We start from the raw sequence: 144,179 nt of genomic DNA on the forward strand, positions 1-144,179 counted from the left end.
TACTATTCTACTGTATCTTAGTCCATGCCGCTCTGACATCGCTCATCCATGTATGTATATATTCTTAATTAATTCCTTACTTAGATTTGTGTGTATTGGGTTTATGTTGTGAAATTGTTAGATATTACTTGTTAGATATTGCTGCACTTTTGGAGCTAGAAGCACAAGCATTTCGCCCCCCTATGTTGAAGTTACACCATATTGCTTATACCAATCAAATGTTGTTGATATTTATTTTCTGTCATTCCATGTCTAATTTTGACACAATAAATGAGAAAACGAGTCTATTTTAGCTTTTCAAATTCAGAAACGAAAAACAAAAAAATCCGTTTTTCCACGCTCCGTTTTGACTCGGCATTGACGCAGGTGAAAGGTTGGCTTTCATTCAGACTGGATCAGCCACGGTCATGATTAGGAGTGAGGTAAACAACATGGCGGCAACCTGATAGCAGCTGCATCAAGAATAGCATACCTCACATATGTGTGCAGACAGACTCAAATAAAACACTACAGCGGAAGACTACATAACATCCATCTACTTCGATTCAGTCTGAAAGTTAAGGTGAGACCCGTTTACCACAAAATGCCGAGGTTTAGCTAGCTGGCTAGCTAATTTACCACCAGTCACTTCATCTGTATTTAGTCGTTAGCTACTGTAGCTTCTTTGCAGTTTGTAAACACTGGGTAGGGATGACATAGCTAACTTACTGTTACCGTACTCGTCTTGTTTGCTAGTAACTTTATCTGATTCTGAGCATCGTCTACAAAGCTAACTAAACACCCAGTACTTATCCGAGTTATATGGCTAACGTTATCTAGCACGTTAGCTAGCTAATGTTAGTTGAATGAAAGTGTGCATTTGTGTTAGTGTTCGGGACGATAGGAGTTAAGGTGTCAAAAGCATGTTACCCGGTGTAGTTATACCGAAACGATATGTTTGGAAAACTACCCTCGTCAGTTGAGGAAGGCAACTACAGTACGTACTGTACTGAAACAATTAGCAAACAGCAAAATACCTGAGGTTAGCTAGCTCAAGCCAACACAATAAGCATGCGCAAATATTTTGGAACACAGAATAAGCATGCGCAGCTTTTTTGGTTGCAAGCTTTTCTATGTGCGACACGCATTTACTGAGTCGTGGGACAACTAGTTGTCTGACAAGAACATTTAATAATCGATTTTTCCTTGTTTGCTTGCGTTCTAAAACGCTGATCTTATGGTTTAGTATTTTGACAGCAGACCAGCAGAAGTAGCCTAAAACGCATAGCCAGCCAACCTTGTGGACCTATCCTGAAGCAGTCACTCGTTTCCTACAAAATGAACATTAGGCTAATAACCCCTGATTGCTGAGAGATTTGACTGTTGATATCATTATTCACCCACAGGTTCCCTGGAACATAATCCTGAGTTGCCAACAGAGAAAGACTAGTGGACTCACTAGAAGAGCTGACAAGAAATCTAGGATCCAGAGCATTAATAAGGATACTAAAGACTGAAAGGACTCATTTTGGTTTGTGTTTGACTATTGCGTCTGGACTTAGATCAAGGCTAACCGATGGTGCCCTCTCTGAAGTAGAGACCATGGATCACTACAAGGACCTTTGGCCGAAATGTTGGGCTTGGGTTTGAAACAGGACCATTTACCTCTCCCTTCTCATATCAGATCACAGATGGAGGTGACATGGAGCTAAGCAGTGAAATGTAATCTCGGCCAAACATCCCGCTCTCTGCTCAGTAGCACCTGTCACACAGCCTGAACTCTCCACAAATCTTTTCATCCTGGACCTTGAACTCACTGGGACTTAGCTAACTGCCCTACACCTCTCTGGAAACCGTTAAAGCTAGCCTACAGCTTCCCACAAACCAAAACGAACCCATTAATGTTTACAGACCTACTCTATCCCAACGTCAACCGTTTCTTTCAATGCCCAGACCTGGCCACACCTCCTCCCATGTCCCTTAATGTTTTCTAATGGAACTGTATCCCTGAGCCACCACGATACACAGCCCAAGCCAAAGGCTTGACGTCACAGTGCAGTTGCATTGGACTGTCTGGAGCACACTGGAGTAACTAAGCTCTAACTAAGTTAATTTAAACATGAGTGACGGGGAGCTGCAGCACCTGGACTATCTGACTGAGAATGAGCTGATGGGCATGGACACGTTCATTCACCGCATCGACTCAACCGAGGTGATCTACCAGCCACGCAGGAAGAGGGCCAAGCTGATCGGGAAGTACCTGATGGGAGACCTGCTGGGGGAGGGCTCCTACGGTAAGGTGAAGGAGATGCTGGACTCTGACACGCTGTGTCGCAGGGCCGTCAAGATCCTCAAGAAGAAGAAGCTGAGGAGGATCCCCAACGGAGAGGCTAATGTGAAGAAGTAAGTGGTGTTGTTTTGGGGATGGGGGGGAGTTTGTGTGGTGGTGGGTTTTTCTTTCTGTTTTCTCTCTCCCTGTCTTTCTTTTTGCGCTCTCTCCTTCCCTCTGATTTACACCCTTGGTCATGCATTGTCAAGCACAAGTGTTTATTGACTATTATAAACTGGCTGATTTGAGCCCTGAATGCTGATTGGCTGACAGCCATGGTATATCAGACCGTATACCACGGGTATGACAAAACATGTATTTTTACTACTCTAATTATGTTGGTAACCAGTTTATAATAGCAATAAGGCACCTCTGGGGTTTGTGATATATGGCCAATATACCACGGCTAAGGGCTGTGTCCAGGCACGTTGCGTTGTGTGTAAGAACAGCCCTTCGCCGTGGTATATTGGCCATATACCACACCCCCTCGGTCCTTATTGCTTAAATGTCACTGCTATAGGATGATTGCCTGTGTATAACGCTCAATATTGTATCTCAATGATTATCATTAGAGCGTGCATAGCCAATTACTGTATTCACGCCAACAGTGTCTTATGAACTGTTTTCCCTACATATGACTTACCATCGTCCCCCCTGTTTAAAGTGCACAACAACACTTTGGATCTTCATTTGCATTTCGCTCTCCGATTAAAATACGTCCCTTTCCCTACATGGCAGCGCCATAGGGCCTTTTCTCACTACGAGAGATTTCCTAGAGATGAAAAAATACCTTGTGAATTTGTCACATCTAGACTGCTACCTCCGGAGATCGTGCACGACACTCGCCCGACAGTTGCCCCCCTCCAAGCAGGGCAGTGTAAACAGAATTGTCTCGTTGAGCCCAACACTCGTAGCCGAGCGACGTTTTTGAAACAGCTGAAATCTATAGGCATTTTCCTTATATTATACTTTTTTTTTTTATCAGGAAATTACAGGAAAAGCCAGTTATTCTGAAATTATCACCATAGCTTTAAAGCAGGGTTGTGCAACTGGCTGCCCGCTGCCTTTTGTAGGCCCGCGGATCTATATACACTACCGGTCAAAGGTTTTAGAACACCTACTCATTCAAGGGTTTTTCTTTATTTTTTAAACTATTTTCTACATTGTAGAATAATAGTGAAGACATCAAAACTATGAAATAACACATGTAATCATGTAGTATCCCAAAAAGTGTTAAACAAATAGAGGTTCTTCAAATAGCCACCCTTTGCCTTGATGACAGCTTTGTGGAATTAATGCGTTTGAGCCAATCAGTTGTGTTTTGACAAGGTATGGGGGGTATACAGAAGATAGCCCTTTTTGGTAAAAGACCAAGTCCATATTATGGCAAGAACAGCTTAAATAAGCAAAGAGAAACGACAGTCCATCATTATTTTAAGACATGAAGGTCAGTCAATACGGAACATTTTAAGAACTTTGAACGTTTCTTCAAGTGCAGTCGCAAAAAACATCAAGTGCTATGATGAAACTGGCTCTCATGAGGACCGCCACAGGATTGGAAGACCCAGAGTTACCTCTGCTGCAGAGAATAAGTTCATTAGAGTTACCAGCCTCAGAAATTGCAGCCCAAATAAATGCTTCACAGAGTTCAAGTAACAGACACATCTCAACATCAACTGTTCAGAGGAGACTGTGTGAATCAGGCCTTCATGGGTGAATTGCTGCAAAGAAACCACTACTAAAGGACACCAATAAAAAGAAGACTTGCTTGGGCCAATAAACAAGACCAATGCATTGAACCAGCATTGAAGGTTCCCAAAAACACAGTGGCCTCCATCATTCTTCAATGGAAGAAGTTTGGAACCATCAAGACTCTTCCTAGAGCTGGCCGCCCGGCCAAATTGAGTAATCGGGGGAGAAGGGCCTTGGTCAGGGAGGTGACCAAGAACCCGATGGTCACTCTGACAGAGCTCTAGAATTCCTCTGTGGAGATGGGAGAACCTTCCAGAAGGACAACCATCTCTGCAGCACTCCACCAATCAGGACTTTGTGGTAGAGTGGTCAGACGGAAGCCACTCCTCAGTAAAAAGGCACATGACAGCCCGCTTGGAGTTTGCCAAAAGGCACCTAAAGACACTCAGACCATGAGAACCAAGATTAAACTCTTTGGCCTGAATGCCAAGCGTAACTTCTGGAGGAAACCTGGCACCATCCCTACGGTGAAGCATGGTGGTGGCAGAATCATGCTGTGGGGATGTTTTTCAGCGGCAGGGACTGGGAGACTAGTCAGGATGGAGGAAAAGAAGAAAGGAGCAAAGTACAGAGATCCTTGATAAAGACCTGTTCCAGAGCACTCAGGACCTCAGACTGGGGTGAAGGTTCACCTTCCAACAGGACAACAACCCTAAGCACACAGCCAAGACAACGCAGGAGTGGCTTCGGGACAAGTCTCAATGTCGTTGAGTGGCACAGCCAGAGCCCGGACTTGTACCCGATCTAACATCTCTGGAGAGACCTGAAAATAGCTGTGCAGCAACGCTCCCCATCAAACCTGACAGAGCTTGAGAGGATCTGCAGAGAAGAACGGGAGAATCTCCTCAAATAATAGTGTGCCAAGCATGTAGCGTCATTCCCAAGAAGACTCGAGGCTGTAATCGCTGCAAAAGGTGCTTCAACAAAGTACTGAGTAAAGGGTCTCAATACTTATGTAATTGTGATAATTATAAATTAGCAAATATTTCAAAAAATCTATTTTTGCTTTGTCATTGTGGGTTATTGTGTGTAGATTGATGACGGAAAAAAAACTATTTTAATCCATTTTAGAATAAGGAGCATCCTGTTTAGTCTTAATCACTAACTTACTTAGGCCTATATTTCAATACTTGTATACGCTACTGTATCAATCAATAATTCATTCGTTCGTCTCATCACACAGCATACGAGTCATTCATGATTTGAAATGCAATCAAGTATTTTAGTTTTATAATAAGGTGATTCATTAATAATTAGTTTAAACAATAAATAAACCATTTCATTACGGAAATTGCGTTCACGAATGAATGCGACTGTTTTTAGTCTTTGCTGTAATAAAGGCTTAACAATAAAAACGTTAAAACAGACTCTGGTACGCTTATAATTTAGTGTTTACATTGTTCCAAACGGTCAGAAATGTAATTGTAATCTATACATCACCTGTTTGGCACACATAATATGTACGCAGCACTTGCTACTTACCTTCTTTTACTTAATCTCCAGTATTTTCCACAACTAGTCAAATCTATTCCACACATCTGATTTTCCCTTTACCTCCTGCGCAAACAGTAAACATTCCCCCGTTTCAAGTTAATTTTTCACATCCTCTGCATCCATTTTGCTTTCACATGTGTTAAGATGTTCAGAGTTTGTTAACCAATTTATTGATGTGATTATGATATGCTCTAGTTCAGGCCCTAATGCCGTATTCGGATGGGATTAGTTTTACTGGGGGAGGTCGGGTAATGTAATTAAGTGCACGAGCACAAAACACCACATTAGTCCTGTCCGAATCTGGCATGTTAGTTGTTTTTACATGGCAGGAGAGTAACAATTTCAGCCAGAATAACCTACAGTTTTTTGGCGAACTCCAAGGTCCTCTGATAATACTAGTCCCGTGCGATTCGACATCCATGTGTTTTGAGACAAATGTCTGAGTTTGACAGGTGTTGCTCGTGGTTTGCACAAGAACACAATAACAACTGATTTGATAAATTGAACTAAGTGCTGCGCATAAGCTATATATGACTGGCCTGCATATAGCCTATCAACTTTCACAGTGAATGCTTTTGTTTATATGTTTTGTGCCTATGAATTGAATATTGCGAAATGCGTCAGTAAAGAATATTGAGCCCATTTAATGCAATCCTTGCTGTTAATAGATTGCAACACAGCATACAACTGACCTAATGGTTTGGAAATGATAAGTTAACTTTCTCCTTCATACCCTTAAAATGCATCTCAAGTGCATTTGCACTGTTTAGCTCACATCTGAAGGCTGGGGGGCATTTAGGACATACTGCTGTTCGCTAAAACATCCAAACGATTATGATCAGACTTCCACAATTCAAAAATTATGTCGACACTATACCAAAGATGGTTTGGTATGGTTTAGAAACTTGGGAACCAAGCTTGAGTTATCAGTGTGGCCCTATCACCTGGACATGTTGAAATGCTGTATCCTCAAGCCTAGAATAAAAACCTCCAGGCTTCCGTCATAACTGTCAATGTTTATATATATATATATATATATATATATATATATATATATATATACACACAAATAATTACAGGGAGCTGTATGGAAAAAACTAATCCCGTCCGAATCGTCCTTTGGAATAACAGACATTCTGAAGTAATAATTACATAACCAACGTTCTCTAGTAATACTAGTCCAATGCAAATAGGTCTTTGGTCACGTGCATGCGATGCATACATGTGCCACGTAAAGAGTGCAAGGGTTGAGGGGAATGGGGAATGTTTTTCCTCAACAAATTTTGGTAACAGAACTTTTCAGTCAGAAATGGCTGTAATTATGTTGCAGATTCAGCAACACGGACAGCACGATAAACATGTTAATGTTCTGTGGTGGTCGCTGCAGCAGGGAGGAGAGAGCGTCCAAGGTTGCTAGTCACAGTCATTCGCTCTATTTTTTTTATTTATATTTTTTATACACAGCGCAACAAGTCTGACCCCGGCCCGGCACAATCAAATCAATTGCTGGTCGGACTCCCTCTAGTCATTTGTGTGCCTTAATTATCTAATCATACAGTGTGCTTAAAGCATCAGACAAGCTCAGTGAATATAGTTGATTTGATTAAAACACATAAGATGTCAATATATGGGGATGGTGCCAGGTTTCCTCCAGATGTGACGTTTGGCATTCAGGCCATAGAGTTCAATCTTGGTTTCATCAGACCAGAGAATCTTGTTTCTTATGGTCTGAGAGTCCTTTAGGTGCCTTTTTGGCAAATTCTAAGCGGGCTGTTGTGCCTTTTACTGAGGAGTGGCTTCTGTCTGGCCACGCTACCATAAAGGCCTGATTGGTGGAGTGCAGCTGAGATGGTTGTCCTTCTGGAAGGTTCTCCCATCTCCACAGAGGAACTCCGGAGCTCTGTCAGTGACCATCGGGTCCTTGGTCACCTCCCTGACCAAGGCCCTTCTCCCCTGATTGCTCAGTTTGGCTGGGCGGCCAGCTCTAGGAAGAGTCTTGGTGGTTCCAAACTTTGTCCATTTAAGAATGATGGAGGCCAATGTCTTCTTGGTGACCTTCAATGTTGCAAGAAAATGAGGTACCCTTCCCCAGATATGTGCCTCAACACAATCCTGTCTTGGAGCTCTACGGACAATTCCTTCGACCTCATGGCTTGGTTTTTGCTCTGACATGCACTGTCAACTGTGTATACACACACACAGACACACACATACACATGATAACACACTTACACATGGATTTTGTTTTGTAGAGAAGTGGCCTGAGGGTACACACTTAATGTGTTGTGAAAAGTGTTATGAAATGTCATGTAATATTTTTATTTGTATATAACTGCCTTAATGTTGTTGGACACGAGGAAGAGTAGATGCTGCCTTGGCAGCAGCTAATGGGGATCCTTAATAAATACAAAATAGTCGAAAGACATGTTTAAAAACATTGTCTTTTTTCTTTTTTTCTTAAAAAAAAAACTTCAAATGGGGACTTGCTCGTGCGACTCAGGAGAGGCGATGCACTGCTTGTTTTTTCAGCACAGGTGGGTGGGGGAAGGGCGCAAGAGGAGCAGGGGCCAAACCAACTCCCGCAAGTTAGATAACCTATCACAGCAACAAGTTTGTCTATCATCTCATCTGGTAGTGTCTGTCTTGCATCAAATTGATGTAAAGAAGCTAGCTAGCCAGCTAAGTTAGTTAGCCAGCTAGCTAGCAAGGCTAATTGAGGCTATTCCTCTGCGCTCCCTGCATCTACAACAACTCCATTCACATTAAACAACAGCCTACCTGTTGATTGATCATTGTAGCTTAGTCCTTCTCATTTAGCCAACTTAATTCCGTAATTGTAATTCCATTTTGCATTGATTAGAAATCTCCCACTTAATTTGCTACATGTGGAGCCTCTGACGGTGTGCTGCTGTGATTGACCGACAATAACAAGATTACGCGCCAGAAAAGTGTAGGCTATTGGTATGTCTCTTTATGTGGCACACTCATAAAAACTCTCAAACTGTTTTATAAAAATGTTGAATGTTATGGTCTATCCTTTATTTAGCAATGTCACATAGATCATTACATTTATACAAAGCCTTTACATTAAAATAGGCTTGTGTTATTTTTTTCTAATGAATACTCTGCAAGTAATCGAATACTAACGTCCATTTGAATATTCTACAAGTGGTGGACAAGAAATCAAACAAATGATGGACAAGAAGATTTCTATTGGGCGACTACTCATGCACTTTTGGGTGGGGGCATTGTCATATTGTTGTCCTTCATTCATCCAGGTGATTCCGTTTTTTGGTCCACACCTGTACCTTTGTAATGCAACAGTAGAGATGGAGATTTCAAACTGTCTTCAGATAGGCTTTCGGAAGGAAAGTTGAACTAATTAAAAAGAATAGCAGTACAGCAAATTTGAATCAGCTTTCACATAATTCATTGAAAGTTGTGTGTATTATGGTCTTCGTCTTTGTGTGTGTGTGTGTTATGGTCTTTCTTATCCACAGAGGGCCAGTGTGGGTGCAGGGTTTTGTTCTACCAATTAAGCCCAGTCTGGACATATTTTATGAAGTATTTGTGTCATAAAAATTCAAGAGTTTAATCTTTCATTTTATCTCCACTTTTATTACAACAATTAGGGCCGTATATGTTAAAAATGTCTAAAATTAGATTTTGTGGACTTAATAGGTACACTTACCCTAATTTAAATATATGGCTCTGGTATAGGCTAACCCCTTGGCACTCCACTGGTTTTGTTCAGAGCTTCACAATGATCACTTGAATATGGGTCATGAAGTGGATGACCCAGACCCACATAATCCACAGTGCTGTGTAGGTCAGTCGGTAGAGCATGGCGCTTGCAATGCAAAGGGTCGTGGGTTTGATTCCTGCTGGGGCCACCCATATGATAAAATGTATGCATGCATTACTGTAACTCGCTTGGAATGAAACCATCTGCTAAATGGCTATTATTATTATAATCAAACTTCCTCTCATGTAGAATGAAGCTGTCCTCCCGGTCCTTGATTGTTGTCTCCATTTCTCGCTCGGTATCTCTCCTTCAACCCTCTCTCTCTTTTTATAAAATGACAATTGTTTTCGAACCACAGCTGAGTTTTTAATCACACAGTAGAGTTTATTTAATCATCTCCAGTGATGAGCCGCGGGCCAGTCTAAATATAGAGGTGCGCGCTAATGCAACTGTCAAATGAGGGAAAGTATTTAGAGAGCGATGGAGGAACAACTCAGTTTAGGCTGCTTTGCTCGCAGGGTCTCAGTAGAGATTCTAGGCATTTTGTAGAACATTTTCTCTGTAAATGTTTTATGGATTTGGGTTGCAAGTTGATTTGAGTTGCAAGTTCTGGTTCGGTTAGATTCAATTAGCCTATTTCGAATGTGATTAAATTGACTTGATTATGTTAGTGTTGATGTCTAGGCTACCCGCCACCAGTGTTGTTGTGGTGGTGCATTCATTTGGAGAGATGCAATGTTCTGTCTTGTATTGTACTCACACCCTCTATTTACAGTGAGGGGGAAAAAGGATTCGATCCCCTGCTGATTTTGTACGTTTGCCCACTGACAAAGACATGATCAGTCTCTAATTTTAATGGTAGGTTTATTTGAACAGTGAGAAAAAGAATAACAACAAAAAAAATCCAGAAAAACGCATGTCAAATTTTTAAAAAAATTTTATTTGCATTTTAATGAGGGAAATAAGTATTTGACCCCTCTGCAAAACATGACTTAGTACTTGGTGGCAAAACCCTTGTTGGCAATCACAGAGGTCAGACGTTTCTTGTAGTTGGCCACCAGGTTTGCATACATCTCAGGAGGGATTTTGTCCCACTCCTCTTTGCAGATCTTCACCAAGTCATTAAGGTTTCGAGGCTGACGTTTGGCAACTCGAACCTTCAGCTCCCTCCACAGATTTTCTATGGGATTAAGGTCTGGAGACTGGCTAGGCCACTCCAGGACCTTAATGTGCTTCTTCTTGAGTGACTCCTTTGTTGCCTTGGCCGTGTGTTTTGGGTCATTGTCATGCTGGAATACCCATCCACGACCCATTTTCAATGCCCTGGCTGAGGGAAGGAGGTTCTCACCCAAGATTTGACGGTACATGGCCCCGTCCATCGTCCCTTTGATGCGGTGAAGTTGTCCTGTCCCCTTAGCAGAAAAACACCCCCAAAGCATAATGTTTCCACCTCCATGTTTGACGGTGGGTTTGGTGTTCTTGGGGTCATAGGCAGCATTCCTCCTCCTCCAAACACAGCGAGTTAAGTTGATGCCAAAGAGCTCGATTTTGGTCTCTTCTGACCACCACTTTCACCCAGTTCTCCTCTGAATCATTCAGATGTTCATTGGCAAACTTCAGACGGCCCTGTATATGTGCTTTCTTGAGCAGGGGGGACCTTGCGGGCGCTGCAGGATTTCAGTCCTTCACGGCGTAGTGTGTTACCAATTGTTTTCTTGGTGACTATGGTCCCAGCTGCCTTGAGATCATTGAAAAGATCCTCCCGTGTAGTTCTGGGCTGATTCCTCACCATTCTCATGATCATTGCAACTCCACAAGGTGTGATCTTGCATGGAGCCTCAGGCCGAGGGAGATTGACAGTTCTTTTGTGTTTCTTCCATTTGCGAATAATTGCACCAACTGTTGTCACCTTCTCATCAAGCTGCTTGGTGATGGTCTTGTAGCCCATTCCAGTCCTGTGTAGGTCTACAATCTTGTCCCTGACATCCTTCGAGAGCTCTTTGGTCTTGGCCATGGTGGAGAGTTTGGAATCTAATTGATTGATTGATTCTGTGGACAGGTGTCTTTTATACAGGTAACGAGCTGAGATTAGGAACACACTCTTAAAGGGAGTGCTCCTAATCTCAGTTTGTTACCTGTATAAAAGACACCTGGGAGCCAGAAATCTTTCTGATTGAGAGGGGGTCAAATAGTTATTTCCCTCATTAAAATGCAAATCAATTTAAAACATTTTTGACATGCGTTTTTCTGGATTTTTTTGTTGTTATTCTGTCTCTCACTGTTCAAATAAACCTACCATTTAAAATTATAGACTGATCATTTCTTTGTCAGTGGGCAAACGTACAAAATCAGCAAGGGATCAAATACTTATTTCCCTCACTGTATTACAATCTAGTACTAAGCCACCAGTGTGTCTGGTGTGTGTGTGCTGTTGTGTACATGCCTGAGTTTCTCACACTTTTGGTGGGAACAGTTAGTGTCTGTAATATGTTTGTGCATGTCTGTGTTGGTGGGCCCAATCCTATGTGTTTGAGCCTGTGTGAGAACCATACCTAGCCTTATAAGGCCTGGCCGGGGATGCCATAATACAGTACTACCCTGAGCCGCTCTCTCTCCATTCACACTCTCACAGTAGCCATCGCTTAACATTCCTGTCTGCCAAACACTGTTTTCACTGCCCGGGGTTGCCACGGAGATGGGCACCCTCACACTCTGGCATTGCGCAATGACCACTCCTGTTGCTCGGGCAACGCCTCCGGAATGCCGAGCCATGGTTTGGAATGCCGCACACACACACTCCTGAGTGGGAGAGATAGGGAGGTGTGTTTGTGTGTGGAGGCATGTTCATTGAGTCCATTGATTTCATTGGACTTCCAGCAGGTAACATTCAATAAGTTTTTCGTCATAATTAATAAGCCTAGACGATAGAGCACCAGCAGCTGTAGAATGGAGCCAAGTTTAAGCTATATGTGTAGAGGAGTGGTCACCAACCGGTCGATCTTCAAGGCGTTCCTAGTCGAACACCAACCATTTCTGTAGAAAAGCCAACTATAAAGGCTTGTGCTCCTTTTTTTTTGTATTTGTGTTGCTCTGTTAGCGGTAGGTGGACTTGATTCAGAAGCCCTATGTACCGGGTAGGCAAAGTGTTCCCATTTTGAACCATTTCATTTGTCTGAAAAGACAAACTCCGCCTACCCGGCAGACCAGGAGATCTGTGGCTAAATTGAGTGTGCCTACTGCGCTGGCCAATCGGATAGCTCAAATCACCGTGCCCACAGCTTCCAGGACCCCAGCCACAGCAAAGTTTGATACTAGCCTACTTGAGATTTTATAACCATGACCAGAGAGAGACTGTTAAAGAATACAGCAAAGAGCTGCTGTTTTTAGGAATGAGTTCACGTCTATGAATGAGTAGCCAAGTGTATCGATAGCCCTGTGTTTTTATTATTATTAGCAGCTCGTCTTGTCTATTTTAATATTGAGGAATATTTCACTTTCCCTGGTCATAGGAACAACATACATTTGTGCATGAGGCAGATGAGGTGTGACTCGTGTTTCGCCATCAGGTGGAACACTGTGTCCCCTCCCTCCGGTCAGTCTCACCGGAGCAAAGGAAGGAGAGAGCAACTGATCTATTTTGGTATGAAGTCTCGAGATTTTAAATATAATATGGTTTGAGAAGAACAATATTGCCAGGCATAGAGCCAATATGCTGTAATAATGTACTGTATTAGGCCTACTGCACAAACCTCATTCCTACAGAACTGTTTATTAGGTTAATGTTACATTTTTTAAGTCATGTTTTTAAAAGAATCTGAGCGGTAGATCTCTGCTTGCTTTTTGACTGCAAAAGTGATCTTGACTCAGAAAGGGTTGGTGAACACTGGTGTAGAGTCAGTCGATCAGTTGTAAAAGTGTTTTCTACATTTACATTTTAGTCATTTAGCAGACGCTCTTATCCAGAGCGACTTACATTAGCAATTAGGGTTAAGTGCCTTGCATAAGGGCACATCGACAGATTTTTCACCTAGTCGGCTCTGGGATTAGAACCAGCGACCTTTCGGTTACTGGCACAACGCTCTTACCCACTAAGCTACCTGCCCCACTTCTAAAAGTGCAGGTTTCCGTCCTCCTGGACAGCATCCCACAGAGAGACATTTGATCCACTGCAGAGCAGATACTCTCACTATGCAGTGGACACAGTCAGGTGCTTTAGACTGCACAAAGCTGACACTCTAATGTCTGTCCTAGAAAACAGCAGTGCTGCAAACTGCTCTTGTTGAACTTGAATGCGGAATGTTTTTACCCTTGAATGAGATTGATGACGCAGCAAAGGTTTATCAATTACCTTTTCAGCACTAGGAAGTGAAGTGACCACAATTCTGATACACATAGGCCTATATTAACATCAAAGATAGTAAAGCAAAACAATAACTCATTTTGTTTTGTGTTGTTGCTCTGTACTAGTATGATTAAAGCAGCTTTCTTTTCCCTGCCTTTTAAATGGCCTGGCATGTATGCATTATCCCTTGCAGCAGTGTTTGACCCTTTTGCTTTGTGTGTGGCTGTGTGCAGGCGGGATGTCTCTCTGACTCAGTCAGTAGTGATGCAGACAGTAATTGTTGTGTATATAGCAATGGACTGGGCCAGCCTGTGACTGCAGGCTAGTATGATGAGCGAAACAGGCACACCACAGAGGGAGAGCTACAGTACAGTGTGTTGATTGTGTGTGAGAGACCTGCCGACTTAGACTAGCGAAAGAGGATGTGTGCGCGTTCGTGCCCGACATGGTGTTTCAATACGCTGTGGGCAGAATGCATGCACCCCGATGCTGTGCACTGTGAACTACTGGCTTAAAGAGCGACTGCCCTAAAAAAAAATGTCTCTGTTTGAAAACGGCCAATGTGGCATCTGAGTCAGGAACATTTTATTCTAGTGCCAGAATTGACTACAAAGTGTAAACAGAATAATTTTGGTCATGAAGTCAGTCTTGTCCTAAACTGAGGTTTGCGAGATGATAGGAATGAAGGGTACTGTAACAGTTTTCCTTGGGTTGGGTTTCTTTAAATCCTGCATTCATTCACACAGCTGGCTGTACCCCAGTAATCATCAATTCAGAGCGCAGCTGCAGGCAACCCGAATCGTAAAGCCCATGGTCAATTTGGTTTGAGAGTCCATATCCTTTTGGAGCTAGTTAGGGACCATCAGTAAATTACACATGTACATTGGACAATATTTAAAATGGGCAATAGCTCCTAATTTCAAAAAATTAACTTCAAAACAACTATACATTTTAAATAAATTAATATACAAATATTGAAAGCATTTAGACAACTAAAAAATATGCACCATGAAAATATTGGACCCATTTACATTGTGTAATTTATTGACGGTCCGTAACTAGCCCCAGAGATAGGCTATCCAATGTCAAACCAACTTTGCCCCCGACAACTCTCATTTGGCTTCGGTCACGGCTGCTGCGTTTCTCAATGACCAAGCTGAAAAACAAGGCCAAATCAGTAAGATCAGCCCCCCTTTAACTAGCCTATTACTGTACAACACTTAAGATTAGCCTACCAAAAGAGAACATTTAGCCGAGATTTCCTTCCCATCCATTTGAATGGCATAGTTGATTCAAACACAGTCATTTTAAAAACAAGGCCGCTATGGGGATGTTTCTCTGTGACGTAGACTGGGGCATAGAAACGCTGTAACACTTTCGGCCTGCCTCGTGTGTGTGCTCCCTTCATGCAGTAGCTGTATTCATTAGTGGCAGGCGGGCTGCTCTGTAGCAGATGAATGTGGAGTCTCCTGGGGGTTTGACATGGTGGTGCCTGGGGTGATTTAAAGCTCCCTCTCCAGTGCCAGTTTACGGAGCTGTCTCAATGAGCTTGCTGCTGTAGCCACCCTAATGCGTCATTCCCCCTCCTTTCTGTGATTTATTTGATTTGTAACTGAGAAAGAAAGCTGACATCACACACTGTTTATTTTACAATGTGTTATTTTTTTTTATTTCACCAATGTTTCAGTTGTGATGCCTGTGATGGAGTTGCATTTGTAACCTCTCTAACCTTTGTTTGTTTATTTGTGTTTCAGGGAGATCCAGCTGCTACGGAGACTCCAGCACAAAAATGTGATCCATTTGGTGGACGTGTTGTACAATGAAGAGAAGCAGAAAATATATCCTTTCTTCTAGGTGTGTGTGTGTGTGTGTGTGTGTGTGTGTGTGTGTGTCAGGGTTTCCGTTAGGAAAATTTGACGCCGGCCAACGTGACCGGGAAGATTAACATTTGACCATAAGCATTGGATGTATAACCAATTAGAGCGTCCACCCGCTGTGCTCAGAATGACAGAAATCACATTTAGATTATGGTTATGCATCTTAACAGAACATGTAACTCCTGTAATGAAGCAACCAATAAAACTAAATGTTCTAACATTTGCCAAAAAGCAATTCGTGGGAAAACACCATTCTAAACGGTGCACCTGATGCTAGCGGTTCCATATGTGACAGAGCTAGAAATCTCAGTTAGGAACTTAGAAAGAGGGGGAATCTAAAAATGCAACAACTAGGATGGGTAAAGGGTTGCTAATATGACTAGGATTGTGCCTTTGGCTTCTGGACAACGAAAGCAAGTTGATATGAAACCAATAGAACAGGAGAGAAATGGCATATGAGGAAGCCTTTCATAGGCGGCGCGTCCAATAACTTCCAATACAACACAGTACTGAGTACCACTTGCCCTATTTTCAAGCATAGTGGTGGCTGCATCATGTTACGATTATGCTTGTAATTGTTAAGGACAGGAGATTTTCAGGATAAAAATGGAATGGAATGGAGTTAAGCACAGGCAAAATCCTAGAGGAAAACCTGTTTGTCTGCTTTCCACCAGACACTTGGAGATGAATTCACCTTTCAGCAGGACAATAATGTAAAACACAAAGCCAAATCTACAATTTGAGTTGCTTACCAAGAAGACAGTGAATGTTGCTGAGTTAGTGTTGACTTAAATCTACTTGAAAATCTATGGTAAGACCAGAAAATGGTTGTCTAGCAATGATCAACAACCACCTTGACAGAGCTTGAAGAATTTTGAACAGAATAATGTCTAAGGTATGGAAAGTTCTTAGACTTACCCAGAAAGTCAGCTGTAATCACTGCTTCCACAAAGTATTGACTCAGGGGTGTGAATACTTATGTAAATTAGATATTTATGTATTTCATTTTCATTAAATTAGCAAACATTTCTCAAAACATGTTTTCACTATGTCATTATCGGGTTTTGCGTGTAGATGTGTAAAAAAACAACAACATCATCCATTTTGAATTCAGGCTAGAACACAACAAAATGTGAAATAAGTCAAGGGGTATGAATACTTTCTGAAGGCACTGCATGTCACCAGTAGTAAATGTACCGTTAATCCCCGTCATTTGATTACATTAATTTCTCTTAATGCATGTATTAATTACAGTAATTTACCGTTCTCATTCTCAGAGTGGAAATGTTGTTTGCAGAGTTCACAAGCTACACTTGTGAGAAACAAGTGTTGTTTTATTTCAATAACCATCATTTACGAGTTGTACATTTTCGTTTTTTTCTTTTGTTTTCAGTGCTCCATATGAGTATGTCTGGTTTCACTGTCCTGTTAATGTTGAGGTAGCACACATAGAAGTACCTGGCTTGCTGTGCGCAAATGTAGGAAAGTACCTCACACAGTAAGTCAACGAAGTCTGTATTTTTTTTACACATCCATTGCGAATGATAATAGACTTACAGTATTTTAAATCTTTCCAACAATCTCCCAGCCTCGATAATCACCAAGTCTCGTGTAAAATACCAAAATCATTATCTGATGATCCCATATCTACAGTGGAAGTGATACCTGAACACTTTTCCCTTGCTCAAAGACCACTGTCTGAGGGCCCGGAATAGGCTACTTGATACAATTGTTGCACTTCAGCGATAGGTCACGTCAAGACAAATAAAAAGGGTGGCGGACAGGTTGAGGAGAGAGATGAATGTGATTGAAAGAAACATAATTTTCATCAGGATATTTTCTACTGTTTTTATTTGTCGGCTTTATGTATTTTTAATTAGTTAATGAAAGTTATAGGCCATTGGCCTAGGCTATCTCTGAGTTCAATGCACAATGGATCACAGTTGTGTCCATATGGCAGAGGCTGGTGCTTTCGCATTAGTTGAATTTTAACTTTGAGATTTGTGTAATTTTAATTCCGATTCTTGTGATTAACCACGTGACGATGGTTTTTCAAAACAAAAACTTTCATATTGAAATTAAACTGTTCCACGAAAATATGAAAATCATAACTGGCACGCAATGCAGATCGGTAGAAATTGTAGGATAAATTGTAATCTTCCCCAAACATGAAACTCACTCACAGCCTATGAAGTCCATATAAAATAATTGCCTCCACCTTTCTAATTTTGCTTAGGCTACTTTGAAGCAAGGTAAGACATGTCTCATAATATGAAGTAAAACATTCAGGTTTCAAACAATTAAGTATGTTTTCAAAATGCATAGCTCACATTGTAGTGGTGGGTGACGTGCTGATAGCCTGCCTATCGTTGCCTGCTCTTGAATGGTGAATGGGAGACGTGCTTCAAATACCAAATAAAAATGGTAGGCTAGCTCTTTTCATTGTGGCCATCAAAATAGTTGTTAACATGCAATTGCATTTAGAATTGTTTCACAATAACTGGGCATATAAAATCACGTTTTACTCCAGCAGCAACCAACTGAGGAGCTGCAAAAGAAATCCCGCTCAAAATAGGCTCTGTATGCCTATGTTGTGTGCATGTGATAGTTGTTTGATAAATAAGATGCATGACGACTAACGAAAATACACACAGCAATTTAATTCCACTGAATAATTTAAATGAACCTATAAACCAATAAGCATGACGTCAAATGTATTTACATCGACAGGGATTTCCATCAATGAATAAAAATCATTATTTTGCAATGGGCAACTATTTTATTTATCGGCTTTTCATAAATGTTTTGGACCAAAAGCCAGCATTTACCTGCTAACGGAAACGCTGGTTGGTTTGTGTGTGTGTGTGTGTGTGTGTGTGTGTGTGTGTGTGTTAGAGCTGTGACAAGAAAAGGAAAAGCCGCTCACTCTAGAAGCTCCGATGCAATATTAATTTTTTCTCACCAACGTTTCGATAACCAACCTGTCTTCATCAGTGTATAAACTGAAAATGATCGACATCGACCGAATTAACCATTTATCGAGAACATTTTACTGATATCGATAATGACAATAAGTTCCCTATACTAGAGAAATGTAAAGTCTGTCATTGTATGCGATTGCTAATGGGACAATTGATCTACTGCATTCAAAGTAATAGTAGTAGTTTTAAGGGTAGTATTAAAAGGAACTGTGGTGCACGTTAATGTTATAAACTTACCGTTCAATTTATCGTTATCGGGATAATTCAGTCAATTTATTGTGATATGGAAACTTTATATGGCCTTCGTATGGTCTAAATGAATTGAAAGCCTGAATTAATATAATAATTAACGGGTTGTTGTCTTCCTTGTCCACAATGACTCCAAAATCCTTCCAGATCTGGGATTTCACTCGCGTAGCACCTGTATCCACGATGGTGTATTTCACCATATTAACCTTTCTTTTTATTTATCCTGTTACGTTAGCCATTTTTGTGTGAGCTAGAGAAAATAAACTTGGCAACGTATTGTCGCGTGGCGGAAGAGAACGTAAGCTCTGCAGGTTGAGAGAATGCCAAGAGTGTGCGAAGTTGTCATCAAGGCAAAGGGTGGCTACTTTGAATAATCTCAAATCTAAAATGATTTGTTTAACACTTTTTTGGTTACTACATTATTCCATATGTGTTATTTCATAGTTTTGATGTCTTCACTATTTTCTACAAAAACCCTTGAATGAGTAGGTGTGTCCAAACCTTTGACTGGTACTGTAAGTCAAAACTGTAATTCGGCCACTCAGGAACATTCACTGTCGTGTTGGTAAGCAACTCCAGTGTAGATTTGGCCTTGTGTTTTAGGTTATTGTCCTGCTGAAAGGTGGATTCATTTCGTGTCTGGTAGAAAGCAGACTGAACCAGTTTTTCCTCTTGGAATTTGCCTGCATAGTTCCATTCCGTTTCTTTTTTATCCTGAAAAACTCCCCGGTACCTAAATTTACAAGCGTACCCATAACATGATGCAGCCACCACTATGCTTGAAAATATGGAGAGTGGTACTCAGTGATGTGTTGTATAGGATTTGCCCCAAACATAACACTTTGTATTCAGGACAAAAAGTGAATTGCTTTGCCACATTTTTTGTAGTATTACTTTAGTGCCTTGTTGCATTATCTTGGAATATTTGTATTCTGTACACTTCCTTCTTTTCACTCTGTCAATTAGGTTAGTATTGTGGAGTAAATTCATCCTCAGTTTTCTCCTATCACAGCCATTAAACTCTGTAACTGTTTTAAAGTCACCATTGGCGTCATGGTGAAATCCCTGAGCGGTTTCCTTCTTCTCCAGCACCTGAATTAGGAAGGACGCCTGTATCTTTGTAGTGACTGGGTGTATTGATACACCATCCAAAGTGTAAATAATAACTTCACCATGCTCAAAGGGATATTCAATGTTTGCTTTTTTTTTTTACACCCATCTACCAATAGGAGCCCTTCTTTGCGAGGCATTGGAAAACATCCTTGGTCTTTGTGGTTGAATCTGTGTTTGAAATTCACTGCTCGACTGAGGGACCTTACAGATAATTGTACGTGTGGGGTACAGAGATGAGGTAGTCATTCAAAAGTCATGTGAAAAACACTATTGTACACAGAGTGAGTCCATGCAACTTATTATTTGACTTGTTAACACCCTAGAGTCGAAGTCCGTAAGTAAGGCCAAATTCAATCTTTCAACAAATATTTTTACTCCTGAACTTATTTAGGCTTTCCATAACAAAGGGGTTGAATACTTATTGACGTTTCAGCTTTTCATTTTTAATTAATTTGTAAATATTTAGAAAAACATAATTCCACTTTGACATAATGGGGTTTATTGTATGTAGGCCAGTGACAAAGATTGATTTAATCAAATTTAAGTTCAGGCTGTAACACAACAAAATGTGTAAAATGTAATGGGGTGTGAATACTTTCTGAAGGCACTAATGGAATTCGCAACACAATTCAACAGAATAAGCTCCTGTGTTTGTAAAAACAATATCTTGATTTCAAACGTTTGTTGTGCCTCAGCAGTTTTTCTCTTATGTCAGTCACTGAAAGTCAGTCAATTAGCCCATGTCAGCAATATTTTTTTCAGATGGCTAAATTAGTTTAGCAGCCAGCTATCTAAACTTGTTATCATGGTCGAATTAACGGCCGGGGGTCCCCCATTGATTTAGTTAGTGTCACTCAGATATCATATTAAAAACTGTAAAATCTTCTCTCCACCTCATGGCAAAACGTGTAGAATTACAGCAAACTTGCTTTAAAACTGCAAATTTTTCTCTACATCCCATGGCAAAATGTGTAGAATTGCACGAAATTAACTCTAAAATGTAAAAAATGTCTCTCAGCTATCAAGAGAGGGGCCTCTAAAATGTTTTGCTCGCTGTGTGTGTGTGGGGGGTACGTAGACCCGCAAGCAACTGTGACCCCTCAAGATGAGTTCACATTTTTTGTGACCCCCATCAGAGTTGCTTTCTGTTGTATTTGAATGGCTGTTTAATATGGCACTCAGTTTTAGTGTGTAAATGCTTCTCATTTGTGTTTGAGTATTCCCTTGACTGCCCGTCTCACGTATATGGTGATGGAGTATTGCGTATGTGGGATGCAAGAAATGCTGGACAGTGTCCCAGAGAAAAGATTTCCAGTATTTCAAGCTCATGGGTAAGTCTCTCTCACTCACTCACTCACTCACTCACTCACTCTCACTCATATTAGTCTGTGCAGAGTCTACTGCAGGAACACCTGGTCAATGTCCAAATCCCGAGCTGTTAGATGACCGGTACACTGGGGTAAAAGTAGTTAAAGCTGATAAAACTAAGACTGTAAAAGGGTTGTTTTTTCCTGATAGTTGCTGGTTGAAAATACAATCACAGGACCTTCTAATCAGCAGGTTTGCATGGGCAGGAGTTTCTGCTTTCCATGGTGACATCGCCATGCAGTAAATTGGTTAATAGACCAATAACAGAGTTCCAAACATTTCTGCCAATAACAGCTAGTTTTCAGTTTTCCCATCTTCACTCAGACCTCTCCCAGACAGTCATAGCAAAATTATTGCTTAAGAAAGTTTTTTGCTAAAAACTTATTTTTGCCCATTTATCTATTACAGTAAGGTATTAAGGTACTTAACCCTCATACTACCAAAATATTTAACATACATGGATTACCAACTGTAGTCATTTTGACCCCATGAAGAAACTATTGGAAAAAGCAACAATCATAGAAAATATCAGCTTAGTTCTTATCAAAACATCATTAGACATGTAAATAATGTTATCTAAATGAATAAATGTATTTTAGCAAAATATTCTGTAAAATGAAAATATAAATGTTTCCCTTAAATAATGTGCAGTTTTTTCCCAAAGTACAATTCCATAATGGTCTTTCAATTAATATACACCTCACACACTTCCTTGCTCACATGCAAACACCCATATAACACTTGCACACAAACAAAATTCACACTCATACCCAAAGACTTGTATGAGTGTGATGATTTCCTACACTGGACAACTTACAGCTGTTGATAAGTCATTGATAATAATTGGCAAATTTGTTTCATGTCATTATATTAAGATATGGGGGGAAGGGGGGAACATGGCTATATTCAATACAATTCACGAGTTGATTTAAAACCTATGTTTAACCCCTTCTCATGGTTGGTGTCTTGATGGATTTGTCCAAAATCGTGTGACATGTAACATTTACTTTTCTGTCCTTACATTTATGGCAGTGTATGTTCTCATTATACTGTATCATACAGTGCATTCGGAAACTATTCAGACCCTTCCCCTTTTCTACATTTTGTTACGTTACAGCCTTATTCTAAAATTGATTAAATTGTTTTTTTCCTCATCAATCTACAAACAATACCCCATAATGACAAAGCGAAAACAGGTTTTTAGAAATGTTTGCAAATGTATTAAAAATGAAAAACCGATAACTTATTTGCATAAATATTCAGACCCTTTGCTATGAGACTCGCAATTGCGCTCCGGTGCATCCTGTTTCCATTGATCATCCTTGAGATGTTTCTTCAAATTGATTGGAGTCCACCTGTGGTAAATTCAATTGATTGGACATGATTTGGAAAGGCACACACCTGTCTATATAAAGGTCCCACAGTTGACAGTGCATGTCAGAGCAAAAACCAAGCCATGAGGTCGAAGGAATTGTCTGTAGAGGTCCGAGACAGGATTGTGTCGAGGCACAGATCTGGGGAAGGATACCAAAACACTTCTGCAGCATTGAAGGTCCCAAGAAGACAGTGGCCTCCATCATTCTTAAATGGAAGAAGTATGGAACCACTAAGACTCTTCCTAGAGCTGGCCGCCCGGCCAAACTGAGCAATCCTCTGTGGAGATGGGAGAACCTTCCAGAAGGACAACCATCTCTGCAGCACTCCACCAATCAGGCCTAAATGGTAGTGGCCAGACGGAAGCCACTCCTTAGTAAAAGGCACATGACAGCCCGCTTGGAGTTTGCCAAAAGGCACCTAAAGGATTTTCATACCATGAAAAACAAGATTCTCTGGTCTGATGGAACCAAGATTGAACTCTTTGGCCTGAATGCCAAGCGTCACGTTTGGAGGAAACCTTTCACCATCCCTACGGTGACGCATGGTGGTGGAAGCATCATGCTGTGTGTTTTTCAGCGGCAGGGACTGGGAGACTAGTCAGGATCGAGGGAAAGATGAACGGAGCGAAGTACAGAGCGATCCATGGTGAAAACCTGCTCCAGAGCGCTCAGGACCTCAGACTGGGGTGAAGGTTCACCTTCCACCAGGACAACGACCCTAAGCACACTGCAAAGACAACGCAGGAGTGGCTTCCGGACAAGTCTCTGAATGTCCTTGAGTAGCCAGCTAGAGCCCGGAGTTCAACCAGATCGAACATCTCTGGAGAGACCTGAAAATAGCTGTGCAGCGACGCTCCCCATCCAACCTGACAGAGCTTGAGAGGATCTGCAGAGAATGGGAGAAACTCCCCAAATTACAGGTGTGCCAAGCTTGTAGAGTCATACCCAAGTAGACTTGAGGCTGTAATCGCTGCCCAAGGTGCTTCAACAAAGTACTGAGGAAAGGGTCTGAACACATTTCATTTTTTTGTACTTTTATACATTTGCATAAAACCTGATTTTGCTTTGTCATTATGGGGTATTATGTGTAGATTGTTGAGGGGGAAAAAAACAATTTAATCAATTTTAGAATAAGGCTGTAACGTAACAAATTGTGGAAAAAGTAAAGGGGTCTGAATACTTCCCGAATGCATTAATCAGTTAAATTAGACATTGAACTTGAATCCTGGATCTAGCTGTCGGACAGTTTTTTTGTATAGAGATTTCAGAAATGCCGTGTACAGTGGCTTGCGAAATTATTCACCCCCCTTGGCATTTTTCCTATTTTGTTACCTTACAACCTGGAATTAAAATATATTTTTTTGGGAGGATGGTATCATTTGATTTACACAACATGCCTACCACTTTGAAGATGCAAAATCTATTCTATTGTGAAACAAACAAGAAATAAGACACAAAAACAGAACTTGAGCGCGCATAACTATTCCCCCCACCCCCAAAGTCAATACTTTGTAGAGCCACCTTTTGCAGCAATTACAGCTGCAAGTCTCTTGGGGTATGTCTCTATAAGCTTGGCACATCTAGCCACTGGGATTTTTGCCCATTCTTCAAATCAAAACTGCTCCAGCTCCTTCAAGTTGGATGGCTTCCGCTGGTGTACACCAATCTTTAAGTCATACCACAGATTCTCAATTGGATTGAGGTCTGGGCTTTGACTAGGCCATTCCAATACATTTAAATGTTTCCCCTTAAACCACTCAAGTGTTGCTTTAGCAGTATGCTTAGGGTCATTGTCCTGCTGGAAGGTGAACCTCCGTCCCAGTCTCAAATGTCTGGAAGACTGAAACAGGTTTCCCTCAAGAATTGCCCTGTATTTAGCGCCATCCATCATTCCTTCAGTTCTGACCAGTTTCCCAGTCCCTGCTGATGAAAAACATCCCCACAGCATGATGCTGACACCACCATGCTTCACAGTGGGGATGGTGTTCTCGGGGTGATGAAAGGTGTTGGGTTTGCGCCAGACATAGCGTTTTCCTTGATGGCCAAAAAGCTCAATTTTAGTCACATCTGACCAGAGTACCTTCTTCCATATGTTTGGGGAGTCTCCCACATGCCTTTTGGCGAACACCAAACGTGTTTGCTTATTTTTTTCTTTAAGCAACGGCTTTTTTTTCTGGCCACTCTTCCGTAAAGCACAGCTCTGTGGAGTGTACGGCTTAAAGTGGTCCTATGGACAGATACTCCAATCTCCGCTGTGGAGCTTTGCAGCTCCTTCAGGGTTATCTTTGATCTCTTTGTTGCCTCTCTGATTAATGCCCTCCTTGCCTGGTCTGTGAGTTTTGGTGGGCGGCCCTCTCTTGGCAGGTTTGTTGTGGTGCCATATTCTTTCCATTTTTTTATAATGGATTTAATGGTGTTCTTTGGATGCAACTCAGCATTCTTTGTCCTCCAAACATGACGAGTTGAGTTTTTACCAAAAAGTTCTATTTTGGTTTCATCTGACCATATGACATTCTCCCAATCCTCTTCTGGATCATCCAAATGCACTCTAGCAAACTTCAGACGGGCCTGGACATGTACTGGCTTAAGCAGGGGGACACGTCTGGCACTGCAGGATTTGAGTCCCTGGCGGCGTAGTGTGTTACTGATGGTAGGCTTTGTTACTTTGGTCCCAGCTCTCTGCAGGTCATTCACTAGGTCCCCCCGTGTGGTTCTGGGATTTTTGCTCACCGTTCTTGTGATCATTTTGACCCCACGGGGTGAGATTTTGCGTGGAGCCCCAGATCGAGGGAGATTATCAGTGGTCTTGTATGTCTTCCATTTCCTAATAATTGCTCCCACAGTTGATTTCTTCAAACCAAGCTGCTTACCTATTGCAGATTCAGTCTTCCCAGCCTGGTGCAGGTCTACAATTTTGTTTCTGGTGTCCTTTGAGAGCTCTTTGGTCTTGGCCATAGTGGAGTTTGGAGTGTGACTGTTTGAGGTTGTGGACAGGTGTCTTTTATACTGATAACAAGTTCAAACAGGTGCCATTAATACAGGTAACGAGTGGAGGACAGAGGAGCCTCTTAAAGAAGAAGTTACAGGTCTGTGAGAGCCAGAAGTCTTGCTTGTTTGTAGGTGACCAAATACTTATTTTCCACCATAATTTGCAAATAAATTCATTAAAAATCCTACAATGTGATTTTCTGGATTTTTTTCCCTAAAAAAAATCTCAATTTGTCTGTCATAGTTGACGTGTACCTATGATGAAAATTACAGGCCTCTCTCATCTTTTTAAGTGGGAGAACTTGCACAATTGGTGGCTGACTAAATACTTTTTTCCCCCTACTGTATCTATCTATATATATATATATATATTTTTTAATCTATATTTATACAGAAACACTAAGCAATGAGTTATATTTATTAACAACAAGTTGATTGATAGTCATGAACATTTTGAAGAATTGAATAAACCATTTATTGGCTATGAAAAAAAATATGCCTCTGGGTTCAATTGGGTTAATTGTTACCCAGAAATGATTTGATATATAACGGCTGCATTGGACCTTTTTAAACACTAATTTATAGTCACACTTCATTAAAGGACCTATTAGATGGCTTGGATCGATACATCATGTATGGCTGAGTTAACACTTGTCTTGTAAATCATGCACTGATGTTTTGATTTAAGCAAAATATTATGTTGTGTGCAGTATGCACAGATATCAAGTTAGGATTCACCATAGAGCTAATGTAGTGTATCGGCTTGTCTTGTAGGATTGTTATTATTAACCCCCCCCCCTCCTCTCTTTCTCCCTCCTTCTCAGGTACTTTTTACAGCTGTTAGATGGCCTTGAATATTTGCACAGCCAGGGAATCGTTCACAAAGACATTAAACCAGGAAATCTGCTTCTGACCACCGACGGGGCACTCAAAATCTCCGACCTGGGCGTGGCAGAGGTGAGATGTCAAATGTCATCTCACTTACAATTATTCACCCCCCTTGGCATTCTTCCTATTTTGTTGCCTTACAACCTGAAATTAAAATGGATTTTTGGGGGGTTTGTATCATTTCATTTACACAACATGCCTACCACTTTGAAGATGCAAAATATTTTTTATTGTGAAACAAACAAGAAATAAGCCAAAAAACAGAACTTGAGCATGCATAACTATTCACCCCCCCAATGTCAATACTTTGTAGAGCCACCTTTTTGCAGAAATTACAGCTGCAAGTCTCTTGGGGTATGTCTCTATAAGCTTGGCACATCTAGCCACTGGGATTTTTGCCTGTTCTTCAAGGCAAAACTGCTCCAGCTCCTTCAAGTTGGATGAGTTCCGCTGGTGTACAGCAATCTTTAAGTCATACCACAGATTCTCAATTGGATTGAGGTCTGGGCTTTGACAAGGCCATTCCAAGACATTTAAATGTTTCCCCTTAAACCACTTGAGTGTTGCTTTAGCAGTATGCTTAGGGTCATTGTCCTGCTGGAAGGTGAACCTCTGTCCCAGTCTCAAATCTCTGGAAGACTGAAACAGGTTTCCCTCAAGAATTTCCCTGTATTTAGCGCCATCCATCATTCCTTCAATTCTGACCAGTTTCCCAGTCCCTGCCGATGGAAAAACATCCCAACAGCATGATGCTGCCACCACCATAATTCACTGTGGGGATGGTGTTCTCTGGGTGATGAGAGGTGTTGGGTTTGCGCCAGACATAGCGTTTCCCTTGATGGCCAAAAAGCTCAATTTTAGTCTCATCTGACCAGAGTACCTTTTTCCAAATGTTTGGGGAGTCTCCCACATGGCTTTTGGCGAACCCCAAACGTGTTTGCTTATTTTTTTCTTTAAGCAATGGCTTTTTTCTGGCCACTCTTCCGTAAAGCCCAGCTCTGTGGAGTGTACGGCTTAAAGTGGACCTATGGACAGATACTCCAATCTCCACTGTGGAGCTTTGCAGCTCCTTCAGGGTTATCTTTGGTCTCTTTGTTGCCTCTCTGATTAATGCCCTCCTTGCCTGGTCCGTGAGTTTTGGTGGGCGGCCCTCTCTTGGCATGTTTGTTGTGGTGCCATATTCTTTTCGTTTTTTAATAATGGATTTAATGGTGCTCCGTGGGATGTTCGAAGTTTCTGATATTTTTTTATAACCCAACCCTGATCTGTACTTCTCCACAACTTTGTCCCTGACCTGTTTGGAGAGTTCCTTGGTCTTCATGGTGCCGCTTGCTTGGTGGTGCCCCTTGCTTAGTGGTGTTGCAGGTGTATATATACTGAGATCATGTGACAGATCATGTGAGACTTAGATTGCACACAGGTGGACTTTATTTAACTAATTATGTGACTTCTGAAGGTAATTGTTTGCATCAGATCTTATTTAGGGGCTTCATAGCAAAGGGGGTGAATACATATGCACGCACCACTTTTCCGTATTTTTTATTTTTTACTTTTTTGAAACAAGTAATTTTTTTCACTTCACCATTTTTGACTATTTTGTATATGTCCATTACATGAAATCCTAATAAAAATCCATTTAAATTACAGGTTGTAATGCAACAAAATAGGAAAAACGCCAAGGGGGATGAATACTTTTGCAAGGCATTGTACCTCAGTCATCTGTCCTTTACCTGTATTACCTATTACCTATTGTTAGGGGGATGCATGTGGTCCTCTGTAGCTCAGCTGGTAGAGCACTGCGCTTGTAACGCCAAGGTAGTGGTTTCGATCCCCGGGACCACCCATACACAAAAATGTATGCACGCACGACTGTAAGTCGCTTTGGATAAAAGCGTCTGCTAAATGGCTTATTATTATTATTATTATTATTTTTATTATGTTCTTAACTATAATGTGCAGACAGCATTCTTCCCTCTGAGTGTGCTGATTTTGAGCTTTCTTTCGCACTACCCTTCCCTTTCGTTCTTTCTCTCTCCCCTCTTCTCTCTCCCCGCTAGGCTCTGCACCCGTTTGCGGAGGATGACACGTGCCGTACGAGTCAGGGCTCGCCGGCGTTCCAGCCCCCCGAGATCGCCAACGGCCTGGACACCTTTTCAGGGTTCAAAGTGGACATCTGGTCTGCAGGCGTCACACTGTGAGTAATGGCCATTGCAATGTCCAAATCCACACTGACCCTAACCCTAGCTCAGCACCTTCTGTTGATCTGGAAGGATAATCAATGATAATGATAATATCTCCACCTAGCGCTTTGATTACCTATCTGTCCATCATACACTGAGTGTACAAAACATTAAGAAGAACTGCTCTTTCCATGACATAGACTGACCAGGTGAATCCAGGTAAAACCTATAATCCTTATTGATGTCACTTGTTAAAGCCACTTCAAGCAGTGTAGATGAAGGGGAGGAGACAGGTTAGAGAAGGATTCTTAAGCCTTGAGACATGGAGTGTGTATGTGTGCCATTCAGAGGGTGAATGGGTAAGACAAAATATTTAAGTGCCTTTGAACAGGGTATGGTAGTAGGTGCCAGGCGCACTGGTTTGAGTGTGTCAAGAACTGCAATGCTGCTGGGTTTTTCACGCTCAATAGTTTCCAGTGTGTATCAAGAATGGTCCATCACCCAAAGGACATCCAGCCAACTTAACACAACTGTGGGAAGCATTGGAGTCAAACGCTTTCGACACCTTCTAGAGTCCGTTCATCACAAAACCCACTGATATTGCAAACTATTTTAATTATTTTTTCATTGGCAAGATTAGCAAATTTAGGCATGACATGCCAGCAACAAAAGCCGACACCACATCCAAGTATAACTGACCTAATTATGAAAGACAAACATTGTAATTTTGTATTCCGTAAAGTGAGTGTGGAAGAGCTGAAAACATTATTGTTGTCTATCAACAATGACAAGCCACCAGGGTCTGACAACATGGATGGAAAATTACTGATGATAATAGCGGACGATATTGCCACTCCTATTTGCCATATCTTCAATCTAAGCCTGCTAGAAAGTATGTGCCTTCAGGCATGGAGGGAAGCAAAAGTCATTCCGCTATCCAGGAATAGTAAAGTCCCCTTTACTGGCTCAAATAGCTGACCAATCAGCCTTGTTATCAACCCTTAGTAAACCTTTGGAAAAATAGTTTTTGACCAGATACAATGCTATTTTACTGTACATTTTTTATTGACAACAGACTTCAGCACGCTTATAGGGAAGGACATTCAGCAAGCACTTACACAAATGACTGATGATTGGCTTAGAGAAATGTATGATAAAAAGATTGTGGGAGCTGTCTTGTTAGACTTCAGTGCGGCTTTTGACGTTATCGATCATAGTCTGCTGCTGGAAAAATGTATACGTTATGCCTTTACACCCTCTGCTATATTGTGGATAATGAGTTACCTGTCTAACAGAACACAGAGGGTGTTCTTTAATGGAAGCCTCCAAAATTCAGGTAGAATCAGCAATTCCCCAGGGCAGCTGTCTAGGCCCCTTTACTTTTTTCAATCTTTTCTAATGACATGCCATTGGCTTTGAGTAAAGCCAGTGTGTCTATGTATGCGGATGACTCAACACTATACACGTCAGCTACTACAGCGATTGAAATGATTGCAACACTTAACAAAGAGCTGCAGTTAGTTTCAGAATGGGTGGCAAGGAATAAGTTAGTCCTAAATATTTAAAAAACTAAAAGCATTGTATTTGGGACAAATCATTCACTAAACCCTAAACCTCAACTAAATATTGTGGAAATTGTGCAAGTTGAGGTGACTAAACTGCTTGGAGTAACCCTGGATTGTAAACTGTCATGGTCAAAACATGTTGATAAAACAGTAGCTAAGAAGGGGAGAAGTCTGTCCATAATAAAGAGCTGCTCTGCCTTCTTAACAACACTATCTACAAGGCAGGTCCTACAGGCCCTAGTTTTGGCGCACCTGGATTACTGTTCTGTCGTGTGGTCAGCTGCCACAGCTGAACAGAGGAACTTAAGAAAATTACAATTGGCTCAGAACAGGGCAGCATGGCTGGCCCTTAAATGTACACGGACAGCTAACATTAATAATATGCATGTATATCTCTCATGGCTCAAAGTGGAGCAGAGATTGACTTCATCACTACTTGTTTTTGTAAGAGGTGTTTACAAGCTGAATGCACCGAGCTGTCTGTTTAAACTACTAGCACACAGCTCGGACACCCATGCATTACCCCACAAGACATGCCACCAGAGGTCTCTTCACAATCCCCAAGTCCAGAACAAACTATGGGAGGCGCACAGTACTACATAGAGCCATTATTACATTAAACTCTATTCCACATCAGGTAACTGATGCAAGCAGTAGAATCAGATTTTAAAAACCGATAAAAATACACCTTATGGAACAGTGGGGACTGAAGAGACACACACGGGTACAAACACGCGCACACACACACTAGCACACGCATTCTACACACATGTACATTGTAAGATGGCGGCCTCGCGACTAGCTCTTAAGAAACGTTGCGGTATTTTGTTTTTTATGTATTATTTTTTACATTATTAGCTCAGGAAACATTTTGTCATTACGTACAGCTGGGAAGAACTATTGGATATCAGAGTAGCGGTAACTCACCAGAACTACCAGCATTACGACCAGGAATACGACTTCCCCGAAGCAGATCCTTTGTTCGCTCTCCCCAAAGCATTTGATTTGATTCCAGAGAACGACCCAAAACATCACCGGCGGAGGAGAGGCACTCAAGGCGTCCTGCTGTTATTCAAAGACTGAACATTGCAGCCTGCACCCACTGCTTCCGAGTATATTACTCGCTAATGTTCAGTTTTTGGATAACAAAGTTGGGCAAGGATTTCTTTCCAGAGAGACATCAGGGCCTGTAACATACTTTGTTTACATTTACATTTTAGTCATTTAGTAGACGCTCTTATCCAGAGCAACTTACAGTTAGTGAGTGCATACATTTATTTTTATTTTTTTCATACCCCCGTGGGAATTGAACCCACAACCCTGGAGTTGCAAACACCATGCTCTACCAACTGAGCTACATCCCTGCCGGCCATTCCCTCCTCTACCCTAGACAACGCTGGGCCAATTGTGCACCGTCCCATGGGTCTCCCGGTCACGGCCAGCTACGACAGAGCCTGGATTCGAACCAGGATCTCTAGTGGCACAGCTAGCACTGCGATGCAGTGCCTTAGACCACTGCGCCACACGGGACATGCTCTCTCGGGATACTCTGTCGAAATCAGTCCAGTCGGTTCATCACGCAGACAGGAATAAATATCTCTCCGGTAAGCAGAAGGGCGGAGGTGTGCGTTTCATGATTAACGACTTATGGTGTAATTGTAGTAACATACAGGAACTCAAGTCCTTTTGTTCACCCGACCTAGAATACCTCACAATCAAATGCCGACCATATTATCTCCCAAGACAATTTTCCTCCGTTATAGCCACGGCCGTTTATATCCCCCCTCAAGCCGATACCACGATGGCCCTCAAAGAACTTCACTGGATTTTATGCAAACTGGAAACCACATCCTGAGGCTGCATTTATTGTAGCTGGGGATTTTAACAAAGCAAATTTGAGGACTAGGCTGCCGAAGTTCTATCAACATATCAACTGTAGTACTCGCGCTGCTAAAACACTCGACCACTGTTATTCGAACTTCCGGGATGCTTATAGGCCCTCCCCCGCCCTCCTTTTGGCAAATCTGACCACGACTCCATTTTGCTTCTCCTTTCCTATAGGCAGAAACTCAAACAGGAAGTACCCATGCTAAGGACTATCCAATGCTGGTCTGACCAATCGGAATCCACGCTTCAGGATTGTTTTGATCACGCGGACTGGGATATGTTCCGGGTGGCTTGCGAAAAGGATTTAGACGAATACACTGATACGGTAACTGAGTTTATCAGGAAGTGTATAGGAGATGTCGTACCCACTGTGACTATTAAAACCTACCCTAACCAGAAACCGTGAATAGATGGCAGAATACAAACGGTGTAGTTATTCACTCCGCAAGGCAATCAAACAAGCAAAACGTCAGTATAGAGACAGTGGAGTCGCAATTCAATGGCTCAGACACAATACGTATGTGGCAGGGTCTACAGACAATCACGGACTACAAAAGGAAAACCGCCACGTCGCCGAGACCGACATCTTGCTTCCGGACACGCTTTGAGGATAACACAGTGCCACCGACGTGGCCCGCTACCAAGGACTGTGGGCTCTCCTTCACCGTGGCCGACGTGAGTAAAACATTTAAATGTGTTAACCCTCGCAAGGTTGCCGGCCCAGACAGCATCCCTAACCGCATCCTCAGAGCATGCGCAGACCAGCTGGCTGGTGTGTTTACGGGCACATTCAATCTCCCTATCCCAGTCCTATTCCTGTACCCAAGAAAGCAAAGGTAACTGAACTAAATGACTATTGCCCCGTAACACTCACCTCTGTCATCATGAAGTGCTTTGAGAGACTAGTCAAGGATCATATCACCTCTACCTTACCTGCCACCCTAGACCCACTTCAATTTGCTTACCGCCCCAATAGATCTACAGACGATGCAATCGCCATCACACTGCACACTGCCCTATCCCATCTGGACAAGAGGAATACCTATGTAAGAATGCTGTTCATTGACTATAGCTCAGCATTCAACACCATAGTACCCTCCAAGCTCATCATTAAGCTTGAGGCCCTGGGTCTGAACCCCGCCCTGTGCAACTGGGTCCTAGACTTCCTTACGGGTCACCCCCAGGTGGTGAAGGTAGGAAACAATACCTTCACTTTGCTGATCCTCAACACTGGGGCCCCACAAGGGTGCGTGCTCAGCCGACTCCTGTACTGCCTGTTCACCCATGACTGCGTGACCAAGCACGCCTCCAACTCAATCATCAAGTTTGCAGACGACACAACAGTTGTAGGCTTGATTACCAACAATGACGAGAGTGTGGTGCCAGGAAACTAACCTCTCACTCAACGTCAACAAAACAAAGGAGAAGTTTGTGGACTTCAGGAAACAGCAGAGGGTGCACTCGCCTATCCACATTGACGGGACCGCAGTGGAGAAGGTGGAAAGCTTCAAGTTCCTTGGCGTACACATCACTGACAAACTGAAATGGAACACCCACACAGAAAATGTGGTGAAGAAGGCGCAACAGAGCCTCTTCAACCTCGGGAGGGTAAAGAAATTTGGCTTGGCACCTAAAACCCTGAGAAACTTTTACAGATGATCAATTGAGAGCATCCTGTCGGGCTGTATCACCGCCTGTACGGAAACTGCACCGCCCGGGGTGGTGCGGTCTGCACAATGCATTACCGGGGGCAAACTACCCGCCCTCAAAGACACCTACAGCACCCGATGTCAAAGGAAGGCCAAAAAGATCATCAAGGACATCAACCACCCGACCCACTGCCTGTTCACTTTTCTATCATCCAGAAGGCGAGGTCAGTACAGGTGCATCAAAGCTGGGACCGAAAGTCTGAAAAAAAGCTTATCTCAAGGCCATCAGACTGCTAAACAGCCATCACTAGCACATTAGAGGCTGCTGCCTATAGACATGGACTAGAATCCACTGGCCACTTTAAGAAATGGAACACTAGCCACTTTAATAATGTTTACATATCTTGCATTACTCATCTCATATGTACAGTACCAGTCAAAAGTTTGGACACACCTACACATTCAAAGGTTTTTCTTTATTTTTTACTATTTTCTACATTGTGATGTCTTCACTATTATTCTACAACTATGAAATAACACATATGGAATCATGTAGTAACCAAAAAAGTGTTAAACAAATTAAGATATATTTTATATTTGAGATTCTTCAAATAGCCACCCTTTGCCTTGATGACAGCTTTGCATTCTCTCAACCAGCTTCACCTGGAATGCTTTTCCAACAGTTTTGAAGTTCCCACGTATGCTGAGGACTTGTTGGTTGCTTTTCCTTCACTCTGCCGTCCGACTCGACCCAAACCATCTCAATTGGGTTGAGGTTGGGGGATTGTGGAGGCCAGGTCATCTGATGCAGCGCTCTATCACTCTCCTTCTTGGTAAAATAGTCCTTACACAGCCTGGAGGTGTGTTGGGTCATTGTCCTGTTGAAAAACAAATGATAGTCCCACTAAGCCCAAACCAGATGGGATGGCGTATCGCTGCAGAATGCTGTGGTAGCCATGCTGGTTAAGTGTGCCTTGAATTCTAAATAAATCACTGACAGTGTCACCAGCAAAGCACCCCCACACCATAACACCTCCTCCTCCATGCTTTACGGTGGGAACTACACATGCGGAGATCATCCGTTCACCCACACCGCGTCTCACAAAGACACGGCGGTTGGAACAAAAAATCTCCAATTTGGACTCCAGACCAAAGGACAAATGTCCACGGTCTAATGTCCATTGTTTGTGTTTCTTGGCCCAAGCAGGTCTCCTCTTCTTATTGGTGTCCTTTTAGTAGTGGTTTCTTTGCAGCAATTCGACCATGAAGGCCTGATTCACACTGTCCCCTCTGAACAGTTGATGTTGAGATGTGTCTGTGACTTGAACTCTGTGAAGCATTTATTTGGGCTGCAATTTCTGAGGCTGGTAACTCTAATGAACTTATACTCTGCGACAGAGGTAACTCTGGGTCTTCAATGCCTGTGGCGGTCCTCATGAGAGCCAGTTTCATCATAGCGCTTGATGGTTTTTGCGACTGCACTTGAAGAAACTTTCAAAGTTCTTAATGTTCCTTATTGACTGACCTTCATGTCTTAAAGTAATGATGGGCTGTTGTTTCTCTTTGCTTATTTGAGCCGCTCTTGCCATAATATGGCCTTGGTATTTTACCAAATAGGGCTATCTTCTGTGTACCCCCCCTACCTTGTCACAACACAACTGATTGGCTCAAACGCATTAAGAAGGAAATCAATTCCACAAATTAACTTTTAACAAGGCACACCTGTTAATTGAAATGCTTTCCAGGTGACTACCTCATGAAGCTGGTTAAGAGAATGCCAAGAGTGTGCAAAGCTGTCATCAAGGCAAAGGGTGGCTATTTGAAGAATATCAAATACAAAATATATTTTGATTTGTGTAACACTTTTTTGGGTACTACATGATTCCATATGTGTTATTTCATAGTTTTTATGTGTTCACTATTATTCTACAATGTAAAAATAAAGAAAAACCCCTGAATGAGTAGGTGTGTCCAAACTTTTCACTGGTAGTGTATATATTCTTAATTCATTCCTTACTTAGATTTGTGTGTATTGGGTATATGTTGTGAAATTGTTAGATATTACTTGTTAGATATTACTGCACTGTCGGAGCTAGAAGCACAAGCATTTCACTACACCCGCAATAATATCTGCTAAACATGTGTATGTGACCGATAAGATTTTATTTAGTATTGTTGTATGGTGGTATTATATTGTAGATATGTAGTGGTGTAATAATGTTTTATGATGTACTGTTTTATCTTTTGTTTTATGTGTGAAGTAAGTGCCTTAATGTGTTTGGACCCCAGGAAGAGTAGCTGCTGCCTTAGCAGCAGCTAATGGGGATCCCTAATAAATACAAATGCCCTGATGAATTGAGGCTGTTTTGAGGGCAAAGGGGGGTGGAGAGGTGTCCTTAATGTTTTTTACACTCAGTGTATTTTCAACGCCATTCCTTGTGTTATAATTTTGAGGGGTAATTATACCGGTACATACTAGGTCATAGACCATGCAAGATAACAGATCTCAGATATGAAGTCTCAAATAAACTCATAATATGTGATGTCTTGGCTGTTTCTCTTTCCCTGCCATAGATACAACATTACGACCAGTCTTTATCCGTTTGAAGGGGACAACATCTATAAGCTATTTGAGAACATTGGGAAGGGAGACTACAGTGTTCCAGAAGAGTGCGGGCCTGCCCTGTCAGACCTACTGCAAGGTGAGGATGACCAAGATGAAGACGATCTCTGAATTAAAGGTTGATTTAGCTCATGGCTTTACACAGCAGTTAATCAGTCAGTGTCTTACTCCGGTCATGGAGAGTACAATGAGAGCTTTCTTCCAGGTCAACTCAAATGCACCTGATTCAACTACTCATGGCCTAAATGGAAGACTATTTGAATGTTAGTGCTGGGTTGGAACAAAAGCCTGCACACAGCTATCTATCCCGGACAGGAGTTGGCCACCCTTGTGTGTTAGGGGAATCACTGGAATACACTGAGAAATGCCCTGTGGTGTTTTCGGAGCTTGTCCAGTAGATGGCACCGGTAACCTATCATAAACTATTGAAATTCCTCTGAACAACCCTGCACTCTATCACTTTCCCATTGATATAGGAACAGAAGTGGACTATTAAACAGGCCTCCGCAAAGGAAGGATATTTATTCATCTAACCTCCGCAGTCCTCTACAAGAGAGTCAATGAACTAGCTCCACTGCTTGCAGCCCTGCACTTAATGTTGTGACTGTTCGTGTGCATATGGTAGAACCTCAGACAATGAGATTTGGCCTTGGGGAGACTTCAGATATAAAAGGGAGATATCTTCTTCAGAAAAGAGGAATGTTAGCACACCTTGTGGTGCAGTCTAGATGCTTCAAAATGATTTAATCCCTGTGACGTAAGTGCACGTGTTCGTGCGTATACAGTAGTATTTTCCTCTGTGACATTTAAAGCCTCAAAGTCGTGACTGGCTAGGCATGCTAGAAAGGACGGAATCGCAACACTTTCTAACTACAAAGGCGCACAGATGGTCTGATTTGGTATTGAAGGGGTTAGGCAATTAGGTTAATGGCAATGGGTAGTGTAGGACAGGGCAAAGCTTTTTCTCTGATGCAGAAGAGCCTTGTCTGCAAAGCTCATCATAGCTTTCAAATAAGACCCACACGCATTTTGTGAACGAGACTAGATTCAGAATGGATGGAAGCGTTTTCTTTGTTAAACTTCTTTGTAGTCAAAGCAGTGCTTGATCTACAATGTAAGCTTATTAATAGTCATAGAAAGTGGTTTTATATTTCTCTAGTCAGCACTGTCATTAATGCAGACCACCATTATCTGATGGTCCATTTGCTCTTGATGTGTGTGTGTGCATGCCTGCTTGTATGTTAGATATGTGTGCGTGACGTGTGTACCCTTGTGTATGCAGTGATGTGTGTGTGTGTGGTGACGAAGCCCAGGTCTGCAGTGATGTGTGTGGTGACGCAGCCCAGGTCTTAAGAGCCAGCCTGCAATTACGGTCTCTAAAATAAGCTCCCTGCCTGGCTGCCTGGCACAAAAGGTGTCCTTCAGCACTCCCATGAATACTATCAGCACTCTGCACACATGGCGTACCTCGCACAACCTGTAGAAAGTAGAACCCATTAACGTAGTCATGCTGTAAGCTCTGCACCACTATGGCATTGATGAAGCATTAGTCATTTTTCATTACATAATTTGAATAACTGTGTTTGTGTAGGCTAATAAATGTTTTGCCGCTATATATTATGACACATTTATTGTGTCTTTGTTGCAGCATTGTGCACATTTTACGATGCTCTAGTCTGACCTTTTCTCATAGTATTTGTATTGTGGACAGTTCATCGTTGTCATGCCATGCATTTCTCCATTGTCTGTCCTCGGATAGCCCCCCCCCCTTGCCTTGGCAGCGGGCCAGGCAGTAGTAAGGACAGAGAGCTGGAGAGTACGGATGTGAACAGATTAGGGCTGACCCCATTTAGTCGAATGGTCGATTATTTGGCCGATTTCTTTATTAGAATAAAATAAAATCATGGTGACACCTGTCATATTCGCGCCTGTCTGAGTGGACTGATCCATTGTGGAGGCCGTGGGGATGGCACAGTCGATCAGTCTAAGAGATGTGCTACTGAAATTGTATATGGTTATATTATGTAAGAACAATTGTGCAACACAAATACAAATATTATTATTTTATAACAAATGCGCTTCCTGCCGCATTGGATCGTGGTCCCTGTCTGCGATTCTGAAACACATCAATGCGCTGTTAAATGTGTTGCCTTTTCGTAGACCTTGTTGCTATGTGCATAATAGCAAAGTTAACCAGCGTATTGGTGTTGGGAAACATGCGGCGGAAGCAGCAGCAGAGTTAGGAGACGACAAAAACAGCCCTTGCCTTAATTGTCTAAGAACAGTGAGGAGAGACGAAACCCCAACTTAATTAGGTCTATAATCAACAGCCTACCTGTTAAATGTGCCTGGCTTTATAAATCATCCATATACACTACCGGTCAAAAGTTTTAGAACACCTACTCATTCAAGGGTTTTTCTTTATTTTTTTACTATTTTCTACATTGTAAAATAATAGTGAAGACATCAAAACTATGAAATAGCACATATGGAATCATGTAGTAACCAAAAAAAGTGTTAAACAAATCAAAATATATTTTATATTTGAGATTCTTCAAATAGCCACCCTTTGCCTTGATGACAGCTTTGCAAACTCTTGGCATTTTCTCTACCAGCTTCACCTGGAATGCTTTTCCAACAGTCTTGAATGAGTTTCCACATATGCTGAGCAATTGTTAGCTGCTTTTCCTTCACTCTGCGGTCCGACTCATCCCAAACCATCTCAATTTGGTTGAGTTCGGGGGATTGTGGAGGCCAGGTCATCTGATGCAGCACTCCATCACTCTCCTTCTTGGTCAAATAGGCCTGACACAGCCTGCAGGTGTGTTGGGTCATTGTCCTGTTGAAAAACAAATGATAGTCCCAATAAGCCCAAACCAGATGGGATGGCATATCGCTGCAGAATGCTGTGGTAGCCATGCTGGTTAAGTGTGCCTTGAATTGTAAATAAATCACAGACAGTGTCACCAGACCATAACACCTCCTCATCCATGCTTTACGGTGGGAAATACACATGCAGAGATCATCCGTTCACCCACACCTCATCTCACAATGACCCGGCAGTTGGAACCAAAAAACTCCAATTTGGACTCCAGACCAAAGGACAAATTTCCACCTGTCTAATGTCCATTGCTCGTGTTTCTTGGCCCAAGCAAGTCTCTTCTTCTTATTGGTATCCTTTAGTAGTGGTTTCTTTGCAGCAATTCGACCATGAAGGCCTGATTCACGCAGTCTCCTCTGAACAGTTGATGTTGATGTCTGTTACTTGAACTCTGTGAAGCATTTATTTGTGTTGCAATTTCTGAGGTTGGTAACTCTAATGAACTTATCCTCTGCAGCAGAGGTAACTCTGGGTCTTCCATTCCTGTGGCGGTCCTCATGATAGCCAGTTTCATCATTCATTTAAAAATCATCAAAACGCTTGATGGTTTTTGCGACTGCACTTGAAGAAACTTTCAAAGCTCTTGAAATGTTCCTTATTGACCTTAATGTCTTAAAGTATTGATGGACTGTCGTTTTTTATTGCTTATTTGAGCTATTCTTGCCATAATATGGACTTGGTCTTTTACCAAATAGGGCTATCTTCTGTATACCCCCCCTACCTTGTCACAACACAACTGATTGGCTCAAACGCATTAAGAAGGAAATAAATTCCACAAGTTAACTTTTAAGAAGTCACACCTGTTAATTGAAATGCATTCCAGGTGACTAGCTCATGAAGCTGGTTGAGAGAATGCCAAGAGTGTGCAAAGCTGTCATCAAGGCAAAGGGTGGCTATTTGAAGAATCTGAAATATAAAATATATTTTGATTTGTTTAACACTTTATTTTGGTTGCTACATGATTCCATATGTGTTATTTTGATGTCTTCACTATTATTCTACAATGTAGAAAATAGTAAAAAATTAAGAAAAACCCTTGAATGAGTAGGTGTTCTAAAACTTTTGACCGGTAGTGTATATCTACAGAAATAAGTCAGATCCTGCTTCTGTTGCCTGTTCGAGTGTTTGTTTAATAGCCTACTGATTCCGTGAGCACCAAGCCTCACGCAACAATTTCACAAATTCGGCTGTTTTTAATCGTTTCTATGCTGTAATAAAGGTTTTACACTTTTTATCGTTAGACCAGCTTCTCTGGTATTATTTATCATTTATTTAGTGTTTACACTGTTCCAAATTGTCAGCATTTTTCAATGTATTATAATAATAATAACCCTCTTTTTCCTTGATCTCCTTCTTATTGATATTATTATTATTATTATTATTATTATTATTATTATTATTATTATTATTATGGTCATCATTATAATAATGAGTAATGTCATTATCATTAGTAGTCTTAGTATAGCAGCCTTGTATAACCACCATCGAGCTGTAGGCCTAAGAGCGCATCCTGTTTAGTCTTAATACCGTAACTTACTTAGGCCTACAGTGCATTCGGAAGGTATTCAGACTGCTTGACTTTTTCCACATTTTGTTACGTTACAGCCTTATTCTAAAATGGATGTAATAGTTTTTTGCCTCATCAATCTACACACAATACCCCATAATGACAAAGCAAAAACAGGTTTTTAGACATTTTTGCAATTGTATTAAAAATAGAAAACTGTATCACATTTATATAAGTATTCAGACCCTTTACTCAGTACTTTGTTGAAGCACCTTTGGCAGCGATTACAGCCTTGAGTCTTCTTGGGTATGACGCTACAAGCTTGGCACACCTGTATTTGGGGAGTTTCTCCCATTCTCTGCAGATCTTTTCAAGCTTTGTTAGGTTGGATGGGTAGTGTCGCTGCACAGCTATTTTCAGGTCTCTCCAGAGATGTTAGATCGGGTTCAAGTCCGGGCTCTGGCTGGGCCACTCTAGGATATTCAGAGACTTGTCCCGAAGCCACTCCTGCGTTGTCTTGGCTGTGTGCTTAGGGTCGTTGTACTGTTGGTAGGTGAACCTTCGGCCCAGTCTGAGGTCCTGAGCGTGTTGGAGCAGGTTTTCATCAATAATCTGTCTGTACTTTGCTCCGTTAATCTTTCCCTCGATCCTGACTAGTCTCCCAGTCCCTGCCACTGAAAAACATCCCCACAGCATGATGATGCCACCACCATGCTTCACTGTAGGGATGGTGCCAGGTTTCCTCCAAATGTTATGCTTGGCATTCACCTCCCTGACCAAGGCCCTTCTCCCCCAATCGCTCAGTTTGACCGGGCGGCCAGCTCTAGGAAGAGTCTTGGTGGTCCTAAACTTCTTCCAGATCTATGCCTCGACACAATCCTGTCTCAAAGCTCGACGGGCAATTCCTTCAACCTCATGGCTTGGTTTTTGCTCTGACATGCACTGTCAACTGTGGGACCTTATCTAGACAGGTGTGTGCCTTTCCAAATCATGTCCAATCAATTGAATTTACCACAGGTGGACTCATATCAATTTGTAGAAACATCAAGGATGATCAATGGAAACAGGATGCAGATGACCTCAATTTTGAGTCTCATAGCAAAGGGTCTGAATACTTATGTAAAAAAGGTATTTCTGTTTATTATTTGTAATACATTTGCAACAATTTCTAAAAACCTTTTTTCTCTTTGTCATTATGGGGTATTGTATGTAGATTGAGGGAAAACATTAATTTAATCTGTTTTAGAATAAGGCTGTAACGTAACAATATGTGGAAAAAGGGAATGGGTCTGAATACTTTCCGAATGCACTGTAAATGTGTACTCTTCCTCTGTACAATTATTATTATATTTCCCCCATTTATCTCCCTTTTCTTCTCCGCTCCTGTGCCTTTACATTTAGCTTCTTTGTCTTCTTCAGGAATGCTTGAATATGATCCCGTCAAGAGGTTTTCGATACAGCACATAAGGCAACACAAGTAAGTGACTGAAGTAATCTATGTTGAAAATAGCCTAAATGGCACCTTCCAAGTCTTTAGTTCGATTCCATTCATCTTCTGATTCGATTTAACTGAAATTGAATTGACCCTGAATGTGCCAGTCCATATACAGGTCTTGCTACTTACAAAGCATGTAGAGGTCTGTAATTTTTATCATAGGTACACTTCAACTGTGAGAGACGGAATCTAAAACAAAAATCCAGAAAATCACATTGTATGATTTTTAAGTAATTCATTTGCATTTTATTGCATGACATAAGTATTTGATCACCTACCAACCAGTAAGAATTCCGGCTTTCACAGACCTGTTAGTTTCCATCTCTCACAGTTGAAGTGTAACTATGATAAAAAATTACAGACCTCTACATGCTTTGGAAGTAGGAAAACCTGCAAAATTGGCAGTGTATCAAATACTTGTTCTCCCCACTGTAGATGGCTTTGCCCTCAGCTATGCTGTGAAGTCTGTCACTGTTCATCTCAGACTGTTCTACTGTTCGTTCTAGTGTTCCACACAGAGAATTAGAATGAATTTGTTGTGATTCTCTGGTTCTACTGCTCCTCCAACATCAAGGACAGACTGACTGACAGACTGACTGACTGAGACCTGAGGTGGCAGAGTGAGGGTCACTTTATATAACACACATCTCAAGCTACGAGTTTCTCTAAGAACCTCAGACAATGAGATTTGGCCTTGGGGAGAGTTCAGATATAAAATGGAGATATCTTCTTCAGAAAATAGGAATGTTAGCACACCTTGTGGTGCTGTCTAGATGCTTCAAAATGAAATGAACGAGTAATGGTACGCTAGAAACCGAGAAATCATATATCATGTTTTTTTTTGGTATGCAATAAGCAGGCTTGACATTAAAGCTTGTCCGCTTGCCCAGGGCAAGTATCATTTTTTTTGAGACAAGCAGATTATAGATTTTAAATTGTCAGAATGGACAAGTAAAAAAAATCACGCCAAAATCACAATATCAAACAATTAGGCTACTCCAATCAGAATTGGATCATAGTGTCCTCCGGATGCAATGTGTTACATACTGTCCTCCCAATCTCTGCAAAGCATATCGGAGTAGAATTATTGTAGGCCTGCATTGACAGGCATGAGCGGTCTTTCCATAATATGCAGTCACGAGATGGGTTTTTAAGGTCAAAGTGAGCCTAGATCAAAGTGTGCACATTTTGTTGATATTCATTTCTAGTTAGTGAGTTAGTTGCCCAGTTATAGCACATTCTTGGTCAGCAATGATAAGTCTTGGTGTGTGCATCAACTGTGTGTGCCAGTGCGAGTGGGCCATTGTCAGAAGAGAGAGCGAGAGAGACATTGCAGTAGCAGGTAAAATAATGATATACAACATACTAACTAGATAACCAATTTAAAACATATTGTGTAGTTTGGCTGGTTATCTTGCTAGTTAACTATTTTAGATATTAGCATGTATTAATATAATTGTCATGTCCGATGTCCTAAAAAACTTTCCACTGGCACTGTATAACTGCAGTTGATGAAACCAATGCTGCATACTCCGGTCTCAAGCGCTCAAAATCTAGTGTTGAGAAATCATTCTGACACCATTGGAAAGCTGGGATTCTCCACTATTCTATACTGGCCGTAACAAAAATATTATTAGAATAGCCTAATTGACAAGTAATTTCTATGTTGTCAAGATCTTCCTGAAAACAGAATATTTTAGCCTTACAAGTAGATACATGTCTTAGTTAGCTACCTTGCGTTGAAGTCGCCCACCTTAGCCATTTGATCCCTGGTTCATTGATTGAGGGAATTATTTTATAAAGTAGCCTATCAGTGCAGTATTTCACTTTGGGGGGCGGGGGTTAAGTGTCTTTCTTAAGGCCACAACGGCAGGAGATATAATACATGAGATCGGAGACCAGCAGCCTTCCATTGTCAATACCAGTGATAATAATTAATTGTATTTTGTGAAGGGGTTCCTTCAATCATACAACACAATTTTCAGTCACCTTTTTGGCTCATCTTTTGGTGGGGGACAAGTGACTTGAGCTTTCGACCTGAGCTTTCGGACAAGTCAAAAATCTGTCCTACTTGTCCAAAGTTGCTAAGAAAGTTAATTTCAAGTCCTGCAATAAGGTCTATTGCATCCCTGTGACATATGTGCGTGTGCATACGGTAGTCCAAACATACAGTTAATATTATTATTAGTTACACGCTCGCTGATACCGACAATGTCCTCCGATGACGTCAGTGCGCTAGGAAAGTAGAGACGGGTACGGAGGGAGAGGAATAATAGAGAGAGAGGGAGAGAGAAGCTGCTCAAAGCATGCTGAAGTCTAGTTATGAAATGTGGCCATGTCTTCAACCTATGTAGACAATGCCACGCACCTTTACATAGAACAATCCTAAAAGTCCCTCGTCTGTCACAAATGTTTAATGAAATTATATTTAAATTTACTCTGACGGTTGTCCGTGGTGTTGGTCCCTCAGCCGGTCGAAATTTGAGAACAAAATATCAACAGGAAAGTATTACTAAACCGATTTCAAAACGCGGGTCTATGTGTGTGGCAATCAAGATGTGCCTTCGGTCATGAGCAAAACACATGTACAAGACTGAAGTACACGCATGCGAACCATGCATACTCACTGAAGTCTTGCATGTGTTTATATGGTTTTGCGCATGTTTCAGGTCATAGAAATTTCAACTTTAGTACCAGTGCTCTAAAAAGTTGGGTAAACAATACTTTCTTGTGGATATTTTGTCTCAAATTTCAAGCAGCTGAAGGACCAACACCACGGACAATCGGCAGAGTAAGTTCAAATATAATTTCATTCAACATATTCTGGCTTGTAGAGTACCATTTCCAGAATCCAACACCGTCTGGTCCCCAGGCAAGCTAAAATCAATTTTCTCCCTTTCTGTGTTTGTGTGTGTGAGAGAGAGCGAGAGAGAGACCGAAAGAGGAAAAGAGAGAAGAGAGAGACTGCGCTTTGAAAATACTTTTAGCAATCTTGACTAAAACGAGCTCCAACGACTGTGATGAGACTCAGTTTCCATGGTTACTAATAAGTCACTGAGAAACTGAAAGAAATTAACCCTAGGGAGAGAACAAGAGGGGGAGAGAGAAAGAAAGGAACCCTAATCACCCCCTCAGTAGCCCTCCTGGTGAAACACCCTCCACAATTGCCTCTGATGGTGCCTCATTTAAACTCTTTATAGCAGCACGACGCTGGGTATAAAAGCAGTGAAGCAGAAATAAACCACCCCCTTGTCACACACTGAAATACACTTTCTATAACTGGTTGGGTTGCATTAAAATGTAGCTAAGTGTCGGCATATGAAAACTGACTATTAAGTCATGATACAAACATGTGGGTCTGCCTATTGGAGCGGTATAGGGCTATACTGGCTTACCTAAATCAGAAGTTTTGCCAAGATGTGTTTAGTAACTAGTAACACAATACCTTACCCCACTTCGCCTTCTGCCCTTAGCTGGGTACGTAAAAAACACCCGCCAACGGAGACACCGGTGCCGATCCCTGCCAGCGCAGAGAGCCGGGATGTGTGGCGCAGCATGACGGTGGTGCCCTACCTGGAGGACCTGCACGGGTACACCGAGGAAGAGGACGACGAGCTCTACGACCAGGAGGACGACATCATCTACACTCAGGACTTCACTGTGCCAGGTAAGAAGGGGGGAGCCCTACACTCAGGAGAGAGGGAGACAAACACATCTACACTCAGGACCTCTCAGTGCCAAATGTATTGAAAATGAAATCTAATTTACATACACTACCGGTCAAAAGTTTTAGAGCACACTCTGGAATGCATTTCAATTAACAGGTGTGACTTCTTGGAATTGCTTTCCTTCTTAATGCGTTTGAGCCAATCAGTTGTGTTGTGACAAGGTAGGGTTGGTATACAGAAGATAGCCCTATTTGGTAAAAGACCCAAGTCCATATTATGGCAAGAACAGCTCAAATAAGCAAAGAGAAACGACAGTCCATCATTACTTTAAGACATGAAGGTCAGTCAATACGGAACATTTCAAGAACTTTGAACGTTTCTTCAAGTGCAGTCGCAAAAACCATCAAGCGCTATGATGAAACTGGCTCTCATGAGGACCGCCACAGGAATGGAAGACCCAGAGTTACTTCTGCTGCAGAGGATAAATTCATTAGAGTTACCAGCCTCAGAAATTGCAGCCCAAATAAATGCTTCAGAGTTCAAGTCACAGACACATCTCAACATCAACTGTTCAGAGGGGACTGTGTGAATCAGGCCTTCATGGTCAAATTGCTGCAAAGAAACCACTACTAAAGGACACCAATAAGAAGAAGAGACTTGCTTGGGCCAAGAAACACGAGCAATGGACATTAGACCGGTGGAAATGTGTCCTTTGGTCTGGAGTCCAAATTGGAGATATTTGGTTCCAACCGCCGTGTCTTTGTGAAACGCAGTGTGGATGAACGGATGATCTCCGCATGTGTATTTCCCACCGTAAAGCATGGAGGAGAAGGTGTTATGGTGTGGGGGTGCTTTGCTGGTGACACTCTGGCACTTAACCAGCATGGCTACCACAGCATTCTGCAGCGATACGCCATCCCATCTGGTTTGGGCTTAGTGGGACTATCATTTATTTTTCAACAGGACAATGACCCAACACACCTCCAGGCTGTGTAAGGGCTATTTTACCAAAAAGGAGAGTGATGGATTGCAGCATCAGATGACCTGGCCTCCACAATCACCCTACCTAAACCAAATTGAGATGGTTTGGGATGAGCCTCGAGTCAGGCCCATCTCCCAGCTATCTACCTCTCTGTCAACCGGACGGGACCTCCTAGAGTCGACACGGAGCCCCGCCGATCCATCACGACTGGTCTGCTGACGTAATTGTCTGTGGTTTCAACAGGCTTCCCGTTGCGACGGCCACGAAGATCCATCTGCTAGCCCCGGCCTGCTAGCACACGCAAACAACAGCCGTGCTTCCTGCTAGCCTGTGCTGTAGCACCAATTCGAACTGCTCTCGGACTCACATATTGCTGTTCACTGGACCTTATGATCACTCAGCTGCACAGCTGATGCATGCTGGACTGTTCCTTTACACGGTACCCTGTCCTGTTTATTTGTTTAGCCTCAGCCCAAACTTTCAAACTCCCGAATAACACCTGTGATTGCTTTATGCCTCTCTCCCATGTCAATATGCCTTGCCTATTGCTGTTCCAGTTAATTATTATTATACAATTTCACTGTAGACCCCCAAGTCCCTCTCAAACTGCCTCAAATAGCTCCTTTGTTCCACCCCCCATATACGCTGAGACCGGCTCAATCGGTGCCTCCATCTCTTTCATTGTTACCCAACGCTTAGGTTTACCTCCACTGTACTCATATCCTTCCATATCCTTGTCTGTACATAATGCCCTGAATCTATTCTACAACGCCCGGAAATCTGCCCCCTTTATTCTCTGTACCCAACGTACTAGAAGACCAGTTCTTAAAGCCTTTAGCCGTATCCTTATTCTAGTCCTCCTCTGGTGATGTAGAGGTTAACCCCTGCAGCCCCCAGTATCACTCCTACTCCCCAGGAGCTATCATTTGTTGACTTCTGTAACCGTAAAAGCATTGGTTTTTTGCACGTTAACATCAGAAGCCTCCTCCCTAAGTTTGAGTCCCCGTGCCCAAGAACTCTAAGATAACCTGCCTAAATGACTACCGACCCGTAGCACTGACGTCTGTAGCCATGAAGTGCTTTGAAAGACTGGTCATGGCTCACATCAACAGCATAATCCCAGAAACCCTAGACCCACTCCAATTTGCATACCGCCCCAACAGATCCACAGATGATGCAATCTCTATCGCACTCCACACTGCCCTTTCCCACCTGGACAAGAGGAACACCTACGTGAGAATGCTATTCATTGACTACAGCTCAGCATTCAACACCATAGTGCCCTCTAAGCTCATCACTAAGCTAAGGATCCTGGGACTAAACACCTCCCTCTGCAACTGGATCCTGGACTTCCTGACGGGCCGCCCCAGGTGGTAAGGGTAGGTAACTAACACATCTGCCACACTGATCCTCAACACGGGGGCCCCTCAGGGAGTGCGTGCTCAGTCCCCTCCTGTACTCTCTGTTCACCCATGACTGCATGGCCAGGCACGACTCAACACCATCATTAAGTTTGCCGACGACACAACAGTGGTAGGCCTGATCACCGACAACGATGAGACAGCCTATAGGGAGGAGGTCAGAGATCTGGCCGTGTGGTGCCAGGACAACAACCTCTCCCTCAACGTGACCAAGACAAAGGAGATGATTGTGGACTACAGGAAAAAAAGAGGACTGAGCACGCCCCCATTCTCATCGACGGGCTGTAGTGGAACAGGTTGAGAGCTTCAAGTTCCTTGGTGTCCACATCACCAACGAACTATCATGGTCCAAACACACCAAGACAGTCGTGAAGAGGGCACGACAAAGCCTATTCCCCCTCAGGAGACTAAAAAGATTTGGCATGGGTCCTCAGATCCTCAAAAAATTCTACAGCTGCACCATCGAGAGCATCCTGACTGGTTGCATCACCGCCTGGTATGGCAACTGCTTGGCCTCTGACCGCAAGGCACTACAGAGGGTAGTGCGTACGGCCCAGTACATCACTGGGGCAAAGCTCCCTGCCATCCAGGACCTCTATACCAGGCGGTGTCAGAGGAAGGCCCTCAAAATTGTCAAAGACTCCAGCCACCCTAGTCATAGACTGTTCTCTCTGCTACCGCACGGGCAAGCGGTACCGGAGTGCCAAGTCTAGGTCCAAAAGACTTCTCAACAGCTTCTACCCCCAAGCCATAAGACTCCTGAACAGCTAATCATGGCTACCCGGACTATTTGCACTGCCCCCACCCCATCCTTTTTACGCTGCTGCTACTCTGTTAAGTATTTATGCATAGTCACTTTAACTCTACCCACATGTACATATTACCTCAACTACCTCAACTAGCCGGGTGCCCCCGCACATTGACTATGCAACGTACCCCCTGTATATATAGCCTCCCTACTGTCACTTTATTTTACTGTATATATAGCCTCCCTACTGTCACTTTATTTTACTTCTGCTCTTTTTTTCTCAACACTTTTTTGTTGATGTTTTATTCTTACTTTTTTGTTTAAAATAAATGCACTGTTGGTTAAGGGCTGTAAGTAAGCATTTCACTGTAATGTCTGCACCTGTTGTATTCGGCGCATGTGACCAATAAAATTTGATTTGATTTGATTTGATTTTGATTATTCACTGCGATAGCACACTCCACCAACCCTGATGTTCTAGCAGTGTCTGAATCCTGGCTTAGGAAGGCCACCAAAAATTCAGAAATGTCCATCCCCAACTACAATATTTTCCGTCTAGATAGAACTGCCAAAGGGGGTGGAGTTGCAATCTACTGTAGAGATAGCCTGCAGAGCTCTATCATACTATCCAGGTCTGTGCCCAAACAGTTTCAGCTTCTACTTCTAAAAATCCACCTTTCCAGAAATAAGTCTCTCACTGTTGCCGCTTGCTACAGACCCCCCTCAGCCCCCAGCTGTGCCCTGGACACCATATGTGAATTGATTGCCCCCCATCTATCTTCAGAGTTCGTACTGCTTGGTGACCTAAACTGGGATATGCTTAACACCCCGGCCATCCTACAATCCAAACTAGATGCCCTCAATCTCACACAAATTATCAAGGAACCTACCAAGTACAACCCTAAATCTGTAAACATGGGCACCCTTATAGATATCATCCTGACTAAGTTACCCTCTAAATACACCTCCGCTGTCTTCAACCAGGATCTCAGCGATCACTGCCTTATTGCCTGAGTCCGTAACGGGTCCGCGGTCAAACGACCACCCCTCATCACTGTCAAACGCTCCCTAAAACACTTTAGCGAGCAGGCCTTCCTAATTTACCTGGCTCAGGTATCCTGGATGGATATCGATCTCATTCCGTCAGTAGAGGATGCCTGGTTGTTCTTTAAAAGTGCTTTCCTCTTAATCTTAAATAAGCATGCCCCATTCAAAAAATTCAGAACTAAGAACAGATATAGCCCCTGGTTCTCCTCAGACTTGACTGCCCTTGACCAGCACAAAAACATCCTGTGGCGTATTGCATTAGCATCGAATAGCCCCCGCGATATACAGCTTTTCATGGAAGTTAGGAACCAATATACACAAGCAGTTAGGAAAGCAAAGGCTAGCTTTTTCAACCAGAAATGTGCATCCTGTAGCACTAACTCCAAAAAGTTTTGGGACACTGTAAAGTCCATGGAGAATAAGAGCACCTCCTCCCAGCTGCCCACTGCTCTGAGGCTAGGAAACACTATCACCACCGATAAATCTACAATAATCGAGAATTTCAACAAGCATTTTGCTACGGCTGGCCATGCTTTCCACCTGGATACCACTACCCCGGTCACCAGCTCTGCACCCTCCGCTGCAACTTGCCCATGCGCATTAAAAAAATAAAAATGTTGGACCGCAGAGTGAAGGAAAAGCAGCCAACAAGTGCTCAGCATATGGGAACTCCTTCAAGACTGTTGAAAAAGCATTCCAGGTGAAGCTGGTTGAGAGAAGAGTGTGCAAAGATTGTGCAAAGCTGTCGTCAAATATAAAATATATTTTGATTTGTTTAACACTTTTTGGGTTACTACATGATTCCATATGTGTTATTTCATAGTTTTGATGTCTTCAATATTATTCTACAATGTCGAAAATAGTAAAAATAAAGAAAAACCCTTGAATGAGTAGGTGTTCTAAAACTTTTGACCGGATGTGTACGTATTCACACCCCTGAGTCAATGCATTAAAGAATCATCTTTGGCTGCGATTACAGCTGTGAGTCTTTCGGGTTAAGTGTCTAAGGGCTTTGCACACCTGGATTTTACAATATTTGCCCATTTATTATTTTCCAAATGTGTCAAGCTGTGTCAAATTGGTTGTTGATCATTGCTAGACAACAATTTTCAAAGCTTGCCATAGATTTTCAAGTAGATTTAAGTCAAAACTGTAACTCGGCCACTCCGGAACATTCACTGTCTTCTTGGTAAGCAACTCCAGTGTATATTTGGCCTTGTGTTTAAGTTATTGTCCTGCTGAAAGGTGAATTCATCTCCCAGTGACTGGTGGAAAGCAGACTGAACCAGGTTTTCCTCTAGGATTTTGCCTATGCATAGCTCCATTCCGTTTCATTTTTATCCTGAAAAACTCCCCAGTCCTTAACGAGTGTGGTACTCCGTAATGTGTTGTATTGGATTTGCCCCAAACATAACACTTTGTATTCAGGACAAAAAGTGAATTGCTTTGCCAATTTTTTTGCAGTATTACTTTAGTGCCCTGTTGCAAACAGGATGCATGTTTTGGAATATGTGTATTCTGTACAGACTTCATTTTCACTCTATCAATTAGGTTATTGTACAGACTTCATTTTCACTCTATCAATTAGGTTATTATTGTGGAGTAAATACAATGTTGATCCATCCTCAGTTTTCTCCTATCACAGCCATTAAACTCTAACTGTTTTAAAGTCACCATTGGCCTCATGATGAAATCCCTGAGCGGTTTCTTTCCTCTACGGCAACTGAGTTAGGAAGGACGCCTGTATCTTTGTAGTGACTGGATGTATTGATACACCATCCAATGTGTAATTAATAAGTTCACCATGCTCAAAGGGATCTTCAATGTCTGTTTTTTTGTTGTGTGTTTTTTACCCATCTACCAATTGGTGCCCTTCTTTGCGAGGCATTGGAAAACCTCCCTGGTCTTTCTGTGGTTGAATCTGTGTTTGAAATTCACTGCTCGACTGATGGACCTTACAGATAATTGTATGTGTGGGGTACAGAGATGAGGTAGTCATTAAAAAATCATGTTAAACATTATTATTGCACACAGAGTGAGTCCACACAACTTATGTGACTTGTTAAGCACATTTTTACTACTGAACTTATTTAGGCTTGCCGAAACAAAGGGGTTCAATACTTATTGATTCAAGACAATTCAGCTTTTCATAAAAAAAATATTATATATATATATCTATATATATATATATATATATATATATATATACATATATATCTAAAACATAATTCCACTTTATGGGGTATTGTGTAGGCCAGTGACAAAAAATCTAAATGTAATAGATTTTAAATTCAGGGTGTAACACAAAATAATGTGGAAAAAGTCAAGGGAGTGAATACTTTTTGAAGACACTGTACAGTGGGGAAAAAAAGTATTTAGTCAGCCACCAATTGTGCAAGTTCTCCCACTTAAAAAGATGAGAGATGCCTGTAATTTTCATCATAGGTACACGTCAACTATGACAGACAAAATGAGAAAAAAAATTCCAGAAAATCACAAGGATTTTTTAATGAATTTATTTGCAAATTATGGTGGAAAATAAGTATTTGGTCAATAAAAGTTTCTCAATACGTTGTTATATACCCTTTGTTGGCAATGACACAGGTCAAACGTTTTCTGTAAGTCTTCACAAGGTTTTCACACACTGTTGCTGGTATTTTGGCCCATTCCTCCATGCAGATCTCCTCTAGAGCAGTGATGTTTTGGGGCTGTCGCTGGGCAACACGGACTTTCAACTCCCTCCAAAGATTTTCTATGGGGTTGAGATCTGGAGACTGGCTAGGCCACTCCAGGACCTTGAAATGCTTCTTACGAAGCCACTCCTTCGTTGCCCGGGCGGTGTGTTTGGGATCATTGTCATGCTGAAAGACCCAGCCACGTTTCATCTTCAATGCCCTTGCTGATGGAAGGAGGTTTTCACTCAAAATCTCACGATACATGGCCCCATTCATTCTTTCCTTTACACGGATCAGTCGTCCTGGTCCCTTTGCAGAAAAACAGCCCCAAAGCATGATGTTTCCACCCCCATGCTTCACAGTAGGTATGGTGTTCTTTGGATGCAACTCAGCATTCTTTGTCCTCCAAACACGACGAGTTGAGTTTTTACCAAAAAGTTATATTTTGGTTTCATCTGACCATATGTCATTCTCCCAATCCTCTTCTGGATCATCCAAATGCACTCTAGCAAACTTCAGACGGGCCTGGACATGTACTGGCTTAAGCAAGGGGACACGTCTGGCACTGCAGGATTTGAGTCCCTGGTGGCGTAGTGTGTTACTGATGGTAGGCTTTGTTACTTTGGTCCCAGCTCTCTGCAGGTCATTCACTAGGTCCCCCCGTGTGGTTCTGGGATTTTTGCTCACCGTTCTTGTGATCATTTTGACCCCACGGGGTGAGATCTTGCGTGGAGCCCCAGATCGAGGGAGGTTATCAGTGGTCTTGTATGTCTTCCATTTCCTAATAATTGCTCCCACAGTTGATTTCTTCAAACCAAGCTGCTTACCTATTGCAGATTCAGTCTTCCCAGCCTGGTGCAGGTCTACAATTTAGTTTCTGGTGTCCTTTGACAGCTCTTTGGTCTTGGCCATAGTGGAGTTTGGAGTGTGACTGTTTGAGGTTGTGGACAGGTGTCTTTTATACTGATAACAAGTTTAAACATGTGCCATTAATACAGGTAACGAGTGGAGGACAGAGGAGCCTCTTAAAGAAGAAGTTACAGGTCCGTGAGAGCCAGAAATCTTGCTTGTTTGTAGGTGACCAAATACTTATTTTCCACCATAATTTGCAAATAAATTCATAAAAAATCCTACAATGTGATTTTCTGGAGAAAAAAACCCTCAATTTGTCTGTCATAGTTGACGTGTACCTATGATGAAAATTACAGGCCTCATCTTTTTAAGTGGGAGAACTTGCACAATTGGTGGCTGACTAAATACTTTTTTTCCCCACTAAGTTTACATTGATTTGAGTAATATGAGTTGCCGATCGTATTTTTACGAAAAGTGTAGTAAGTGTGAAGAAGTGCTCTTAGTCTATATATGTCTCTCTGTGTGTGTGTTTGTGTCTGTCTCTATGTGTGTGTTTCTGTGTCTGCAACTATGTGAATGTGTTTGTGACTGTAACGGTGTTCTGTGTTGACCGGTCTCTATTCCCTCTCTCTCTGTCCACCAGGGCAGGTACCAGAGGAGGACTTAGATGAGGGTGAGGTGGATCGGAGCCGGGCCCAGGCCAAGCCTGTTTGTGTGAACGGGACGGAGAGCAACGCCAAGCCAGAGTGCAGGTCCTCGTCCTCATCCAACCCCTCCCGCAAAGGAATATCCACAGCCAGCAAGATTCGCAAGCTCTCCACCTGCAAACAGCAATGACTGCACCTCAACAACCCACCTGGTGAGAAGGGTATGTTGTTGTGTTTGTGCGTACACCTGTGTGCGTGGATGTGTACTGTGTAGGTGTAATATTTTTTGTACTTTTTCAAAAAGCATTTACTCCCACCTGGCTGTGTGTGTGTGCCTCTGAGTGATGGAGTGAATTGTGAATGAGACGTTTGTGCTGGGGGGAGGGGCACTTCTTCTTCTTCTGCAGAGAAGACCGAAGGGAAGATGGAGGGAGACTAGAGGGAGGGAAATGAAGACAGATGGAGGGAGTTACAGGAGGAGAGTGGAAAACAGATTCTCAGACAGTGATGCTACTCCGCAGTCTAATGGGATGGAGTAGAGCGTGTGGTGGAAGGGAGGAGAGGAGAGAAACTGATGAGATTCAGCAGTCTTCTGTATGAGTCATCTCCATCACACCACTGCTCCCCAGGCATCCTCCCAGAGATGGAAGTTCAGAGAGGGCGTGGGCACACATACACACACCTCACAACTGCATTAGGATGGCACACAAGCCTCTCTCTCTTTTACACACACACACACACACACACAGCCTTTGCACTAGCAGTCATAAAACTCTCGCTCGCACACACACCGACTGCAGAGCTACTTGGTAGGATGTGCAGCAAAGTGTCTTAATTTGTTATAGAGATGACTCACATTGGTCTAGATGGAGTGGGCTGCAGGCAGGATGTTGTTTCCCTCGCTGTCCATCGCTCCCTCTCTCCCTGTCAGCTGTATTTTCTCTCTGATCCCGCCTGCCCGGCTCTCTCCTAAATAACCACCTATTCATTAATTCTCCCATGTAGGGTCTGCCATCATTCAGCTGCTTTATCTGTGTGTTGCTGGAGGTAGAGGGAAGTCTCGATCACTTTGTGTGTGTGTGTGTGTGTGACAAATAAGCCTGGGATGCTCATATAAGGAAAAGTGTGCCCTTAACCTTTTCACATGTGAGTTCCAAATATCTCTTAACGGTAGCCCCAGCGTGAGTTGTTTTATGCACGTGATGTCAGCATGCACTCACTGTTCCAAATTGTGATTGTTACGCAACAGGACAGTTAACACGCGCTGCCTGTTAATTATCTATAGGCTTTGTTTCAACTTGTCAATTTCAAATTATTTTCGAACAAGTATTATTTTCTAACAACAGTTTGAATTGAGATGTGTTCCACCTCCTCATTAATTCACATAGAAGTAGCCCATTTCAGCGTTGCGGACAATTTATGTTTGAGGCTTTACTGAGCCAGACAAACTACTCTCTTCGAGGAGAGCCCACGCACTTCAAGAATGTTTCCGCAGATCAAGTATGCAGACATTTGCGCAGTCTTGCACGAATTGGCACATTTTCTGTCTGGCGCTCGCATTGTCTTCCTTGTTGTTTTCCTTACAAATAATGACTTTGGACATGTGTGTGTTCCTATCAAAGTAAGTGCCTTATTTTCTGTATATCGTGTTGTCGTTTCTATGTAGCATGGGTTTCTTTATTTTTACTATTTTTTACATTGTAGAATAATAATGAAGACATCAAAACTATGAAATAACACATATGGAATCATGTAGTAACCAAAAGTGTTAAATAAATCAAAATATATTTGAGATTCTTCAAATAGCCACCTTTTGCCTTGATGACAGATTTGCACACTCTTGGCATTCGCTCAACCATCTTCATGAGGTAGTCACCTGGAATGCATTTCAATTAACAGGTGTGCCTTCTTAAAAGTTAATTAGTGGAAGACCCAGAGTTACCTCTGCTGCAGAGGATATGTTCATTAGAGTTACCAGCCTCAGAAATTGCAGCCCAAATAAATGCTTCACAGAGCTCAAGTAACAGACACATCTCAACATCAACTGTTCAGAGGGGACTGTGTGAATCAGGCCTTCATGGTAGAATTACTTCAAAGGAACCACTACTAAAGGACACCAATAATAAGAAGAGACCTGTTTGGGTCAAGAAACATGACCAATGGACGTTAGACCGGTGGAAATGTGTCCTTTGGTCTGGAGTCCAAATTTGAGATTTTTGGTTCAAACCGCCGTGTCTTTGTGAGACGCGGTGTGAGTGAATGGATGATCTCTGCATGTGTAGTTCCCACCGTAAAGCATGGAGGTGGTGGTGGGGGTGCTTTGCTGGTGACAGTCTGTGATTTATTTAGAATTCAAGGCACACTTAACCAGCTTGGCTACCACAGCATTCTGCAGCGATACGTCATCCCATCTGGTTTGGGCTTAGTGGGGACTATCATTTGTTTTTCAACAGGACAATGATCCAACACACCTCCAGGCTGTGTAAGGGCTATTTTACCAAGAAGGAGAGTGATGGAGTGCTGCATCAGATGACCTGGCCTCCACAATCCCCCGACCTCAACCCAATTGAGATGGTTTGGGATGAGTCGGACGGCAGAGTGAAGGAAAAGCAGCCAACAAGTCCTCAGCATATGTGGAAACTCCTTCAAGACTGTTGAAAAGCATTCCAGGTGAAGCTGGTTGAGAGAATGCCAAGAGTGTGCAAAGATGTCAAGGCAAAGGGTGGCTATTTGCAGAATCTCAAATATAAAATATATTTTGATTTGTTTAACACTTGTTTTGGTTACTACATGATTCCATATGTGTTATTTCATAGTTTTGATGTCTTCACTATTATTCTACAATGTAAAAAATAGTAAAAATAAAGAAAAACCCTTGACTGAGTAGCTGTGTCCAAACTTTTGACTGGTACTGTATGTATGTTTTCAAGTACTGGTGACAAATAATGCATTCCGATTATTGCATAGATTATAATGGACACCTATGATGTGTGTAAAATACTGATTTATAATTACATTTACGTCATTTAGCAGACACTCTTATCCAGAGCGACTTACAAATTGGTGCATTCACCTTATAGCCAGTGGGATAACCACTTTACAATGTTTTTTTTTTTTTTAATTGGGGGGGGTAGAAGGATTACTTTATCCTATCCCAGGTATTCCTTAAAGAGGTGGGGTTTCAAATGTCTCCGGAAGGTGGTGAGTGACTCCGCTGTCCTGGCGTCGTGAGGGAGCTTGTTCCACCATTGGGGTGCCAGAGCAGCGAACAGTTTTGACTGGGCTGAGCGGGAACTGTGCTTCCGCAGAGGTAGGGGAGCCAGCAGGCCAGAGGTGGATGAACGCAATGCCCTCGTTTGGGTGTAGGGACTGATCAGAGCCTGAAGGTACGGAGGTGCCGTTCCCCTCACAGCTCCGTAGGCAAGCACCATGGTCTTGTAGCAGACGCAACCTTCAACTGGAAGCCAGTGGAGTGTGCGGAGGAGCGGGGTGACGTGAGAGAACTTGGGAAGGTTGAACACCAGACGGGCTGCGGCATTCTGGATGAGTTGTAGGGGTTTAATGGCATAGGCAGGGAGCCCAGCCAACAGCGAGTTGCAGTAATCCAGACGGGAGATGACAAGTGCCTGGATTAGGACCTGTGCCGCTTCCTGTGTAAGGCAGGGTCGTACTCTCCGAATGTTGTAGAGCATGAACCTACAGGATCGGGTCACCGCCTTGATGTTAGCGGAGAACGACAGGGTGTTGTCCAGGGTCACGCCAAGGGTCTTCGCACTCTGGGAGGAGGACACAACGGAGTTGTCAACCGTGATGGCGAGATCATGGAACGGGCAGTCCTTCCCCAGAAGGAAGAGCAGCTCCGTCTTGCCAAGGTTCAGCTTGAGGTGGTGATCCGTCATCCATACTGATATGTCTGCCAGAGATGCGATTCGCCACCTGGTTATCAGAAGGGGGAAAGGAGAAGATTAGTTGTGTGTCGTCTGCGTAGCAATGATAGGAGAGGCCATGTGAGGATATGACAGAGCCAAGTGACTTGGTGTATAGTGAGAATAGGAGAGGGCCTAGAACTGAGCCCTGGGGGACACCAGTGGTGAGAGCACGTGGTGCGGAGACAGCTTCTCGCCACGCCACTTGGTAGGAGCGACCGGTCAGGTAGGACGCAATCCAAGAGTGAGCCGCGCCGGAGATGCCCAGCTCGGAGAGGGTGGAGAGGAGGATCTGATGGTTCACAGTATCAAAGGCAGCAGACAGGTCTAGAAGGACAAGAGCAGAGGAGAGAGAGTTAGCTTTAGCAGTGCGGAGAGCCTCCGTGACACAGAGAAGAGCAGTCTCAGTTGAATGACCAGTCTTGAAACCTGACTGGTTTGGATCAAGAAGGTAATTCTGAGAGAGATAGCAAGAGAGTTGGCTAAAGACGGCACGCTCAATAGTTTGAGAGAAAAGAAAGAAGGGATACTGGTCTGTAGTTGTTGACATCAGAGGGATCGAGTGTTGGTTTTTTGAGAAGGGGTGCAACTCTCGCTCTCTTGAAGACGGAAGGGACATAGCCAGCGGTCAAGGATGAGTTGATGAGCGAGGTGAGGTAAGGGAGAAGGTCACCGGAGATGGTCTGGAGAAGAGAGGAGGGGATAGGGTCAAGCGGGCAGGTTGTTGGGCGGCCGGCCGTCCAACAACTACAGACCAGTATCCCTTCTTTCTTTTCTCTCAAACTATTGAGCGTGCCGTCTTTAGCCAACTCTCTTGCTATCTCTCTCTCTCTTTATCTGGAGAGAGAGGGGAGAAAGAAGTCAAAGCATAGGGTAGGGCCGTGTGAGCAGGACCAGCAGTGTCATTTGACTTAACAAACAAGGATCGGATGTCGTCAACCTTCTTTTCAAAATGGTTGACGAAGTCATCCACAGAGAGGGAGGGGGAGGAGGATTCAGCAGGGAGGAGAAGGTGGCAAAGAGCTTCCTAGGGTTAGAGGCAGATGCTTGGAATTTAGAGTGGTAGAAAGTGGCCTTAGCAGCAGAAACAGATGAAGAAAATGTAGAGAGGAGGGAGTGAAAAGATGCCAGGTCCGCAGGGAGTCTAGTTTTCCTCCATTTCCGCTCGGCTGCCCGGAGCCCTGTTCTGTGAGCTCGCAATGAGTCATCAAGCCATGGAGCTGGAGGGGAGGACCGAGCCGGCCGGGAGGATAGGGGACATAGAGAGTCAAAGGATGCAGAAAGGGAGGAGAGGAGGGTTGAGGAGGCAGAATCAGGAGATTGGAGGGAGAAGGATTGAGCAGAGGGAAGAGATGATAGGATGGAAGGGGAGAGAGAGAGCGAAGGTTGCGACGGCGCATTACCATCTGAGTAGGGGCAGAGTGAGTAGTGTTGGAGGAGAGCGAGAGAGAAAAGGATACAAAGTAGTGGTCGGAGACATGGAGGGGAGTTTTAGTGAGATTAGTAGAAGATGAGGTCAAGCGTATTGCCTGCCTTGTGAGTAGGGGGGGACGGTGAGGTCAAAAGAGGAGAGGAGTGGAAAGAAGGAGCCAGAGAGAAATGAGTCAAAGGTAGACGTAGGGAGGTTGAAGTCCCCCAGAACTGTGAGGGGTGAGCCATCCTCAGGAAAGGAACTTATCAAGGCGTCAAGCTCATTGATGAACTCTCCAAGGGAACCTGGAGGGCGATAAATGACAAGGATGTTAAGCTTGAATGGGCTAGTGACTGTGACAGCATGGAATTCAAATGAGGAGATAGACAGATGGGTCAGGGGAAAAATAGAGAATGTCCACTTGGGAGAGATGAGGATTCCTGTGCTACCACCTTGCTGACCAGATGCTCTCGGGGTATGCGAGAACACATGGTCAGACGAGGAGAGAGCAGTAGGAGTAGCAGTGTTTTCAGTGGTAATCCATGTTTCCGTCAGCGCCAATAATGAACTAATGCTAAGCTATTTGCCAGCTATGTGTGGCGCCATTTTTGTTGAAATTATACAATGCATTCTGGGTGTCATGTAAACGTCTGTCAGACCAAAGATGTTATAATGAGGTGAAGGGTTAACTTCCGGAAGTGAATGAAGGGACGTGAATGATTGTAGACGACACACCCCCTTCAACATGCATACTGCAAACAGACCAAACTCATCTTGTCTCCTCTTATTATCTTTGGTTGACGCGAAACAACATGGCAGCGCGCACAAAACTACCCATTGTCGGATTACTTTCGATTTCTAGAAAGTGTTTTACTCAATTATTTTGATAAATGGTGAGCTCATCCGTGATGTAATGAAATATAAATGGTAATTGCTATTAGCTAATTCATATTGTGGTTTCTGACAGCCGAGAGTTATCTAAATATGACCGCTTGTGTTACGTCAATCTTTCCTCAGTTAGCGCTAGGACAAATGTAGCCTACATTTTCCGTTTTGGATGATTGTGTATGCTGTCGCTACTTCTGTGAATGTCTGAACATTGCATCCAAAAATAAACTGGTCACATTCAGCACATAACTTTGTAAGGACTGTGTTTGTGCAAAATGTTTCTGTGAAGAAACAGTGTGGCTAGCTTAAATGTTGACTGTTGCGTCAATCGAAACTGGACGTTCTAATCACACCGGTTTGAGCGTACGCTGTAGGGACCACTGTAGAATGATCACACCTGTTTGTTGGTACGTGTGAAAAGGTTAAATATACTTTTTAAGTCTGTATGTCATAGTCGTACAATAAAATGAACTAAATAAAGCTTGCCCTTCCTCTCTTTCTCTCTCTCTGTCCTCCCAGGTTGATATTTTCCCGTTCTTCTGTTTTTGGAGTGCTTGGCAATGGTGAGAGAAGCCTGCTGATGTTGTGCCCCACGTTTCATCCTGAACCATTTGGCTTCAAACTCTTCTTCAAGGATGCCATGCGCGTGACGAAGAGCAGGAGAAGGAGAGAAATAGATTGCTCAGAGACTACCCTTGAGGGTCTTGGTGTGAAGTGCTTGTGTTTCCCTTCACTCTCTCTGCGGAAGACTTCTTTTCTTTCAGTCCCAGAGGAGGCGTGGCCTGGCCTTGTGAGACCCACCTTTGTGAACTCTGCCCCAGTTTTAGTGAATAGACAACCTTTTATTTTACAGAACCTAACTGCAGTTTTTAAAGATGCAAATTGTGATGTGTAAAAAGAATGACGTTGATAAAGAATACATATATATTTAAACTATGATGATGAGTATGATACCCATGTAAAACTGCATGCTGTACGGAGCTTTGAGAAAGGGAAACTACTCGGTTAAGGACAGACAAATGGACTGAAACCTTGACATCCACAGCTGATGGTGAGTTGGGAGGGGTTTTGTTTTCCATTAGTTGTTGTTTTGATTATTTTTTTCCAATAAATATTTTGTAATTATTATTTATATAAAACACATCCCAACCAAACCCTATTTGTTGTCTGGCTCACGTTTTCTTTTCTGGTGGTGCACATGGTCATTATAGTGCAGGGTTTTAGTGTTCACACTAACATCAGTGTTGGTGTGAAATAAAACCAGAAGATTTATTCATATGTATAACTAAGTTGCCACAGAGGGGGAAGGCGGATTGAGGGCGATTCTTAACTTTAAAACGTCAAATGGGATTCTTCAGACCTCGGAAAAACAGGAGTAATATGTTGTCAGGCATCTGTGTGTTAAAATATGCTTTTTTCCACTGATCGTCTTATTGTTGTGCTGATCACATCCCTGGAAACTCCTCCCCCTATGACTCAATTCTCTCCCCCTCTCTCTTCCACCTTCTCTTTCCCCCTCCATATTTACATTTCTCTCTCCCTCGCGCTCTGGTCTGACTCACCTGCTCGCTCTGCTGTTCCGCCCTATCTTTCTTTCTCCCTCTTTTCCTCACTCTCTCCGCTTTTACATTTATCCAGAGCGACTTTCTCTCTCTCCCCTTTCCCTCTTTCTCTTCCAACTCACCTGCTATCTCGTTTGCTCTCCATCCCTCTCTCTCTTTCCCCTTCTCTCTATCCCTCTCCTTCGCACTCCCTCCCTCTCTATGCTCCAACTCATCACATATCTCCTCTGCTCTCCCTCTTTTGCGCCCCTTCTCCTCCCTCCCTGTGCTATGACTCACCAGCTCTGTGATCTATTCTCAGTGCTGGGCTGATGGGGCAGCGGATTGCGTAAGATGGAGAGACAAACATTGCCCACGTCAGCCCATCACTGAGAGAATCTCTGCAGAGCCCAGACCAGGCAAAACTCAGTGGGAAACCTCAGCAATGTACCTTTTGATTAATGAAGACTTCCTGCTTTTCTGACCTCATTCTTAGTTTATTTCTTAGCCGTTGCAATTAACCCCATCCCCATTTCCATGATTGTGCTGATGGTATCTCTGACAGTTGTGCCAAGAAGTCACTCATTAGTGCAAGTGGATGGGCAACTCCAGTCCTCGGGCCTGATTGGAGGCACACTTTTGCCCCAGCCCCAGCTAACACACCTGACTCCAGTAATCAACTAATCATGATTTTCAGTTTAAAACGCAATTAATTTATTCAGCTGTGTTTTCTAGGAATGGGGGAAAAAGTGTGATACCACTCCGGCACCCGACCAACTCAGTGGCCTTGTGGTTAGTGTCCACCCTGAGGTTGGGAGTTTGGAAAGGTGGCATCCTATGACGGTGCCACGTTGAAAGTCACTGAGCTCTTCAGTAAGGCCATTCTGCTGCCAATGTTTGTCTATGGAGATTGCATGGCTGTGTGCTCGATTTTATACACCTGTCAGCAATGGGTGTGACTGAAATAGCCAAATTCACTAATTTGAAGGGGTGTCAACATACTTTTGTATATATAGTGTAAATGCCCTTCACCTAAGAGACAGCTGGGACACTTCCTTGTTCTCTCAGGCCTCCAGGGTGAAACACTCAGAAATGAGGGAAGCTTCTGGATTCCCCCTCTTTAATCAATTTACAGACACAACATGAGATGATGGAAGGTCGAGGGCAGAATTCTATGGGTCTGGGGCATTGAAGGAGGACAAAAGAGGATGAGCACACAACATGGTGGAATGGGTTGAGGGATTAAATTGGTTTTCTAGATTTGTTTGAACTGATCAGAAAATAGGAACATTTTCAGGTTTGCAAAATTATTATTTTCTACAATGAAATCCATGTGATGCTGTTGAAGATGCAATACACAACAGAGCATAAAATGAGCACTTGAATAAGTAGTTATATAACAATGATATAAATCTGATTCAAGTCTGTCATCCAGTGTTACTCGGCTAATCTAGAACCCAGTCACTTCTATGGAACTATGATAAATATGCCATATCTTCCTTCCCATCAAAGTGCATTTGTTCTTATGTAAAACTGTACAGTAAATTGGTTTTGTAGATATGTTTGAACTGAGCATATAATAGGTACATTTTGGGGGTTTAATCATTTTTTTAAACATTGAAATCCATGTGATGCAGTTGAAGATGCAACACAACACATGCTGTAAATTACACTTTTAAGACAGGAAAAGGCATATTCAAATGTTAGGATATCTAATCTCCAAGCAAGAATATAGCTATGAATATATAACGTCACATATGGGTCGTTTCACGGAAAGAGTGCCTTTGAATTTTAATCAACCTGTAACGCTGACATTCCGTGATACGGATTGAATAGAGCCCTTAAGCCAACAATGTCTCAGTTCACCATCATTGTAAAGCCCTAGTTATTTTGACAGTCATTTCTAAAGATTATTATTTATTTCATGTTATTAGTCATTCATTTACGTCTGTCCCTCATTTTAAGTTAAACCCTGTTACATGAACTGAAGTCTAGTTTTAATATGGTGAAATATTTTTTTTCAAAAACCATTGAACATCTAATAGTCAAATCATAGAGTAAAAGCAGGTGAGCTGGTTCTACTCCTTTTTGTTCATTTTCTTTCTCTTTGTAAAACAACAACTGGTACGCTGCTTCCAGTGTGAAGGAAATCTCGAGATTTTGCTCACCTGACATAGAATACCTAACGGTAAGCCGCAGACCTTTTTATCTACCGAGAGAGTTCCCATCCCTAATTATCACTGCTGCTACATCCCTCCCCAAGCCAACACCACTTTGGCACTCTACGAACTGTATGGAGCCGTAAACACACTAGAAAACGCACATCCAGAGGCGATGTTTCTTATGGGCGGAGACTTTAATGTGGGGAGACTGAAATCCATTCTACTTAACTTCTACCAACACGTCTCCTGCGCTACAAGGGGCGCTAAAACTCTGGACCACTTATATTCTACCCACAGAAACGCATACAATGCCTCTTCCCCCTCAGGAGGCTGAAATGATTTGGCATGGGCCCACAGATCCTCAAAAAGTTCTACAGCTGCACCATTGAGAGCATCTTGACTGGCTGCATCACCGCTTGGTATGGCAACTGCACCGCCCTCGACCGCAAAGTTCTACAGAGGGTGGTGTGGATGGCCCAGTACATTACTGGGGCCGACCTCCCTGCCATCCAGGACCTCTACATCAGGTGGTGTCAGAGGAATTGCCAAAGACCAGCCACTCAAGCCAAAGACTGTTCACTCTGCTACCGTCTGGCAAACGGTACCGGAGCATCGACTCTTGGACCAACAGGTTTTACCCCCAAGCCATAAGACTGCAAAATATTTAATCAAATGCTTACCCAGACTATCTGCATTGACCCTATCTTGCACTGACTCTTTGCACACTCACAAGACTATGCCCACTCAGTCACACACACTTTAATAATAATAATAATAATAATATGCCATTATTATTATTTAGCAGACACTTTTATCCAAAGCGACTTACAGTCATGCGTGCATACATTTTTACGTATGGGTGGTCCCGGGGATTGAACCCACTACCCTGGCGTTACAAGCGCCATGCTCTACCAATTGAGCTACAGAGGACCACTACACTAACACTCTCACACAAACCCACATACACTACATATGCGCATACCGATGCCACACACACACACACTTTCATTCAGCGCATGTGACAAATACAATTTGATTGAATTTGAGTCCGGGAGCCTGTAACTTTACAAGAAGTGTGGTCAGTCATGAGGAAGTGCTCAAAGCCATAGAAAAGGGTGGGTCACACATCTGGGAAGGTATTTTGTTTCTTTAATGCTATACAGTAGAAATATAACAAAATCATCTATTGATTGACCTAAACTGAGATGACATCCCACTGGGCACAGACGTTAATTCAACATCTATTCCACGTTGGTTCAACGTAATTTCATTGAAACAACATTGATTCAACCAGTATGTGCCCAGTGGGATGAAGCTAACTGAAGGAGTGAAAGGTCAGCCAGGCTACACAGGGCTGGAGGTCTCCCACCACATACTCTTGTCCTCCCTGGTCCTGCCCTGTCCTCCACAGCCCAGTGAAAAGCCTGTCCTCCAGGGTCACAGACAGCTTATCAGGCAGGCTGGGGGATGGTGCCTGGGGCTGTGGCTGGGGGTTTAAGACTGGGGATTCAGGATCTTCAATGTGAAGAGGACCTATGGAGTCTTTCAGGGGCTCAGGGAGAGCCACAGGGGTGGAGGCAGAGGAGTAACTCTGATAGACTCATGGCTTGGCTACTGTTGTTGTTGTTGTAATTGTCCACCCTCGGGTCCATCCCGCTGGACTCAGCCCTCAGTGTGTCAGATGACCGAATAGCTGCGTCCTCATTGGCTACAGTCTCATTCTCTGTGCCCTTATTGGTTGACTCCTTAACGTCTGTGCTCTCATGAGCTGCACCCTCATTGGTTGCTCCCTGGCTAGCCGCCCCCTAATTGGCCTCCTCGTCGGCTGTGCTGGCGATACGTGACAGCGTGCTGTGGTACCTCGTGTCCAGAGGGTATCCTGCACTATCGCCCCTCTGTAAGGGTCTGAAACTCTGCCTCTCCAGGGAGAGCGAGTAGCGCCTACCAGACCCCGGGTCGCTGTACTGCTTGTGGCGATGCCACTGTTTGCGCGATCGGTGCCGGGAGCGCAGCGGCGACTCCTGTTGGTCGAAACGGGGATCATGACGCAGGAACTCATTGAACAGGGCATCCGTTTTCTCGTCGATGCTGTAGTCACGTCGACGTAGGCGTACAGGCCGAGGCGAGGGCACGGGTTGGGGCAAATGTAGCGGCGGTTGTTGCAGTTGTAGCAATTTTAGCGCTGATAGTGATTGTGGTGGTTCTTTGAGGGTAAGCGTCTGTACTCCATTAGGGGACATTGGGGACCTCTTTACAGGTTTCTCTTCCACCTCAGTACCCTCTCGCATCTCATCCTCCTGCTCCTCTTGGAGCACCTTGACCTCAAAGCTCTCACACACAGAGCCCTTCCTCCCAGAGCTAGTGAAGAAGAGCCTTTTCTCTGACACCGTCTTCCCCCGGGGGCCTCCAGGGTCCCCAAACAGCCTGAGCTCCTCAGGGGCCCGTATTGGAGCCTCAATGGACGTGTACCCGCTGTCCATCTGCAGAAGCTTCCGGCTCCCTGCCTCAGTCTCTCCTCCTACTCCCCCTTCTCCTCCCATACCTCCTCCCCCCTCGCTATCTCTCCTCTGAACCCCCCTGTGACCCATCTTTCTTCCAGTGTCCCTGTATTCCGCTTTCCCCTCCATCTCCTTCTGTCCTCTGTCTCCCCCCTCCCTTTCCGTGTCCCCATACTCCCATTCTCCCTCCAGTTCATCGCCAAGATCCTGGGAGAGGCAGGCAGCGAAGCCGGACCGGCCTGCTGCCCCTCCTACCGAACACACGCTGTCGACGTCGCTGCGTATTGACTCTCTGTCCGTGCTGCTCTGGTCTGAGGAGGCATACTGCTCCAGAGAGGCTCGTAGGCTCCAAATGTCTCTGTACAGGGAGGGCTGGGTCTCAGAGCTCTCCTGTCGACTGATACACACCGCAGACCCAGACGTTGATCGAGGCCCTGAATCTGCACCTATTCCTGCTCCAGCAGCTAGCACCCCTTCTAACCCTGATTCTAAATCTGTCTCTATCCTCATCCCTGATGCCCCTAGCCCTACCTCAACTTCTAATTCAGCCCCTGGTGTGGCCCCCACCTCTATCACTGACTCAAACCTGGCTCCTGTCTCTGGCTCTTTTTCTGTTCCCAGAACAGCCCCTACACCTGTCTTGGCTCTTACACCAGTCTTGGCTCTTCCACCCATTACTGCTTCTGCCTTTGAAGTGGCCCCCAATCCACCCGCAGTCCTTGCCTTTATCCTTGCTTCAGCTTCTTGCTCTGCCTGGATCCTTTCTTCTCCCTCTTGGGCTTCGTCTGTACCCAGACCTTCCCATACCATTATCTCTGCTCCCATACCCACCCTTTGTTCTGTCCCTAGAATATCTTCCCCTTCATCTTCATCTGACTCTTCTCCTGACCCAACCCATACTTTGACCTCTCCTGCTTCTGTTCTTGTCATTGCCCCAACTTCTGCCCGTGACCTTGTCTCTGTCCCTGTCCCTGTCCCAGCTTCTCTCCATAACCCTGTCGCCTCCCCAGGCTCCTGCTCTCTCCCCTCGGCCTCAGGGGGCTCTGGTGGTGGGTGAGTCACGTCTCTCCCTCTCCTGCCTCTGCTGGCAGCCTCCACCACCACCACCCCCTCTAACCTGTAGAGAGACAGAGACAGAGAGAGACGTCGGGTAGATTCACCATCGAACACCACCATTCAGATTTAATGGTCCAGCCCACTGTTTGTTAGAAGTAAGAGTCTGTGAATGGTACCTGCCGAGGGAGAGTGAGGGTGGGCAGGTGGAGGGAGATAGCGACCGCGCAGAGAGATGCTGGAGGCTGCTGGTCTGGTTGTGTGTGGAGGGGAGGGGCTGGGTGATGTCATGTCGAAGAGGGGGTGAAGGGTGAGGAGGGGGTGAGTCCTCTTCAGTTGGGTCGGTGTTATCACTGGCTGCTCTCTGTCTCTGGAACGGACGCCTCTTAGGAGAGCCTGAGGGAAACATGCACACGCACACACACACACACACACAACCAGTGTTATTCTTCTCAATTTTTTTGTGTGATTGCGAAGCAACACACTTCGTCATACTTCAATTACTTATTAATATTCCCACCACTATTCCTCCTACAGCTTTTATGTGAAACATACCATTTCAACTTTATAATGTGCAGAGGTCAAACTTGAGTTGCTTACATTTTTGGGGGAGGCTACTCATCATACTTTAAAAAAATGTATCACTTAAAAATGGTCTATGGTGACCAAAATATGACATTTTGGGAACACTGGTGTCCATACACCTTTTAAGATACACACTCAAACATGTAAATCCATGTTTGAATGATGCCATTTACAACAACAAAAATATGCAAATATGGATTTATAGTGCAGTGGACCATAAAAACATGTTATTATTGCAGAGACTTCATCCAGAATGAGATTCTGACGCAATATGAGTTGGTTTGGAGTCTTTTGGAGCATTTTATAACACGCTTAGACACATTTTCATAATGCATTGTAGCCTATGGCAAGTGACTCTCTGTAGCGAAACACATTTTTTAAAAATAGTTTGGGAGATCAACTACAAGCACATAATGTCATGTAAAAATGGGACATTATGTTTACTTCCCCTATAACATGGTGTTTCAGAACAAAACTGAATTGCCTAGCAACCCAGCAACCAGTTTTATATGAACAAGTAACTCATTTTATAGCTAACCTGAATAAGAAATGTTGTCAAAATAACACTTGTAAATTCAATACCTGATGTTTCCTAATATAAAAATATTTTTCACTGATAAAATAGCCATTTAGAAGATATTACTAGAGCTAAAGCAGAAGTAGCTAGCTGGGTCATTCCTACATTGCGGTGCCTTTTCAGTGGATGTAGGCATTTTTGCCATGTCCCCAGGTGTTATTCATCAACTTCCACGAGAAATATAAGCCATAAAAATAAAATATTAAACATCTTTCTTCATTATTTTATAGTCCTAAATTCTCTCTCATCAATAGAGTTTTTTTCATGATTATTGTATTTCTAATAATTTTATTTAAGATTTTCTGGGTGTTTCTGGGTGTTTTCACATATAGTCCTCTTTAAAAGAACCGATCCCAGTCCTCATTAAAGTGAACTCTGGGGTAAAAAAACTCCGCAAAAGAACCAAGTTTCCTTTATATTCACACTGCCTTTGCCTTTGAATGAGGACTCAACTCTTTTGCCAGTTCACTTCACCTATTTTGTGGTCCGAGTCCTTTTTGCATTCACATTGCTATGTTTAGAAAGGAACCAAGATCTTTTTCTAACATTCACTCAATGCACTCTGGGTTTTTACAAAGTGCAGGCAGGACAAGCCATTCCATCAGAATGTGTTATCAGACAGCTAGATATACCAGGGCTGCCAACTTTTGAAGAAAGCTTGGAGTGAGATTTGCTATGTGAATTGAATTGCTCCCTGGCAGAACCAGGGTAAAACATTTATTATAATAATTAAATGAACACTCTAAATTTGACAACATTGTTACTTTGAGATTTTTAAGGTGGTTTGACACTGTATTCAGACAGTAATGAACTGAGATGGGGAGACCGGCAAATGGGAGAAACAGTGGGAAGGTTGGAAGCAGGGATTGATCGCTGTTCTCAGGTGGAAAGTTGTATGTGACATGTGCCGGGGAGTGTTACCACTAAACCAAGGCTCTGAACAGGAAATACTCATATTAATGGTTGATGGCAGTGGGTAACCAAATCATAGATTGCAGTCTCCTTGGCCATAGACTGCTTTCAAGGTAAGGAACCAAACACCTTGTATTTTGGGTGAACTCTCTCTTTAGAATAGGCTGGAAGAAAATCCTGCTTGCTCTCCAGGGGGGTTGATCTATGTTTCTCAAGTGCTGGGAGTTTGAAAATGTTCTTGTTATAACAATTAATTTCTCAAAATCACCCAACCTTCAAGAAATATCTAATGAATATCAATATTAAATGTGGTTTATGCCTACTAGTTGAAGATCCTTGCCATCATCTTACGCTACATAAATACGATGTGTGTATGAGTTGTTAGTCCCCCTACCATCTCTGCCTAGCATGTGCACAATATTAAAATGTCAAAAATTATATTTGAGGCCTGGAGCATTTAATATCAAATGCTTATTTGTATGATTTATACAAAACTGTCCATGAATGGCTGTAAAAAATACATAGCCTCATATAATTCATTTTCAAAGACACAAGTAGGCATATCAGATTTCAAATATATGATGACACTGGCAAAATTGGGAAGTGTAATAATAAAAGAAGTATGGGGAATAACAGTAGTGTTCTTGCTGCTAAGCACACTAATTATCCTATATTTTAGCCCGTTGTTAAGAATGACAATTGTTCCACTGATCAGACTAAATAAAGTAAATAGCTAATACAATCTTCTGAAGACAAAATTACATAAATATGCCCCTACACTAACCTAATTATTTTTCTATTTATTGTCCACCCTCTTTTCATAGTTCCTAATCAGGTCACCCTACCAAACTTCCCTGCTAAAACATAGGTCTGTCTGTCTGCTGCCTTTTTGTTGTCACAGCCTAAATTCCAATCACCTTACAAGGGGACTAATGCAAGTGTGGATTAAATCGACTTTAGTACATGCTGTCAAAAGGCTAATGGACTAATTGGAAAAATAAAAGCAGTACTTTTCAATGCGTGAGATATAAGAAGTGTGGTGTGTGAGGGTGAGAAGAGGGTGAAATGTGTGTCTCATGGCCAATGTGTTTAGTTAAAAGATGAGACATAATAATTGTAACCAGAAAATACTATTAACATGTAAATATTATTGGTAACAGAATAAATAGCAGAAGAATACATGCAGATTAAATAATGCTGTAATTTAAAATTATACACCCAATGTAGGCTACTGCCCCTTTGAGATATAATTGATTTTGCACCCTATGTTGTGATTCGCACCAAATATGTTGTAGTTTTCTCACACTGTTCAAACCCAATAATCGAATAAACAGTTTATGAAGCTCTCTTAGCCTATAGATCCCATATTGCAAACAAATAATCTGTCCAAAAACAGCAGAAATTTTTTTCTGTGACCCTGGGATGTTATTATTAGCCAAACAGTCAACTAAAACAAGAGTTTATATTGGACAAATTCAAGTAGGTTCTTACCCATTTCGCTCTGTATGCTTCCGTTTAAGAAACGTTTTGCAAAATAATTGGCGTAATGAATACACCCCTGCACATCATCATCTTCTCTCTTTCGTGGCACCAATGTGAGGGGTTATGGCACGGGAAACGGTGTTGGAGTAATTTAGCGTGTGGTGTGGGAAAAATGACAAGTGAACCTGGGGAGCTTTGCGTTCACATTGCCCTAAAAAAGGGAACCGGACTGCGAAATTCAAGCGAACTAAACTCAGACCATCTCTCGAGATGGTCTCAGTTCGGTTTGCCTCAGGGGCTCTTTTGAGTGTTCATGCTGCACAAAAAATTAAGCGAACCACACTGAGTTCACAAAAAAACACCCTCTGATATGACTTTCCACCCTGTTCATTTGTTGTAATTATCCTTTAAGAAAACAACCCCTTCCTACAATAAAACCACATTCAGAAAGTGTCATAATTTCTTTGGTGGGAAAACAACGGCGCAAAGTTAAATAAATATAAACACTCAGTTGTATCTATTTTTCCATGTTATAATGCCGTATCTCCCACTCATACATTTCCATTCTGTTAGCCTAGATTATAAAGATGATAGATTATTTCAAAATGTTAAAATATGTTTGATAGAGAAGTTAAAATCCTGTTCAAGCGTTCACCATTATGCTAGCTCAATCTTACTCATTCACAGAGCTATGCCTAATTCAGGCTCCAAATATCCACCATGTTAGGTTCCACCCTGTTAGGATTATGCACCTAACATGTTGGAAAATGCAGCAAAAAAAATTTAAGTGCTTGACCAATATGTTTTAGCTAGCTGGTTAGCAATTTTCTTATGTCTCTAGCTAGCTAGCTAGCTAGCTCTGTCTTTTAAAGAAAACTACTGACCACAACTACTGACCACAACCACAACTACTGACCACACAACTATTGAACCACACAACTACTGGCCACAAACACACAACTACTGACCACAACCACACAACTTATGACCATACAACTACTGACCACACCTACTGATCACAACAACACAACTACTCACCATAACTACTGAACACAACCACACAACTACTGACCACACAATTACTAACCACAACTACTGACCACAACCAAACAACTACTGACCACAACTACAAACCCCAACTACACAACTACTGACCAAAACTACTGACCTCAACACTACTGACCTCAACTACTGACAAACTACTGACCACAACTACTGACTACAACTACTGACCACAACCACAACTATTGAACCACACAACTACTGACCAAAACTACTGACCAAAACTACTGACCACACAACTACAGACCACAACTACTGACCATAAGGTTGTGTCGGCTGTGTGTTGTGTAGGCTATGCGTTCGGGTACAGAAGTCTGTGTCATCATGCAAAATGATAATTTTAGAGTGTGTATTAGTTGAAGTGCTTCAGTTCTAGCCCACCCAATTTTCCGGAAAAAAATTCTGGCTACACTACTGACATTAAGATGTCCATTGTCCTTGCCAATCAGGATTTCATTGCGAATGTTGGAATATTGTTAATTATTTTGACATATAAAATGACCATAATTACACAGTTGTAGGCAACGAATTTAACCACAAGCTGAAGTGTCTATGATATCATAATCTAACCACTCGACAAGCCTACGGTGGCGCCAAATTCAACCTGTGAGTCTCCAAGCACTGTAACGCTTTAATGAACCTGTCACGACTTTTCTAATGTTTTAATTTGCATCAATTAAATAAATAGACTATCCATTATTGTTCACAACCCCCTGTCATAACCACGATTAGGCCTACCTGCCATATTGGTGTAGTCCAACAGTTGCCTAGGCTACATGGAATACCAGGATGCATACTCAGAGCATGCACTGACCAGCAGGCAAGTGTCTTCACTGACATTTTTTACCTATCCCTGACCCAGTCTGTAATACCAACTTGTTTCAAGCAGACCACCATAGTACCCATGCCCAAGAACGCTATGGTAACCTGCCTAAATGACTATCGCCCCATAGCACTCACATCTATAGCCATGAAATGCTTTGAAAGGCTGGTCATGGCTCACATCAACACCATCATCCCATACACCCTGGACACACTCCAATTTGCAGATGACGCAATCTCTATTGCACTTCACACTGCGCTCACCCACCTGGACAAAAGGAATACCTATGTAATAATGCTGTTGATTGACTACAGCTCAGCATTGAACACCATAGTCCCCTCCAAGCTCATCACCTAGCTCGGAACCCTGGGACTGAACACCTCCCTCTGCAACTGGATCTTGGACTTCCTGACGGGCCGCCTCCAGGCTGTGAGGGTAGGCAACAACACATCCGCCACGGTGACCATCAACATGGGGGCCCCTCAGGGGTGTGTGCTTAGTTCCCTCCTGTACCCCGTGTTCACGACAACCGCGCACGACTCCAACACCATCATCAAGTTTGCTGATGGTGGTAGGACTGATCACTGACAACGATGAGGCAGCCTATAGGGAGAAGGGTCAGAGACCTGGCAGTGTGGTGCCAGGACAACAACCTCTCCCTCAACATCAGCAAGACAAAGGAGCTGATTGTGGACTACAGGAAACGGAGGGGCGAGCACGCCCCCATCCACATCGACGGGGCTGTAGTCGAGCGGGTCGAGAGCTTCAAGTTCCTCAGTGTCCACATCACTAAGGAATTAACATGGTCCACACACACCCACACAGTTGTGAAGAGGGATCGACAGCGCCTCTTCCCCCTCAGGAGGCTGAAAAGATTTGGCATGGGCACTCAGATCCTCAAAAAGTTATACAGCTGCACCACTGAGAGCATCTTGACTGGCTGCATCACCGCTTGGTACGTCAACTGCAAGGCACCCGACCACAAGACGCTACAGAGGGTGGTGAGTACGGCCCAGTACATCACTGTGGCCGAACTCCCTGCCATCCAGGACCTCTATACCATGCAGTGTCAGAGGAAGGCCCAAACAATCGTCAAAGTCTCCAGCCACCCAAGCCATAGACTGTTCTCTCTACTACCACACGGCAAGCGGTACCAGTGCACCAAGTCTGGAACCAACAGGACCCTGAACAGCTTCTACCCCTAAGCCATAAGACTGTTCAACAATACTGGTAAATAGCTAATCAAATGGCTACACGGCCTACAATCTCTTCCTCAACGTGATCAAGACAAAGGAGATGATCGTGGACTACAGGAGTCATCAAGGCAAAGGGTGGCTATTTGAAGAATCTCAAATATAAAATATATATTGATTTGTTTAACAGTTTTTTGGTTACTACATGATTCCATGTGTTATTTCATAGTTTAGCTTTCTTCACTATTATTCTACAATGTAGAAAATAGTAAAAATAAAGAAAAACCCTTTGTACTCCAAAGTTATTATTTTTTTCATCATTCTTTATATAATTGATCTTGGCTTCATAATACAGTTCTTCTTTTTGTTGAGTTTAGTCACATCATTTCTCAATTTGCAGTAAGTCAGATGTGCAGCCAGACTTATTAGCCACTCCTGTTGCCCCAACTCTTTCAACCATACAGTTTTTCAATTCCTCATTAATCCATGGAGCCTTAACAGTTCTAACAGTCAGTTTCTTAACAGGTGCATGTTTATCAATAATTGGAAGAAGCAATTTCATAAATTCATCAAGTGCAGCATCTGGATGCTCCTTATTAATCACATCAGACCAACAAATATTTTTAACATCATCCACATAACAGTCACAGCAAAATCTCTTGTATGATCTCTTATACACTATTTTAAGCTATAGCCACTATATTGTGATCACTGCATCCAATGGGTATGGATACAGCTTTAGAACAAAGTTCTACAGTATTAGTAGAAATGTGATCAATATATGTGGATGATCTTGTTCCTGTAGTATTTGTAAACACCCTGGTAGGTTGATTAATAACCTGAACCAGATTACAGGCACTGGTTACAGTGAAAAGCTTCCTCTTGAGCGGACAGCTTGATGAAAATCAGTCAATATTCAGGTCCCCAAGAAAGTAGACCTCTCTGTTTACATCACATACACATTCAAGCATTTCACACATATTATTTAGATGCTGACTGTTAGCAATTAGTGGCCTATAGCAACACCCCAAAAGAAAAGCCTTTAGATGTGCCAGGTGAACCTGCAACCACAACATTTCAATAACACTTGACATAAGATCTTCTCTAATCATTACAGGTACAGTGGGGGGAACAAGTATTTGGTAACCTGCAAAATCGGCAGTGTTTCCTACTTACAAAGCATGTAGAGGTCTGTAATTTTTATCATAGGTACACTTCAACTGTGAGAGGTGGAATCTAAAACAAAAATCCAGAAAATCACATTGTATGATTTTTAAGTAATTAATTTGCATTTTATTGCATGACATAAGTATTTGATACATCAGAAAAGCAGAACTTAATATTTGGTACAGAAACCTTTGTTTGCAATTACAGAGATCATACGTTTCCTGTAGGTCTTGACCAGGTTTGCACACACTGCAGCAGGGATTTTGGCCCACTCCTCCATACAGACCTTCTCCAGATCCTTCAGGTTTCGGGGCTGTCGCTGGGCAATACGGACTTTCAGCCCCTCCAAAGATTTTCTATTGGTTCAGGTCTGCAGACTGGCTAGGCCACTCCAAGACCTTGAGATGCTTCTTACGTAGCCACTCCTTAGTTGCCCTGGCTGTGTGTTTCGGGTCGTTGTCATGCTGGAAGACCCAGCCACGATCCATCTTCAATGCTCTTACTGAGGGAAGGAGGTTGTTGGCCAAGATCTCGCGATACATGGCCCCATCCATCCTCCCCCTCAATATGGTGCAGTCGTCCTGTCCCCTTTGCAGAAAAGCATCCCCAAAGAATGATGTTTCCACCTCCATGCTTCACGGTTGGGATGGTGTTCTTGGGGTTGTACTCATCCTTCTTCTTCCTCCAAACACGGCGAGTGGAGTTTAGAACAAAAAGCTCTATTTTTGTCTAATCAGACCACATGACCTTCTCCCATTCCTCCTCTGGATCATCCAGATGGTCATTGGCAAACTTCAGACGGGCCTGGACATGCGCTGACTTGAGCAGGGGGACCTTGCGTGAGCTGCAGGATTTGAATCCATGACGGCGTAGTGTGTTACTAATGGTTTTCTTTGAGACTGTGGTCCCAGCTCTCTTCAGGTCATTGACCAGGTCCTGCCGTGTAGTTCTGGGCTGATCCCTCACCTTCCTCATGATCATTGATGCCCCACGAGGTGAGATCTTGCATGGAGCCCCAGACCGAGGGTGATTGACCGTCATCTTGAACTTCTTCCATTTTCTAATAATTGCGCCAACAGTTGTTGCCTTCTCACCAAGCTGCTTGCCTATTGTCCTGTAGCCCATCCCAGCCTTGTGCAGGTCTACAATTTTATCCCTGATGTCCTTACACAGCTCTCTGGTCTTGGCCATTGTGGAGAGGTTGGAGTCTGTTTGATTGAGTGTGTGGACAGGTGTCTTTTATACAGGTAACGAGTTCAAACAGGTGCAGTTAATACAGGTAATGAGTGGAGAACAGGAGGGCTTCTTAAAGAAAAACTAACAGGTCTGTGAGAGCCGGAATTCTTGCTGGTTGGTATGTGATCAAATACTTATGTCATGCAATAAAATGCAAATTAATTACTTAAAAATCATACAAATGTGATTTTCTGGATTTTTTTTTTAGATTCCGTCTCTCACAGTTGAAGTGTACCTATGATAAAAATGACAGACCTCTACATGCTTTGTAAGTAGGAAAACCTGCAAAATCGGCAGTGTATCAAATACTTGTTCTCCCCACTGTACTTCCAAAGTTGTGGCAAACTGGCTTAAGGACAACAAAGTTAAGGTATTGGAGTGGCCATTACAAAGCCCTGACCTCAATCCTATAGAAAATGTGTGGGCAGAACTGAAAAAGCGTGTGCGAGCAAGGAGGCCTACAAACCTGACTCAGTTACACCAGCTCTGTCAGGAGGAATGGGCCAAAATTCACCCAACTTATTGTGGGAAGCTTGTGGAAAGCTACCTGAAACGTTTGACCCAAGTTAAATAATTTAAAGGCAATGCTACCAAATACTACTTTATTGTATGTAAACTTCTGACCCACCAGGAATGTGATGAAAGAAATAAAAGCTGAAATCAATCATTCTCTCTACTATTATTCTGACATTTCACATTCTTAAAATAAAGTGGTGATCCTAACAGACCTAAGACAGGGAATTTTTACTAGGATTAAATGTCAGGCTAACAACATTGAGGTAAGAAGCTATCCATTTTGATACATGACATAGGCCTTTAGTATTTTCATATTTTGATGTATGCTTTCATATTCAATGTGAAATGTCCCTTTTCGATGATTTCCAAAAAAAACAAGTGTAGGTTTGGGAAATCTCAAAGGAGCTTCAAGCGTATGCTACCACGATACTTTACAATTCAAAGCCTGCATATTTCAGCTCCTGTCATCCTAATTGTACTTTTTGGGATCTGCGGGAAAAAACGTAAAGGAGGACCACTGCAATATAAAATCTCCAAAAGTTGATGCGAGTAAGCGGCACCGATATAGGCCTACTGTTGATGATTTGTTACAGAAATACCGCACTGAGTGACTCAGAAACTGAAGGGTCATATTTTTCGGTGGAAATTAGCCTGGGCCTGGGTGGACACCCTATAAAAATAAATACATTGCGTGATCATTGTGGAACGGATACATAAACGTGGTTGTTTGCACCTGTTAAGACAGCGATGTGCACATTCCAATGATCCAATGCAACAGTCTAGATGGGATGAACGGGACAGTAGGAACAATTTCTGATAGCGGGCTTAGGAAACACTTTTTTGTAGGCTATTCTTAGAATGACATCTTTGGAGCATTGTTCATTACCACTGCCACTGTCTGCTTTCCCACTTTGTGACAGTGCTATTGTAAAAATGGCCCTACTGTATAAAATGTATGGTAGCCTGACAACAATGAGTTAAAGCAATCAAATCCAATGATAATCGACCGTCCGTAGGATGAGGTGCCGCTATTTTTTAGGCTAATCTACAGTATAGCCTACTATGTTATTCTATATAGGATATTCTCCAATTAAATTTGATACCCTGTCAAAGAAATGCACGGTTGCATGATTTCATTAGTAATTGGCACTGAGAGCAGAGGCGATCAATGTATGCAACATTGGTCATTCAATGTTTTAGGTCATATCTAGCTGTTTACATAATTTTGGAGCCCAATGTCATCTAGTGACATACTTTACTAAGTATGTGTGATCTGTACTGTTAACTGAGTCTTATGGACAAGTCATCAAGCCTGCATGTGTAGTTATGGTGACCTGCATGTGTGGTCCTCTGTAGCTCAATTGGTAGAGCATGGCGCTTGTAACGCCAGGGTAGTGGGTTCGATCCCCGGGACCACCCATACGTAAAAATGTATGCGCACATGACTGTAAGTCGCTTTGGATAAAAGCGTCTGCTAAATGGCATATTATTATTATTATAGTTATGGTGACTCCAGGGGTGATAATAAGGCATGTGCATTCTTTTAAATTTCAAGACAAGGGCAGTTAAACTTGTCTCTTTCTTCTTTTAAGGTAAACATCCAAAATACAATGTCTTACTTTAGCTGCTTCGATTAAACATTTTGATAACTGTTAGCCTATACTTTATATACTGTAAGCATTTCAAGTTGCATGAATCAACATTGGAACATTGGTTTCAATGGTCATCAAATATTTACTTTGCATTGGTTTTACTGGAAGATATCTCAAAGATATAGGCCTAACTATCTCACTATGTAAACTTCTTCCACTACCATTAATATGAATACTTTCAGCCAGCTGAGCAAGCACACAAAGGTTCTACTGAACTTCCCTTTCTAGTTTCAATTTTCAGCTCAGTTCATACATAATAGTCCAAAAGGTTGAACTTAATAATTACCAGACACATGCCTCTAGCCTCACTACATGACCTCTCACCTTTGGCGTCTAGACTGGCGGCACGATGGCTGCTGTCAAACTTCCACTTCCTGAAGTAAGGCCCTGCCCCCTCCAAGCTGGCATGACGTCTCAGTTTGCAGAAAAACTGCAGAACAGAACCCTGGTGGCCGGGGACCGGAGACATTCCCCTCACTCGTCTCGTCCCTCTCATCCGACTCTCTCGCTCTCCTTCCGTCCTGACCCATGCCCCGTCCCCTACGGCCTCCACCTGACAAAGCAGATAGAGGGAGAAGGAGAGAGGAAGACAAAGATGGAGAGTGAGGGATGGAGGAGATATTACTTAAGACAGGCAGCAGTAGCTAAGCCTCTAGTGAAACTTCACTAATCTTTTCAGTGTGTGAAAGTAATGTCCCCTCCCAACTTCCTGCAGCTCTCCTTCTCTAATGAGTCATTTTATATAAATATAAACTGTTCTATTTTATGTGTACTATTGGCAAGTTTTTTTCCCCCAATCACTTTTGACTTCTAGTGGTTTTGACAGGACAGATATGAGCAGGCCTAGAGATCGGGAGATACTGTAGATATAGAACCCAAACCCCCATCAGCAAGGGGCATGTGTGGTCCGGAATCTGGATCGTTACCGCTACATCAGTCTGTATTGCCATTTTAAAAAAAGCTAGAATCCTTAGTTGCTACATACCCATTGACTCTTAAAGAATACCCCACCAGAACCCCAAATATAAGCTTGTTTTACTAAAATGTTTGTAAACAATGTAATCAAACACTGTATAGCCTCAAAACATGGTTAAAACTATACATTTAATATCATGGATGGTCAGTCCTTGCATCCATAGCTCTGTCTTTGAATTTGAGAGTGGTTATATTTATCCAGCCCCATTCCCTTAGCGTTTTAGCGAAACAGTGGCGGGGAAAACATTCTGTTATTGTTTCAATTAAGGATTCTAGATTTAAGTGTGTGTATAAAATCATGTATAACACTCACGGTTCTAGAGCAGGGGGTCGGGGGGGACAGGATTGGCGGACTGTGGCTGAGTCTGGGGTCCAGTAGAATGTAGTGGTGGGTGTCTCCGGGGAGGGCACCACTAGAGCTCTGGCCCAACCAGGTGCGCACAGCCCTCTCAGAAGACTAGGGACAACACACAAGGTCGAGTTAGGATCATCAGGGAAATGCAATCCCAAGGCTGAGTAGTTAAAGCAGCTAGCTATTTATCTACCTTCCCAGACACCAGAAGTTCTAATGCGCCCAACCAATAAATGCTGGGGTTTTTTTGCCATGGAAAAGTAATCATGCTAAATGTAAACGTCTCAGAGGCTTGTTTACCTGGTAGAGGGGGAGTTTGGGAGCAGGTGGTTTGTTGACGTTAAGGCTGCTGCTCTCTGTAGACTCACACTCCATGATGGTGAGGATCTTTAGGGTGGAGGGAGGGAGGGCCAGGTGGAGGTGGGTCAGACGGGCCTTCTTCAGGTGATGGAAGTCCCCTTCTGTAAGGGTGTACCTGAGTAGGAGGAGAGGAAGGAAATGGTATCTAACTTTAATTTAGTCAGGAGTTCCTATTAGATAAAGAGATTGTGTTTTTCAAGGAAGACCTGGCTTCAAAGACCTTAACATTGTATGGAGACAACGCTCCACTTCTACCATCAATCTGTACTTGTGTTGCACCCATAGAGAATGATAGAGGACTCTTTTTTAAATCTGTCCCATTATACATTTACATTTTAGTCATTTAGCAGACGCTCTTATCCAGAGCGACTTACAGTTAGTGAATACATTTATTTATAAAAAATTTTATACTGGCCCCCCGTGGGAATCAAACCCACAACCCTGGCGTTGCAAACGCCATGCTCTATCAACTGAGCTACATCCCTGCCGGCCATTCCCTCCCCTACCCTGGACGACGCTGGGCCAATTGTGCGCAGCCCATGAGTCTCCCGGTCGCGGCCAGCTGCCGCCATTGAGCACACAGGCAGCGCCATTGAGGCCATCTCCATTTTGAAGTAGTACATTTTCTTCTACTACTACTTCTATGAGTTGATAAACAAAATGAAAGGGTACATACTGCCACCTGGAGTTGTTTGAACAGGTATGAAGCCAAGGTTGCCGATTTACTGCCACCTGCAGTTATGGAATGTTTGCTCACAAGCATAATTCATCGGCTGATCCCTCCTGATGACCCGGATGGAATTATGTGATCCTTCCTTAACCCATTAGAAGTCCCACCCAGTTGACTACTTAAAAATGATGAAAGTCCTCAATTGCACTGCCCATGCTAAAACTGGCTTTTGGGCCCTAGAGTCCTCTATCTATCTCTATGGTTGCACCATCAACTTGAGTGATACACGGCAGCCATTTTGTGAATAACATTGTCTTATACCTGCGTCCTTTGTCCTGAGTCTGACTCTCCTTTTCGTAGAGCGCTGACTCATTGAAGGAGACGCGGCGTCCAGTAGAGCAGGTGGACATGAACCTGTCGGTCTCTTCATCATGGCAGCTAGACGCAGAGAGAGCATCTGACTCATCCAACCGGATGGTGATGTCTGAAGAGAGGAGAGGAGTAACAAATAAAGAAAAAAGAAAAGGAGAACGGTGTCAGTTGCTATGGTTTTGATCAAACCTATTCTGTGTCTAAACTAAAGTAGAATGTACATCCTCCATACCTTGTGTGGGCAATGAATCTTCCACATAGGTGGTGTTAGTCTTCTCTGGATCATCACTGGCCCTGCACTCAGAGGAGAGAAAAGAGAAGAAGGAAAATAGAGAAAAATACACTGAACCAAAATATAAAACGCAACAATTCTAAAGATTTTACAGAGTTTTTTTTTGTTGTTGTCATTTAGCTGACACTCTTATCCAGAGTGACTTACAGTTCATATAAGTAAATCAGTCAATTTAAATAAATTCATTAGGCCCTAATCTATGGATTTTACATGACTGGGAATACAGATACGCATCTGTTGGTCAAAGGTAGGGGCGTGGATCAGAAAACTAGTCAGTATCTGGTGTGACCACCATTTGCCTCATCTCCTTCGCATCAGGCTGTTGATTGTGGCTTGTGGAATGGTGTCCCACTCCTCTTCAATGGCTGTGCGAAGTAGCTGGATATTGGCGGGAACTGGAACACGCTGTCGTACCCGTCGATCCAGAGCATCCCAAACATGCTCAATGGGTGACATGTCTGGTGAGTATGCAGGCCATGGAAGAACTGGGACATTTTCAGCTTCCAGGAATTGTGTACAGATCCTTGCATCATGGTGCCATGCATTATCATGCTGAAACATGAGGTGATGGCGGCGGATGAATGGCATGACAATGGGCCTCAGGATCTTGTAACGGTATCTCTGTGCATTCAAATTGCCATTGATAAAATGCAATTGTGTTAGTTGTACGTAGCTTATGCCTGCCCAAACCATAACCCCACCGCCACCATGGGGCACTCTGTTCACAACGTTGACATCAGCAAACTGCTCGCCCACACGACGACATACACACCATTTGCCATCTGCCCGGTACAGTTGAAACCAGTGTGCCAGTGGCCATCGAAGGTGAGCATTTGACCACTGAAGTCGGTTACGATGACGAACTGCAGTCAGGTCAAGACCCTGGTGAGGTTGACGCCCACGCATATGAGTTTGACAGTTTGTGCAGAAATTCTTTGGTTGTGCAAGCCCACAGTTTCATCAGCTGTCCGGGTGGCTGGACTGATCCCGCAGGTGAAGAAGCCAGATGTGGAGGTCATGGGCTGGCGTGGTTACACGTAGTCTGCAGTTGTGAGGCCGGATGGGCGTACTGCCAAATTCTCTAAAAGGACGTTGGAGGCGGCTTATGGTAGAGAAATTAACATTCAAATATCTGGCAACAGCTCTGGTGGACATTCCTGCAGTCAGCATGCCAATTGCATGCTCCCTCAAAACTTGAGACATCTGTGGGATTGTGTTGTGTGACAATACTGCACATTTTAGAATGGCCTTTTATTGTCCCCAGCACATGGTACACCTGTGTATTGATCATGCTGTTTAATCAGCATCTTGATATGCCACACCTGTCAAGTGGATGGATTATCTTGGCAAAGGAGAAATGCTCACTAACAGGGATGTAAACAAATTTGTGCAAAGAATTCAGAGAAACAAGCTTTTAGCGTGTATGGACTATTTCTGAGATCTTTTATTTCAGCTCATAAAACATGGGACCAACCATTTACATGTTGTGTTTATATTTCTGTTCAGTATAGTATTATTGGTACTCTCTCTTTACTCTTTGGGTGCAAAAATAGAACTGTCTCCAGACATCAAAGATTTAATGCTCATTTTTATTTCACTGAGCAGTAATCCACTTCTAACATAATCACACTAACACTGTCTCCTAATCCCTCTATGCAGACATGCTACAGTATTATGCTGTTTTATTCAGGGTTTTTGTTCATACACAATACACATTGGGTATGCTCAGAGTAAGAGTAAGGGACATGACCTATAATACTGTAGTTGTGGTTACTGTAGAGGTGAGAAGTATGTGTGTGTGTGTGTGTGTGTGTGCATACGTGCCTTGCGTATTTGTGTGCGTGTTACCTGGAGTAGCGGCGGCCGCCCACACAGCAGCGGTGACAGAACAGCAACAACACGGAGAGCAGGATTAGAGTGCCCCCAGTGAACACACACAGCAGGATCAGCAGGAGCACATAGTCCTCCACCCGCCCTGCCGACACTGGCAGCTCCTGTATAGAGGGAGAGACTACAAGGGTCAGAGGCCTAGTACCATTTCTGCCCCTAGCACCTTACCATAGCCTAGCCACTACCCTTTTGAGTCAATGGGAGTAGGTAGAAGTTGCCCAAATAGATCTGTGGTAAAGGGAACTTCTATCTCGAGGGCTCTTAAAGAGTGACTGAACGCACCGATTCCGCATGTTTCTCTCTGTTGCTCATTAAGAAAAAAACGAGATTTCAGTCTAGGGGGGTGTGGTTAGATGTGGCCGTTACTGATGTTTGTCCCCCATGAGACATTATAAGAACAAAGCCAGTATCACTTCCTCAAAATAGATAACTCAAGAAATCTGTACTTAAATTTGAAGTTTTTACAGAGGAGGTTTTAGTCGCACAATTTTACATCTAGCTAAAGGTGTTTGGTGCAGTATTTCTCAAGCTAAAAAAGACGTGTTGTCTTATGTAAACAAAGTCTGATCCACTGTGCTGATGGGAAGGTCTGTCTCACTGTCTGTGTGTTCTGCGGTAGGATTGGATATAGTGCAATCACCGCAGCTGTGTATCCTGTGTTAGTGGGCAAGTGAGCATTGTCTAAATCAATACCCAACCATTAAGTAAGTCACTTACAAAAGTCAGTTTTGGACTAGACTGACTTTATGACCAAAATGATCCTATTTACACTTTGTAGTCAATTTTGCCACTAGAATAAATGTTTGACTAATATCGAATCCACATAGGCTGTTTTCTATCCAGTGGCAACCCGTCATTCAGGGCAGGTGGGGCAGAAGCGGTTTATCTAAAAATATATATATACACAGTATCAGTCAAAAGTTTGGACACACCAACTCATTCAAGGGTTTTTCTTTAGTTTTACTATTTCTACATTGTAGAATAATAGTGAAGACATCAAAACTATGAAATGACACATATGGAATCATGTAGTAACCAAAAAAGTGTTAAACAAATCAAAATGTATTTGATATTCTTCAAATTAGCCCACCTTTGCCTTGATGACAGCTTTGCACACTCTTCGCATACTCTCAACCAGCTTCACCTGGAATGCTTTTCCAACAGTCTTGAAGGAGTTCCCACATATGCTGAACACTTGTTGGCTGCCTTTCCTTCACTCTGCGGTCCAACTCATCCAAAACCATCTCAATTGGGTTGAGGTCAGGTGATTGTGGAGGCCAGGTCATCTGATGCAGCACTCCATCACTCTCCTTCTTGGTCAAATAGCCCTTACACAGCCTGGAGGTGTGTTGGGTCATTGTCCTGTTGAAAAACAAATGATAGTCCCACTAAGTGCAAACCAGATGGGATAGCGTATCGCTGCAGAATGCTTTGGTAGCCATGCTGGTTAAGTGTGCCTTGAATTCTAAATAAATCACTGACAGTGTCACCAGCAAAGCACCCCCACACCATTACACCTCCTCCTCCATGCTTCACAGTGGGAACCACACATGTGGAGATCATCCATTCACCTACTCTGCATCTCACAAAGACACGGCGGTTGGAACCAAAAATCTCAAATTTGGACTCATCAGACCAAAGGACAGATTTCCACCTGTCTAATGTCCATTGCTCGTGTTTCTTGGCCCAAGCTAGTCTCTTTAGTAGTGGTTTCTTTGCAGCAATTCGACCATGAAGGCCTGATTCACACAGTCTCCTCTGAACAGTTGATGTTAAGATGTGTCTGTTACTTGAACTCTGTGAAGCATTTATTTGGGCTGCAATGTCTGAGGCTGGTAACTCTGATGAACATATCCTCTGCAGCAGAGGTAACTCTGGGTCTTCCTTTCCTGTGGCGGTCCTCATGAGAGCCAGTTTCATCATAGCGCTAGATGGTTTTTGCGACTGAACTTGAAGAAACTTTCAAAGTCCTTGAAATGTTCTGTATTGACTTACCTTCATATCTTAAAGTAATGATGGACTGTCATTTCTCTTTGCTTATTTGAGCTGTTCTTGCCATAATATGGACTTGGTCTTTTACCAAATAGGGCTATCTTCTGTATACCACCCCTACCTTGTCACAACACAACTGATTGGCTCAAACGCATTAAGGCACACCTGTTAATTGAAATGCATTCCAGGTGACTACCTCATGAAGCTGGTTGAGAGAATGCCAAGTGTGTGCAAAGCTGTCATCAAGGCAAATGGTGGCTATTTGAAGAATCTCAAATATATTTGGATTTGTTTAACACTTTTTTGGTTACTACATAATTCCATATGTTATTTCATAGTTTTGATGTCTTCACTATTATTCTACAATGTAAAAAAAAAGAAAAATCCTTGAATGAGTAGGTGTGTCCAAACTTTTGACTGGTAGTGTACATGTTATTGAATCATTTCATCTAAAATGCTCACGTTCATCAACGAGCACCTGCGTAGCCAGGCGCTAAAATAGAATAAATAAAATAGGTTCTATTTTTGACGGTTGATGCGCTGCAAGACCCGCCTCTCCCATCTCCTCATTGGTTTTTTGGAGCATATACCCACGTGGGTGATTGAAAGATGAACTGAGATCCACACTCCAGTCCAGTTGGTGGTAATGCACTTTAAAGTTGGTTGCCAAATGACATATGAAGTCCACAGAAGAAGACGAAGACGAATACTACTACTACTACTGAAGGAGGAGAGATTACTATAAACTAACTAGGCTTTCCCCTTTTATCTGTGGTTTAAATGTCGGAGTAGAGAACACACGATTTTGTGAGACTCAAAATGGGTTAAAATTCTACAAAGATCCAGAAAAAAAAGGACCTTGTGCATTTCAGGTAAAATAACAACCCAATGTTTATATCCCAGGACAAATTAGCTAGCAACAGCAAGCTAGCTAGCTAAATGGCCATGAATGTTTCATGTGTTTAGACCTGTCCCCAAATGTATATACACTGCTCAAAAAAATAAAGGGAACACTTAAACAACACAATCACACTTCTGTGAAATCAAACAGTCCACTTAGGAAGCAACACTGATTGACAATAAATTGCACATGCTGTTGTGCAAATGGAATAGACAACAGGTGGAAATTATAGGCAATTAGCAAGACACCCCCCAATAAAGGACTGGTTTTGCAGGTGGAGACCACAGACCACTTCTCAGTTCCTATGCTTCCTGGCTGATGTTTTGGTCACTTTTGAATGCTGGCGGTGCCTTCACTCTAGTGGTAGCATGAGACGGAGTCTACAACCCACACAAGTGGCTCAGGTAGTGCAGCTCATCCAGAATGGCACATCAATGCGAGCTGTGGCAAGAAGGTTTGCTGTGTCTGTCAGCGTAGTGTCCAGAGCATGGAGGCGCTACCAGGAGACAGGCCAGTACATCAGGAGACGTGGAGGAGGCCGTAGGAGGGCAACAACCCAGCAGCAGGACCGCTACCTCCGCCTTTGTGCAAGGAGGAGCAGGAGGAGCACTGCCAGAGCCCTGCAAAATGACCTCCAGCAGGCCACAAATGTGCATGTGTCTGCTCAAACGGTCAGAAACAGACTCCATGAGGGTGGTATGAGGGCCCGACGTCCACAGGTGGGGGTTGTGCTTACAGCCCAACACCGTGCAGGACGTTTGGCATTTGCCAGAGAACACCAAGATTGGCAAATTCGCCACTGGCGCCCTGTGCTCTTCACAGATGAAAGCAGGTTCACACTGAGCACATGTGACAGACGTGACAGAGTCTGGAGACGCCGTGGAGAACGTTCTGCTGCCTGCAACATCCTCCAGCATGACCGGTTTGGCGGTGGGTCAGTCATGTGGGGTGGCATTTCTCCATGTGCTCGCCAGAGGTAGCCTGACTGCCATTAGGTACCGAGATGAGATCCTCAGACCCCTTGTGAGACCATATGCTGGTGCGGTTGGCCCTGGGTTCCTCCTAATGCAAGACCTCATGTGGCTGGAGTGTGTCAGCAGTTCCTGCAAGAGGAAGGCATTGATGCTATGGACTGGCCCGCCCGTTCCCCAGACCTGAATCCAGCGCCATCCACCAACGCCACGTTGCACCACAGACTGTCCAGGAGTTGGCGGATGCTTTAGTCCAGGTCTGGGAGGAGATCCCTCAGGAGACCATCCGCCACCTCATCAGGAGCATGCCCAGGCATTGTAGGGAGGTCATACAGGCACGTGGAGGCCACACACACTACTGAGCCTCATTTTGACTTGTTTTAAGGACATTATATCAAAGTTGGATCAGCCTGTAGTGTGGTTTTCCACTTTAATTTTGAGGGTGACTCCAAATCCAGACCTCCATGGTTGATAAATTAGATTTCCATTGATAATTTTTGTGTGATTTTGTTGTCAGCACATTCAACTATGTAAAGAAAAAAGTATTTAATAAGATTATTTCATTCATTCAGATCTAGGATGTGTTATTTTAGTGTTCCCTTTATTTTTTTGAGCAGTGTAGTTGGTTCAGAGTTCGTTTTGATATTTCAACCTGCGTGTCTGGATCGCGTCTGGTGTTGATGTACAAAATCAACATTAGGAGGGAGGATAATGAAAGTTCACAGAAGTAACCTAGAAGGTAGACCTATCAATTAGTTATATTGTTTTTACTGATATCAATTTTGTTTATGAATTATTAAGTGATTAAATCTAAAAATTCCTTTACCATATTGGTAATGGAATTTGGGGAAAAATCTATAACATAATTTCTACAATTGAATTGGATACAACGGGAAATCATAGTAGTCACAAACAACAGTTGGGTTCACAAGTTTGGACAGCACAGTACAGTAAAGAAAATAAAAGTACAGTATAGTACAGTACAGTAGAGCAGTACAGTACACAGTAGAGCACACTAGAGATGAGTACACTATAATTTACTGTATTGTACTGTATTGAATTATACTTTACTGTACTGAACTATACTCTACTTTATTGTACTGTACTGCGCTGAACTATACTCTACTTTACTGTACTCTACTCTACCGGACTGTACTATACCGTACTGTACTGAACTCTACTGTACTGAACTCTACTGTGCTGTCCTTTGATGTCCAGACTTGTGAAACATAGACGTCAATGATTGGTTCAGATTTGGTCCGGTCCGGACGGACCAACCAAATTTGGTCTTGTTTGGGGGCAGAGCTAACTAAAATAATAGCCAGTGTGTAGAGTAATATCCAAATATGCAAAGGAGGATATTGCATATGTATGTACCTATTCAGGATACATCACCATGAAGAGAATTACATTAATTTCCATAATTATGCATTTCTGTGTAGTACAGATCAGGGACCCATGATTAAATTATGTTACCGCAATTAACGGGTGTAAATCCACTTCACTTACTGTAGTTCAATAACTAAAATATATTTTTTCAAATCAATGTGTCATGTCATAGCTGACACCCCATTCTTTCTGCAGACATTGTTGAATCTTAATTCGTAGCAGTTATTTAAGAGTTTTTGGAACACGTGGACATATAAAAAACTGAGGGAGATTTCAATTTAACTCGGTTACCAAACTTTGCATCTGCGCAGTTCTTCCAGTAAATGTGTTTAGTGTCAATTGTTAAAAGTAGTCCTTGTGCATAGAGTTGTATGGTTTGTTAAACTTTTAAATCAACAGTTTTTGTTTGGCATACATTTTAAGTGAAGCATCTGAGTCTCATTGCAATTCAGTTACGGTGGAATTGCCCAATAGTAATAGGTTCTTCAGGGAAAGCCTCACAGCCAGCACGATTCCCTGCTGGGTCTCAGCTATCATTACAGGAAACACAGTACACACACACACACACACACACACGTACACACACACACACAGTCTTGCATAACTAACCTTGTGGAGACAATTCAGTCCCACTCAAAATCCTATTTTCCCTAACCCCCAACCCTAAACCTAAGCTTAACCCTTACCCTAACCCTAACCCGAAAACCTGACCTTAACCCTAACCCTAGCGCCTAACCCTAATCCTAATTCTAACCCTAACACTAATTCTAACCTTAACCCTAAACCCCCTAGAAATTGCATTTGACCATGTGGGGACTAACAAAATGTCCGCAGTTGGTCAACTTTTTGTTTGTTTACTATTCATGTGGGGACTTCTGGTCCCCACAAATGTAGTTAAACACGTCCACACTCTCACACTGAAACACATACACACACACACACTGAAACACACATGCAAACACACTGAAACACACATGCACCTCCTCCACTGCCAGAGTGACTGTAGTGTAATGCAATCTGCTGTTTTTACAAACTCAACAGTAAGAACAACACAATCAATCCGTGGGAGCAGCTAAATCTCTGGCCAGCCGGCTACCTGCAGGCCATATTACTAACCCACTGTAACCCAATGGGCTAATCCCACAAAACAGTGTAGCCCCTGTTTACAGTAACTCTGAACCAAATGCCTGCCTATGTCATACAGTCACAGAGGGGCAGCCGAAAGACAGGGGGTGGAGGTAGAGGTGCAAAACCAGGATGGAGAAAGGGAGAAGGAGAAGAGTGTGAGAAAAGAGGGAGGGGAGAGGATGAAGAAAGCATAGAGACAAGATAGAGAGAGATGGATGAAGAGAGGCTGGAGAGATAGTAGAGAGTGTAGAAGAGCACAAGATGGATGGATGGAGTGAGGACAGGAGGTAGAGAGCTGCAGTACTTACGGTGGAGTTCTCCATCAGGCTTGTCAGTACAGGCGAGTCATTGCTCATGGTCCAGGTCAGAAAGAATGAACCCTGAGTATGACAGACAGAGGAGATCCGAGGAGAAGAAAGCAGAGCGGAGAGGTTAGACACTCATACTATCCAGTCTCTTATTGAAGAGGGCAGAAGGAGAGGATCGGGTCTGCTGTACACAACTAGCTTCTCAGCTCTCAGGCTGCCCAAAACTCTGTTACAAAACACTTCTACATTTTCATCCATTATGTATTCTGATTCATGCACCTTATTTTATGTAACACCTCATACAAGCTGCTCCACGCGTCCAGTTAGAATGTTTCAAACAGCCAATTTTGTAAACCCCATTACTAGTAAATGGACGGGACACACCAGCTCACGTTCTCACATACACACACACCAGCTTATGCATAAAACCCTCGTTAGCCGCATGTGCAATGACTTCCTGTGATGTTTTACACACGTTGCCTCAGGTCATCCTGTATTCATGGTCAGAACTGAGGCAGCTGTGTGTGTGTGTGTGTGTCCTAAGGGGGTTGTCTCTGCTAACTACTCCTGGAGGTACTGTGGTCTAGTGATTAGTGTTAATCATCATGAGTGGAAAATAATAAATGAGATTTAACATGCGCTCCTCTGATTCAAACCTATATACACTGAACAAAAATATAAACGCAACATGCAAAGTCTTGGTCCCATGTTTCATGAGCTGAAATAAAATGATCCCAGAAATGTTCCATACGCACCAAAATATCATCTTGGCACAAATTTGTTTACAGCCCTTTTAGTGAGCATTTCTCCTTTGCCAAGATAATCCATCCACCAGACAGGTGTGGCATACCAAGAAGCTGATTAAACAGCATGATCATTACACAGGTGCACCTTGTTCTGAGGAACATAAAAGGCCACTAAAATGTGCAGTTTGTCACACAACACAATGCCACAGATGTCTCAAGTTTTGAGGGAGCGTGCAATTGGCATGCTGACTGCAGGAATGTCCACCAGAGCTGTTGCCAGAGAATTGAATGTTCATTTATCTACTATAAGCTGCTTCCAACATCATTTTAGAGAATGTGGCAGTATGTCCAACTGGCCTCACAAACTCAGACCACGTGTATGGCGTCATGTGGGTGAGCAGTTTGCTGATGTCACCGTTGTGAACACAGTGCCCCATGGTGGCGGTGGGGTTATGGCATGGGCAGGCATAAGCTACGGACAACGAACACAATTGCATTTTATCGATGGCAATTTGAATGCACAGAGATACGGTGACGAGCTCCTGAGGCCCATTGTTGTACCATTCATCCGCCGCCATCACTGCATATTTCAGCATGATAATGCACGGCCCTATGTCGCATGGATCTGTACACAATTCCTGTAAACTGAAAATGTTTCAGTTCTTTCATATTTTAGCAATACCCCCCTCCCTCCCTCCCCCTCCCCCCCTCCCTCCCTCCCTCCCCCTCTCCTACGATATCCATGATCCTTTCTAGACATCAGGAATATGGGCAAAGCAACAAGAAGAAAGTCAGTGGACATTCTAAAACATTCTATTCTACTTATGAAACATTATAAATAACGTCACATCTAGAGCATGTCTCGGCATGCATTGAAGCAATTCACCCAGTTTCTGACTTTCCCGCTTGTCTTGGTGAAAACCAAACCACGCTCGCTCTTCTATCGTTGGTGCTGTGACATCGACTCGCCAGTTTTGGTGCCCGCTCATCAGCATCCTTTCTCCCGAACGATAAACCGCTGATTAAGGAAATCGTTATACATTTGTGCACCATCATATTTTTGCAACACATAATCCTACAGTAAACAGCCAAGCGGTGTGAATTATCACCAGAATATCATATCGAATATTTGACCATCATCGACAATGATTGTAGCCTTTTAATGTAAAAACAGTGCTTAATGTACTGCATAGTCTATGACAAACTTCACAATCAGACATGAGCTCTCCTCACAACGCTCTATCATTTTCATCGCAATGGTGTTGCCACATACCGAGACATATCACAATAATATTATGTGTGGTAAATTGCGTTCTACAGTATGCACCCCTATCACATCATACCCTATCCCAAGTCTGTCTTGCCTATTCTACTTATTGATAGGCCATGACTAAAATGTAAACTGCCACGACAGTGCTGGCATTACTAAATTACTAAATGTAAACTGTATCAGGGTACAATCTGTACGCTATCCTTCCGTTCTTCTAGAATATACAATTAAATCATACATCAAAGGCAACAAACAGATCGATTGGCAACAGCCTGGCTGTATGGATAAAAGCGAAATGGCACTATGGACATGCAATTACCTTATTCTAACCTACTTCATGTGGTCCATTTGGAGACGCTGTCCATCACACGCCAATAGTGCTGGCCTTTCCTGCATAGTTTAATTTAGGCTTTAAATGCCGATTGTAGTTATGAATGAAACTGCAAGCGATAAGACACACCCACAGCCCGCTCCTGAAAACACCACGTGACGAAGACGACGACGATGTGAAATGGAATATACACTTAACGATAAGACACACCCACAGCCCGCACGTCCACGCGCCAGGGAAACATTTCTTCCATTTATATTTGCCATAATTAATAATGGCCCTCGCACAAAGATGTGAAACAATGATTTTGATATAATTGTTTTCTTGATATCATTGCTCTCCTTTCGCTAAACGAAAAACACAGATCAGCAAGCACAATCAATGAGATTTAAAGGTGAAATATTTTTGATAGTTACAAAAAATATTACATGAAATTTCATGATAATGAAATAATGGAGATAATTTAATGCCCATGATAATATCATATCTCATGCTGTTTTGTCTCATACCCACATGGTGGTAGTGTTGTTCCATAGCACTATTGTGAACAGGCCAAGAACATTTTACTGTAAGTCCTCTGTAGCTCAGCTGGTAGAGCATGGCGCTTGTAACGCCAAGGTAGTGGGTTCAATCCCCGGGACCACCCATACACAAAAAATGTATGCACGCATGACTGTAAGTCGCTTTGGATAAAAGCGTCTGCTAAATGTCTTATTATTATTATTATAACAATTGTGGCATTCTTATTTCTGTTGTCTGACTACTGGTGGGGACAGAAGTCAAGGGCCTGGTTCTTTCGTGAAAGGCACTGGTGTAAAGCAACTAAGTAGAAATAATTTGAAGAACTACTGAAGTAGTTTTTGGGGTATCTATACTTTACTTGAGTATTTATATTTTTGACAACTTGTATTTTTACTCCACTAAAGAAAATATGTACTTTTTACACACATACATTTTCTCTGACACCAAAAAAGTACTCGTTACATTTCGAATGCTTAGGCAGGACAGCTATATGGTCCAATTCATGCACTTATCAATAGAACGCGTTGTCATCCCTACTGCCTCTGATCTGGCAGACCACTAAAAACACAAATAGGCCTACTGCGTTTGTAAATGATGTCTGAGTGTTGGAGTGTGCCCCTGACTGTCCGCAAATAAAAAAAGAAGAAAATCGTGCGATCTGGTTTGCTTCTGGTTTGCTTAACCCTCCCGTTGTCCTAGGGTCAAAATGACCCGCCACTGTGTTGAACCAACTTTCTTTAATTTTTATATTTTTGGGATCATTTGTGAGAAGGAGGCAGTGAGACTTTAAAGAAAGTATCACTGCCTCCTTCTCACAAATGATCAAAAAAATATAAAAATTAAAGAAAGTTGGTTCAACACAGTGGCTGGTCATTTTGACCCTAGGACAACGGGAGGGTTAATATAAGACATTTGATTGAAAGCAAATATTTTTGTCAGTTAGCCTATCAGAAGCTTCTAAAGCCATGACATCATTTTTTGAATTTTCCAAGCTGTTTAAAGGCACAGTCAACTTAGTGTATGTAAACTTCTGACCCACTGGAATTGTGATACAGTGAATTATAAGTGAAATAATCTGTCTGTAAACAGTTCTTGGAAAAAATTACTTGTGTCATGCACAAAGTAGATGTCCTAACCGACTTGCCAAAACTATAGTTTGTTAACAAGAAATTTGTGGAGTGGTTGAAAAACGAGTTTTAATGACTCCAACCTAAGTGTATATAAACTTCCGACTTCAACTGTACATATGGCTGACTGGCTAGTGGCTTGAGTGGATATTTTAGTATATTGTGGTTAGCTAAAGTCTAGACTACCTGTGTTGCTGCTGCCCTTACACACGTGTTCTTGACTGAAGAAGGGATGGAGTTGAGTCGAGGGTCGTTGATGCAGCTGCTCCTCTCTGTCTTTCTGCTGTTCATATCAGCCAACCAGACAGAATATTGATGATGATGTAAATCAAGTGTTATCAAGTGCTACTCAAATGTTATGCTGCTGTGGGAGTACTGATGATATTTAAACAAAGTAGCTAGCTACACACACTCAACCGGTGACCGCATCTCAAGCCATGGATGTTTGGATACCGGGCAGGCGCAATCTCCGTACAGGGCAGACTGGTAAACAGGCGCAACATGGGCTGCGCAAGCTCCATACAGGGCAGACCAACAGGCGCAGAGGCGGCATGCCCATAGCGGGCACAGGGACAAGTACCCCCTCAGATTTGTCCTGTAAAAAATAGATATAAAAAATAAAACATATATATTGTTGTTTCTCTGCAATACTATTATAGCAATTTTATGAAGTTGACTTTAGCTAGCCCATATAGGTTCCCAATCTCCGAACCTCATAACTAGCTACCAAGAAGCCATTTGGTCAATTGGCTAGAAATCAAGTTAGATTAGCAAGCTTGTCCAACTACACTACATGACCAAAAGTATGTGGACACCTGATGTCGAACATCTCATTCCAAAATCATGGGCATTCATATGGAGTTGGTCCCCCCCTTTGCTGTTATAACAGCCTCCACTCTTCTGGGAAGGCTTTCCACTAGATGTTGGAATATTGCTGTGGGGACTTGATTCCATTCAGCTACAAGAGCATTTGTGAGGTCGGGCACTGATGTTGGGTGATTAGGCCTGGCACGCAGTTGGCGTTCCAATTAGGGCTGTGGTGGTCATGACATTTTGTAAGCAGGTGATTGTCAAGCAAATAACTGCTGGTCGCACGGTAACTGACCGTTAATTAACATACACACATTTAGCATCTCCTGGCTTCCACGCATAGACTACAAGCCACTGATGCAGACCTTTAGAACATCTACATTTTAAAAGTCTAATAAATCCATCACAATAAATCCATTATTTATTTTAGACAGCTCTAAAGAAACATGATATGAAGAAAATGTAGTCTGTTTCAGAAGAACAAAATAGCATACTCTAAGTTGTCCTGATGTTAGGCCCTGATCTGGCTATGCCATATGGTTGTGGGCTACACTAGTTCATTTAGCAGACAAGATTTGCTTAGAATTCAGTGGCATTATTTTATATTATTTTATAGTATGAAGAATACAACTGTTCCAGACTATGTTTGGAATATTTATTTATTGTAAAGAATAGAATAGGTAAACTTGCAAAAATGTCTAAAAACCTGTTTTTGCTTTGTCATTATGGGGTATTGTGTGTAGATTGATGAGGAAAAAAACAATTTAATCAATTTTAGAATAAGGCTGTAACGTAACAAAATTTGGAAAAAGTCAAGGGGTCTGAACACTTTCCGAATGCACTGTAAATAGCGAATGGAGGATGCTATTCTTGTGGTTCATTTTCATGCCATCCTGTTGTAAAGAGAAGCAATGTGCTTAATATTAGGAAAGTTGAGAATTAAATATAGTAGGCCTAGCCTATAGAAAGCTGATGGGATCCTCCTCTTTTTAATAGAGGCCATCACTCTGTTTTGTCATGCAATTGCATAGCCTATAGAAATGTTGCGCAGCATGAGCTTATGGGCCCTCATGAAGTGTTTGATTCGATTTTCGATCACATTTGCATTGATGTCAGAGTGATTAGAGGGACAATAGAATGCTGAGCACCAGGCAGTTAGCAAGTTTGGTTGGCTACTAATGACGATCAGCAGCATCAGAGCTTGGAGAAGCCTAATTACCGTGAAGTCACGTGGAATTTGACTGCCATCATGACTGGTGACCGCCTGTGTGGCGGTAATAAGGTCACCATAACAGCCTCTAGTTCCAATTCATCCCAAAGGTGTTTGATGGGGTTGAGGTCAGGGCTTTGTGCAGGCCAGTCAAGTTCTTCCACACCGATCTCGACAAACCATTTCTGTACGGACCTCGCTTTGCGCACAGGGGCATTGTCATGCTGAAACAGGAAAGGGCCTTCCCTAAACTGTTGCCACAAAGTTGGAATCACAGAATTGTCTAGAATGTACAGTACCAGTCAAAAGTTTGGACACACCAACTCATTCAAGAGTGTGCAAAGCTGTCATCAAGACAAAGGGTAGCTATTTGAAGAATCTCAAATATAAAATATATTTTTGATTTGTTTAACACTTTTGTTCACTACATGATTCCATATGTTCTATTTCATAGTTTTGATGTCTCCACTATTATTCTACAATGTAAAAATGAAGAAAAACCCTTGAATGAGTAGGTGTGTCCAAACTTTTGACTGGTAGTGTAATTGTATGCTGTAGCATTAAGATTTCCCTTCACTTGAACTAAGGAGGCTAGCCCGAACCATAAAAAACAACCCCAGACCATTATTCCTCCTCCACCAAACTTTACAGTTGGCACTATCCATTAGGGCAGGTAGCATTCTTCTGGCATCCGCCAAACCCAGATTTGCCCATTTACATTTACATTTACGTCATTTAGCAGACGCTCTTATCCAGAGCGACTTACAAATTGGTGCATTCACCTTATAGCCAGTGGGAAAACCACTTTACAATATATATATATATTTTTTTTTTATGGGGGGTGGGGTAAGGGGGGGTAGATGGATTACTTTATCCTATCCCAGGTCTTCCTTAAAGAGGTGGGGTTTCAAGTGTCTCCGGAAGGTGGTGAGTGACTCCGCTGTCCTGGCATTGTGAGGGAGCTTGTTCCACCATTGGGGTGCCAGAGCAGCGAACAGTTTTGACTGGGCTGAGCGGGAACTGTGCTTCTGCAGAGGTAGGGGGGGCCAGCAGGCCAGAGGTGGATGAACGCAATGCCCTCGTTTGGGTGTAGGGACTGATCAGAGCCTGAAGGTCCACCTCCTTGATGTTAGCAGAGAACGACAGGGTGTTGTCCAGGGTCACGCCAAGGCTCTTTGCACTCTGGGAGGAGGACACAACAGAGTTGTCAACCGTGATGGCGAGATCATGGAACGGGCAGTCCTTCCCCGGGAGGAAGAGCAGCTCCGTCTTGCCGAGGTTCAGCTTGAGGTGGTGATCCGTCATCCACACTGATATGTCTGCCAGACATGCAGAGATGCAATTCGCCACCTGGTTATCAGAAGGGGGAAAGGAGAAGATTAGTTGTGTGTCATCTGCGTAGCAATGATAGGAGAGGCCATGTGAGGATATGACAGAGCCAAGTGACTTGGTGTATAGCGAGAATAGGAGAGGGCCTAGAACTGAGCCCTGGGGGACACCAGTGGTGAGAGCACGTGGTGAGGAGACAGATTCTCGCCCCGCCACTTGGTAGGAGTGACCGGTCAGGTAGGACGCAATCCAAGAGTGAGCCGCGCCGGAGATGCCCAGCTCGGAGAGGGTGGAGAGGAGGATCTGATGGTTCACAGTATCAAAGGCAGCAGACAGGTCTAGAAGGACAAGAGCAGAGGAGAGAGAATTAGCTTTAGCAGTGCGGAGAGCCTCCGTGACACAGAGAAGAGCAGTCTCAGTTGAATGACCATTCTTGAAACCTGACTGGTTTGGATCAAGAAGGTCATTCTGAGAGATAGCAAGAGAGCTGGCTAAAGACGGCACGCTCAAGAGTTTTGGAGAGAAAAGAATGAAGGGATACTGGTCTGTAGTTGTTGACATCAGAGGGATCGAGTGTTGGTTTTTTGAGAAGGGGTGCAACTCTCGCTCTCTTGAAGACGGAAGGGACATAGCCAGCGGTCAAGGATGAGTTGATGAGCGAGGTGAGGTAAGGGAGAAGGTCACCGGAGATGGTCTGGAGAAGAGAGGAGGGGATAGGGTCAAGCGGGCAGGTTGTTGGGCGGCCGGCCGTCACAAGTCGCAAGATTTTATCTGGAGAGAGAGGGGAGAAAGAAGTCAAAGCATAGGGTAGGGCAGTGTGAGCAGGACCAGCAGTGTCATTTGACTTAACAAACGAGGACCGGATGTCATCATCCTTCTTTTCAAAATGGTTGATGAAGTCATCCACAGAGAGGGAGGAGGGGGGAGGGGGAGGATGATTCAGCAGGGAGGAGAAGGTGGCAAAGAGCTTCCTAGGGTTAGAGGCAGATGCTTGGAATTTAGAGTGGTAGAAAGTGGCTTTGGCAGCAGAAACAGATGAAGAAAATGTAGAGAGGAGGGAGTGAAAAGATGCCAGGTCCGCAGGGAGTCTAGTTTTCCTCCATTTCCGCTCGGCTGCCCGGAGCCCTGTTCTGTGAGCTTGCAATGAGTCATCAAGCCACAGAGCAGGAGGGGAGGACCGAGCCGGCCGGGAGGATAGGGGACATAGAGAGTCAAAGGATGCAGAAAGGGAGGAGAGGAGGGTTGAGGAGGCAGAATCAGGAGATTGGAGGGAGAATGATTGAGCAGAGGGAAGAGATGATAGGATGGAAGAGGAGAGAGTAGCGGGAGAGAGAGAGCGAAGGTTGCGACGGCGCATTACCATCTGAGTAGGGGCAGAGTGAGATTAGTAGAAGAACAGCATCTAGTAAAGATGAGGTCAAGCGTATTGCCTGCCTTGTGAGTAGGGGGGGACGGTGAGAGGGTGAGGTCAAAAGAGGAGAGGAGTGGAAAGAAGGAGTCAGAGAGAAATGAGTCAAAGGTAGACGTAGGGAGGTTGAAGTCACCCAGAACTGTGAGGGGTGAGCCATCCTCAGGAAAGGAACTTATCAAGGCGTCAAGCTCATTGATGAACTCTCCAAGGGAACCTGGAGGGCGATAAATTACAAGGATGTTAAGCTTGAATGGGCTAGTGACTGTGACAGCATGGAATTCAAATGAGGAGATAGACAGATGGGTCAGGGGAAAAAGAGAGAATGTCCACTTGGGAGAGATGAGGATTCCTGTGCCACCACCGTGGACTGCCAGATGGTGAAGCGTGATTCATCACTCCAGAGTCCATTGGTGACTAGCTTTACACCACTCCAGCCGATGCTTGGCATTGCGCATGGTAATCTTAAGCTTGTGGCGGCTGCTCGGCCATGGAAACCCATTTCATGAAGCTACCGACGAACAGTTATTGTGCTGACGTTGCTTCTAGAGGCAGTTTGGAACTTGTTAGTGAGTGTTGCAACCGAGGTCAGAGACGCGCTTTAGCACTCGGCGGTCCCGTTCTGTGAGCTTGTGTGGCCTACCACTTCGCGGCTGAGCCGTTGTTGCTCCTAGACTTTCCACTTCACAATAACAGCACTTACAGTTGACCAGGGCAGCTCTAGCAGGGCAAGAATTAGATGAACTGACTTGTTGGAAAGGTGGAATCCTATGACGGTGCCACATTGAAGGTCACTGAGCTCTTCAATAAGGCCATTCTACTGCCAATGTTGGTCTATAGAGATTGCATGGCTGTGTACTCAATTTTATACACCTGTCAGCAACGGGTGTGGCTGAAATAGCCGAATTCACTAATTTTAAGGGGTGTCCACACACAGTGTATATATACCAACCAAAAGGGTACTTGGCGAGTAGGAGGGAAAAGGGGCATGTGCTCAGCACAGGTAGACTCCTATCTGTGCACGTGCCTGCCCAGAGTAGAACTGTTTTGCCTACACACTGGGTTTAAAGGGATAGTTCATGCCCAAATAAAAGTGAGTTTAGACCATTTCTGTGGTACGAAAATGTCTGAGGGGATTGTTTGTCACTAGTTTTGGAAATCATGACAGCACAGTATCAAAGATCCATGCTCATGATGTTCATGATGTTCTAAAAGGAAAACACATTTTCACATATTACACATGAAATGTTTCAACGTCAGGGCTTTTTGTGGAAATATGAAGCGGGACAGAAAGCAATAGGGCAAAGGACTTTTTAGTAAGAGTATTGGGAAAGAGACGCCTCCCTCTCTCAGGGGGACGACTTTCGCACACACAGTCATGTCTCACTTCCTGTTGTTGATCAATCAGTCATGCATTCTGGGAAATTGCAGTGTCAGCAGAGTTTCCTGCGGATGTTTGGCTGTCAAGTCAGCATAAGTCAGAAGTCACACATTCGGATATCATGAAATAATGTGTGTGTGAGATCACCCATGTGGGTGTGAATGTGTGTTCTATTTTTGGGCATGCCGTCTGTTTCGCCTGTAGAAAATGGTTGACCCAAAAGGAATGGATAAAAAATATATCCTGAAGAAAATAAATTAAAAAGTACATCTGCACTTTCATCCCAAAATAACTGGACAGAGGGTACATTTGGAGAGGAGAGGAGGAATCTGGAGTGTGTTCCATGTCTTCTGACGTCAACGCAGTGTCCCTGCCTGCATGCTCTGCTCCAGGGAACAGGACATCCTTTGGGTCGGGGTTCATCCCAACAGTCTAAACTGGCTTCCTCTCCTCATCTGCTTTACTTAATCTGCACTAATCTGGACACATGGGGTGGATGAAAGCAATACAGTATGTTGGGGAAAATGTCTTGTTGGGATCTACTTTCATCTATCCTGGGTTGTTAAATTAGTGCAGATGCAGGGAAGATGAGGAGAGGAAGCCAATTTGGACTATTGGGTTTGTTCTTGCTGGAATCTTGCTGGTTTCCACGGAGGACATGGATTCCTATGGACTCCTCCTGATATGACCACACATGAGGCTAGAAATAGAACCTCCAAAAATGGAGACTATTATCAGCTACTTTCCTGGCTACGTTTTATCTCAACAAGGCTTTTTTATTCAACCTCAATGAACAGTACCCTGAACCACAAACATTTATATAAGGTATGCATCTATGACTAGCATTTTCTTCGTGTGTATTATCCTGTATTGTGAAGGTAATATTTTCAAACTTGAACCACAAACGTGTCATGCTTTTTCTCTCACACCTCTCTGCGGTATAAGGTCCAAAGCTCAAGAAAACTATTGGTCAGGTTATATACAGATAAGAGTTGTAGCAATGGGTGTTGAAGGATAATAATATTCCGAAAAAGATCCAAGTGACCCACAGGGAGGGCGATTGAGGCTGTGGTGGTGGTGGGGGTGAATCTCTCTGCAACAACATTCAACATTATACCCTGACCACAAATAACACCCTTTCTCCTCTGCTCTGTTGAGACTCAGACAGTCGTCCCTATCCCCAAACATCACTCTTGTTATGAGGAAAAGAGCAGGAGAGAGGATGATACCGTTGAAGTATAGAGTTCAAAATACATTTAAACTCAGTTTCTCACAATTCCTGACATTTAATCCTAGTAAACATTCCCTGTCTTAGGTCAGTTAGGATCACCACTTTATTTTCAGAATGTGAAATGTCAGAATAATAGTAGAGAGAATGATTTATTTCAGCTTTTATTCCTTTCATCACATCCCCAGTGGGTCAGAAGTTTACATACACTCAATTAGTATTCGGTATCATTGCCTTTAAATTGTTTAACTTGGGTCAAACGTTTCGGGTAGCCTTCCACAAGCTTCCCACAATAAGTTGGGTGAATGTTGGCCCATTCCTCCTGACAGAGCTGGTGTAACTGAGTCAGGTTTGTAGGCCTCCTTGCTCGCGCACACTTTTTCAGTTCTGCCCACAAATTTTCTATAGGATTGAGGTCAGGGCTTTGTGATGGCCACTCCAATACCTTGACTTTGTTGTCCTTAAGCCATTTTGATACAAATTTGGAAGTATGTTTGGGGTCATTGTCCATTTGGAAGACCCATTTGCGACCAAGCTTTAACTTCCTGACTGATGTCTTGAGATGTTGCTTCAATATATCCACATAATTTTCCTTCCTCATAATGCCATCTATTTTGTGAAGTGCACCAGTCCCTCCTGCAGCAAAGCACCCTCACAGCATGATGCTGCCACCCCCGTGCTTCACGGTTGGGATGGTGTTCTTCGGCTTGCAAGCCTACCCCTTTTTCCTCCAAACATAACGATGGTCATTATGGCCAAACAGTTCTATTTTTGTTTCATCAGACCAGAGGACATTTCTCCAAAAAGTACGATCTTTGTCCCCATGTGCAGTTGCAAACTGTAGTCTGGCTTTTTTATGGCGGTTTTGGAGCAGTGGCTTCTTCCTTGCTGAGCGGCCTGTCAGGTTATGTCGATATAGGACTCGTTTTACTGTGGATATAGATACTGTTGTACCGGTTTCCTCCAGCATCTTCACAAGGTCCTTTGCTGTTGTTCTGGGATTGATTTGCACTTTTCGCACCAAAATACGTTCATCTCTAGGAGACAGAACGTGTCTCCTTCCTGAGCGGTATGACGGCTGCTTGGTCCCATGGTGTTTATACTTGCGTACTATTGTTTGTTCAGATTAACGTGGTACCTTCAGGCGTTTGGAAATTGCTCCCAAGGATGAACCAGACTTCTGGAGATCTATTATTTTTTTTCTGAGGTCTTGGCTGATTTATTTTGATTTTCCCATTATGTTAAGCAAAGAGGCACTGAATTTGAAGGTAGGCCTTGAAATACATCCACAGGTACACCTCCAATTGACTCAAATGATGTCAATTAGCCTATCAGAAGCTTCTAAAGCCATGACATCATTTTCTGGAATTTTCAAAGCTGTTTAAACAGGCACAGTCAACTTAGTGTAAGTAAACTTCTGACCCACTGGAATTGTGATACAGTGAATTATAAGTGAAATAATCTGTCTGTAAACAATTGTTGGAAAAATTACTTGTGTCATGCACAAAGTAGATGTCCTAACCGACTTGCCAAAACTATAGTTTGTTAACAAGAAATGTGTGGAGTGGTAGTAAAACGGGTTTTAACGACTCCAACCTAAGTGTATGTAAACTTCCGACTTCAACTGTAGATGCCGGAGAGCAAGGGATGAAATAAATGGGTGGAGAAAGGATATTTGCACTTGCTGAGAAGAGAGGATGGTGTGAGTGGGTGAATGGAGGGATGCAGGTGGGCCGGGAATGGTCTGACGCAGTCTGGTTAAAGCGGGGTGGAGGGGGCGGTGCTATACTTAGCACCCGATGCGAGAACTTCTGGCGGCTCTTCTCTGTCCGTCTACGTCACTGATTCTATGCTGGCCCTCTGTGCGCTACCCACGTGACAGGTGACGCTGTTCTTTATCAATGAGGAGACTGGACCGGAATACTAAGCAGAGGAGAAGAGAGACCTAATGCTATGGACAGTACCGGATAAAATAACTTAGAATACAAATTTGAATATACTGTTGAATGAAATAGAACAAAAAAATAAAGAATAGAATAGGGTTATTGATGAGTTGCTTATTAAATTCCAGATCTGTGAAATGTTTGGACCTTTGTGCATGAATGGTAGGCTATTATAGTCATAATGTGGATAGCATAATGCAAAGCATAAACAGCAGTGTGTGAGGAAATCTCCTACATATCACACATATTGTCACGCCCTGACATAGAGATCTCTAGTTGGTTTGGTCAGGGTGTGAATATCTATGTGTAGATCTAGAATGTGTATATCTATGTTGGCCGGGTGTGGTTCCCAATCAGAGGCAGCTGTCGATCGTTGTCTCTGATTGGGGATCATACTTAGGCAGCCATGTTGCCTACCTTAGTTGTGGGATCTTGTTTCTGGGTTGGCTTGTTTATGTAGCCATTAGAACTGCACGTTGCTTTTGTTGTTTTGTCGAGTGTTTACTTCTTTATTAAACATGTACGCATACCACGCTGCACCTTGGTCTGATCCTTTACTCAACGAACGTGACACATATAGCATTCTAAAATGAGCCCATTCTTCTCAAATAAAATTACTGTGCCAGCACTGTGTCCATACTTTTTTTTTCAATATAAATGATAGTTTGTATATGTCAAGCATAAAAAAAACAGGCAACATTCTTGCTTTTCTGATTACATCACCATCTTTATCATTAGCGTTGAATGCAATGACTGAACATCTCAATATCTCTGATGTGTGGCGAGTTCAGAATCCGGGCATCAAAGAATATACCTGTTTATCTGCATATCACTTATTTTTTTTCTTTACGAGGAAAGTCAGTTAAGAACAAATTCTTATTTACAATGATGGCCTACCCCGGCCAAACCCGGACGACGCTGGGCCAATTGTGCGCCGCCCTATGGGACTCCCAATCATGGCCGGATTGTGATACAGCCTGGAACGAACCAGGGTCTGTTGTGACGCTTCTAGCACTGAGATGCAGTGCCTTGGACTGCTGCGCCACTCGGGAGCAAATTTATTTTTTTCTAACCTCTTAGTATGTGAGTGGCGCCAATACAAATATTGCCTGCGACTCTTTCAGATCATAATTCCCTGGTTACCCAAGTGGATGTGAGCTTTAAGGTGAATAAAACAAAACGTTGGCGTTTTAATACGACCCTTCTTCAAGCCAAAGTAGTTGAATTCTTAGCAAAAAACAAGGACTCTGTAGAGGACCCAAGGTTTACATGGATGGCTGCTAAAGGGTTGATCACCTGGACTAAATGGCCACCCAGACTATTTACATTGAGACTTTACCCCTACCTACATGTACAAATTACCTAGACTAACCAGTACCCCTGCATATTGACTCGGTACCGGTACCCCCTGTATATAGCCTCGTTACTGTTATTTTATTGTGTTACTTTTTGTTTTTATTTGGTAAATATTTTCTTAACTCTTTCTTGAACTGAATTGTTGGTAAAGGGCTTGTAAGTAAGCCTTTCACGGTAAAGTCTACACCTGTTGTATTCGGCGCATGTGACAATAAAGTTTGATTTCATTTATCAGAGATTTTACATAATCTTTTGCGTCACCTCAATAAAGCCAGGAATCACATAATCAAGTTATTGTAGAAAACATTTAAATCACTTGAACAGAACCTGAAAAGGAATTACTCAAATAATGTCAGCAGTGATTTGATGGTGGTTAAACTGGAACTGAATGATTTATTAAGTAGGAGAGCTGAGTGAAACAGAACTATTATTTTAATGGGAGCAAACCAAGCAGGCTTCTAGCCTTGAAACAAAGTGAATCTTGTACTTCTATAGAATCTATTCAATCCCGATCTAAAGGCTTACTTTCTGATCCACAGGAAATTAATGCAACATTTCAGTCTTTTTACAAGGAGTTACAGTTGAAGTTGGAAGTTTATATACACTTAGGTTGGAATCATTAAAACTCGTTTTTCAACCACTCCACAAATTTCTTGTTAACAAACTATAGTTTTGCCAAGTCGGTTAGGACATCTACTTTGTGCATGACACAAGTAATTTTTCCAACAATTGTTTACAGACAGATTATTTCACTTATAATTCACTGTATCACAATTCCAGTGGGTCAGAAGTTTACATACACTAAGTTGACTGTGCATTTAAACAGCTTGGAAAATTCCATAAAATGATGTCATGGCTTTAGAAGCTTCTGATAGGTTAATTGACATAATTTGAGTCAATTGGAGGTGTACCTGTGGATGTATTTCAAGGCCTACCTTCAAACTCAGTGCTTCTTTGCTTGACATTGTCACGATCGTAGAACGGAGTAGACCAAGGCGCAGCGTTGAAGGCAAACATACTTTATTATCCAAAGTGATAATACGAACAAAACAATAAACGATGACGTGCCGTCCTAGGTTCAACACAACCAACACGGAACAAACCAAAAGGAACAAGATCCCACAACTACTGTGGGTAAACTGGCTGCTTAAGTATGGCTCCCAATCAGAGACAACAAGCAACAGCTGATACTCGTTGCCTCTGATTGAGACCCATACTGGCCAACATAGAAAACACAATACTAGAATACCGACATAGAACAAGAACACATAGAATCTACACACCCTGGCTCAACATATAGAGTCCCCAGAGCCAGGGTGTGACAGTACCCCCCCCCAAAGGCGCGGACTGCGACCGCGCCTCAACATAAACCAAACAGGGGAGGGCTGGGTGGGCATTCCTCCTCGGAGGCGGTTCCGGCTCGGGCTTGCCCACCACCCTCCAATAATCCCCCGTAGCGCCCCTGGTCCGGTCTGGCCCCGCTGGCTGGAGCTGGACTGGACATCGTAGGAGTGGATTGCTTAAGCCCGGTGTGGAGCAGCTGACCGGTACCTGACCAGGCACCGGTGACCCAGGCACGGGTTGTGCCGGACTGACGACACACACCCCTGGCTCGGTGCGTGGAGCAGGAACGGGCGGACCGGGCTGACGATGCGCACCCCTGGCTTGGTGCGTGGAGCAGCAACGGGCCGGACCGGGCTGACGATGCGCACCCTGGCTTGGTGCGTGGAGCAGGAATGGGCCGGACCGGGCTGACGATGCGCACCCCTGGCTTGGTGCGTGGAGCAGCAACGGGCCGGACCGGGCTGACGATGCGCACCCCTGGCTTGGTGCGTGGAGCCGGAACGGGCCGTACCGGGCTGACAATGCGCACCCCTGGCTTGGTGCGTGGAGCAGGAACGGGCCTTACCGGGCTGACGACTCGCACCCCTGGCTTGGTGCGAGTGGCAGGAACAGGCCGGGCTGGGCTGACGACTCGCACCCCTGGCTTGGTGCGAGTGGCAGGAACAGACCGGGCCGGGCTGGCGATGCGCACCCCTGGCTTGGTGCGTGGAGCAGGAACGGGCCTTACCGGGCTGACGACTCGCACCCCTGGCTTGGTGCGAGTGGCAGGAACAGGCCGGGCCGGGCTGGTGACGCGCACCGTAGGCTTGGTGCGAGGGGCAGGAACAGGCCGGGCCGGGCTGGCGACGCGCACCGTAGGCTTGGTGCGAGGGGCAGGAACAGGCCGGGCTGGCGACGCGCACCGTAGGCTTGGTGCGAGTGGCAGGAACAGGCCGGGCCGGGCTGGCGACGCGCACCGTAGGCTTGGTGCGAGTGGCAGGAACAGGCCGGGCCGGGCTGGCGACGCGCACCGTAGGCTTGGTGCGAGGGGCAGGAACAGGCCGGGCCGGGCTGGCGACGCGCACCGTAGGCTTGGTGCGAGTGGCAGGAACAGGCCGGGCCGGGCTGGCGACGCGCACCGTAGGCTTGGTGCGAGTGGCAGGAACAGGCCGGGCCGGGCTGGCGACGGTGCGGCGATGCGCACCGTAGGCTTGGTGCGAAGGGCAGGAACAGGCCGGGCCGGGCTGACGACGCGCACCGTAGCCTTGGTGCGAGTGGCAGGAACAGGCCGGGCTGGGCTGGCGACGCGCACCGGAGGCTTGGTGCGAGGAGCAGGAACAGGCCGGGCCGGGCTGTGGAGACGGATAGGAGACCTGGAGTGAAGAGCTGCCACAACCCGTCCTGGCTGAATGCCTACCTTCACACACTCTGTGTGAGGCATCAGCACAGGACGTACAGGGCTGTGTACCCGTACTGGCATAACAGCACGTGACACTGGCGCAGGATATCCGGGACCGAGGAGAGGCACTGGAGGCCACGAGCGCTGAGCCGGCACACTCCGTCTTGGCTGCATGCCCACCTTCGCACGACACGTGCGGGGTGCTCGCACGTGTCGTGCCACGAGTGCCGGACCACTCGTGGCACAGTACGCAGCTCCGCATACACCGGAACCTGCCCAGTCTCATGCTGCCATGCCTGAGTACGGGGAGTTGGCTCTGCTCTCCATCCAGGCTCCGCCAACCTGCCTTCTGGCCCCCCAAACCCGGTGGCCTCCTCTCCTAATCTCCCATTTCGCCCTGTGGCCGCCTCCTGCTGCCCAGTCGCCCATGCCGTGTGCCCCCCCCTAAAATGTTTCTGGGGTTGCCTCTCGTCCGTCCGACAACGACACTGTTGACGCCGTTGCTCCTCTCTCGCCAGGGCCTTAACCTTAGCCCATGGCCCTTTTCCCCCGAGCATGTCCTCCCAGGACCACAATTGGCCCACCTGGGCCATCGCCAACCTCTCCAGCTCCTTACCCGGCGCTTCCTCCCATGTCCAGGCTGCCTGCTCCTGGACACGCTACTTGGTCCTGGTATGGTGTGATCTTCTGTCACGATCGTAGAACGGAGTAGACCAAGGCGCAGCGTTGAAGGCAAACATGCTTTATTATCCAAAGTGATAATACGAACAAAACAATAAACGATGACGTGACGTCCTAGGTTCAACACAACCAACACAGAACAAACCAAAAGGAACAAGATCCCACAACTACTGTGGGTAAACTGGCTGCTTAAGTATGGCTCCCAATCAGAGACAACAAGCAACAGCTGATACTCGTTGCCTCTGATTGAGAACCATACTGGCCAACATAGAAAACACAATTCTAGAATACCGACATAGAACAAGAACACATAGAATCTACACACCCTGGCTCAACATATAGAGTCCCCAGAGCCAGGGTGTGACAGACATCATGGGAAAATTAAAAGAAATCAGCCAAGACCTCAGAAAACTAAATTGTTTACCTCCACAAGTCTGGTTCACCCTTGGGAGCAATTTCCAAATGCCTGAAGGTACCACGTTCATGTGTACAAACAATAGTACGCAAGTATAAACACCATGGGACCACGCATCCGTCATACCGCTCAGGAAGGAGACGCATTCTGTCTTCTAGAGATGAACATACTTTGGTGCGAAAGGTGCAAATCAATCCCAGAACAACAGCAAAGGACCTTGTGAAGATGCTGGAGGAAACGGGTACAAAAGTATCTATATCCACAGTAAAACGAGTCCTATATCAACATAACCTGAAAGGCCGCTCAGCAAGGAAGAAGCCACTGCTCCAAAACCGGCATAAAAAAGCCAGACTATGGTTTGCAACTGCACATGGGGACAAAGATCGTACTTTTTGGAGAAATGTCCTCTGGTCTGATGAAACAAAAATATAACTGTTCGGCCATAATGACCATCATTATGTTTGGAGGAAAAAGGGGGTTGCTTGCAAGCAGTGGCGGCTCCTGAAAAAATTCTCAGGAGGGGCAATTTTTCTGATGATTTAGGTGACCTACACACATTTAAAAAAAGATATGTCCAGCAACAACATGAAGACAGGGGCAGCATATAAGTCAATACCAGAAGCATTTATTGACTGATCTCAAAAGTGTTGGCTTACCAGGGTTGGTGGAGCCCTCAGTTTCATCTTTGCCTCGTAAAGCTAACTCAAACACTCCGCAAAACTTCACACACTGGATTAGCCGGCTGAGGATGTGGCGGTTCTTGCTAATGTCGTAGTAAATATATTTGTTATAGTGAATATGGAATATGATATGTTGAGTAAAATGTTGTGCTAAGATCTATTTAGGTCAGGAGCTGGTTATAAGTTATGTTCCTATCCAATAACAATGGACAAAAGGGTCCTATCTTGTCAGCCTTGTCAGCAGGTGGCCAAGGACAACACCCACGCCATAGGCCTCTCAGTTCTTCCAACTCACGAGTTCTTGCTCTGAGGACACACACACACACAAACACACACACACACACACATCATCACTGTTAAACACACACACACACACACATCATCACTGTTAAAACACACACACACACACACACACACACAAAAATCCCCTCTCTTAGGCTGAACATTTGAAGACAGAGAACCCGACTCAGAGCCAATGCAACAGTGACAGTAGCCTGGAGGGGACCTCGCCCCAACTCATCAGAACCAATCAGAAGATCAGAACTACTAGATTGAACCTACTTCATTTATTGCATAAAATGTCTGCACACAATGTTTGGGCTCTCTTCAGATAATAATAATAATAATAATAATAATAATATGCCATTTAGCAGACGCTTTTTATCCAAAGCGACTTACAGTCATGCTGTGCATACATTTTTGTGTATGGGTGGTCCCGGATCGAACCCACTACCTTGGCGTTACAAGCACCATGCTCTACCAGCTGAGCTACAGAAAGTGGATACTCATGGATGCGCATTGGAATTGTAAAATGTCAACACAATTGGAGACACCACGTCATTTTTGGAGACATGTTATTGACAGTAAACTATTGTAGATGCGACTGCTAACTAAATAAAACATTTTAGCTGGCTAGCTAATCATCTTAGCTAAATGTGGGGCAAACAATTCAGTTATTTACCGTTAATTTGAGGGATTGGGGTGAAAGAAATCGAGTTACATAGTGATACTTTACGATATACTGTATTGACAATATCGCAATATTTTAGCGCTAGTTGGCTGTACCTGCACCAAAACACCATTATTGTTCCTTCATAGCTTGTTCTCAATCTTTTCACATTGGGAGCCAATTTGTTTTCAGCACTTTTATTTCCATGACTGATCAAAACTTCGTTCTCATGGCTTTCTGATCCCTCTGCAACAGACATATGGTGCGCAATAAAATCACAGTATCGAATCGCAATACGTATAGAATCATGAGACTCGCAATGCTGATGCATATATCTTATCGTGAGGTTCCTGGCAATTCCCAGCCCAAGTTCATTTGCCACAACAAATCTCTTCGCTAGCAAACGCAATGTGTCTCCAGCAATGTTTACTTTTTTGACGTTCTATGGCATCTCCACTTTCCAAGCATATATGACCACATGTAATATTTTGGTAAGTGATGCAAATAGTGAACTATGTAGGGCCAGGATGTAAAATATATGTAGCTGCAGCAATTTCTCTTATCTGATATGGTAAGTAATGGGGCTTGATTTATAGCTCCCTAAGAGTTTGACGAACGGGTCCGTGAACGCGATTGCAGATATCTTTACCTCTGAATAAACTGCCTTATATTATACAATTATCCACCTTGTCCAAAAGTCTCTACTTTTCTCCGTTCTCCAGTAAACTTGTTTTATCAACAATAGTAAGGTTCAATGACACAGAAAGCAGTTCAATGTCGGGGTACAGTCGCTCTCTTACCAGGATCGCGGTCCGCTCTGACCAGGGTGAAGGTGGCCGGCTCCACCTCTCTGCCAGCAGCGTTTCATTATTTAGTCCCGTTCGTAGCTGGTATGTACACGATCAACAAGATCAGTCCAAAACCGAAGATCAGTCCAAAGCAGAATGTTTGCAGAATGTTTGTAAACTAAGTCTACAAATTAAAAACATAAAATAACGCCACACTGCAGGTCGCAACATAGACGCTGATAGCCGCCATTGTCTTAGTTACGTTCAACGTTACGTCACGTATGACGAAAGCGCGTAAGTGCATGCACACAGACACCCATAGAGAATGTATTGAAAGCTTTGAAATGTGAAAAAAATAGATTTTACATGACAGGCTATGAGAGACTTCTGGGCGATTTTCAACCTGACTGAAATCGCCCAAAAAACGGGCGGGGCCATTCGAAGCACCGACTTTAGCCTGATTTGACATTTAGTGGCTGGCAGATCAGGCGTGAACACTGATAACTGCTGTTGCCGTGATATAATTTTTTATAAATTTATTAAAAAAAAATATTATTATTATTATTATTTTTTATATATAATTGATTAGAAAAAAAATCCCTTCCTTTTCCCGTTTGGCAGTGCGTCGCCCATATCGCCCTATTGAACAAGCCGTCCCTGCTTGCAAGCCAAAGAACACCATCCCAACTGTGAAGCACGGGGTGGCAGCATCATGCTGTGGGGGTGCTTTGCTGTAGGAGGGACTGGTGCACTTCACAAAATAGATGGCATCATGAGGAAGGAAAATTATGCGGATATATTGAAGCAACATCTCAAGACAGTCAGGAAGTTAAAGCTTGGTCGCAAATGGGTCTTCCAAATGGAGAATGACCCCAAGCATACTTCCAAAGTTGTGTCAAAATGGCTTAAGGACAACAAAGTCAAGGTATTGGAGTGGCCAGCTGTTATGAGAATTATTTAACAAACTATTTCAGTGTCTCTGTGCGTCTCCCAAAATGTTGTCTTTTGGATCAAGAAACGGACAGAGCTCCCAGTTGCAATAGTCATAGTCAGAGATCTTTATTCATTGAGAATTCTGCCACAAAATGGTCGTACAATATTTTTATACGCACACGTCATACGATAATCCCACCCCTCTGTAGGCGGGCTGTAGTTTTCCACTTTAAAACTGCTCTCCTGACCATCAGTTCACACACACACACACACATACACACACACATTTTCTTATCATTGTCTCTCTTCTCCCTAAATTGGGAGGCCTCTTTATCTTGGTTTATCAATTGCCTGTAGACAGTTCTCCTTGTCCTTTGTTGTCTGGCCTAACTCTTACTCACATTGCTAAATAGTAGCACAATGTCATAATCTTTACTGGTCCTACACTCACACATTACCAGGTAGTAGATTCTAACACATCTCACACAGTTTCGTAGTGTAATAATTAGTCACTACTAAGAAAGTACTAATCATACTTAAAACAAGAACATTTCACAACTATATTTAAGGGTGGAACATTTAGTCATTACTTTTAACCTGTATATATTTTAATTTCTATATCACCATCACAAAGCCTTGATCGCAATCCTATGCAACATATGTGGGCAGAACTGAAAAAGCTTATGCGAGCAAGGAGGCCTACAAACCTGACTCAGTTACACCAGCTCTATCAGGAGGAATGGGCCAAAATTCACCCAACTTATTGTGGGAAGCTTGTGGAAGGCTACCCAAAATGTTTGACCCAAGTTAAACAATTCATACGAAATGCTACCAAATACTAATTGAGTGAATGTAAACTTCTGACCCACTGGGAATGTGATGAAATAAATAAAAGCTGAAATAAATCATTCTCTCTACTATTATTCTGACATTTCACATTCTTAAAATAAAATGGTGATCCTAACTGACCTAAAACAGGGAATTTTTACTAGGATTAAATGTCAGGAATTGTGAAAAACTAAGTTTAAATGTATTTGGCGAAGGTGTATGTAAACTTCCGACTTCAACTGTATATAAATATTCTATCCAGTTTGAGCCAGACAAATGCAAGCAGTTTTTAGATAATCTTGATTTGCCCGTATTGGATGAGAAGCAATCTGCGGATCTGGGCCGACCCATCTCATTAGAGGAACTGGAGTCAGCACTGAAAGGTGCTAAATAGGGTCAATCACCTGGCCCGGATGGCATTCCACCTGAACTGTTACTAAATTTTTGGGCCATCTGCATCTTTTTCATGAGCACACTAACTCTGCATTAATCTCTCTACTGCCAAAGAAAGGGAAAGATCACACAGATTGTGCAAATTATCGTCCGATATCTTTGGTGCGAAATTCTGACCAAAAATTGTATTCAAAAGTATTGGTGTTACGAATGGAAACATGTTTGGGTAAGTTGATTCACATGCACCAGTCAGGTTTTATGAAAGGTCGCCTTGCAGTTGACAATGTCCGTCGATTAATGCATGTAATACATGAAACATAACAGCTGGACACACCGTGTGTTGTGCTGTCTCTAGATGCCGAGAAGGCTTTTGACAGGCTTGAATGGCAGTACTTGTGGGCTGTCTTGGATACATTTGGTTTGGGAAATAATTTTATCGATATGGTTTGTATGTTATATGCTAACCCTGTTGCTATGGTTTCTATTAATGACATACACTCAAGTCCATTCCCTATTTTTTGGGGATGTAGACAAGGAGACGGCCTATCTCCCAACGTTATTAATTTTGTCGCTAGAGCCTTTAGCACAACATCTAAGGCAGAATGTAGTTACTTCTCCTATAATGATTAACTCTTCCTCGCATATCATATCACTATATGCAGATGATATTCTCCTATATATGACAGTTATTCAGAATTCAATTTCATCTTTATTATCCACATTTGAATCATTCAAATTGCTGTCCGGGTATAAGATAAATTGGACAAAATCAGCATTAATGTTACTGAATGAAGCGGCCAAGAAAGTTTCACTTCCCTCAACAATTCCTATGAAACACAGTTCACTTATTTGGGTATTAGTTTACAAACATCTCTGCTTCTTTACAAACTAGGGTCGCTTCCATAAAGATGAATGTGTTGCCACGTAGTAGTTTCCTGAGCATGATGATCCCACTCCCTCCACCTGTAGGCTATTGGGGAATGATTGATAAACGTATACGTAAATACCTTTGGAATGGCAAACATCCAAAGATTAGGTTTGAGCTGTTATGAAAAATGTATGCACTCACTAACTGTAAGTCTCTCTGGATAAGAGTGTCTGCTAAATGACAAAAATTTCAATGTAAATATGTTACAATGACAGAAGTCGAATGGTGGACTTGCATTACCAAATGTTTGTATTTACCACCAATCTTTCCAGTAGACTGATCAGTCTACATCAGTCTCTTGGAGAACTATTGAGGAAGAACTTGTTTCACCTACTAGACTGCAGGATGAGTTATTTTCCGGTATATCTAATAAGAAATGCATACTGTATTTTGGTCCTATTATTTCTAATACAATAGAGAATTATAGGAAGGTTGAGAAGTGTGTACGCGGTAACTGGAAATGGCATCTCCATACCCCTATACCCTGACATTGAGAGCCCTGTTATGTGCTCCCGAGTGGCGCAGCGGTCTAAGGCACTGCATCTCAGTTTTTGAGGTGTCACTACAGACCCCCTGGTTCGATTCCAGGCTGTACAACCGGCCGTGATTGGGAGTCCCATAGGGCGGCGCACAATTGGGCCAGTGTTGTCCGGGTTTGGCCGGTGTAGGCTGTCATTGTAAATAAGAATTTGTTCTTAATTGACTTGTCTGGTAAAATAAAATAAAAAACAAAAATGTCTAGTTAGTTTGGTCAGGGTGTGAATGCTAGTTGTTATATATTTCTATGTTAGCCGGGTGTGGTTCACAATCAGAGGCAGCTGTCGATCGTTGTCTCTGATTGGGGATCATACTTAGGCAGCCATTTTGCCTACCTATGTTGTGGGATCTTGTTTCTGATTCTGTTTCTGTTTGGCTTGTTTGATGTTTAGCCTCTTGAACTTCACGTTCTGTTGGATTTTGTTATTTTGTCGGTGTTTATTAAAATAAACAACTATGTACGCATACCACGCTGCACCTTGGTCCGATCCTTTATACAACGAACGTGACAGAAGATCCCACCACCAACGGACCAAGCAGCGTGGCCAGGAGGAGCAGACACCCTGTACACAGGTGGAGAAGACATTTTGGACATGGGAGGAGATATTAGCCGGTAAAGGACCCTGGGCGAAGGAGGAAGCCCAGGCAGGAGAGGATCAACGGCAATGCCGACGGTGCTGACCGCGAAGGAAGCACAAGAGGCAGACCCAAGAATGTTTTTAGGGAGGGCACACGGAGCAGAAGGAGGCCCTGAAAGGGCTGACTGTGGAGGAAGAGGAGCCCGCTATTATAGAGGCCCTCCAAGACATGCAGCTCAGCACTCAGAGGAGATAACTACCTTACGGGGGCTGTTAGCTAAGAGAGAGCAGGAGAGCTCCCTTCAGAGGGAGGCGCTGCAGGAGGCCCACAGGGAGAAGGAGTCAGTGGATGCACAGAGAGAGGAGCTGGCCAGACAACAGGAGGAGCTGAGAGAGGAGTTAACCCTACAGCAAAAGAGAACACAGTCCTTAGAGCAGAGGCTGGCGGAGCCAGGTTTCAGAGTAGAGCCAACTCTCCGCACTCGCGTTAAGGAGTGTGGGACCATACAGGCACCCTGTTATGCTGTGATGCGCATTTACATTTACATTACATTTTAGTCATTTAGCAGACGCTCTTATCCAGAGCGACTTACAGTTAGTGAATACATTTTTTTTATTTTATTTTTTTATACTGGCCCCCCGTGGGAAACGAACCCACAACCCTGGCGTTGCAAACGCCATGCTCTATCAACTGAGCTATATCCCTGCCGGCCATTCCCTCCCCTACCCTGGACGACGCTGGGCCAATTGTGCGCCGCCCATGAGTCTCCCGGTCGCGGCCGGCTGCGACAGAGCCTGGATTCGAACCAGGATCTCTAGTGGCACAGTTAGCACTGCGATGCAGTGCCTTAGACCACTGCGCCACTCAGGAGAATACGCAGCCCGGTGCGCTTGGTGCCCGCGCCCCGCTCTTGCTGGGCTAAAATGAGCGTTCAGCCAGGACGGGTTGTGCCTGTGTAGTGTATTGACAATATGATGGTGTTAAATGTTTTTAAATGGAACTGAAAGAATGTTGATTTTTGGTATTAAGAGGGAAGGTTTTAGCGTGACGTCACATATGACAGACAGGAAGTGTCTTGGAGACTGGGGATTGGTCAGAAGAGGTCAGTTTCATTGTTTATAAATAAGGGGGTGAGGCGAGGAAGACGGCAGAACGGCCATAGCAATCTGGGGAGCCGTTCTCCGGACATCGCGAGTCTGTACCTATGCTGTAAACTCGTGATCTTAATAAAAGCCTCTCACACGATGCAGCATAACGGACTCTGTGTTGACGGCAATAATTGCCACCACTCATCATATACGACATAATGGCGCCCAACGTGGGGCTGGGTTTGCGTCTCTTCCTTGTTTCAGTCAACCGCCGGCCTAACTCTCTCTGAAGCATGGCCGAAAAAAGGGTGAGTGTTCTTACCGCTCGGAGTTTGTTAGATTGGATATGACTTGTGTACACTGAAGAGATGTTCCATTTCGACCTGGCCTCGGTGGCGTTGTTGCTGGTCGACTGGAGTCTGCTAAAATGTTATTTCATTGGTAACTATAGACAATGATAATTTAGAGTGATAAGTTTATATTTCATTGGTAACGGATGGCAATGAGGATTTAGAGCATAAATTTATATTTCATTGGTAACTATGGGCAATGACAAATTTAGGAAAACGGTAGGAGACATTTATATTTCATTGGTAACTATGGGCAATGATAAGGTTATATTTCATTGGTAACGGGTGACAATGGTTGGTAAATTCAGATATGCACATTCTTTAGAGCATTGCAGGTTTAGATAAGCCCTCGTGACGAACGGGGCGATCACCAGGGTGGGCCAAAATCCTGGACATGCATTAGGAGTGTTCAGGTTCAGTCTGGGACTGGGGGTTGGTGGGACATTTCTTGGGGATGGCTTACTCAACTTCTGTTCGACGGGATAGTTGCATTGGGGGGGATCGCTCACTGAAATAGCCATACCCACGGCAGAATAAATTTAGGACAAACGAAACAGTACTCAATTAAAGACGCAATGCGGGTTTGTTACATGTTGTAGGCCGCAGTTGGCTAAAGGCTAATGCTAACGGCTAATTGCTAAATGCTAAATGTGTGTTGTCACAGTGTACCTAATGCTAACGGCTAATTGCTAAATGCTAGATGTGTGTTGTCACAGTGTACCTAATGCTAAAGGCTAATTGCTAAATGCTAATTGTGTTGCGTGCTACATGATAACTTCAACCTTAGAGGTCCACTGCGATGGATTCAAGCCTCTTAAACTTGTTTGTATGTGGTGGAACTGAAAGTTCTACGCTAATGTGAGCTCTGTTATGTGTAATTGTGTGAGTATAAGGTATAAAATAGTGACGCTGTAGCGTGATGCTATCGTTCTGTTGTGTGGTAAGCATGGGCTTGAATGGTTGTGCGCATGCGTTTAATTTTGCGATACTACCCTACAGAAAGGGGGAGTTTATGACACGAGATTAGGACACGTGTTGATTTTACAGGGCTAAAACTACGACATGTGGCTGTGCTGAGCCTACAAAACAAAATGGTGGCTTTGGGGTTTCCTTACAGGGGTTTAATAGCTACAGATAAAGAGCAGATGGTCACGAATCTTTTAAATAGTTAAAGTAACTGTTATTCGAACGTTAAACTAGTTGTTGAGATGTAGTAAATGTATACATTAAATATATGTTGGCGAAGTATAATTAATTGAATTAAATGACGGATTAAAATAAAATAAAAATGTTGTTGAGCGATCTATTTAGTTCTGAGTTTAGTCTTAGAGTGAATAATGTAGAACGAACGAATATTGAATGGTTGGAAATACTCAGTGATTGCATTAACTGCTGAAATCTTGTGTGTTTCTATGTTTTTTTGAAATATGAGAGGAACATGGAACGAGAGGAGAGAGAGAGAAGGGGCTGACGTGTGCGTCACGTGACAAGGTGTGACGAGGCAGACGAGAGGATCAGATCAGGCTAGTACACAAAATCATCCTAACAAGATATGTGATGTTATGACAATTTTACATAGGCTTGGCAAATACTATTTCATTAAAAATTGCATTTTGGAGGCTCTGTGTATCACTGGGGTTTGATGGGAATTGGAGTATTGAAGGGTTGTAAGGTTAGAAGGCTTTGTTTATGGGTATTTTAGTCTGAAGATGACTAACTTGCATTTACTGGCAGTTGATGGGTTGTGGTAAGATAGCCAACACTCATTGATAAATTGGTGACATAGAATATAGGAATAAAAAATTGGTTTTAAATTATTCCAAATTTTTGATTGAGGTTTTAATTTGTTTTTTATTTTTAATTAAATGGTTTTTGAATAAGGCATTTAATTGAATTTTTTAATATTCATATTTTTATTTTTTTATTTTTTATTTTTTAAATTTTTTGGGGGGTTGTTAGGGTTATATTAATAATTTAAGGGGGGAAGCCATAGGCTATACAGTCTAAAATAACATAGTTCACAATAAAGGAATATAAAAGGCTTCATATAGGGGAAAATTGATTAAAATAGTCATTTTTTTAATCAAAGTAGGGTTAGAGAGTAGTGTTAGAAAGACTAATGGCAGATGTTAGTACACCTTTCTCACATACGGATTCAGCAAAAAGACACCCACCTTACGAGAAGGAAGCTTTCAGTGATCATCTAGCATGGTGATTATGGCATCAGAGATGAAGACGAATACAAGCAGAAACGACGATGAAGATGAATTCAAAACTCCAGAAGGAAGGAAAACCGGGATGTCTGGGAACTTAAAGAAGATGAGGATGATGAAGATGAGAGTGATTGAGAGAGGTCATGGGTGGATATGACTCTGTGATCAGAAGGAAGTTGGCAAGAGAGAAACGAAGAAGAATACGCGAGATTTGATCTCTGATGGAAGTTGAAGATGAAGAAAGCGATGAAGATTTGGAGGTTAAAGGTGTTTTATGTTCAAGAGGATTTTATCCTACAATGACTGGTAAAGAAGAAATAGGAGATATAGACCGATGCTTATCATGCCTGGATAAAGCAAATAGTTGAGAAGTAACACAGTTGAAGATACAGAAGAGACAAGGAGAAAACCTCATGGAGAACATTTTTAATCCCAAGAATTGGAGGAGAAGAAGAATACATTGAGGCAAAGATGCTGAAGAAAAGTAAGAAGATGATGGAAGACGATATTTCGAGGACAGAACTTAAAATATAAGCTTTTGAAGAATCCTGATATGTCAACAACAAAGAACAGGACGAAGAAACTCTGAGAAGTCAATCATACAACTGGTGGAGAAGAGAAGCTTGTGTGATGAAGAATCAGGGTGAACCAAATCAACAATCACTGTTACAGCTTCAACTGAACAATATCAAAGGCAATTGTACCAGCCAAGGGGGACCAGATGTTCCATATCGACCGCCAGTTTCTGGACAGACACAGAATTGGTCAGGGAGAAGAACAAAGAAGAAGGAGGAATATTTCAGCTACACTTTCAGCAACTTTCAGAAGACTGGTATCATTATGGACAGATTGGGTACTTTACCTGTTAATGCAACAAGTCAGGAGGAAGAACAGAGAACATTTTTAAGGAAGATACAGGGGCAATTCAAGATCACCTGTTAGTGCCTAGAAGAGACGAAGGGGGGTGTCCGCTGAGAGAATCGATTAGAGAAGAAGAGAAAATAGCCAACAATTGAAGTAAAAACAACCGACCAGAGGACTATGAGAAATAATGGTGAATAGTGTAAAAACTTATCTGTGTTCAGCCTAAAGAGGTTAAACATCTCCCTAATTGATAACTAATTAGGATAGGGATTTGAGGTAGTAAAACAGTTACTTACTCTTAAGGTACTAATATTAGAAGATGCTGTTATGGCAGTGTTGGGAAGAGATGCATGGTTTGAATTGAATTGTACAATAAGATGTACACTAGACGACTGTCAGACAGTCTGTCTGAAAAGTTAAAAGGGGTGACTGTTTATTCTGGGTTACATTCTTACACTAAGAGATTTCAGGCTAGGCTAAAAGGTGTTTAGTCGTTTTGCCAAGTCTGTGTGTAATGAGTCAGAAGCAGGTGGGGAACTTTCCCAATCACATAGTCTAAACATTTGGTGGTAAGGGATTTTGTGAAAATCAGGGGAAAAGGTTTTAAATGTTATGAGAGAAAAGATTAGATTAAAATAAGTTAGGGGTAGGCTAGGTTGAAGGGAATCTAAGACAGTAAGCTAAGTTTCAAAGTTAGTAGTGAGAGAGAGAGAGAGAACAGTAGTGAAGGACATTTTAAAGTTTAGTGGGAAGATATGGTAGGAGTTTAGATCTGTTAGGAGCCGATGCATTGATAAGAGAAGCTTGAGGGTGATTGAGTATCTATAGTTACAGTTCCCAGCAGGAAGATCAAGGTAATTATAGGTGTATTTGGGTAATCAAAAGTTGGAAAGTCAGGGATTTAGAGATAGGACTGAGATTTGGGGAAAAAGTGACACTAGTGGTGATAGATGGAAGTAAAAGTAAAGAGGTCAAAGTCTTAGGGGAAAACGGGGGAAAATTAGGAGTAACTAAGGACATCAACACGTGAGTCTAGTAAAACAACAGTGAGAAGCAATTTAACTCTTTCAACATTGATAGTTATTAAAGTCATAAAAATATCGCATTTGATGATAAGGGAACCAATACAGCACCAATGTTAGGGAAAAATACTTATTAGGGTTTAGGATGGGGACGTTTCTCCCATATGGAGAGATAATTATGGAGAATAAGTATTGTTATCAGGACCAGGAGTAGAAGCTGTTGCACCTAGTCAAAGGAGGGATAGTTTGTACAACGATATGAAGTGGAAGAGGTTAGGAGTGACTGTTCACTTATTTGGCGTAAGGTTACAGAGAAAGGACAGGGAGAATATATGTGTACTTATCTAGTGCAAGCATTAGAAGTTGTTCCGGTTAGGAAGTATTGGTTAAAGGACTATGTAATTCATAAAGTAACGCTTATAATGGAAGAGTTAAGGTTTGTAGCCTCCACAGTCACCAAAGGAGTTCAGGAAGAGTAGATTACCGTCACTCCAACAGTAGATAATACAGAGGATAATAGGAACTTTTGCACTAGAAGTAATTAGGGTTGATACAGCAATTAAGTCAACTACTTTAATGGTAACTTTGGAAGGGATTAGTGATACGATGGCAATAGCAAAAGAGGGAGTATGACATCGACAACAACTTTTCTGAAATTAAATGGGGAATTTTAGACTCATGGGTTATGTTACGGATGGAGAGTGCTGTCAATGATAGTACGAATGGGGTTAAAATAGGAGAACAGATAGTAGTAGAGAGAATATAGATTCATCATGGAGGACAGGATGAGGTCTTTGATTTTGATGACAGACAGGGAGAGGTATCTGATCAGTACCGCTCGTTCTTCTGTTGTGGAAATTAGAGATAGATTAACTCATTCTGTAAGATCAGTGAGGAATCTTGAGGGTCCATGTCTGTTGAGAATTCCATCCCAAACATGTTAGACGGTTGCGCAGCCTCTATCAGGTATGGGTCAGTCTTATGATTTGTCATGACTGTGGTATTGGCAACAGTCATTGACAGATAAAATAATGTCGTTGTCAGAACAGTGGTTTAAGCCTAGGTTTAAGTAGTGTTCTTGGGTAAATGAATTACCCTATGGGAATTGTTAAATGGGAAAGGAAAATCAGGTAACAACGGAACCATGAAGTATTCAGGTGAAACATTGAGGGCTAAAAGTTGTTTTATTCTAATAAAACATATGAGGTAAGGGGGTGTGTTTATGGGAAGATCAGATTGGGATGTTATATGATAACTTTGGATAAGCATGACCTTAAGGGTAGTAATGAGAAATATGTTACTTTTTAGGTAGCAGGTAGTAAGAAAAGCAGGACTTTGATGGTTAAAAGATTAGCTTTTGCCTATGACTATGGGGAATTTTAGAGATATTTAGAGGGGGTTTGTGAGGATAAAGTATATTTATTCTTACATTATGGATGGACAGGATTTGGTTACATGTCAACGTTGAAGCTTCCATATGAGGCTTTTACTATTAAAAGAGGAGTAGCACCGAACACAGATCAATTTAAAACTAGAGTTCAAAATAGGATGAAAAGCGACATGTCATAGGCTTGAAGCCTATCATTGAAGGATAGGTTTAAGGGACAAGGGGGGACCTTATTCATGGTATGGGGTAACATTTGGGAAGATCATATTGATAAATATTAGTTATACTTTGAGTCTAGATAGTTCAGATAAGATCACTGGGGTTATATATGCATTATAAGGGATGTGTTTGGGAGATCTGAAAGGATTTGGTTGCAAGATCAATTAGGCCCAGTAGGGGCAGTGATGGGTCAGATTTTAGTTTCAGCTTTGATAACACTGTGAATTTGTTACTTACCTTTGAGAAAGTTATGATATTGAGATAGGTTGGAGAATGATGCCTGGAGACAACACTCAGATGCCGGTGTTGACTGTTCCTGATCTGGAGGAAGATGGATGGACTACTGATGGATAAATATCATTTTTTTATGAGTTGATTATTTTTCGATTTTTTTTTTCTTCCAATATTGGGGTGATTTTGATATGATTTATGAATCAAAGGGGGGAATAGGTTTATGTGATTCATACATCATTTATATATCATTTTTTAAAAATTCTTAGGTGAAATTGAGGTTTAATTTGAAAGTGTTTGTTTTGCGAAAGATACTGTTTGGTTGTTTCTTTTCTTTTCATTCCAGACGCATTTGGGGGAACATGTGGAGATTGAAATACTCAAACAAAGACAATATGAAGGGACAATATGACTGGAGGAGATGAAACAAGGAGGGTGTGGCTGATTCCATCATCAACAGTCCATTGGAAGAGAAGACTACGGGGAGATGAAGTGTAGTGGACTACATTCCAGTGTCGGCAATGAAATATAGACATGTGTAATACATAATTGTGTAATAGCCTCAGGGATTAATTTTTGTAGAATGATGTTTGATGTAATTGGATACATGGGAGGATCTTAGATGTTTTTGTTTATTTCGTGAATGTTTAGGGACAGAGAGGCTAGGAAGGGAGAGTTTCATTGTACGGTCCTATGGGTTGACCAGCCGTACAATGGATGTTTATGGATAGGATTTTGTTTGCAGGGGGCTTACATGTGTATTTAATTGCATCATAGTTTCAAATGCATTTACATGAGTTATGAGGTTATCTGGAGTACCGACGGTGGTTGCCTGGGGCAGAGGGACCGTGAGAGAATTTTACTGTCTTGATTGATATGGATGGATGGCTGCCAGACAGTTTTTCGCTCTTACACTCATAGAGATTTCTTCATATGTCATAGTAATGTATTCACACTTCATATGTCATAGTAATGTATTCCCACTTCATAAATAGTTATTTCATAGAAAGGTATTTACACTCTAGAGAAGAATGTTTTTGGTTTAATGTTAAAGATACTCAATAAGATAAATTGTTACTTGTTATAATCCTATTCTGTTTGGTTTCGAGACGTTTAGGTTGTCTCGAAAGGGGGAATGTAGTGTATTGACAATATGATGGTGTTAAATGTTTTTAAATGGAACTGAAAGAATGTTGATTTTTGGTATTAAGAGGGAAGGTTTTAGCGTGACGTCACATATGACAGACAGGAAGTGTCTTGGAGACTGGGGATTGGTCAGAAGAGGTCAGTTTCATTGTTTATAAATAAGGGGGTGAGGCGAGGAAGACGGCAGAACGGCCATAGCAATCTGGGGAGCCGTTCTCCGGACATCGCGAGTCTGTACCTATGCTGTAAACTCGTGATCTTAATAAAAGCCTCTCACACGATGCAGCATAACGGACTCTGTGTTGACGGCAATAATTGCCACCACTCATCATATACGACACCTGCTCCTCGCACCAAACCAGTGGTGCGTGTCTCCAGTCCGGTATGGCCCGTTCCTGCTCCTCGCACCAAACCAGTGGTGCGTGTCTCCAGTCCGGTATGGCCCGTTCCTGCTCCTCGCACCAAACCAGTGGTGTGTGTCTCCAGTCCGGTACGGCCGTTCCTGCTCCTCGCACTAAACCAGTGGTTCGTGTCGCCAGCCTGGTACGGCCCTTGCCTGCTCCTCGCACCAAACCAGTGGTGCGTGTCTCCAGTCCGGTACGGCCCGTGCCTGCTCCTTGCACCAGACCAGTGGTGCGTGTCTCCAGTCCGGTACGGCCTGTTCCAGCGCCACGCACCAGACCTCCAGCAAGGGTCCTCTGCTCCACTCCGGTGCCAGAGCAGTCCGCACCACCGGTACCCAGTCCAGCTCCGGTCAGCTGCTTCACTCCAGTGCCAGAGCAGTCCGCTCCACCGGTGCCTTGTCCAGCTCCGGTTATCTGCTCCCTACCAGAGCCAGGGAATTCCACTTCACCGGTGCCCAGTCCGGGTCCGGTCGTCTACTCTTCCTCCATGCCGGAGCTAACTGCTCCACCGGGGTCCGAGCCGGAACCAGACGTCAACCCCTCTCCAGGATCGGGGCCTCCCACACCAGGGTCCAGACAGGACTTGGTGCATCGCGGGAGGACTGTCGAGCCGGAACCAGACGTCAACCCCTCTCCAGGGTCGAGGGCTCCCACACCAGGGTCCAGACAGGGCTTGGTGCATCGTGGGAGGACTGAGAGGGGAAGCATCGCGCTGGGGTCCAGACCGGACCGGGCATGCAAAGGGGAGGCAGGATGGGAGAGGAGTGTACTGCATCCGAAGCCAGAGCCGCCACCGAGGCTAGATGCCCACCCGGACCCTCCCCTATTGAGTCAGGGTTTTGCGGCCAGAGTCTGCACCTTTGGGGGTGTCTCTGATTGGGGATCATATTTAGGCAGCCATTTTGCCTACCTATGTTGTGGGATCTAGTTTCTGATTCTTTGGCTTGTTTGAATTTGAGGAAGGTTGAGAAGTGTGTAGGTGGTAACTGGAAATGGCATCTCCATACCCCTATACCCTGACATTGAGAGCCCTGTTATGTGCTCCCGAGTGGCGCAGCGGTCTAAGGCACTGCATCTCAGTGCTTGAGGTGTCACTACAGACCCCCTGGTTCGATTCCAGGCTGTACAACCGGCCGTGATTGGGAGTCCCATAGGGCGGCGCACAATTGGCCCAGTGTCGTCCGGGTTTGGCCGGTGTAGGCTGTCATTGTAAATAAGAATTTGCTCTTAATTGACTTGCCTGGTAAAAAAAAAAAAAAATGTCTAGTTAGTTTGGTCAGGGTGTGAATGCAAGTTGTTATATATTTCTATGTTGGCCGGGTGTGGTTCACAATCAGAGGCAGCTGTCGATCGTTGTCTCTGATTGGGGATCATACTTAGGCAGCCATTTTGCCTACCTATGTTGTGGGATCTTGTTTCTGATTCTGTTTGGCTTGTTTGATGTTTAGCCTCTTGAACTTCACGTTCTGTTGGATTTTGTTATTTTGTCTGTGTTTATTAAAATAAACGACTATGTACGCATACCACGCTGCACCTTGGTCCGATCCTTTATACAACGAACGTGACACAAGGCTATTACTTCCTGTAATAAACCTTTTGAGTCTAGAGCCTGGTCTGCAAAAGGGGTCAATAATCTAGGGGAGATATTCAACTCAAAGGGTCTTCTTAGTTTTCAGGAACTCTGTCTTTGTTTTGATTTGCAAAGGTCGTCATTCTTTCTATAGCTTAGACTACGGTCAGCGCTTCCTGCATATGGGTTTCCATTGGGTACAAGTTTGGGAAGGCACCCGGTGATAGAGTGGATTTTTACATTCCAGTCCAGAGGATTTGTTTCTGCTATTTATTCTCATCTTCAACGATTAAAGCAGAAATATCTTTCAATGGTTAAAGCACGGGTACATGATTTGGCTGTCGATGAGGCTATTAATTGGGAGAATGTCTGGGAGAATATATTTATATAGAATATATAACAAAGAGACCAAATATAACCCTGAAGGAGCTGCAAAGCTCCACAGCCGAGATTGGAGTATCTGTCCATAGGGCCACTTTAAGCCGTACACGCCACAGAGCTGGGCTTTACAGAAGAGTGGCCAGAGGAAAGCCATTGCTTTAAGAAAAAAATAAACAAACACGTTTGGTGTTCGTCAAAAGGCATGTGGGAGACTCCCCAAACATATGGAAGAAGGTACTCTGGTCAGTTGAGACTAAAGTTTAGCTTTTTGGCCATGTCTGGCGCAAACCCAACACCTCATGGCAGCATCATGCTGTGGGGATGTTTTTCATCGGCAGGGACTGGGAAACTGGCCAGAATTGAAGGAATGATGGATGGTGCTAAATACGGGGACATTCTTAAGGGAAACCTGTTTCAGTCTTCCAGAGATTTGAGACTGGGATGGAGGTTCACCTTCCAGCAGGACAATGACCCTAAGTATACTGCTAAAGCAACACTCGAGTGTTTTAAGGGGAAACATTTAAATGTCTTGGAATGGCCTAGTCAAAGCCCAGACCTAAATCCAATTGAGAATCTGTGGTATGACTTAAATATTGCTGTACACCAGCGGAACCCATCCAACTTGAAGGAGCTGGAGCAGTTTTGCCTTGAAGAATGGGCAAAAATCCCAGTGGCTAGATGTGCCAAGCTTATAGAAACATACCCCAGGAGACTTGCAGCTGTAATTGCTGCAAAAGGTGGCTCTACAAAGTATTGACTTTGGGGGGGTGAATAGTTATGCACGCTCATGTTCTGTTTTGATGTCTTATTTCTTGTTTTTTTCACAAGAAAAAATATTTTGCATCTTCAAAGTGGTAGGCATGTTGTGTAAATCAAATGATACAAACCCCCCAAAAATCTATTTAAATTCCAGGTTGTAAGGCAACAAAATAGGAAAAATGCCAAGAGGGGTAAATACTTTCGCAAGCCACTGTATTCTCTCTGACATGATTGATAAAACTTTACCCCTTGAACCAATTACGCTGTTGCGTAACGATGATACAGGTATGCAGCTGAATGAGAAACAGCTAAAAAGTTTGGCTGGGTTGACTGCTGCCAAAAAACGTGTTGTTCAGCACTGGTTGCCACCACATGACCTTCATATAAGGAAATGGCTATTATACTTTCAGGACTTAATTATGTTGGAGTTATCCACTGCCCGTATGAATAAATAAAGTCCTAGCACTCGGGAAATGGAAAGTAGCCGCCTCAGAAATCTCTAAACTGTTGGATTTGATGTAAAATGCCTACTTGATGGTGTTGTATTAGCAAATGACTTTGCTGTGTATATTCTAGTGTAGTGCGTGTTAATTTTAATATGGGGGGATGTGTAATTTAATTTATATGTTTGTATTGGCTTTATGACCCAATAAAAAAAGAATTGTTCACAAAAAGAAAAGGTACAACGAAATGAAGTGCAGAAAGTTTGCATTCTTTCCAGTTTCAGTTTGAAGTGATTGTGTTAGCTGTGTTGTTGGCTAGCTCCTCTGAACAACAGTGTCCTGACGAGTGTGCACATTTTCTATGCCAGGCGAAATCGCGCCTCTAGCTCATTGTTGTGGATGTTAACAATAAGTTAACAATGTTATGGTTATCCAAATAAATGTCACTAGAAAACAGCTTATGCAAATGCAGCTACTTTGCTGTTATTCTGGCTGCACTTTTTGACGTGACTGTAAGTTAGCCGTAGTTGGCTAGCTAGCAAGCAAGGGATAAGAACGTTATCAGCCAGTATGGCAATGGAACATTTAGAACGAACGACTGGGTCGCATCGATAGATACAAAACAAAAAGACTGAACGACTGGGTCGCGTCTCTGGCAACTGAACCGATAGAACGAACGACCACCTGGCTTGGGTAGCAACCCTAGATTTGTGTCGGGACTATATCTTGTGGAAGGATTAAATAGTATGAATAAATTAATCAAAATACAGTTTAATGAAAATATGTCAATCATTATTTGAATATGTTGGTAACCCGTTGTATAGAAGTGATTATGCCCTCGTAGCCGTTGTTTGGAGGATATATTATCCTCCAAACACCGGCTTCTCGGGCATTATCATTTAAGTATACCATGCAGTCTTTATTCAACTCTCTGTCTTCATAAAACAACTAATGAACCAAATGAATGAGATAGAGTCTCTTTATTGAAAACATATGTACCACATATGCATTCAATGAATGTTCAGCATAAGGTTTTTATTTTGTGGAGTATTCCCAGTCAATGATTTGTCACCTAGTTCTCGCTCCTGCGTTCCAGAACTGTAGTGTTATTTGTGGAAACCAGTCCAGCCAGTGTTCTGGTTCTGGATAGAATAGCCATGTTTAGACAAACAGCCTCCCCGGGATAGACCCACAATGACTAAGTTCTGGTTCTGATGAGCGTCCAAGTTTAGACAGGAGCAGCTGTGCAGCAGAGAGAACACTGGTTGTGAGGGTATTTTTGGAAAGGAGGAAATGGTTTCTATGCCCCCATTCATGAACTAGGGCTGTTTATATTCGCTCCCTCACAGCCTACGCATTCATTGGTTTCCAAGTCTGCAATTAATAAGAACATCCCCTGAGAGAGAGTGTGTGTGTGTGAGTTATGCTTGCGGGCAGTCAGACCATAGTGTGAATTACCTGTGTGTTTGCGTGCTAATGGGTGCGTATGTGTTCGCATGTACAGTACGTGTTTGTGGTTTTATGAGGGTCAGTTAGTGACACGAACACACACACACAGTCACGCACACATAGTAACAGGACCTTAACCTTTTCACCTGAATATGTGAACTAATGTACCTGACCACCACCTTTTCACCCTATCACCGGAAGCATACTAATGAACACGTAATCATTGGCTACAGTGGCAGCTCTGGGTCACATTGTCAGGGAAACAGCACTGCTCCATTCTTTAGAATTCGAATACATTCAATGTTCATGGTTCCATCCATCAAATTCTGTGTTCAGTGAACAATGCTAAGCTGATTACATGAGATGAGTGTGGTGCTCCTGCTATAACATTCTTCCTCGTGACTCTTCTTCCCCTTCCTCCCCCTCCTCTTCCCTCTCTTCCCTCTCCTCTTCCCTCTCTCTTTCCTCCTCTCTCTCAGCAGACCTGTGTTTCAGTCAGTCCAAGGAGAACCAGGCATTGCGCTGTAAACTGGAGTGTCTTCAGATGTTGATGCACCAGAGACGCCTTCATAGGTGGTTACGCAGGGATACACGCACCTCACACCCCTACTCTCTTCACCACCGTCAGCCCTGGTTGCCCGGACGACGCAAGGACAACAGCGATGGCTCTTCCCTGGAGTTGCCATGGAAACCCGAGCTGCCCTCCGACCTTGTGATGGCATAGGAAAGAGAAAGAGGGAGAAAGTCCCAGTCGGTATTAGATAAAACAACCTGTGGTTACTTAGGTTACCCCATTGGCTCACAGTAAAAACTGGACTTTTTTTCAAATGCAATTTTCATGTCTGCTTGGTTTTAGTCAATTACAAAACTACAACTACATGTCTAAAGATTACTTTTCAACATTGCCTGCTCCCGAGCCTTCTCACCACTTGAGTGAGTGCTAGCTAGCTACTGACTGGAACATTAAGCTAGCCAAGACCAACAACAAAAACAAATGGAATATACAGCTAGAAGTAGTGAGTGGAGTTACAAACGGACTAAACAAGTTAAATATCTTACCTGTGATTAAATGTTTTCCACACATATAGCTACAGTACATGTAGCCTACTTGGACACCGGGTCCCCACATTTCCTACACCGAATAGCCTGAAGCCACAGGGCTCTTCTCGCAGGCTACATTTCCCTATGTGGGAGCATTGCTTTTTGACCTGGTTACCTGTATATTGAACAACTGTCACGCCCTGACCTAGAGAACTCTTGTTGGTTGGGTCAGGGTATGAGTTCAGTTTGAGATCTATGTTATTAGATTCTATGTTTAGGATCTAGTATGTGTATTTCTATGTTTGGCCGGGTGTGATTCCCAATCAGAGGCAGCTGTCGCTCGTTGTCTCTGATTGGGGATCATACTTAGGTAGCCTGGTTGCCTACCTTAGTTGTGGGATCTTGACTCGTGTTTCTGTTAGGCTTGTGAGTATAGCCCATAGGACTTCACGTTACGTTGCTTTTGTTGTTTTGTCAAGTGTTTATCTTCATTAATAAATATGTACGCACACCACGCTGCACCTTGGTCTGACCCGTCTCTCAACGATCGTGACAACACAGCAGCTCTTCGGCATGATTTGTTATTTATGTATAACTATAAATCTACGAAGAAGTTGGCTCTTTTACAATGGGGGGGGGGGTCGTCAATGGGAAAGAATATTCGTTTTCCTGAATTTGTGGGCGTGGCCGAGGGGAATTCCTTCTAATGACGTGAATATCGACTCGGAGTATGGAGTGGTTTTTGAGAGAGAGGGATAAGAGGCGGACTGAAAATGTATGATAGAGAAAAATGAAGGATTAAACTGGACACCAGTTTCTGGCTCCCAATTGGACCCACTGTACGTCATTGTCTGTCCTTCTGAATCGCTGAATAGGAGAAATGAGCTGTCCATTTTGCAATTGATGGCTGGGACACACTTGATCAGACTGCACAAGGACTCTTCAAAAAGACAACTGTGCCCTGCTTTCTTGAAACTGGACATTTAAACAACTTCAGTATTATGTTGTATATAATTGTTTAGGTAAAAAAAGTTTTTAAAGATAGTTTATACTCCCTTGACTGAGCACCCTTTCTACAGATCATATGACACCTCTTTACGGTCATCAATCTTTGTCTATTTTCCTGTAGTCTGTTGGAACCGGTCTGTCTGTCTGTGACTCTTAACCTTTTCAGAGGGACTAAGCTTTTTCTACCAGTAATCATCACTGTAGCTACCATTTAAACTCTCTTGTCATCGAGTTGCTGTCGTTATCATTGTCAGAACTATGTAGCGTTATTTATTGATGTCAAATACAGACATGTTTTTACACATTTTTATGTAGGGCTGGCACAATATAGGTATAATAGTGTAACCGACAATTATGGACAATAACGTGAACAAAAAAAATAGTCATCTAACTACACTTTTCAGGAGAAGGGGGGATTCAACTTTATATTTAAGTAGATATAGTTTACCCAATAGCAGTTTTTCATTTTAACATGGAGAGGATAAAGTTGGTAATCATTTTACGGGCAGAATGGCATGGTTGGGAGGAGAAGCATCATTTCCAAAAGTTCCAAGCAGTCAAAACCATTTGTTTTTGAGACAGGGGTGTCACCACATCTGCGTTGTATTCATTAGGTATGTCGTAGCTAATTTTCAAAGATGAATTATGATGCATTACAAGCTCAAAACATTTGTACAAACATGACAATTATGACAATAACCGTGGCCATTTGCGTGACAATTAATTGTTACTCAAAATTCCATAATTGTCACAGCTGTATGTCTATGTCTTTTCTTGACAGCTTTGTTTTGCAACGTTTTGTGGTCACTCGAGTGAGATCGGAATCATCTTTTTTATGTGTTTGTGTATATGTTCTGATTGTTTGTTTTAATTGTCTTTGACTTTGTAGATATTATGTAGAATATGTTTCAAATTGTTTTCCTAAAGCAATACTTTTCAGTTTATCTGTCAATGCAGTGGAATGTTTTAATCTATAAGAAATGATTCTGAAAACAGTCAGTAGCTGGTATTGGTATTTTATTAGGATCCCATTAGCTTTTGCGAAAGCAGCAGCTACTCCTCCTGGGGTCCACACAACATGAAACGACATAATACAGAACATTAATAGACAACAACAGTTCAAGGACAGAACTACATACATTTAAAAATGGCACACATACACACAATATCTAGGTCAAATAGGGGAGAGGCGTTGTGCCGTGAGGTGTTGCTTTATTCGTTTTTTGAAACCAGGTTTGCTGTTTATTTTAGCAATATGAGATGGAAGGGAGTTCCAGGCAATAATGTCTCTGTATAATACTGTACGCTTTCTTGAATTTGTTCTGGAATTGGGGACTGTGAAAAGACCCCTGGTGGCATGTCTGGTAGGGTAAATGGGTGTGTGTGTCAGATCTTTGTGTAAGTTTACTATGCAAACAATTTGGAATTCAACACATTGTTTCTTATAAAAAGAAGAGGTGATGCAGTCTCTCCTTAACTATTAGATAAGAGAGACTGGCATGCATAGTATTTATATTAGCCCTCTTATTACAATGAAGCAAAAACATGCCGCTCTGTTTTGGGCCAGCTGAAGCTTAACTAGGTCTTTCTTTGCAGCCCTTGACCACATGACTGGACAATAACCAAGATAAGACCAAACTAGAGCCTAGAGGACTTTTTGGAGTGTGGTGTCAAAAAAACAGAGCATCTCTTTATTATGTACAGACCTCTCCCCATCTTTATAACCATTTCATCTATATGTTTTGAAAATGATAGTTTATAATCTAAGGTAACACCAAGTAATTTATTTTTAGAGGGTGAATCAGCTTTATTACAGATAGACTGTGGGTTCTATCAATGTAATTGTTTGTATAATTCCCAATTCCCCATATATATTTTTTCTTATTTCCCCTAACCATACCTCCCCTTTAATGGCTCAAATAGCCGACCAATCAGCCTGTTACCAAACCTCAGTAAAGTTTTGGGAAAAATGGTGTTTGACCAGATACAATGCTATTTTACAGGAAACAAATTGACAACAGACTTTCAGCACGCTTATAGGGAAGGACATTCAACAAGCACAGCACTTACATAAATGACTGATGATTGGCTGAGAGAAATTTATGATAAAAGGATGGTGGGGGCTGTTTTGTTAGACTTCAGTGCGGCTTTTGACATTATCGATCATAGTCTGCTGCTGGAAAAAACGAATGTGTTATGGCTTTACACCCCCTGCCATATTGTGGATAAATAGTTACCTGTCTAACAGAACACAGAGGGTTTTCTTTAATCCAGGTAAAATCAGGAATTCCCCAGGGCAGCTGTCTAGTCCCCTTACTTTTTTCAATCATTACTACCGACATGCCACTGGCTTTGAGTAAAGTCAGTGTGTCTACAGTGAGGGAAAAAAGTATTTGATCCATGTTTTTTTTTCTGAAGGTGTTGAGTTAGGTTTCCTTTACATTATGAAAGGTGTCCCAAAGGGATCGATTTTTGGTCCTGTACTTTTTACTGTCTATAGACAATGATGGTCTATCTGCAAAAAATTTTAACATATACAGTGAGGGAAAAAAGTATTTGATCCCCTGCTGATTTTGTACGTTTGCCCACTGACAAAGACATGATCAGTCTATAATTTGAATGGTAGGTTTATTTGAACAGTGAGAGACAGAATAACAACAACATAATCCAGAAAAACGCATGTCAAAAATGTTATAAATTGATTTGCATTTTAATGAGGGAAATAAGCATTTGAACCCTCTGCAAAACATGACTTAGTACTTGGTGGCAAAACCCTTGTTGGCAATCACAGAGGTCAGACGTTTCTTGTAGTTGGTCACCAGGTTTGCACACATCTCAGGAGGGATTTTGTCCCACTTCTCTTTGCAGATCTTCTCCAAGTCATTAAGGTTTCAAGCCTGACGTTTGGCAACTCGAACCTTCAGCTCCCTCCACAGATTTTCTATGGGATTAAGGTCTAGAGACTGACTAGGCCACTCCAGGACCTTAATGTGCTTCTTCTTGAGCCACTCCTTTGCTGCCTTGGCCGTGTGTTTTGGGTCATTGTCATGCTGGAATACCCATCCACGACCCATTTTCAATGCCCTGGCTGAGGGAAGGAGGTTCTCACCCAATATTTGATGGTACATGGCCCCGTCCATTGTCCCTTTGATGCGGTGAAGTTGTCCTGTCCCCTTAGATGAAAAACACCCCCAAAGCATAATGTTTCCACCTCCATGTTTGACGGTGGGGATGGTGTTCTTGGGGTCATAGGCAGCATTCCTCCTCCTCCAAACACGGCGAGTTGAGTTGATGCCAAAGAGCTCGATTTTGGTCTAATCTGACCACAACACTTTCACGCAGTTCTCCTCTGAATCATTCAGATGTTCATTGGCAAACTTCAGACCGCCCTGTATATGTGCTTTCTTGAGCAGGGGGAACCTTCACGGCGTAGTGTGTTACCAATTGTTTCTTGGTGACTATGGTCCCAGCTGCCTTGAGATCATTGACAAGATCCTCCCGTGTAGTTCTGGGCTGATTCCTCACCGTTCTCATGATTATTGCAACTCCACGAGGTGAGATCTTGCATGGAGCCCCAGGTCGAGGGAGATTGACAATTATTTTGTCTTTCTTCCATTTGCGAATAATCGCACCAACTGTTGTCACCTTCTCACCAAGCTGCTTGGCGATGGTCTTGTAGCCCATTCCAGCCTTGTGTAGGTCTACAATCTTGTCCCTGACATCCTTGGAGAGCTCTTTGGTCTTGGCCATGGTGGAGAGTTTGGAATCTGATTGATTGATTGCTTCTGTGGACAGGTGTCTTTTATACAGGTAACAAGCTGAGATTAGGAGCACTCCCTTTAAGAGTGTGCTCCTAATCTCAGCTCGTTACCTGTATAAAAGACACCTGGGAGCCAGAAATCTTTCTGATTGAGATGGGGGTCAAATACTTATTTCCCTCATTAAAATGCAAATCAATTTATAACATTTTTGACATGCATCCCCACAGCATAATGCTGCCACCACCATGTTTCACCGTAGGGATGGTGCCAGGTTTCCTCCAGACGTGACGTTTGGCATTCAGGCCAAAGAGTTTAATCTTGTTTGTCAAGTCCTTTAGGTGCCTTTTGGCAAACTCCAAGCGGGCTGTCATGTGCCTTTTACTGAGGAGTCGCTTCCGTCTGGCCACTCTACCATAAAGGCCTGATTGGTGGAGTGCTATAATAAATATAATAATATAATATGCCATTTAGCAGACGCTTTTATCCAAAGCGACTTACAGTCATGTGTGCATAAATTTTTACATATGGATGGTCCCGGGGATCGAACCCACTACCCTGGCATTACAAGCGCCATGCTCTACCAATTGAGCTACAGAGGACCACTTGGGGCCAGCTGAATAAAGGGTGGAGTCTTCTGACAACTTGGAGCCAGGTGAATAAAGGGTGGAGTACTAACAACTTGGGGCCAGCTGAATAACGGAACTCCATGGGGCCACATCTGCCAGATGTTATTGGAAACAGAATGCTCCCAATGAATAAATCAATAAAAAAAATGGTAAAACTTCTTCCTATGCCCACAATAATCCATATTTCTAGCATAATGACTGGCATAATTGAAATTGTGGATTATGACAATTTCACACCTGTGGTCTGGTCAATTAGCTAATGAGGACGCCATGGAGGTCTCCCATGTCAAATTACTTTATTGTAGGTAGGTTGACAGACAATATGCAACAATATTCATTCTCAATTTTTTCTTATTGCTAGACAAGTGATTGATTAGCAGTATCATTGCAAATACAACAGTGCCAAGGTTACACCACCTAGCACAAGCAATCCTTTTCGTATTTTTTCTTTTTCACCAAAAATGATTATGGTTAATCATTGAGAGTGGTTAGCCTGTTTTAACAGTCTAGCCTAATGATTTTAGGTCACAGAAGAGTTCTAAGATAGCTACTTATTTGCTACAAAGATGGTTGTCTTTCTGAAAGGTTCTCCCATCTCCACAGAGGAACTCTGGAGCTCTGTCAGAGTGAACTTGCACTGTCAACTGTGGGACCTTATATAGACAGGTGTGTGCCTTTCCAAATCATGTTTTGGAAGGCACACACCTGGTGGCCCCACAGGCCAGTATGAAAACGTATGCACTCACTAACTGTAAGTCGCTCTGGATAAGAGCTCTGCTAAATGAATAAAATGTAAATGTAATCCATTTTAGAATAAGGCTCTAACTTAACAAAATGTGGAAAAAGTCAAGGGGTCTGAATAATTTCCGAATGCACTGCACATTTTACGGATACGGTACCTTTTACATTAGTTCTCGTATATTTTATTTTTATATATTTTTTACCCCACCCTTCAGCTACCCTCAACCACTCCGATATATCTCTAAAAACCATCCAGTCTTGACTTCAACTTGCCAAATGTTTTTCAACAGTGCTGTGATGTTTCACTAAAGTTCTGAACCTTTCTATTCTCATAGTTTCCACAGATTCTAATTTAAAGATGAACACCTTTACTAAAAGTGCTATTATATTATTGATTGACTGACCATGGCTTTTCAAGTCACCCAGCAGTGCTATTTGCAAATATAGTTTTAAGTAAATGTTGTGATTTTTTCAGCCATTCCCCTGAACCTGCAACCAAAAACAAGCTACAAATTGGCAGTACCAAAACAAATGATCTAATGATTGTCTCTTCGCAGCAAAATCTGCAGAGCTGGGTTGGTTGTATCCCCCATATACAGTTGAAGTCGGAAGTTTACATACACTTAGGTTGGAGTCATTAAAACTTGTTTTTCAACCACATATTTCTTGTTAACAAACTATAGTTTTGGCAAGTCAGTTAGGACATCTATTTTGTGCATGACACAAGTAATTTTTCCAACAATTGTTTACAGACAGATTATTTAACTTAATTCACTGTATCACAATTCCAGTGGGTCAGAAGTTTACATACACTTAGTTGAATGTGCCTTTAAACAGCTTGGAAAATTCCAGAAAATGATGTCATGGCGTTAGAAGCTTCTGATAGGCTAATTGACATAATTTGAGTCAATTGGAGGTGTACCTGTGGATGTATATCAAGGCATTGCTTCAAACTCTGTGCCTCTTTGCTTGACATCATGGGAAAATCAAAAGAAATCAGTCAAGACCTCAGAAAAAAAAATGTTTGACCTCCACAAGTCTGGTTCATCCTTGGGAGCAATTTCCAAATGCCTGAAGGTACCACGTTCATCTGTACAAACAATAGTATGCAAGTATAAACACCATGGGACCATCATACCGCTCAGGAAGGAGACGTGTTCTGTCTCCTAGAGATGAACGTACTTTGGTTCCAAAAGTGCAAGTCAATCCCAGAACAACAGCAAAGGACCTTGTGAAGATGCTGGAGGAAACAGGTACAAAAGTGTCTATATCCACAGTAAAACGAGTCCTATATCGACATAACCTGAAAGGCCGCTCAGCAAGGAAGAAGCCACTGCTCCAAAACTGCCATAAAAAAAGCCAGACTACGGTTTGCAACTGCACATGGGGACAAAGATCATACTTTTGGGAGAAATGTCCTCTGGTCTGATGAAACAAAAATAGAACTGTTTGGCCATAATGACCATTGTTATGTTTGGAGGAAAAAGGGGTATGCTTGCAAGCCGAAGAACACCATCCCAACCGTGAAACATGGGGGTGGCAGCATCATGCTGTGGGGGTGCTTTGCTGCAGGAGGGACTGGTGCAATTCACAAAATAGATGGCATCATGAGGAAGGAAAATTATGTGGATATATTGAAGCAACATCTCAAGACATCAGTCAGGAAGTTAAAGTTTTGTCGCAAATGGGTCTTCCAAATGGACAATGACCCCAAGCATACTTCCAAAGTTGTGGCAAAATGGCTTAAGGACAACAAAGTCAAGGTATTGGAGTGGGCATCACAAAGCCCTGACCTCAATGCTATAGACAATTTGTAGCAGAACTGAAAAAGTGTGTGTGAGCAAGGAGGCCTACAAACCTGACTCAGTTGCACCAGCTCTGTCAGGAGGAATGGGCCAAAATTAACCCAACTTATTGTGGGAAGCTTGTGGAAGGCTACCCGAAACGTTTTACCCAAGTTAAACAATTTAAAGGGAATGCTACCAAACACTAATTGAGTGTATGTAAACTTCTAACCCACTGGGAATGTGATGAAATAAATAAAAGCTTAAATAAATCATTCACTCTACTATTATTCTGACATTTCACATTCTTAAAATAAAATGGTGATCCTAACTGACCTAAAACAGGGAATTTTTACTAGGATTAAATGTCAGGAATTGTGAAAAACTGAGTTTAAATGTATTTGGCGAAGGTGTATGTAAACTTCCGACTTCAACTGTATATAAATATTCTATCCAGTTTGAGCCAGACAAATGCAAGCAGTTTTTAGATAATCTTGATTTGCCCGTATTGGATGAGAAGCAATCTGCGGATCTGGGCCGACCCATCTCATTAGAGGAACTGGAGTCAGCACTGAAAGGTGCTAAATAGGGTCAATCACCTGGCCCGGATTGCATTCCACCTGAACTGTTACTGTATTTAAATGTATTTGGCTAAGGTCTATGTAAACTTCCGACTTCACATAACATTCTATTGGTTGCAAGAATTTTGCATAACAATTTCATTTGTTTTGTGTATCAGTTCTTAAACCCTGTGCCATGGAATCGGCACATCAAAAATCCCTTCCCAACTATTTTACAACCTGTATGGTACAGCTGTCAATTTTGGGGTCCTTAAATAGAACTGGTATACTTTATTATTCATATTTTTTTGTATTTTTTTGTGTGTGTGGGGGGGGGTCTTTAATGCAGGGGTGCGACAAACAAGTTCCTTACCTTCTCCTCCTTCCACTTGCCTTCTCCATTTTTGTGGTAATGCTGCAATCAGTTGGTTGTAATTTTGGATAGAGCAGATATTTCCATATATTTTTGTTAGCTGCAAGTGTGACATAACTCCCACAATCCTATTTACGATATCATTAACAAAGATTATACCGTTTAAAAAAAATCTATTCATATATTTGAGTTTAACCATAATATAGTGTTATTTCAGAGATTATTTCATTTTCAAATAACCGAAAGTGAGAGGTTGTAATCTGAATAAATGGAAAAAGGCAATTTTTGAACATAAAGGAGTAAGAATGGTTCACCCTAAGTATAACTTTTGTATGACTGAAGCCTTTAGTGAGAGGTTCAATGCTTTAATATATAATCATTTTAAATAGCATAATGATTATGGCTCTCTATTACAGGAAGAAGCTGTTTCGGACAGGGGGCCTAGCCATCCTTACATACTTTGTGCCCCCTCAGATTTGTGTGGTGCACAGCGCCCCTGTCAACCCTAACCTTAACCACACTGCTAACCCTAATGCTTAACCTTAAATGAAGACCAAAAAGCTCATTTTTGTTTTCATGAATTTTTACAATATAGACCATTTTGACTTTGCAGCTGGCCTAAGGTGAAATCGCCTCCAGGACAAGACTCATGACAATAAACGTCAACCTCCCCATTTCGTTTCTGCCAATTGGTTCCTAGTGAATACATCCCTGATCTAGAATCAGGTCCCCCTGTCCATGTAATCTTATTCATTGGGATCTAAACTGTTCCTAAAAGTCAGCAATCCTACTCTGAGACGCTTGATACATACAGCCGTTCCGGTCTATTTAACTGGGTGTGTCCCACAGACACCAATGCAGAAGCAGCTGGGTGTGGTCTACTTAGTTCATTGACTTCCATTGAACCAGAAAGAAAAAAAAACAGCGAGTGGGGTGTCTCGCATCCTCTTCCATCTCTGGGGAGGGCTCCGACGTGCCAGACACCCTGCCACCTCCCCCACTCACATACTACCTATACAAAATTAAAAACAGAAATACCTTATTTAAATAAGTATTCAGACCCTTTGCTATGAGAATCAAAATTGAGCTCAGGTGCCTCCTGATTCAATTGAGCATCCTTGAGATGTTTCTACAACTTGATTGGAGTCCACCTGTGGTAAATTCAATTGATTGGACATGATTTGGAAAGGCACACACCTGTCTACATAAGGTCCCACAGTTGACAGAGCATGTCAGAGCAAAAGCCATGAGGTTGAAGGAATTGTCCTTAGAGCTCCGAGACAGGATTGTGTTGAGGCACAGATCTGGGGAAGGGTACCAAACATTTCTGCAGCATTGAAGGTCCCCACAACACAGTGGCCTCCATCATTCTTAAATGGAAGAAGTTTGGAACCACCAAGATTCTTCCTAGTCCTGGCCGCCAAGGCCAAACTGAGAAATCAGGGGAGAAGAGCCTTGGTCAGGGAGGGGACCAAGAACCCTATGGTCACTCTGACAGAGCTCCAGAGTTCCTCTGTGGAGATGGGAGAACCTTCCAGAAGGACAACCATCTCTGCAGCACTCCACCAATGCCTTTATGGTAGAGTGGCCAGACGGAAGCCACTCCTCAGTAAAAGGCACATGACAGCCTGCTTGGAGTTTGCCAAAAGGCACCTAAAGGACTCAGACCATGAGAAACAAGATTCTCTGCTCTGATGAAACCAAGATTGAACTCTTTTGCCTAAATGTCAAGCGTCACATCTGGAGGAAACCTGGCACCATTCCTACGGTGAAGCATTGTGGTGGCAGCATCATGCTGTGGGGATTTTTCAGTGGCAGGGACTGGGAGACTAGTCAGGATCAAGGGAAAGATGAACGGAGCAAAGTACAGAGATACTTGATGAAAACCTGCTCCAGAGCACTCAGGACTTCAGACTAGGGCGAAGGTTCCACTTCCAACAGGACAACGACCCTAAGCACACAGCCAAGCTTGAGAGGATCTGCAGAGAAGAATGGGAGAAACTCCCCAAGCTTGTAGCGTCATACCCAAGAAGATTTGAGGCTGTAATGTCACACACTGATCTGTTTCACATGTCTTGTGCTTGTCTCCACCCACTCCAGGTGTTGCCCAAATTCACCATTATCCCCTGTGCATTTATACTTGTGTTTTCTGTTTGTCTGTTGCCAGTTCGTCTTGTCTCGTCGAGCCTACCAGCGTGTTTTTCCCATACTCCTGTTCTCTCTAGTCCCTGTTTTCTAAACTCAGCAACAAAAAAACTTCCCTTTTTCAGAGAATTCGTAAAAATCCAAATAACATTGTAAAGGGTTTAAACACTGTTTCCCATGCTTGTTCAATGAACCATAAACAATTAATGAACATGCACCTGTGGAACGGTCGTTAAGACACTAACAGCTTACAGACGGTAGGTAATTAAGGTCACAGTTATGAATATTTTGGATACTAAAGAGGCCTTTCCACTGACTGAAAAACACCAAAAGACAGATGCCCAGGGTCCCTGCTCATCTGTGTGAACGTGCCTTAGGCATGCGGACTGCAGATGTGCCTAAGACAGCGCTACAGGGAGACAGGACGTACAGCTGATTATCCTCGCAGTGGCAGACCATGTGTAACAACACCTGCACAGGATCGGTATATCCGAACATCACACCTGCGGAACAGGTACTGGATGGCAACAACAACTGCCCGAGTTACACTAGGAACGCACAATCCCTCCATCAGTGCTCAAACTGTCCGCAATAGGCTGAGAGAGGCTTGACTGAGGGCTTGTAGGCCTGTTGTAAGTCAGGTCCTCACTGGCAACAACATCGCCTATGGGCACAAACCCACCGTCGCTGGACTAGACAGGACTGGCAAAAAGTGCTCTTTACTGACGAGTCGCAGTTTTGTCTCACCAGGGATGATGGTCGGATTCGCGTTTATCGTCAAAGGAAAGAGCGTTACACCGAGGCCTGTACTCTGGAGCGGGATCGATTTGGAGGTGGAGGGTCCGTCATGGTCTGGGGCGGTGTGTCACAGCATCATCGGACTGAGCTTGTTGTCATTGCAGGTAATCTTAACGCTGTGCGTTACAGGGAATACATCCTCCTCTCTCATGTGATACCCTTCCTGCAGTCTCATCCTTACATGACCCTCCAGCATGACAATGCCACCAGCCATACTGCTCGTTCTGTGCGTGATTTCCTGCAAGACAGGAATGTCAGTGTTCTGCCATGGCCAGCGAAGAGCCCGGATCTCAATCCCATTGAGCACGTCTAGGACCTGTTGGATCAGAGGGTGAGGGTTAGGGCCATTCCCCCCAGAAATGTCCGGGAACTTGCAGGTGCCTTGGGGGAAGAATGGGGTAACATCTCACAGTAAGAACTGGCAAACTGGTGCAGTCCATGAGGAGAAGATGCACTGTTGTACTTAATGCAGCTGGTGGCCACACCAGATACTGACTGATACTTTTGATTTTGACCCCCCCTTGTTCAGGGACACATTATTCAATTTCTGTTAGTCACATGTCTGTGGAACTTTTTCAGTTTATGTCTCAGTTGTTGAATCTTGTTATGTTCATACAAATATATACACATGTTAAGTTTGCTGAAAATAAACGCAGTTGACAGTGAGAGGACGTTTCTTTTTTGCTGAGTTTAGTTCTCCCAGTTCTGACCTATTCCGCCTGCCCTGACCCCGAGCCTGCTTGCCGTCCTCTACCTATCTGACTCTGACCTGGTTTACGAACTTCTGCCTGCCCTGACCCTGAGCCTGCTTGCTGTTCTGTACCTTATTGACTCTGCCCTGGATTACTGACCTCTGCCTGCACTTGACCTGTGGTTTGCCTGCCCCCTGTTTTGTAATAAACATCTGTGATTCGAACTGTCTGCATCTGGGTCTTATCCTGAGTCCTGATATGTAATCACTGTCAAAGGTGCTTCAACAAAGTACTGAGTAAAGGGTCTGAATACTTATGTAAATGTAATATTTCCGTTTTTGTATTTTATAAATTTGCACAAATTTCTAAAAACCTGTGTTTGCTTTGTCATTATGGGGCATTGTGTGTAGATTGATGAGGGGGAAAAAACAATTTAATCAATTTTAGAATGAGGCTGTAACGTAACAAAATGTGGAAAAAGTCAAGGGGTCTGAACTTTCCGCATGCACTAAGTAGAGGTCAACTCAGGAGGTTTACCAAAATCAGGACCACACAAACGTCTCAGGCAGATCAAACATGGTGGGATCGCTGACATCCTCCTCAAAACTAAACTTGCTTTTGGCTGTTTTCTTAGAGATAGCATGTGAAATGGCACACTCTGGGAAGACTCTAGGGTACTTTTATGATAACCCATCAGGTTCCTCTAGGCTGGGTTCCTTACAAAACGACAGGACTTGGCACAACCTTTCTGCCAGCCAAATCGTTGCCCAAAATGAATGAGACCCCTTCACCGGTAGGCTATGCCTCACTCCAACGATAATGGACCTAGTAACAAGATCAGCCTCGAGATCCACCCGTCTGAAACGCTTAAGTATCTTTTTGTAGAGCACAACTTTTTGTGGAAGGTTCTACACAGCGCACAGACCCCCTAGCGACACTCAACGTTGTCGAGATATGTTGAGTTTCTTTGTAGGCTGGTTTATGAGTCTTTTATTAAAGAATGTGAAACAATGTGTCTGTTTGCTGCTTTTCATTAAATCATGCATAGCTGTTCTTTATATGGCCTAAAATAAATGTGTTCTTATGCACAGAATATTAGGTATAGGCTAAAGCATGCTGAATTTTTATCAGTTATGAAAATAGAACATTCCATGCAACAACAAAAAAATATCTGCTACAAGGTCGACATTTGGACGTTTCGATTAGAAAAGACTGTCACATGACTAGAAACCGAAACATTGTGATTTTAGAGACACAAAGTAACAATAGCCTATGATTCAAAATGACAGAATACCATATTTTGAGTTGACTCTATAGGTTATTAAACTAAAGGTCTACCTGAGGTTCAACTTTAAGGCAAGGGCATCTTTTCAAACTATTTTGATACTCACCTCATGTCTTCATAATATGAATGAGAATGTAGTCCATTTTGTTTTGA

General features: G+C 43.1%; 2 protein-coding genes across 6 annotated transcripts; one reads left to right on the forward strand and one right to left on the reverse strand.

The window, feature by feature from the left end:
- Positions 1 to 380: 380 nt before the first annotated feature.
- Positions 381 to 61,692, forward strand: LOC121581209 (serine/threonine-protein kinase STK11). Of its 3 annotated transcripts, XR_006003173.2 has the most exons (12): positions 381 to 562; positions 1,386 to 2,382; positions 15,396 to 15,479; positions 21,103 to 21,192; positions 26,418 to 26,550; positions 28,539 to 28,675; positions 36,337 to 36,464; positions 42,193 to 42,250; positions 45,742 to 45,935; positions 54,305 to 54,520; positions 55,314 to 55,355; positions 61,053 to 61,692. XR_006003173.2 is itself a non-coding variant. In XM_041896663.2 (11 exons), the coding sequence occupies exons 2-10, from the start codon at positions 2,099 to 2,101 to the stop codon at positions 54,496 to 54,498; spliced, it is 1,302 nt and encodes a 433-aa protein (XP_041752597.1). In that variant the 5' UTR covers positions 381 to 562; positions 1,386 to 2,098; the 3' UTR covers positions 54,499 to 54,529; positions 61,053 to 61,692. The 3 variants fall into 3 exon arrangements, 2 of the variants coding, with proteins under 2 accessions (XP_041752597.1, XP_041752596.1); XM_041896663.2 differs by lacking the exon at positions 55,314 to 55,355 and having other exon boundaries at positions 54,305 to 54,529; XM_041896662.2 differs by lacking the exon at positions 55,314 to 55,355.
- Positions 61,693 to 65,365: 3,673 nt separating this feature from the next.
- Positions 65,366 to 93,071, reverse strand: LOC121581210 (voltage-dependent calcium channel beta subunit-associated regulatory protein). 3 transcript variants are annotated; one of them, XM_041896665.2, is made up of 11 exons: positions 92,928 to 93,071; positions 92,225 to 92,356; positions 90,593 to 90,664; positions 83,862 to 84,007; positions 81,954 to 82,015; positions 81,671 to 81,833; positions 80,620 to 80,794; positions 80,281 to 80,424; positions 79,317 to 79,545; positions 67,967 to 68,183; positions 65,366 to 67,851 (listed from the first exon to the last, which is right to left on the reverse strand). In XM_041896665.2, the coding sequence occupies exons 3-11, from the start codon at positions 90,638 to 90,640 to the stop codon at positions 66,042 to 66,044; spliced, it is 2,994 nt and encodes a 997-aa protein (XP_041752599.1). In that variant the 5' UTR covers positions 90,641 to 90,664; positions 92,225 to 92,356; positions 92,928 to 93,071; the 3' UTR covers positions 65,366 to 66,041. The 3 variants fall into 3 exon arrangements, with proteins under 3 accessions (XP_041752599.1, XP_041752600.1, XP_041752598.1); XM_041896666.2 differs by lacking the exon at positions 92,225 to 92,356 and having other exon boundaries at positions 92,943 to 93,071; XM_041896664.2 differs by lacking the exon at positions 92,225 to 92,356.
- Between the last annotated feature and the right edge of the window lie 51,108 nt (positions 93,072 to 144,179).

The sequence above is a fragment of the Coregonus clupeaformis genome, chromosome 14 (genome assembly GCF_020615455.1).
Source record: "Coregonus clupeaformis isolate EN_2021a chromosome 14, ASM2061545v1, whole genome shotgun sequence".
Taxonomy (NCBI): domain Eukaryota; kingdom Metazoa; phylum Chordata; class Actinopteri; order Salmoniformes; family Salmonidae; genus Coregonus; species Coregonus clupeaformis.

What these genes read in the sequence shown, in the direction of transcription:
- LOC121581210 (XM_041896666.2), bottom strand. Translation starts at nt 90,640, where the DNA reads ATGAGCAATGACTCGCCTGTACTGACAAGCCTGATGGAGAACTCCACC. An exon ending in CGACCCCCTGCTCTAGAACC is followed by an intron (nt 79,546 to 80,280) that starts GTGAGTGTTATA and finishes CTGCTTTGTCAG; the next exon opens with GTGGAGGCCGTAGGGGACGG. An exon ending in CCCTCACTCTCCCTCGGCAG is followed by an intron (nt 67,852 to 67,966) that starts GTACCATTCACA and finishes GTCTCTCTACAG; the next exon opens with GTTAGAGGGGGTGGTGGTGG.
- LOC121581209 (XM_041896663.2), top strand. Translation starts at nt 2,099, where the DNA reads ATGAGTGACGGGGAGCTGCAGCACCTGGACTATCTGACTGAGAATGAG. An exon ending in AATGAAGAGAAGCAGAAAAT is followed by an intron (nt 15,480 to 21,102) that starts ATATCCTTTCTT and finishes TGCCCGTCTCAC; the next exon opens with GTATATGGTGATGGAGTATT. An exon ending in TGGTCTGCAGGCGTCACACT is followed by an intron (nt 28,676 to 36,336) that starts GTGAGTAATGGC and finishes TCCCTGCCATAG; the next exon opens with ATACAACATTACGACCAGTC.